This window comes from Cottoperca gobio, chromosome 12 (assembly GCF_900634415.1).
Source record: "Cottoperca gobio chromosome 12, fCotGob3.1, whole genome shotgun sequence".
NCBI lineage: Eukaryota > Metazoa > Chordata > Actinopteri > Perciformes > Bovichtidae > Cottoperca > Cottoperca gobio.
The window spans coordinates 14,759,774-14,881,669 of record NC_041366.1 but is presented as its reverse complement, the minus strand read 5'-3'; the positions used below and the strand labels follow the sequence as shown (position 1 = coordinate 14,881,669).

The 121,896-nt window shown below is 41.2% G+C and overlaps 6 protein-coding genes across 10 annotated transcripts; 3 read left to right on the top strand and 3 right to left on the bottom strand.

The window, feature by feature from the left end:
• Nucleotides 1-200: 200 nt before the first annotated feature.
• oaz1b (ornithine decarboxylase antizyme 1b) lies at nt 201-5,017 on the bottom strand. The gene is given in 6 exon segments (XM_029445122.1): nt 201-1,316; nt 1,442-1,527; nt 1,914-2,086; nt 2,495-2,581; nt 2,583-2,634; nt 4,818-5,017. Coding segments are annotated over 6 exon segments (654 nt in total). The 5' UTR covers nt 4,943-5,017; the 3' UTR covers nt 201-1,185.
• Nucleotides 5,018-8,077: 3,060 nt separating this feature from the next.
• Nucleotides 8,078-28,743, top strand: ermp1 (endoplasmic reticulum metallopeptidase 1). The gene is given in 16 exon segments (XM_029445433.1): nt 8,078-8,433; nt 10,977-11,281; nt 13,108-13,235; nt 13,421-13,526; nt 13,963-14,109; nt 14,233-14,325; nt 16,977-17,189; nt 17,554-17,774; nt 20,652-20,669; nt 20,671-20,827; nt 21,294-21,484; nt 21,841-21,993; nt 22,410-22,612; nt 22,752-22,867; nt 23,557-23,720; nt 24,320-28,743. Coding segments are annotated over 16 exon segments (2,667 nt in total). The 5' UTR covers nt 8,078-8,158; the 3' UTR covers nt 24,497-28,743.
• A 68-nt stretch (nt 28,744-28,811) lies between these two features.
• Nucleotides 28,812-61,521, bottom strand: ric1 (RIC1 homolog, RAB6A GEF complex partner 1). Its single transcript, XM_029445432.1, is given in 28 exon segments — nt 28,812-31,529; nt 31,772-31,960; nt 32,070-32,247; nt 32,353-32,565; nt 32,790-33,070; nt 33,183-33,322; nt 33,625-33,783; nt 33,968-34,279; nt 34,425-34,832; nt 35,343-35,459; nt 35,587-35,725; nt 36,355-36,515; nt 36,622-36,711; nt 36,806-36,916; nt 37,317-37,355; nt 37,832-38,044; nt 38,203-38,343; nt 38,345-38,380; nt 38,749-38,797; nt 38,938-39,082; nt 39,904-39,992; nt 40,763-40,854; nt 41,774-41,910; nt 42,126-42,271; nt 44,076-44,183; nt 44,995-45,074; nt 54,949-55,056; nt 60,807-61,521. Coding segments are annotated over 28 exon segments (4,338 nt in total). The 5' UTR covers nt 60,948-61,521; the 3' UTR covers nt 28,812-31,213.
• Nucleotides 61,522-62,117: 596 nt separating this feature from the next.
• exosc2 (exosome component 2) lies at nt 62,118-68,335 on the top strand. The gene is made up of 9 exons (XM_029444650.1): nt 62,118-62,526; nt 64,965-65,066; nt 65,157-65,202; nt 65,353-65,442; nt 65,577-65,642; nt 65,735-65,803; nt 66,699-66,875; nt 67,103-67,231; nt 67,942-68,335. Exons 1-9 carry the CDS (start codon nt 62,405-62,407, stop codon nt 68,020-68,022), a joined length of 882 nt encoding a protein of 293 aa, XP_029300510.1. The 5' UTR covers nt 62,118-62,404; the 3' UTR covers nt 68,023-68,335.
• Nucleotides 68,336-70,384: 2,049 nt separating this feature from the next.
• Nucleotides 70,385-98,870, top strand: abl1 (c-abl oncogene 1, non-receptor tyrosine kinase). 5 transcript variants are annotated; one of them, XM_029444315.1, is made up of 12 exons: nt 83,643-84,255; nt 84,350-84,506; nt 89,549-89,713; nt 90,592-90,887; nt 92,996-93,286; nt 93,499-93,583; nt 93,712-93,889; nt 94,378-94,562; nt 94,764-94,916; nt 95,022-95,111; nt 95,254-95,382; nt 95,482-98,870. In XM_029444315.1, exons 2-12 carry the CDS (start codon nt 84,422-84,424, stop codon nt 97,167-97,169), a joined length of 3,345 nt encoding a protein of 1,114 aa, XP_029300175.1. In that variant the 5' UTR covers nt 83,643-84,255; nt 84,350-84,421; the 3' UTR covers nt 97,170-98,870. The 5 variants fall into 5 exon arrangements, with proteins under 5 accessions (XP_029300173.1, XP_029300172.1, XP_029300175.1 ...); XM_029444313.1 differs by lacking the exons at nt 83,643-84,255; nt 84,350-84,506 and adding an exon at nt 70,385-70,760 and having other exon boundaries at nt 93,014-93,286; XM_029444312.1 differs by lacking the exons at nt 83,643-84,255; nt 84,350-84,506 and adding an exon at nt 70,385-70,760.
• A 123-nt stretch (nt 98,871-98,993) lies between these two features.
• rab14l (RAB14, member RAS oncogene family, like) lies at nt 98,994-111,628 on the bottom strand. Its single transcript, XM_029444904.1, has 8 exons — nt 111,475-111,628; nt 106,863-106,921; nt 105,779-105,832; nt 104,878-105,055; nt 103,374-103,440; nt 102,010-102,097; nt 101,573-101,603; nt 98,994-101,452 (listed from the first exon to the last, which is right to left on the bottom strand). Exons 2-8 carry the CDS (start codon nt 106,912-106,914, stop codon nt 101,275-101,277), a joined length of 648 nt encoding a protein of 215 aa, XP_029300764.1. The 5' UTR covers nt 106,915-106,921; nt 111,475-111,628; the 3' UTR covers nt 98,994-101,274.
• Nucleotides 111,629-121,896: the final 10,268 nt, after the last annotated feature.

Here is a 121,896-nt window from a genome sequence, read left to right as displayed (position 1 = left end):
GTTGTGTCATCCAGAGAGAGGAAGTGAAAGGTCCAAATCAATAAAAGAAAACTGGACAAACCCTCTTCAGGAAGGGACCGAGCATACTATTGTGAAATGTAGTTATAAACAGCGTATGAATTCTTGAGTTATGGTAAAAACATGTTTCGTGAGGTCAGTGACCTTTGACCACAACACCCATGCAGAAAGTAGACAATGGATTGTTTGTTTTGTTGGTTTTATTATCACAGAAGCACAACAGGTACCACTATGCAGGTGAACAACAAACTCAATACTATCATGAGAAATAAGTTTTAAAAGGAATGCTAATAAAAAGACAAATAAAATCCAATCATATCACAGCATTTTTTTTTCAGCCTCCAAAACAAAATACTACATTGTCAGATATACATGGCCGAAAGCAAAAGCACTTTGGATTGTTCCTTTCACGTTGTACCAATACTCATCGTGGGAGCTTTACCTTAAAACTGAAGCGCCTACATCAGACACATGCAACAGCATTCATCTTTTCACTCTGCCTCTAGTCTAAAAGCATTCACTATTCAGCTATGAAGTACCAAATATTGGGGCTGTCACTCAAAAGTAACGTTTCAAAAAATCCAAATACTTTTAAGAGAATGTTAGTGCTACATAATAAAACTGGTCCCACTGAAATGTGTTTGTTATTCAATTCAGAGAGAAAGAAATGTGAGACAAATTTTAAAGTCATTGTTTTGCCAATCAAAAGAAAGCTGGAGTACCCGAGTGTAAACCTGATGACCTTTTTATTGTACATTCAAGAAATGAAGAACCCTCCACCTTAATCTATCATAAAAAAGGAAATATCAATAAAAACAAAGACTTGACAAGAAATCGAAATTATACCAGAACTTAACTTAGCTATGACAACGGCAACGTGATCGTAAGTCCAAAAAACAAAAGGTTCCCTCCTTTTTAGGTGACGACACCGATTTAATCTTCAATGAAAACGGTATAATAAAACACACAAAGATAGATGGTGGAAACAGGAGACGCACATCTTACATATTCCCTTGAACAGAAAAAGCATAGGGGAAATGAATACTTGCATACAGAGAGGTACAGCTGAGGGTTTAACACAGACGGTGGTTTATATGAGTAAGCTGGGGTGGGATGGACAAACATACAATGGGAAGTAAGCAGGGTGTGGAGGGGCTGTCCAGAGGGCTACTCCTCATCCGAGGAGTCCCTGTCAAAATTGTAGGCCATGAAGAATACATCGGGTCGAGGTGGGACGAGGGCATGGCCCGGTTTCACAATCTCAAAGCCCAGGAAACTGAATGTACGCACCAGTTTAGCTGTAAGAACGAGGCAGGGACAACAAATGTTAAGATGCAGTACGAGTCACAACACAGAAGCCAAAATAATTATGCTATCCAAGTTTTATGAAAAACAGCAAACAAAGAAATCTGTTAGCACGTACCACGATCATCTCTGTTCTTGTAAAAGCAGACAAACACGCTAACAACTTTCAGATGTTCTTCTGCATACTCCAGTAGAGCAGCAAAACTAGAAGGAGAACAGGGGGCAGCTTCAGTTAGAAAATGGAAAACAAGCTCTTAACATAGAAACACAATTGACTGATGTTTCCTGCATACCATATTCATTAAGACATTTGCTTTTATGATCAATTAAAAAGGGTTCTGCTTTAGCTTCCCCTCAAATGAAAGTGAGCCAACCTGAATCTGTAAAACCAGGCTAAATATTAAGATTTACAGGTAAAGGTTTGAAGACCTGTGGGCTGCCATTGGATCTAATCCCTTTCAAATTATCTTTTAAAAATATTTTCTATGCCAACTTTTACATATTTTTAACATGGCTCAACTGGGTCATTGTAAAGACCTAAAGCTGTATTCCACTTGAAGTCTCTCCTGTTGCTAACAATCGAGCCTCACCTCTCCTTGCTGCCTTCAGTAAGGGGGTCAAGAGGTATCTCCACGTAGAGTGCGCTGCTGTTTAGGACAGCATCCCACTGTACTGTCTTTGTAACAGTGGGACGACTTTGGAAGTGGAGTATCCTAGGGCGACCATTCCCTGCTGGCTCCTCTGTTACAGTCAGCTTTCGATCCTGGAAACGGAAACACAAACACTAGTAACGCATCTGAAAACAGCAGAGGGTGACACTAACTGTGTCAGTGCTGTGTCCATAGTTTGTTTCTCTTCATCCAATTATAATTGAACTAGTATGGAAATGGCCCTGTTATGCTGCCTGTAACACTGGTCAAGTAGAACAATTGAACATATGAATAAACTGAGCGCTGAAGGGAAATGAAATTGATGTGTCACTGCTGAGCGTAGACGATTGAATCAGGTAAAACCCCGGTGTGCCTTCCTCTGACACTGGATCAGGAAATGGGTTCAGCTCCTTTCTCTGGACACATTTATTCCTCTACAGCTTTTCTTTGTTACTGCATCTGTGTTTGAGCTCCTCTTTACAACAATTCAGTAATGAAACTGTGTTTGTGTGTAGACTTACTGAGTGGAGTGGCCGAGCTGAAGGAGTGTGATCCCGTGTGCCATTCCCTCGCCCACCTGGGATCTTCAGGGGTGGGAGAGGGGCATCAGGAGCACCACTGAGGCCCCGGGCCGCGGGTACTACTACAGTGCAGGGACAAACTGGAGGGGAGGACAGAGAAGGACATAATCACACCACTGTAACAGACTAATGACAAAGATTTTCTGTAATTCACCATGTGTGTTACTGTTAACATGTGCGAATGTCAAAAAGAAAAAGATCTGGATTTTTATGTTGGCTAACTGCATCCTCAAAGACATGTCATGGGAGTGCCAAAAAGAATTGTAGCAATTTAATTTCACAAATATAGTGCATACAGTAGTATCTTCTGAGATGATGCTCATCACTTAAATTGCAGTTGCACAAATGTGTTCATGTACCACTGAAAACCAACTACAGGCTTTATTAGCAATACAAATTTGAAATGATCCAATAAGGTCACCAAAACGAGCTTGTCCAAGTTGTAAACGTTACCCAATAGCACAGCTACTAACATCTAAGTGCTCAATCCACAACATGTGTTACATAAGCAAGCCTAGGTGATCTTTCAAACCGCTTACAGTTTAGGTTCCCCAAAACAATGGCACGGTGTTTACAGAACTTTTAAAAGTGGTGCACCAACGGAGGCAAAGCAAAAATACGTGCTGCGAAAAGCACAAACTGTTGGGTATACATGCTGTATATTGTGGCCTAGTACACATACATTTTTACTGACAACGCCATGGCAGATTTTCATACAAACATAGGCTTCTTTATATTTGGGCTGCAACAATTATTTGCACTATCAATAAATTTGGCAGTCATGACAAATACCTACTAAATAAAGGACAGGTGATGTCATTACATTGCTTATTTTTTCCAAACCCTGAAGATGCCAAAAACACATGAAGAAAACCATCTCCTCCTCACAACAGAAAAGCTTAGGATAGAAATGTTTTTGCTCACACAATGACTTGAGAATGAACTGACTGGCATCAAAGCATCACGTTAAAAAGAAACCAATGATTTGGCATTTTTTAGGGAAAATGACCAATAAATAAATTATATTATGCCTTGTCAATTGAATATACTAATTTATTTTCCTCTTGCGCAATACAGTACACTAGTTTAACAGCTGTCAGTCACATACGAGTCAGGTTATCTTTCATGCATTTAAAGTGAAAGTGTGTCTTCATTATAATAGCAGAGTTACAACCCAATATTTATATTAGTATAAACAACATAGCCCTACATGGTTAACCCATCGAACAATTACTTTTAAAGGCCTTCTCTAAATGTCCCCGTCTTTTCACTTTGTTGTGCGAATGATATTTATGAATGGGACACAAGAGTATACCATTAAAAATCGTTTCATTTAACAATAATATACTCTCGGTGTATGTTGATATGCAACTGCGTGGTCGTTTACAAGCACTTCGTCATGCTGCTGCGGTAAACTGTCAGTTGCGTAATAATAAACCTGACTCTTTGTCAGCTCACGAGATCAACGTGGCCTGAAACATGTACTCAACCTGGAGACTTTACGGAAAGTGGTTTCATTTATTTCTCTCTCTCTCTCGCCTTTGCTTTCCTGTATCCGCCAAGGGTTATAGGTAATAACGTACGTTATGGTTAAGTTGTCTCCGTTTGTGGCGAATCCGTACACCATTTTAACTTAGTATATGTAAAAATAGCTTAAAACAAGCTATGGTTTTCATAAGCACTTTTTGACAACAAAGACACAACATCAAATTATTGACGTTACGTTCATCTCCGAGTTGTTGAGAGTAAACTGTCAGTCTTTTTCTTGTGCATGGGTACGTAAATCGGCTAATGTAAGAGGAACTGAAACAATCATATTTAAATCCCTGGTCAACGTGTGGTCTTTCTCTAAAAAGCACATTAAACGTAGTGTTTATTTACATTCCTCTTAATAAAATAATTAACTGCACTGAAATGTTGATGCTAACTGGTTTAGCTAGCTGATGAAGCTAACTACCGTAATGTAAGTTCGACGAGGTTCATAGCTTACGTTAGCTAATGCTGCTAATGTCGTCTCCAGGGCCAGCAAATTAATCTCCGAAGCTTATTTAAGCATGACAATTTTTTAAATAACATTATAACAATGGCAGCAATAACACGTAAGGCCTGGACATGAGTAATACGGCGTAAAAACTGCCCATTTAAAGTTAAACGCGTTTTACTTCCGCTTTTCTGTGGATGCTAGCTAGGTTAGCTTAGCCACCCCTCCCCCACGACACGGTTAGCAGTTAGCGAGGTGAGGTGTTTTTAATCGTTTACTTACTTCCCAATCATGTCACAGATACCATTACTCAAATCCGCCATGGTAGTTAAAGACTGCTGTTTTCCTTCTTTCTCGCGAGCAAAGCAATGACTGTTTAGGATCCGCTGGAGGTTGGATTTTACCATCCGGCCTCGGGTAGAGACACGACGGGCTGACTGCTCTCTGCAATGCTCGGCAAGCTAATGACCAGACGGAGAGTCGGGAGCTGGTAGAATAAGCATCAGTCAAGTCACCCGTAGTGGTGCCAGTTACACACTTCCGTTAAGTTGTTTTCTTCCACTTCAAAATATTAGTCTGATGACTCAAAAATGTTTGTTTATTATGTCATGCACTGTTGAAAGATTAGAATAACAGATATAACATCATAACATAACATTATAAACATTTGAAAGGCAGGTATACTAAACGATGTTGGATTACAAATTGCATCATGAGTGCCTAGAGCCGAATTAATACCAAAGAATGCTTAAAATAATTCAACCATCCTATCTATTGTAAAACAAAATGTCTGTTTGGATGAGACATAATAAGACTTTTAGGTGTTTTATAAATAATATTCAATTTATATAACAATTTCTCTGGACTGTAGTAAGAATTTTCAGAAAAAGCGTCATAAATCCAAGATCCATGTCAGCAAGATTTTTTAAAATAAATAATAGTATTTTTATTATTTGCATGTTAATATTTAATTTGTTCTATTATAATGATAGACATACATTTCTGTTGAATTATTTCAGTTATTGTATTTCCCAACATGAAGATCTAAATGCTGTTTTTAACACAGCCAGGAAATACTAAATCCTTTGTTGTTGTCCAATTTAAACATACTTAGTTTTAATAGTACTGGAATCATACTGTGAAATATCCATCACATTTTAATTGTAGAATGTTAACTCCCCCAGGGTTGATAACCCCAACATTTTTGCAATGCTCATAGTTCCTATGGAGCAAAAATATTGTTTGTGTGATTGTCTGTGGTAATAAATCAATTCACAGTGAGGTGGTGCATGTGGTATCACAACTCAGTTACCAATTTGGAAACAGCAAACAGTGTTTTGAAAAGAATAATATTAAATGCTAGCTTTTTCCAAGCTTGAGCAAAGTTTTGCTGATGACGACCTTGAGTTGAGGTTGAAAGGCACACAAAAAGATAGTAAGTGGAGGTTGAGTTAAAATATATTTTTCAATCTACAATTTCCAAGCTCAAACATTAACCTAAAGCATACCATGCATATTATTACTTGTCCTCATTTCTATTGACAGCACAAATCATATTGATTAGATTTATGCAGAAATACACATTTTTGCACAATATACATTAGAGATAGATCATAGGCATTTGATGTGGCCAAATATAATGCAACACAGAAGTCTCTCCTGGCTTAACACAGTTTAGGTTAAAGAAGACCTTCTGTTTAATTTCGCTTTAAACATTATGAAAATACAGTGCAAATTCCTAAATCTTCCGCTTTAAAATAATAAACAGGACTTTATTTTGAAAGCGGAAGCCATGGCTACAGCTAGGCCTCAAATGAGATAGCTTCACACTCCTGCTAACAAGCTAATGCTAACCAGAAACGCTGAAGATGCTAATAAGATGACTGTAACTTCACATAAGAAAATGTACCTGTTAGCACAGTTAAAATAACAATTAACACACCGGAAAATATATAGAGTACCATCACTAAACAACATTTATTATGAATTCAGTACAGTCATATGTCAAAACTAACTACGTGTCCTTTCAGATTGTTCTTTTAGCAAGTCAATGCCGAGCGTAGAAAACAAATAGCGTAGCTGTTAGTGGTGTTAGCTGACGTTAGGCTAGCCGCTATGTACAGTATTTACATGAGGGCGTCTAATGGAAAAGTACTGAGGACAGAAAAACAAAGACACTTAAAGGCGTATAATTTCTATATGATTATTGACCTCCCGTGTCATTCTGAAAAAGCAATCTGTAAATTAGTGTAGCCTATGTATTTGGGTGTTTAGCAATACTATATTAAAGTGAAATTTTACGGTATTTTTATTTGTATTTGATTATTTATATTTTAGGCCACTCTATTAAAAAAAATGTTTTGTACTTATTACTCCACTTATTACTACATTTGTTTGACAGTTGCCTATAGATTATCATAATAGATTAATTTTGAAGGTTTTACATGCAAAACATCTAATTAGTTTATAAAAAAATATGCATTATTAAACTACCCATCAGTATATATTTATATTACTTACGTGGTATTGCATGCATAAGAATAATATAATAATTTAACACGTGCAGGTACCATTTCATTTAAATATTCTATGCATTATGTTGCTGATACTTCGGTACTTGAATTTAGTAACATCCTGAATGTTTCTACTTGTAATGCAGTATTATTTATGGTGTGGTACTGCTGCTTTTACTTAATTGTCAGATTATAAACTTTATTTGTTATTTTATTTCGTAAACTGTACTTAAATAATTGGAAGATAATGAGATGTGCTTGGAAGTTTAAAATTAAAAAGGATTGTGAAAGGAGAAAGGAAAAACATCTCGTCTGCCCATCTCGTCCACACAGTGGAGACAAAGTAGCATCAGAACGATATGCCCCCAGCCTCAAATCAAATAACATCAAATCACATCATATCAGTTTAGCGAGCAACACTATTACTCGATGCCAATTCAATAAAATAATGTTGGTGTCTATTTTTAGACAATTAAATAATTAAATAACCTGACCAGCTACAACATTACAATGCTGCTATAATAATAATATAATATATAATACACTCTGAAACGGACCATTCTGTCTGCATAAAAGTTTCTTGTTGTTGAAAGGTATTATACAAATAATTATGCCTGGCTTTCTTTTCTTTTTGATATTTTTTGGTACATTAAATGAAGACTATTTTGCACATTTCTTCTCAAAACTGTTCAGGTCTCATTTTTTAAAACAGCGGTTGGGGGGCATTGAGTTCATGTTAAAGAAACAGTTCAACATTTTTGGGAAAAACATTTTTTATTTTTTTCCGATAAGACGATCATAACCACCGTATGCGAAGAGAGTGATTGTTCTGCTTAACTAACCCTAGTCAAGGAGGTAAATATTTCCCTACATGATAAACTATTCCTTTAAAGTGTCAGCAAAATAATTGCTAACTAATTATCTAGGGAATTGTGTCTTATGCGCATGTACGTAAAATATCCTCTCCTCTGCTATTCATTTTTCAAGCGCTTTGAGCCGCCCGCCCTCTCATTGAAGTTTGTCCCTCAGCACGATCCGTCGGCCGTCCAGAAAAATAAAAAAGCGACGCCTGAGAGCGACGCTTGCAGCTGATGTACCGCTGGCTCAAAAATGGAGAGCGACACCACTTTCAGGAGAATAAAACCCTTTGGGACACAGAATTATGTAGCGCAAAATGACGACGGTTCCCGGGACCGGGGCGAGAATAACGGCTACAACGGTAACCCGAAGAGGAAGCCCGAAGTGAGCCTATATTTGCTACGGGAAGGGCTGGCAGCTTCCCTGGTCTCTGTGTTTATTTTGGTGCTGTGGGGACTCGTTCATTTGTCGTTACAACAGCTCATCATTGGAAAGCCAAGCGGCGATTTCAACGCATTGAGAGCCAGGTGAGTTTTGTACCTTGCTTATTGTAATACTCTCCTCTTTTGTCTTTATATGTTGGCTAACGGTCGTGAAGCAGCAGAGCCCCAGCTAATCTTTCCTCTAGACCCGCCTAGAAACGGTGTCCCCTCCACCTCCACCTATTAGCTCCAAGGTAACCTGCCGCGCAGACAGGTGTTTGTTTAAAAGGTGTGTAAGGGCTAGAAGAGTTTGGCGCAGGAGATAAGAGGTACAGCAGCCTCCAACATTACATGCCAAAATGTCCTGCACAAAGCGTGTTAAATGACCCTGAGATCCAATAATAATAGGTTTTTATTCATCTTGAAATCCAAACATGAAAAAAGCTAAACAAGTAGACGTTTTGGCAGGTAAGGTAACATATGGCAAGTATAACACATTTCATTTCAAAGGCAGTTCAAAGTGCCTTTTTATGTTTCAATAGGACAAAATAATCAATATACATGTACAATTTTCCATTCAAACAAAAGATTCCAATAAATAATGCAACATTTCTCGCACCCTTTTAAGACAATATAGAGGAATTGCATTATAAAAATAAATTAAAAGGACACAAAGTTAGTTATTTGTCACATCAAAATATAACTGTAAAGGCAAATAAAGACTCAATGTTAAAAATGCTGTTATTGTTAAGTTAATATCAAGCAAACATTACAAATATTTGTGTGCAATTTCTGTTTTACATCATCGTATTCTAAATATCCTCCGGTTGTGGGCCTTGTAGTGAGAGAGAAAACAAGCAATTAGAAGATGTCAACTTATGCTCTGGGAACATTTCATGACTATTTAAAGACAACATTATTAATCAATTATTTAAATAACCAAACTCACCAGATTGATCAATAAAGAAAATGATCACTAATTACTGACCTACTCTGATTATTGACTGCCGTCAAGGATTAATCGTTAATACCTCCAGTTTATTCCAAGAAGCTGCAACATTTTCAGATTTAAAAGGCTCCTTAGATTCACAGTGCAACAGCTTTTATCAGATTTTCAGTCCCTGTGAGAGGGAGAGACGGGGATTATGCACTGAATATGAGGTCCGCAGGGCTGCGGTTGAGCTCTTTAAAGTGCTTGCCGACAGGATTTGCCATCATTTGGCTGGTTGCTCTCTAAACGAGTCGGGCGTGCTGCATTGAACCGATTAGGGCTCTGAGCTTCTTTGGTTACAATCATGACTTTTATGAGTCCATGCCCTGCCAATCCACATTTGAATTATGAGCCTGAGCAGATGCCGGTGCCTTAGATGCTGCTGTAAAAATGGAATGAAAGCAGAAGTGCCTGTAAGGGAGCACTTTGTGCAAAGCAAAAAACAATCACATTATTTGATCTATGTTTGGCATTTAATACATACATTGGCCTTTCTTGTACAGCTGTAGCAAACACCAGCAGCAGCTGCTTCTTTAAAGAACAGATGAAAAGCATCTTTTTTGTTTTGTTTTGCCATATGGGTTGCTTGGCTTCATTTCCTGTTTCCATCTCCTGAGGGAGTCTGTGTAGTGATGAGGAAGATCAGGTCAAAGTAATACAGAAACATGGCATACTGCAACCTGACTGGGGCAGGGCAGTGATCCAAACTCAAGACTCAGCTTGCATAACAAAGACGGGTTGCACCCTGTTTGTTTACCAAACATTAACTTCAGTTGTAATGATGTCTTTTGTTGGGTCACTTTGGAAAGATCTTCCCCACCCAGTTCACTCTGTGAAAAACGTTTTGATGTTATTTGTACAAGTGCAAAACACCTATTTTCATTATTTATTAATTAATCATGCTGATTCTTTTCTTAATGAATTGAGTAATCATCTATAAAATATCAGAAAACGGCCATTACAATTTTCTATACCAGGAAAAGACATAATACAGTGAAGTATATTCCTCCATATGCAGTGCGTGGGATGCTGTCATACCAAACTGCATGCTGTGGCATTGCTAACCTGTTTAAAACCTATTTTAAATTAACCACATTTAAATGAAAGGATTCACCCACATAGGCATCACAGCGACTACTCCTTCAATTGTCTGACATGAATGAAAATGAAGGGTGCATTATTGTCTAAAATCTGTTTATGGACCAGAAAAGAGACATTGTTTAAAGGGGCTCACGTTCAAAACGACACCAGAGTTTATAAAGATATCTGAACTTAAACCTGGTTTCACTTCAGCTATTCATGTAGGTGTCAACGAGCAGTGACGTTTGTAGCCGTTGCGTATCCACATTTGATTGTGGTGCATCTGTAACATTTAGAACATGCGTTTCTCTCAGGAACACAAACGTACTGTTCTATAAATGCCACAAGGTGTGTGTGTGTGTGTGTGTGTGTGTGTGTGTGTGTGTGTGTGTGTGTGTGTGTGTGTGTGTGTGTGTGTGTGTGTGTGTGTGTGTGTGTGTGTGTGTATTTAACCTAGTTTACATTTTGAGATCTCAAGGTGGTTTTTAAAAAGGAAAGTTTTCTTCCCCTTCACAGTTAAACAGCGTCACAATATTCTCTTTCTCTCTGTTCGATCTCCCCATAACTCATCATCCAGACGGCACTTAGAGAAGATCACCAGTGTCGGCACTCGGCCAGTGGGAAGCCATGAGAATGAAGTCCTGACAGTGGGCTACTTGTTGGAACAGATCGAGAAAATCCGGGTTGAGACCGCAGCAGGCTCCCATAAGCTCACTGTAGATGTGCAGCGTCCCACCGGCACTTTCTCCATTGACTTTCTTGGAGGCTTCACCAGCTTCTATGACCGTGTCACCAACATTGCCGTCAGGCTGGAGCCAAAGGGTGGGTCGCAGCATTTCATGCTAGCCAACTGCCACTTTGACACAGTGGCCAACAGTCCAGGTACGACAACTTTACTCCTGTTCTTGTAGAATTCTGCCCACTGTATGTGAGCCATTACTGAAGGCATTTGGACTGATTGAGCTTCAGGTGAACAGATTAAGCGCTCGGTTTGCATGTAGGGACATGCAGAAACCATTCCCACACCTGTGTGCCAAACTCGAATTACCAGAAAGGAAAGAACTTTCAAATACCCATCTTTGAATAAATTAAAGAGAATATACATTTGAACAATAACTCCTGTATATATTCGATCCTCTCACCTTTTTTAAATCTAGTGCCATCATCAGGTCAAATGATTAATTTGTCAAATACTTTGGTTTATGACAAAATACCTGCAAACCCAGTGACATTCCCAGAAGCCTCAGCTGCACTTCAAGTTTAGTGATAATTAGCAAATGTTCTCATGCTAGCAAGCTAACATGCTGAACTAAGATGGTGGATATGTTTAACATTATACTTGCTAAATATCAACATGTTAGCATTGCCATTGTTAGCATAGCATGCTGATGTGATATTCTAACTTTAAGCATCTCTGTGCCACAATACAGCCTCACAGAGCAGCTAGCAGGGCTGTGGACTCCGTGTCCAATCACTGTCTGCACAAGCTGACTTTTGTACCTGACGCTCATTTGTGTCCCATGTTGTCCAATGTAGTCATGTGGGGCCATACAATGTGAAATTTTGATTTCAGGGTAACCACATTTTCTGGATCTTATCGAGACCGCACAGTAATAACAGTGTTTTGTTGAGGATAGATAGCACATTATGTCATGCGGTCATAATATATTTGTTCTTGTGCTAATTCAGGAATTTTCGCAGTTTCACGCCACACCCGTTAGCCTGTTGGATTGACCTATTTTCCCACTAAACACACACACACACACACACACACACACACACACACGTGGATGTGCACACACAGCTTCTCCAGCAAAAGGAAATAGATCCAAGAGGTGTGAACCAGGAAGATGCACATACACTTTTGTGTCTACCGCTGCCTGCCAAGCCTTTGAAAAACGGGGGTGGGAGGGAATAAAGAATAAAGAGGTAGTGCATTGTCTTGCAGATATTTTTGTCCACATGTGTTTAATGTATGTACAGGCATAATGACTTTCCTTCAGTTTTAAAGCTGTAATGTGCGCAGGTGAACTATTCAGGCTTTGATTTGTACTCGGCATCTTCTGAACTCTCACAGAGCTTTTTGGGGACAAGGATTAATACGTAGCTGACACAAGTGGCAGCGACAGGAGCATGAATGGTACACAGGCAGACGGTAGTGAACAGGCTCTGGGTTGAACCTCGTGAAACACATTCAATCCAGAAAGCTGGAGCACATGATGTCTCAGTTTTTGCTCTCTGATCTTTGGGCATCCCCCCCCCCCCCCCCCTCCACATTTATTCTCAGTAAATTGTGTTCCTCGCCACCACTAACCTGTCTATTCTGTCCGCATCACATGTCCTGTTCACATGCTCTTTTCTTTTCTTCTCACCGTTACCCCTTCTCCGTTGTGCTCTCACCATTCTCCAAGCAGTGGGAGCTGGACTTTTACCAGCTAGCCACATTCTTCACATGTTTGCACTCAAGAGCCTACTCTCTTCATTCTCATGTGTTTTCTGAGTTAGTTTTATTCTGATGTACATCAGCTCTATCACCTCCATGTGTTCTTAACTCAAACTGAGCCACTGGGTCGGGACAGTGGGGGTGAACAGTTGCATGTGTGTGTAAATGTCAGGCCAAGCTTCTGTTGCCTGATGCAAATGTGAAAGGCAAGTAGGAGCAGGTTTTTTTTGTGTGTTTTTGACACACACTGGTTTCCTTGTCTTAGGTGCCAGTGATGATGCAGTGAGCTGTGCAGTGATGCTGGAAGTGCTCCATTCTCTGGCCAACCAGTCTTCTCCTCTTCATCATGGAGTTGTCTTCCTCTTTAACGGGGCAGAGGAAAATATCCTGCAGGTGAAATGAAGTGACAAGGACACATGTAGTCACACCAGCCTGTCTTCATCGCTTTGGATTGTCATTTAATATAAAACGTATCCTCTTTTTCTTTTTATTATTACCTCTGTTACATTCTTACTTTCTCTCTCAATAACTCTTTGTCTCCTTTTTTTTTTCTTTCTTCTTTCACTCCTCTCCATCAGGCCAGTCACGGTTTCATTACTCAGCATCCGTGGGCCAAGCAGGTGCGAGCCTTCATTAACTTGGAGGCTGCAGGTGTTGGTGGCAAGGAGGTTGTTTTCCAGACAGGTACTGTACCAAACAGTTCCTGTTTACTTATGGGCACATTTCCCCTCTGATTTCCTCCGTGTATTTCTTTCTCATGTAATTGGAAAAGCGATGTTTTTGCTGTTATAGAAGTGGACTGTCTGAAATTTGAGACTGAGCATCACTGTCTACATTTGCATCATATAGCTCCAGCACCATTTACCTTCTGCAGGCTGCCACTATTCCGTATCTTTATGGATTACTGGAAGACTGATTATGGTTCCTGAGTGGCTTGTAACATTGTGTTGTACAAACCTGACAAAACTGTTGTATATATTAAACACGCTTTAATGCTTACGCCACCAAAACCACAAACGTCTAGAAGTAAAGACAACCAAGAAACGGGGTTATAGAAAGTGAAATAAATGTCCAATATATAAAATATCCTATTTAACTTTTTCTTTCTGTTCCCCAATAGGTCCAGAGAACCCGTGGCTGGTCCAGGCCTACGTTCAAGCAGCCAAACACCCCTTTGCCTCCGTGGTCGGCCAGGAGGTCTTCCAGAGCGGCATCATCCCTTCTGACACTGACTTTCGCATCTACAGGGACTTTGGTAACATCCCAGGTAATGCAAAACAAATCTTCAGAGTACGGTATAGAAATGAGTACTGGAAGTATGGAGCATCCCTGTGTTAAAGCCAAAAATAATAATAGATTTATTGAGTGTCTTATTTTCTTTTCTTTACAGGCATTGATCTGGCTTTCATTGAAAACGGTTTCATCTATCACACCAAGTACGACACTGCTGACAGGATCCTGACAGACTCGATACAGAGAGCAGGTACGCAGCACACACACACACACACACACACACACACACACACACACACACACACACACACACATCTATGTAGGGATGGTAAAGTATTTTTTATTAAAAACACTCACAATAAGTTGATTATTATGACGGTCTAGCTCTCTATCACGGTAGAGGAGTGAACAATAGAGCCTGATACAGGAAGTACATGAATTATCGTGTGAGAAAGAACAGACTCGCACAATGTTCCTCATTATTTATTTATCCTTTATTTATGCAGGTCGACCTTCTGGTTTATGATTACGTTATACAAGTGTTTCTTAACAACATATAGGGTTAAAGGGATTTCAGTATGTTTTTAGTGTCATTATAAGAGTTTTAAGCATTTTATTTTAGCCAGGATAAGCTTGACATAACATTTTCAAGTCGTCCCACATGTGCAGTATACCTGCATGAAATAAACTTAAATAGGTGTCATCTTATGCTTTCATTTAACACTCTTTGCACATGGTAGCCGGTGGGTGTGCCTTACTGTCAAGGAGAGTGCGGTCACTGCAGCAGTAGACTGGTGTGGTAAAAACGGCTGCCACCGCTGTTTTTCTGTCACAGACCCGTGCTGTACTTTCGCCTGGTTTCAAACCGGTCAGCACTCTGCTGATCTCATTATGTCCCTGAGAACTAAGAAATGCATACATATGGAAATACTGTACATTGCAGCCACAGACATTTACTGTTGCCCTCATTTACCTTGTGCATCTGTGTTGCTGAATAGTTTTTTGCTTTACTTAGCAAAGAATCCAGTCAGTCAGCACTAAAAATAAACCTGAGACAGTTGGCATGTTTCCTCTCTCCATCAGCAGCTACTGGACACCCCCCTCCTCTTCTTCTGTGCACAGTAACTCCCAGTGAAGGGCATGAATCTTTAGAGTCAGGAAGTGAGATTTCAGAGGTAGAAGGTATTTGTAGTCCTATTAGAGAAGGAGGCAGTTTAGTGAGGTGGAGAGTAGATACAGCAGGATGCAGTGGAGGAGGGAGATACACCAGTACTGTAACTGTTAAATGGTACTGTGGAGTAAAAGTATTATATATGATCTTCTTAAATTATTAATCCTATCATCATTTTTGTTTTGTCATAGTAAAATCCAGAAAGGAAAGTTGTGGGTTAAGTCAAAAAGCAGGATCGTGTAGCTAAGCAGTGAACCCAACAAGTACAAGTAGATGTTGTACACTCTGTTGTTTACACTTTTAGGCCACAGTGAGCCTACCAGGCGGAAGAACAATGGAGCTTTGTTTCGTGTGTGTGTGTGCAGCAGTACAGATTAAAGAAACTTGGACTCGGGCGGCAGTAACCCACACAGCGACCTCTTACTGATCCTTCACGTAGCCAGATTGTTCATCTACATTGTACATCACTATTTTAGCCAATTTCATTGAAAGTCCGCTACGTGTCCCATATACTATACAACTGTTGTATAACTATGAGAGGTGCTCTTTCACACACTTCTGCTTGGGGCATATTAGCTCACACACATCTTATACTCTCTCACAAACAACATGAAACACTATGTAGTGTGGTATCTAAGACAGACAGTGTTTGTGAGTGAGGTTGTTACATATCCTGTCACGGGAAATAATAAGAGTATTATAGTGAGAGGATTGTTACATTTGTGTGTATTATTGTACATGCAAGAGGGTGTGTGTGTGTGTGTGTGTGTGTGTGTGTGTGTGTGTGTGTGTGTGTGTGTGTGTGTGTGTGTGTGTGTGTGTGTGTGTGTGTGTGTGTGTGTGTGTGTGTGTGTGTGTGTGTGTGTGTGTGTGTGTGTGTGTGTGCAACAATTAGTTGATCGACATGAAAAATAATCAGCATCTATTTTAAAATTCGATTAATCGTTTATGTAAGTTTTTAGCCTTTAAACATGAAGATTTCCTGCTTTTTTTTTGTTTATATATTAAAAGGAGTATCTTTTGGTTTTGGACTGACAAAGCAAGACATTGACAGACAACCTTTTGATTATGAAAAACTAGGATGAACATTTTTTAATATCTTTGGACATTTTATAGACGAAACAATTAATTGAGAAAATAATCGTCAGATTAATCGATAATGAATATAATCGTTATTTGCAGCCCTGACTGTGGGAGAGTATAGTGCTGTGGAGTGCAGGACTGTGATCATTTACAGCCTGAATTGTCTTCCACAAATCTTTCAATGTTTATATACTGTAATTACCAACACAATTAAATGTAACACAATTGAATTAAAAAAAGAACTGATAATGTAACAGATGATTTAAAGCAGAGATTGCAGGTCATTTGTATGCACAGTAACGCATCTTCTTTAGTATAGGCGTGGTGATTTTGCGCACATGGTCCTTATTGCGGCAGAAAATACTGTGTGTGTGGCCGTACACGAATGACAAAGGCCATTACGTCCAGTGTAGCATGTGTCAAGTTATACTGAGTCATCATTAAACTACTGCATGTGATGTGTCAGCTGTATGAAGGATGAGGCTTTTTGTTCATAATGGTGAAGCTTTCATATTCAGTCATTAACCATTTCCTTTGTCTCACCGTAGTGTGTAGAAATACAACGGAAAATTCAATGCAGCGCAGCTCTATTGTTTTACATTTCAGCTTTGTACCGCTTCACCTTGACACTCGCTTCCTGCTTACAGGCGACAACATCCTGGCGGTCCTGAGGTACCTGCTAACTTCAGACAAGTTAGCTGATTCCTCAGAGTATCGTCATGGCAACATGGTGTTTTACGACCTGCTGGGGGTATTCATGGTGGCTTACCCGGCCCGTGTGGGCACCATCCTCAACTACATGGTAGCCACAGCCACCTTCCTCTATCTGGCCAAGAAAGCATCGCTGCCAGGCAATGGGGGTAGGTCTCCATTTCCTGTGTTGCATGTTTTCCGCAACTGTCAAGAATGTTGAAATGCAAAAAATGTCAGAAAATGCTGTTTTCAGCCACTCAAATATGAACATTTCCGGATTTTCTCTCGTTTCTAAGATTTTAAAACTGAATATCTTTGGCTTTTGGACTGACAAAAAACATTTTTCACTATTCTCTGACATTTTATAATCAAAGAATTAATCTATGAATCTAGAAAATAATCAGCAGATTGATCGATAATGAAAATAATCTTTTGGTTTCAGCCCTACTTGTGGGGCCAAATCCAAATAGTTTTATTTTTCTGTATGAGCTGTGTTAGGTCTTCAGTAACATTCATCTGCATCTCTTTCAGGTGGACGATATGTTCGGGATCTGGCCTGTGCCACAGGTGTAGCAGTCCTGAGTTGGTTCGTCACTCTGCTGTCGGTGCTGATTGTTGCTCTGCTCGTCACTCTGCTGGGCCGCTCCATGTTTTGGTACAACCACTTCTATGCCTCCATCTGCCTGTATGGTGCTGCTGCCACGGGCAAGATGATCCTTATTCACACTCTGGCCAAGAACTTGTACTACGGTGTAAGTGGAGTTTTAATTTCTTTAAAATTATATCAGAAAATAGATTTATATGCCGTCTTGCGTTTCAACAAGCCTGTTTCCCCCTCCTGATAAAATCCACTTACAGGCACCTCTTAAGGAGCTGTTGCTTCCAGTTTATGCTAAGCTAAGCTAACTGTCTCCTGGTTCCAGCTTCATATTTTATCATCGAACTCTTGGCAATACTTTTTTTTTTAACTATGCTACAGTAAATGGTGGAGAAGTGTCTCGTAATCTTAAACTATGCATCACTTTAGAGCAGAGGTGTCAAACTCATTTTAGTTCAGGGGCCACATTCAGCACAATTTGACCTCAAGTGGGCCGGACCAGTAACATCAGAGCATAATAAACTAAATAACGACAACTCACAACTTTTCCCTTCGTTTTTGTGCAAGAAAGTACAAGTACACTCTGAAAATGTTCAAATATAATGAACTATCTTTTTACAGAACATTATGAACCTGAAATTTCTTAAGAAAAAAAGGAGCAATTTCAACAATAGTATTAGTTTATAATTTACACATGTGCGTTACAACTTACAGATCACAGTGTATCTACAAAGGCACACAACATTTCATCACAGGTATCTGGAACTGTATTTTACTTTATGATCAAAACAACACATTTTTACACTTTGCAAAGTCATCCCGCGGGCCGGATTGGACCCTCTAGCGGGCCAGTTTTGGCCCCCGGGCCGCATGTTTGACACCCCTGCTTTAGAGGATAAAGTCACTTAGCCATAAATCGAGATCAAAGGTGAGTGTTAAAATATTATCTCTGTTGAAGATTGTGTCTCTATGGAAACTTACTGATCCATGAAACGCGTTGTTATCTCGACGTATAAAATCTAATGTTGACTCGTTGAGCTCCCATTTAATGGAGACTGAAGTGCAAATAGGAGAACGTGTGTCTGTGTGTGTCTGTGTGTGTCTGTGTGTGTCTGTGTGTGTCTGTGTGTGTCTGTGTGTGTCTGTGTGTGTGTGTCTAATTATTCATAGACTGTTCAGGAGGCAGTATCTGGTAGTTTTCCAGCTATCAAAAGTTAGCACCTCTGCCTGCTAATAGCCTATTCTTGCATTTCCAGAGACATTTTGAGAACCTGTAACCTCTGTACATTTTAGGAGCAGCTACTTGCAGTTCAGCCTGATGTATTGCATGTCTGACATTTTGTATTTGAGATTGAAACCTTTACAAAAGGTTTGTTTTCATCTGGAGCCTAACCACATTATGAATTCCAGCTTTTCATGGACATTTTCCAGAAAAGGACACAGACTAACCTTTGTGCCAGACCACATCGGGCTTCATCTCCAATGAAACTAAATCTCTATTGAAAGAGCACAATATGTCTCTGGCCTTAAATTAGATTTTTGTTGAACAAAAGAGAGAGTGTCTTTGAGCAGACAGAAATCATTAGTCCTTGAAGAAGATTCATTTAAATGCATGAGAAATCTACAAAATGATATAGATTTTTAAATAAACTATAAATTATGTAAATGTGTATATAAATGTGGATGTTAAAATGTTAAAATAAAATGTATTCCATAGAAATGTCAGTAGCCTAAGCTATATGTTCCAACCACGTATCAGTTTATCTAACTGTTTCAACTTTCCTGCTCATTGCTAACACAAAAATCCTTATATGGGAAAAGAAAGTGACTGGAACACACTGATTTGATTTGCAGCCTTTGATTGTGACAACAGACTAACGTTTCAACACAACTGTGTCTACATCACAGTCAAAATAGACAAAGGCACATATAGTCGACCTAAAAGAGGTGAGCAATTTCATTGGATAATTGGATTTCAAATCTATTGGCGGAGACCAAAGTTGGAGTTGTCAATGTCCAAGTGCCACGCCCCATGCACCACAATTACATCAGGAACAAAAGGATGCACATTTTTAGCATGAGGACAACACGTGTGCTGCTGCAGTTCATGAAGGATTTAATGGTGTATTATTTTTAGCAGTACGTGGATGTATAAAGTACTTGGGCGTCTGAAGAGATAGATCATTGTGCTCTAGGTTGATTAAACGGGCAGGAGACGGTGGTAATTGGTTTTCTAGTGTCAGAATGATCCAAAAGTCATCACCTCTTTGCCTACAGAAGTACATGCAGAGAGTCTAATTAGAAACAATGTGAGGTTGTAGTCCAACGTCGACCTGGACAATAATCCGCTGTGCAAAGCTCTCACTTGGGAATTATTTGTGTGGCAGTGTTGCAAGAACATACACGACTGTACAGATTTGTGTAGAGAGATAGAATATATATATATATATATATATATATATATATATATATACTCTAACAGCTGGTTAACAAATCATTCGAAGAGTTGGGCGCGTGATCAAGATGTTCATTTAAATAAAACAGTACTGCCTTGTGTACATGTAGGGCGTTCTGCTTTGTAACCAAATATTGGAGCGAGCCTGGTAATGCTTGGTAAATTAGCTCAGTGAATACTTCCTGCTGTAGTAGAGGTGTTACCTTTTCTATTTTATAGTTTGAGTGTCAACATACAACTCTGACCGTTGTGTAAAGTTCCTGTTGTTGTAGGAACTGGAAAGTACCAAGTCAAATCATTGACACTTTGAAACAAGGCTGCTTGTATGATGAGTGAGGAGTACAAAAACCTTTCGCATTCCTCTATGTCAACAGAATTTAATCTCTAAAGTCATTTTTTTTACTTTGGCAAAGCAACAGGTAGATTTTTTTCCTCAACTGCACATCAGCTCATTCCCCTCATATCAAAGCAACATACAGCCAACATACAATCCAACCAACGTGTCTACTCTGCTCATGCGTATCCCTTGTATGTTGAGCTGTTGTGTGTGTGTGTGTGTGTGTGTTTTCCATGCAGGGTGTTCGTTTGGTGGAAGCTGGGTGATCTCTTCTTTGACGTGAGCTTGTTGCTGTGGTGCTGCAGCCTTGTGTTGCTGACCCAGCAGGGCCTGTGTTCAGCCTACGTGCCCATGCTAATGGTGGCCTTCCCCCTGGCCACCAAACTGTTTCTGGCGAAAGAATTTAAAAACAGAGGTAAACACTCAACTCTACTTTATTTACAATGAATAATAGAGTAGAAGAATTCATGGTCAACATGGAAACGCTCAAAATTGGGACACATTTTTATTGCAAAGTAGAATTGAGCTGAAAACGAGGACAAATGCACAACAAGCACATAGAGGCACATAGTTGGCAATGAAAATCCTAAATCTCAGGCTCCAACCAACAATGCTAATTAAATATGTATAACAAAGAAAAGAAGTTTGCACATATTCTATTTTTAAATTTTAAACTACTTCGATAACTGTTCCTGTCAGTAACCAAGTTCAACACCATGAATGCCTCAGAGGAGCAACGCGGACGCCTCTATCCCCATTTGTACGATATTTTGAAGAGGGTTTCTCACAGCTGTGCGGCAGCCACAACATACTCTTGAATGTCTGATCTTTGGCTGGTTCAGTTTGGTCTGACTAACAGTAACCTCTCTGTCTTTCTGCAGGAGCGTCAGTGAAGTACAGTGTGCTCTATCTGTTGGGCCTGACACTGCCTTACGTCCACTTCATGTTCCTCATCTGGGTGGTGTTTGAGATTTTCACGCCCATCATGGGTCGCAGTGGCACCGAGATACCGCCTGAGGTAGTGATGGCCACCCTGGTCACCCTGGCAACCCTCTTCCTCTCCTCCTTTTTTGTGAGTAATGCCACATTATGTACAACAATGAATAAAATAGAATCAGCTTGAAGTCACATACGGGAGTGTAAGCAGGACAGGTCAAGCTTCTGGTAGCAAAGTTTTGTTTGAACAGTTTATCAACCTTCATTATTTGACTACAGATTAGTCAACCAACGGCTGTGCATGGTTGACTAACTGAGAGGCAGTAAAACCTTATCTAAATCTGGCAGGTGGTGGGTTTAAAATGTTCTTTTTCTTTTTTATTACCAATCTACCATTGTACCAAAACATTTTCTATTATTTGTTGTAAGTTCAAAAAGACTGCAATGTAGATTGTTCCTCCACTCCAGCAACTTATTATATTTGTGTCTCAGCTGCATTTCATCTACTTGGCACGAAGCACTAAGTGGATCCTGGCTGGTCTGGCCTCAGTCTTCGTCTTCACGTTCCTGATGATGTCCTGTGGCTTCCTCTTTCCTTATTCAGCCAATCCTGACAGCCCGCGGCCAAAACGAGTCTTCCTGCAGGTTCAAACGTCACAACAACACACACACACACACACACACACACACACACACACACACACACACACACACACACAGAAACATTAATTCTAATTCTTGCTAAGGAAAGGACATATAAATCCCTCACACGTTCTGATTTATTTGGATGGGAGTCATTCATTTAAAAAGTAAAAAATATTTAAATTATATTTGTGTTCTCCATTTTGGATTAGTGAAAGAAATTAAAAGAAATATATTGAAAGTCAGAAGAATCCAAGCCTCTGCTTGCATGATTAAAATCTTCAGAGCATATTTAAACAAATAATATAAAAAAATAATGATCTGGTAAGTAATCAACTGGGGAAGTTTCATGGTGGTATCTATTTGTTAAAATGTTTACCCTATTCACCTGTGAAATCGTTTCATCTCCCTTCCTGCAGCACACGACGCGGACCTTCCACAATCTCCAGGGCCAGGTGGAGAGCCAAGACTCGGGTCTGTGGATCAACAGTTTTGACTACACAGGCATACAGCACATCACACCCCACATCCCCGAGGTCAACGACAGCATTCGCACCAGCTGCCGTGAGGACCGGCCCTTCTGCGGTTACCCCTGGTTCCTGCCTGTGAAGTTCCTCAGCAAGTCAGTCACACATCCCTGTAGCTGACAGCTTTGTTTCCGTGCCCCTTTGTTTTCATTCGTTTGACGTAAATAGACTTCCTGTATAGACGTTTCATACTTTATTATCTTCCTCGCCTCAAGTGTTTTGATGTACTTGCAGGAAGAACTGGTACCTTCCGGCTCCTGAAGTGTCTCCCAGCTCTCCTGTGGAGTTCAGCCTGCTGTCCAGAGAGGAGACCAGCTGGGGCACGACCAAGATGACCTTCAGTGTGAAAGGTCAGGAGCGCTTTATGCAGCCAAATCTTCACAAATACTAAACTCAAGACACAAATTCCTTCTAGGACTTGCAGGCAGAGATAGGAGACATTAAAAACAAACAACACCAATGTCATGTGACTTCAGATGGACTTGAGCCATATATCCAGCGCAGGAGAATCTTGGCTGACGACGGCAGCATAGTCACAGACAGGAATACTGAAAATATCCGGTTACACATCAGATGGGAGGGAGAGTTAACAGCAGCACTGAGATTATGTCTGTACAGACATTTTGAAACATTAAATTATTGATTGAAAGACCATTCTTGAACATTATGACAAAATAACTTAACAACAAGGTCCATTTTGTAGCTGCTCGGAGGCTTTCAATCCTACCAGACCTTCCTCTGCAGGAGGAGTTTCCCCAATTCCTCAAATTTGCACTGTAAGGACAGCTCAACTCAAGATCATATGATATGCGCAAAAGCTCCAGAACGGCATACATTAGCATACATCAAGCCATTTTCTATTATTATAGTGCATTAGGATTTTTGTTACAATGTCAACACTTTCAGTTGTGGGTTTCTGGTGCCAAGAAGTTCTGTAACCATTAAAGTACAGCCACCGTCACGGATACAAACTGTCAATAATGTGATGCATTCATTTTACAACTGGCTGATCTGGATGTGTCTGTGTGCATGCGGGCAGGCCCCAGTCACATGTCGCTGTATCTGATGCCTCACCGAGGAGCCGGGCTCTCCACATGGTCCTTCGGGGACGGGACGCCTCAGTTCGATCTGAGCGGAGAATATTTTGTCTTCTATTCCCGCGGCCTCGACGCCCCCACGTGGACCTTCTGGTTTGAAATACAGGTACTGTCTGAAGCTTGATGGATTTCAAAAATTGTGAGGGAGGCTAGCTTTTTACCTCTGTTCCTAGTCTTTATGCTAAGCTAAGCTAAGCGTCTCCTAGCTCCAACTTCATATTTAGCATCGATCTTTTCATCTAACTCAAATAAGCGTTTTCCCCAAACACATCAAACTATTCCTTTTTTAAAATTGTTTTCCTACAATATTATATAAATCATCAGGCACTGCTGCACTTTTAGACATTAGTATCCAGACAGCTGCTGAGTTTTGTTTTCATGTCATTCTTTTCATTCTTCACATATCTGGATTCCTGCTTCATGCCTGCAGGAGATTAGCTCCTGGCGGGACTCTGTTGGACTGTGTTGCTGTCATGTGAAAACCTTTTTAAACTCCCAAATTTGGCAACTTAATTTTAATTGCATTTGTTAAGACAAACTCTTTGACCTTTTTTTTTAAAGACTCAAACACATGCAGTATAATCAAGCTAAAGACGAGGTGATCTGTCTTCAGGCCTGCAGAAACTGCTGCTCTGGTTCTGGTCCTTCACATGTTCGCCGTGTGTGCTGCTGACATTCATGGTGTTCTTTCTTCTCCTCTCTCAGCCTCCCAGGGACCCGGACCCATCAGGCCCAGAGGGGATGATCTCCGTTGCCATCTCCACCCACTATTTCTTCGGGCTAGACAGTAGGACTGCTCAACTGGAGGAAATCCTCCGCAGGTTTCCCACGTGGGCTTTTACTTCGTCTTGGGTCAGTACCTACGACATGTACCGATACTGAGGACGCCACACATCACAGAGGCTGACGCTGAGGGTCGCGGGGCCCCCTCCTCGAGACAGACGGAACAGATTTCAAGGAACAATACTGAGGACCAGCCCTGACGCCTTTTCTCTCTGACACAAACACACACTCTAACACATGCTCCTGCTCCCTCCCAGCCTGCCTGAGAGACCCCCCAACACTGTGTCAGTAGGCTTAGTAGCTAACCGAGCAGGAAGACTCGCTGAGACACGCCAGAGGTAAGCTGATCAGACGGCTTACAAACGGACTAACTCAACGGCAGAGGCACTGGCCACCACAAGCCTCGTGCTCTCTCCTGGGTTAGTGAAACAAAGGGGTTACGTTTTTTTTTTTGTTTTTTTTTAACTCAATCTGTCGTGCCTTTGCTTTACTCGATCCATCTCACTCCCCTCCTCACTTTCCCCTCCTGCTCCCTTTCTCCCCTCCTTCCTCTGTCATGCTTCCTGAATGAATAACGTTGCATGGCTACTTCCCCTGCTCTCACTTTATCAGCGAAACACTCAGACTGGATGTTTCTTCCTCTTCAGAAACACCACCCACCATCTTCTCTGTCGGTGTAATAACACACTGATGGATCTGTTTGGGAGGGGAAACCGGTTTTTGTTTGATTTATTCTGACAGTAACTGGACACTTTGACACTTTGAAAGTTGCTTTTTCATCAACACGCATTTGTTTCTATTCTGAGCAACTAGTTTTTGTATTAACTGTGAAGTCGCTCATTATTATTCCTCAATAACACCACTGATTCGCAGCAAGTCGTACCCCTGTGTGTTTAAATGAGGAATGCCAACAACCTGCTTTAGTTGTCAGAGAATCTGGCAGATGCAGAAGTGCCTGTTAAATGAAAACAGCTGATTAAAATCAAAATGTGAATGTGTCCTTTTTAAAATGAGTGGCTTTCCTGAAGATTTTGAGCGGAGGGGAAATATTGAAGTCTTTAAGTTTTCAGCCTGAAATAATATTTTCTGCTTTTAAACTTGACTTCCGCTTCGTGCTACAAGCTGCCGCCAGCAGCACCAATACATTTCTATTAATAACTTAATGATTAATAGAGAAAATAATCGTAAGATGAATTGATACTGAAAATAATCGCTAAAGGAAAGTTACCCAGTCATAGAACTGAGATAAGTAAATCAGACCTTAATGCATTATTAATTGTGCCGCTAACATCCAAACACAATGCTGTACTTTGGAAACCAATAATAAAACGCGTACATGCTGTTTTTCAGAAAACTGCTCAATTTAACAATATAGATATTATATTTATCAGAATAAAAACAAACAGCTGCAGCTTTATTTTATGGGTTTGTACATTTTCTAAATGACTTTCAAGACGTTTCCTGGAAATAACTGCAGTTTAGTACGAATCTCATGAAACATGGAGACCGTGTTCAGTTCATTCTAATTAATCACCAGCTGATTGGGCAAAAATATTAAATCCGTCCACAGGCGAGCATACAGTTCAACACATACGTTTTCCAATAATACACAAAATAATTTTTACTGAGTTTTGCTTTAATTAAAGTAAAAATTCATATTTTCCCTATAATTGTTACCAAATTGCAAAGTTATTTCCAGGAAGTTATTAAGAAAGCTTTAAAATAAAGCTCATGTTCGCTTTGTATCTAATTATCAACCTCGTGAGGAGTTGCACTATGCTAAACTGTTAATTTACTCGAGTTGAAATGTGTCTAATAATAATTAATTGTTGCTGCTCCAGTAACTCATTTTGTGTATGTTGCTAATATTCCTCATATTTCACTCATTTCGTCGAGAGCCCAAGTACCACAACCCACGTTCCTACTTCCCATAGTCGACCCCATAGAACACCACGGTACAGTCGGGGAGGAGGGGGGGGGGGGGGGGGGGGGGGGGGGTGTTATGCTTGAAAAGAAGTAGTTTGTGCGACATGTTGGTCTCACTGGACGGTGGGAGTGAAAAGCGGGCTGTTTTATAGCGATTACATCTGGGGATAAAGGTCAGTCTCTCCTGGAAGACTTTCATAGTGTTGCACTTCGTTGCTCACATCAATAGTTGTGCCAAGAATGAAAAAAAAGAGAGCTTTTAGAAAAGTTCAATTTCTCCCCTTTCTCCCCTCCACACAGCTGTGAAGTGGGTGTGAATGTCTGTTACGGGAAGTTCTAGACGTGACGCAGGGGGGGGGGGGGGGGGGATTCTGAAGCTATTTTACCATCTGACAGAGAATACCGGCCCCTTCAGTGTCACCACTACCTCTGCATTGATCAACACTTTGTGTCCGACACCAAGAGAACAGCTGTCCATGTTCTCGTTAAGACTGCTATGAATGTTACTGTTGGAAAGATTGAAATGACAGATTGTTTTTGATGGATAACGAAGCATCGTCATGTTTTTCTGTGGGCTGCCTCTGTTTTCTGTGGTTCCATAGTGAATTTGCATCTTGAATTTGAGTGACCATCCCCTCCCTCCCTCCCTCCCTGCCTTCAGTCCCACACTCTGATGAAATCTGTTAACGCTAACAAACGTCACACAGTTGCGTGTCTGCATCAGGTTGTAAAGACTTGGGAGATTGTTCGCACTTGAGATCAACTGAGCAAAATGTGTCTTTTGTCCACTTTGCGTTTCATGAGGCGACGTGATCCATGTTGTCCGTTTTGGCTTCAGTCGCTCCAAATAAAACATGCTGACGTGAAGGAGGCCTTAACACACGCTAAAATGTTTACTGTCGTGAACACAAACGTCTCAGTGGATTTTAAAGCCATCAGGTGCTGCGGCGTATAAAGTTTTATGTACGTGAATCGTTGTCTGTTGGAGAGTTTAAACTTAAAATCCACCGCAGCCTTCGATCCTCCTTCTTTTATGCACCGTGAATAACGAGAAGTCCTTAAAGTACTCCAACTGTGTCCCTTTTTAAATATCTAAATATTAAATAGATCAGTCATCTGCTGATATAAATTTGACTTAAACGGTATATAAATGAAATGTAATTGGCTGGTCAACAGAGATTTTATACTTTAAGTGTTTTTTGTTCATCTAAAAAGGACAATACCAGTTTTTTTGTTTTTGTTCTGCACGTTTTATCCATTTACCACAGATACTTATAACCTTACAACAGTGAAAGCAGGCATACTGTTCACTTCGGTGGACTTTTTGTCAGATGTCTTCAGAACAGAGACCAACTGCTGCCTGCTGGAAAAATACATAGAGAATAGTTTGCTGTAATGTAAATGTGGGAACCATTTCTTCCTGGAACAGATGCTGCTCTACAGCTGTCAGTCATGGAGTCAACACATAAGCTCAGCAGAAAACACACACACACACTGTACATCAGTGTGTAGATGTCTTATTTAAAACCACTTCAGTTGATATGCAGAGTGTCTATGGGAGAAAAAAGCTTTATCAACACTAAATGTCTAAGTCTGTTGTAAAGTGGCATAATGTTTGACACTGAAGGAAAACAAGATAAGTTTTAAAAGTTGTTTTTTCTTGTTCATATTTCCAGTAACATAACAGTTTGTTAAAACACTCAAGAACGGACCATTTCAAGTTGTAACAGAAATCGTTTTGTTTATAGTTATAATATTACATGGGGATGACAGGTGTGTTTTTGTTTTTTCTATAAAAGCTTGAACACAGGAGGAAGTCCTGTGAATGTGGGAGGCAGTAGGGAGAAGTCTCGACTTAAAACGCTGTGAAACGGCTCATCCGACGCCGTTGGTGCTCCCACTGTTAGACTAAAGCGTAGCATAGAGCTTAACGAGAATCTAATTTATAAATGCAACTCTGTTAGGACAAAGAGCTGCGCCGTGTTCTTGTTGTTCCGTGTAAACTCGCATTATCTTCATCACATGTAAATCAGACGTTCATATACTGACATCTATTCTGGGAAACATTGAACTGTCTTAATGCCTGTTGTTGAAGGATGTCCTTATTTTTTTTAAATGTTTAAATTGTTAGTTACCTGGTTTTCTTTTGTCCAACATGTTGACGTCTCAGCCATGCCTATTTCTCTTAACTGTTCAATTGTTCTAAAAAGTTAAATTAAGATTTTTTTTTTTTAAGACTGATCATTTTGTTGGTTTTTGTGATTTGACACTTGTTTTTAAATTGCATATGTGTCTTGGGATTGATCTGGTTACAGGGTATCCATCTATTGATTGGACGGGATGATTTTACATTATGCAAAAAAAAAAAAAAAGCTTGCATTAAATTAGCACTTGTACAGCAATTAAAACGCTTTTTACAATATCGTTGTATTGTCCTATTTACGACACGTGACATACAAACATCATTATTAAACACAGGCAGACTAAGCATTTTTAAAAATAATTTATTGGTCTTTAATGTACAAGGGGGGGAAAAAAAAAAATGTAGAAAACCAAACATGAGTAGAAAAGGCAAATGTACAAGAAAGTATCTTTACACTGCATTGAGGAGGTTTGCTGCTGCCGCCCCAGAAATCAAAACTATTCAGGAATCAGGCAAAACTTTTGAACTGTGGTTACGTTTCTGATGAGAGATGGGGTGAGGGGGGGTTTGTTTCGTCTTCCCCCTCTGCATAATGATCGAAGCAACCGGTTAAAACAGAAGGCCTCTGGACGTTAAGTCTTTGGTTCGTCATGTTACCGTTTTCAAGTAAAGCTTACAGCGGAGCAGCGTAGTGTGACTGTAGGCTTGTTCAGAGTGGAACGAGGGTGCAAACAGCAGTACATCATTCTGCCCTTTCGTGATAGTGAGTGTTCCAAGGATACACGAAATTCATAAAACGGAAACCGTTAAAAAGAATCGAAACAGATTCCACGCCCGGCTCATCTTGTACACGCCGACGAGAGAGAGAGAGAGAGAGAGAAAGAAATGCATCTATAAAATATGATTTGGTCTATCATGATCAGTAAAAGCAAACAGCTGGGGGAAAAAGAAGTATTGAACATAAAAAATAAAGCTGAGTAACATTTCAATACATTGCACAATATAATACTGACTGTGATGAACCTTTTCGTGCTTGCGGTGGAGAGCCAATACACGACTAAAAGGGGGAGAAGTTTGTCATCAGTAATAAAAACCCAACCGAGCATCAATTCAGTAATTACCAATCAGCTATAATGCCAATTAATAACACTAATAATAGGGTCTAATATGATAAAATCAATTTGCATGTGATGAAAGTCACCAAGCATGCCAACACGTCCACAGTACGCATGTGGTGCACGCAAATCAGAAATCCACACAAATCAGTTATTAATGTCAAGAGGTTCAGGGATGTGATATGCATAATGTACTGGACGAAATATAAGTCCTTATCAGATGACGAGGGTCAAAATACACAAGTCTTTCATTATGCCAATGCAATGACCAAATCAATCTCATCCTCGCTTGATACCGACGTGTTAACACTGCTGAAAAATGATGCAAACGAGGGATAAGTACGAAATCTACAGAGTAGGATGGCTTTAATAACACAATATTAACAATCTGCCTCGCTGCTGATGATGATGATGATGATAGGAAACACATTTTGAATCTCCCGGATAGGAGACTGAAACCCGATTGTGTGTTTTAAAAAGCTGGATAAAGCGTCACATGATTTGGTTTTTATAGCGCCTTAGCTGCACCGCGGCCTTAAATCTGCTCAAGTTGTGAAACACTGATCTGCTTGTTGTCTAAAATCTGGAACACATGAAGAAGATCAGACACTTTCGGGCCTGAACTTCAGCAAAGGAAAAAAACTAAACATTAAACAGATTTACTGATCAGTGGTAAGAAACTATTCTGCACTCGCAAACGGTGGATTCTTCTCAGAAATCTTAAGGTTGTAACTTCTCAAGAATTACATAGAATTCATAGCAGTTTTGTTTTTTTTACAGGAGGAATCAAAAAGGGACACGGGGGTAATTTATAGAAAAATAATGTCATCTTGTACACGGTTACATTATTGAAAAAGGTATCACAAAATATTTGTTTTGAAATCATATGAGGTATGAAAGTATGAAACACCTCTTGTGCACACTGTACTGCCGGCTCAGACACACTTCAGTGCATCTTCTAAATGTTTCATGACTAGAGCTTTGTTCTACATTTTGCTGATGCAAATACACTCGGGGGGGGGGGGGTTATTTTGTTTGTCTTTGAACTGATTATTGCACTTTCTGCATTAAACCAAAAAGAAACAATGAAGCTTTTTGTCTGGACAGCGAGCATAAAGAAAGAAAACAGTTCAAAGTCTGCAGTTGCACTTGAATGAGTTCCACACACAAAAAAAAAAGTGAACGCACAAAAAAAACAAACATCTGCCTTGGAATAACAATTAGAAAAGAAAAGAAAAAAGCCTGGTGCTTTTCTTGTGCTGGTCTACAGCTTCCAAACACCACCACCTGATGCATGAACACACTGACACAGGTGACCTTTTGGTAAAAATGAGGCCTGTTAGAGGAGAACCATCAAACTGAACCCTGCCGTCTGGGATTGTGTGTGTGTCCGTCACTCTGTTGGTACCACAGGGGTTCGACACAAAGGGCAAATCTGAAGAGTGGATAATACTGACTAAAGTAAGAACCTGCAGGAGAGGTACTTCCTGTGCACTCACTCACTCACACACACACGCGCTCGCTCGCTCACAGACACGCACACAAAAATAAAGTATATTTCCAGTCAGCCACTGCTGCTCCCTCCTCTTTCTCTCAAGTTCACAGGTTTGAGTCCAGAGGAGGCTCCTGGCTTCAGGACAAGGTGCAGTCGTAGGCTCCCTCCTCGTCTCCCTGCTCCTCTGTCTGTTCAGGGGGACAGTCCTCAGAGGGAGGGCGGGGAAAACCTCCCGCAGGTTCGAGAGAGGGCAGGGTCAGTCCCAGCGGAGCCGCTACTCCTCTGCTGTCCTCCGCCCGTGGCACCGCAGCACCTCCCGGCCCGTCTGAGCCGCTGAGCTTGGAGCTCTGGCAGGTGGGCTGGAAGGCCTCTGGCTGCACCTGCTCGGCTGCTGAATCCATCAGCTCCTGGAGCTGCGGCTGGATCAGGTTAAGAAATGGTTTGTATCCCAGGCTGGAAAAAGATGAGATGGAGGAGAGGAAGATATTTATCTTTATCTTCTATAAATAAAATAAACTTGAACTAAAACACCAAAAACATTCAGTGTTAAAACGCTATCGTCATGCTCGTGATCACAGCTGGAAAGTTCATCACATAAAACAATGGGAATCAAGTATATTCTGATTCCAAGAATGAAATTGTTTTTAATTATATATATATAAAAAACAAAAAACACATTTTTGAGCTATACCCACCAGTCAGTGGACACCCATGTGTCGACAGCCAACAAGCCGTTTTGGACACTCTGCACAGTTTCTTGGGGAACCTCTGGGCTGTCCAGGAAGCCGATCACCTGCTTTATGACGTTGGCGTCCCGCAGGATCAAACCAATCACTACACACCACTCCAGACAGCCCGCCTCCATGAACACATGAAGGAGATACCTGAAGGGAAACAGAGAGGCGCCGCTGTCAAGCACAGGCTTTGGTTTCACACTCAAAACCAAACAAAAGACGGCAGTGGCATCACGGAGGTTTAGTGATGGTATCTCACCTGAGCTGCACCTGTGACTTGTGCGGGCCTTTGTTGGCCAGCTCCATGGAAATGTGCTCCAACTCGGCCTGGCTCAGGCTCAGAGTGGAGGAGTTCTCATCCACCATCGTCCAATCACCGTCCACCACCGAGCTGGTCTCTGTCAAGTCTGTGGCCGAGCCGACGCTGTACTCTTCCACTGGAGGGGTGAGGAAAACGCAAGGAATAAGACATAACCCTCCTGTGAGTCCGCTCTTTACGTGTTAGTAGTTCGACAGGTTTAAACCGTTCCGAGTTTCATTACCTTTGTTGGTGAGCAGGGACAGGAAGGCGTCGTGCGTCTGTGGCGAGTGTTGGTCGGAGTGCGCAGACGAGGCCGTGTCCATGTCTTTGGCTCTCTCCTCGAGCCTGTCCAGCCAGCTGTGGTTGGCGGACGCTGCCTGAGGGGGCGCTGTGTCCATGTCGCTGTTCAACAGACTGTCAGCCGACTGCGAGTTCAACAGCCGCGTGCTCAGCACTTAGAAGAACAAAAAAACAAAACAGAAATATTGTGAACTGCAGCAGAAACCCCAGAAATCCCTTCCTGTGTGCTTTTTGCCTCACTATAAAAATCAATGTGTTCATCAGCCACTTATCAGCTTTCAACAAGGTCCAGGCTTTAAGTGCTGAGCTTTCAGTGATCCACTTCTCCTCATGTTTCTTAGACAGCTGTCCGAGTTGCCTGAATCCCGTCTCACTCACCTGCGCGACACCGTCCGTTCTTCAGAGGCGAGCTGATGCTTCCCACAGGGGTAACAGGGAAGGGCCAGAGGAAATCCTTATGGAGTCGCTTCAGCGCCGAAACAAAATCCTCAACGCGGGCCACGCGGTTCCGTTCGCGACACAACCAGCCGATGAGTTCGAAGCCCAGCTGTGCAGAGAAGCAACCCAGGTCACGAAGGCGTACCTGCTCCAGGAGGTGGCGGGCGTGGCGCCAGAGCATCAAGTCAATATACATGTTCTCCGCACACTCCGCATCCCGACTGACGGGGGACAAGGAGAGATGGAGAAAGAAAACGTGGGAATATTTAGATGAGCACATTTTGAACAAAACACTAGTCCTCACACTGTTACTGTGCGCGTGTGTGTCCATACCCTTTAGCAGAGGGTCCAGCGGGCATACTGAAGGTCTTCTGAAGGTTGAACTTGCCCGTAGCGATGGCGTCAGCTGACTGCGACAAACTGATGCTTCGGTTTCTGAAGAACTCAAAACCGCCAGTAGAGCTGCTGGGTTCCTAAAGACAGAGACACACAGTTCACTCTTTCATGTTTACAGGGTAATGTTTGTGGGTTTAAAGCACGATGGGCTTTCAGATCTGGGACTACTCGCAAAAACTAAATAAGCGATTGTGCTCCGTGTCTGTGAGTCGTCTCTTTAGGATGTTATCTGAACGTCCTTTACAGTCTTGACGTGATGGAAACATCATTAATGAATATATTGGTACTGGTCCAGGTCCTTTCATGTGAAACGGATTGGAGTTTTGTATCATGGTGTGTATGGTGATAATATTTGTAAAGATCATTTGAAGTTCTTTACCTGAGTGGTGGGTGTTGGGGGCGGAGTATCCATCTCCCCGGAGCCGATGGCTTTGAGGAATCGGATCATGTGCCGGCAGAGGTCCCACTTGCCCTGCTCGAGCGCCGTGTTGAAGAGTAGAGTGGCGTGTTGTCTGCTCACTGCGGGAACCTCCATGTTCTTTGCAGAGAGGGACGGCGCAGAAGTAAAGACGGGTGGAAGAGATGGAGAGAGATGGGAGACTGTGTGAGGAATTTATGATATCATGACACCCTAAACAGATTTAGTCAGGTGTCCTGCAGAACGCTTTATGCCATGAAAAGCTAACTGACACGACACACGCACATATTCAGTGTGTCACTACCTGCAGTATGATCAGATAGGAGGCTGCTGTGTCCAGGTCTTGAGCCATGAGACATTCCTCAAAAAGATCTTTGGGGTTTCCCACGGCGGCAAACAGGTAGTTCCACAGGGCGTACTCCGTCTTCCTGGCACAGTGGACGATGGTCTGGAGGAAGAGGGGGAACTCGGTGATGAACTTGGCCACGGTGGGCAGCAGAGGGTCGGGGATGGGCTCCCTCGACGTTGCCTCTTCTTCCAGCACGACGTGCACCATCAGCTCCATGACATGGGGGAAGTAGGGGAGGGAGGCACATGACTGAGCCAGCATCAGAGCCTGTGAGAGAGGAAATGATGGACTCAGTTTATGTGCAAACATTTGCCTACACGGCCCACAGAATGAAAATACTAAAGCTTGTGTGAGTGAAGTGCATTTGTGTTGATTTCCCCCCCCCTAGTGTGAGACCGGAGTCTCCACGCACCTGTTCACCCAGGTTGCGAACCAGCAGCTGCCTCAGGATGTGATGGAGGTAGATCTGGGAGGTCCTCTCCACAGTGCAGTAGGGGAACAGCGCCTCCAGTGGCTCAGATGGTCCCTGCAGACCATCATAGAGCACAGTCTCATTGGAAGCCCCCAGCACCAGGGCATCCTCGAACAGCACAGCCAGAGGGTAGATGTTGATGTGGAAGGGCAGCATGATGCGTCTGGAGAGGAAGGAGTGGGGCTTGCGATGGTCTCGGGGAAACAGCGGCAGCCAGACTTTCATGCCCGCCTCGCCGCAGGACAACCACAGGGCCTCCAGCAGGTGCCGCTTCTTCCTGTTGGAGCGGCAGGTTGTCCACACGTTCTCCACACACTGGGCCAGCACCACTGGAGGACAAAATGGTAGCTAAGGGAGGAAGAAAAAGTGTTTATGAGAAAAAAAGAAAGAAAGAAACACACCATAAACTTAATCTGCTGCTTTAGTTGCTTACGGTTTGTAGACGACTGGCTTTAAAGATTATAATTAACTCCAACAGTCACATTATCTTTCAGAAAGTGATGATCTCTGCTTAACCATCACTGGCTATTTAGTCAAACAGTCAGATGCTTTACCAATGTTTGAGATTAACCAGCATCTGATAAAACTAGCAGCTCAACTAAAGATCACCTGCCATCAACTACTGAACTTTGAATGCAACAGTGATATAGCACAGGAAACACCAGGGATTTGTAAGTGACTTTTACGCTGAGCTGGGCAGCTTGTACACAGAGGAGAACAACAAGTAAGACTGCGTTAGCCTTAGTTCCTCCTTTCATTCCTGCATGTCGTTGTAGCAAGAGCACAGGGAAAAACAACAACTTGAAATGCAACTTGAGACCACGTCACACCACTGCAGTGCTTATAGTTTGGACTCACCAGCTTCTTGTTGTTGGCAGACGTGTCCTTGTCTCGCACCTGCGGTCCTGACCGATCCCTCTGCAGCATGATCAGCTGGCCAGCCAGATTCAACATGATGCTCTCTGCCATGCAGGCCTGAGATAGACACACACACGGACATAAAACATGAAGGCACATGCACTTACAGAGACAGGAGAGGCCAGTGTGTGTGTGTGTGTGTGTGTGTGTGTGTGTGTGTGTGTGTGTGTGTGTGTGTGTGTACCTGCTGCGGGGCTTTCAATGTGATGCCCGTCTCTGTGCGCACAGAGGTGAGTGTGACGGAGACCACGAGGGCAGGGTGAGGGATGTAGCGAGACATTGACACCTCCTGCAACAACTCCACACTGGCTGTCGGGTGTGGACTGAAACATCAAATAGAGGTGAACATATTAGAAGTCATAACTTGAACGGGTAAAAAAGAAAACATAAAACAAACCCAGGGAGGACTTTAAAAAGATTTCAGTACGAGAGGAAACTGCATTTGACTGCTAAGCAGAATCTAATACTCGACGCAGCTTAATTAAATATTATATTCAGATTCCCCGGTTCAATTTATTTAATGTAGCGGACTTAAAATATTGAAGTAAGCTAAATTTGTTACAACTCTGGCAAAGTTGAAGGTCTCTGAGGCTGGACAAACACATAATGCAGAGGCCCTGTTCTGTCATGTGATGTGTTTTAGGTCAATCGTTTTTTGTTTTACCAAAATCCTCTTTTCCGAAGGGAAAATGTGGTCGATTAACACCATTAGCTCACATTATTATGTCCCTGGTGCTGGAGTGTGTGAGAGGAAGAAAGTGTGAGAGAACAGTATCCAGTTTATCCAGAGAATTTGGCCAATCTTCGCTTTAAAAAAAAACTCCGTGCCAAAACAGTGGGTCAGTTTAGGATGTTTAATCCATGGCACATAATCACGACGAGGCACGAGAAACAAATATGTTCTTGGAAAGGGGCCCGGACAGAAAAGGAATGAGAATGAGAATGTGTCTACCTGCCGTTCCTCCGCTCTATGCTATAGAGGCAGATGGAGCAGTCAGCTCTGAACAGGATGATCATATCTCTGAAGACGTTGAGCAACAGAGTGTCTGAGTGCAGCTTCGTGACGGACGCAAAGGCGTTGTCCAGGTTGGAGGAGCGTTGATAGAGCCTCAACTAAAGAGGGAGGACAGAGGGAAACGTGACTAACAGAACTAGAATCATGATAAACAGAAAGTGGAGGAACAATACGAGGAACAATAAGCGGTGCGTCAAGTGTCACCTGCTCTTGCTGGTCTGTAAAATTATAACAGGCCACCACCACAAAGTCCTTCCACCAAGCCAGACCTCCGGTCACCGTCATGTTCTGCTCCTACAGAGAAACACAAACGCACATTATCGTACTGAAGCGGTTTAGAGACGGTTTACATGTCGTTATTCATCTTCCAGTCTACAATGTCACATACCTGACTGATGTTTCCAAACAGCTTCCATTTCCTTGTGAATAAGGAGTAGTGTGCAAAGCCCCGCCTCCCTGCTACAGCCATGCACTGGCCTGCGGTGTCTATGGCTGCAAACTGCACACACAAACAAAAATGTTCATAAAGCAAACAATATGATGTCGTGTTTTGACACACAAAGCAAACACACACACAAAACTAAACAGTTTTATAGACATTTGTATTGACTACCGGCCTACTGTCATATATGCTCATAACAGCTGCTATTTACATATAGATTTGCTTTAACACACACACACACACACACACACACACACACACACACACACACACACACACACACACACACACACACACACACACACACACACACACAGTAATTACTGTTTGTGGCACAGGGTGCCTATGTACCAGATCATTTTAAAGACTTTATGTTTCTATGAATAAACACTTCCCTGACACTTGACCTAGAGGAGAAGGAGGCAAAATACAAAAACACACACATTCTGATTCTTACCCGTATAGGCCAGTTGCTCTCTAGGTATGTGCTGTGAATCTAGAGGAATACAAAAATGCTATGAGAAATACAAGATAAACTATAACTCCTATCAATTACACTGTACACACACACACACACACACACACACACACACACACACACACACAGGCCAGATCAAGGCAGTATTTGTATGAACTAGAAACAACTACAAAACACACATGGAGTTGCTCTCAGTGGTAAGTGGTTCACATTAGCTAAAATGCCAAATATTTAATGGTTCCTGCTCCTACATTATTATTATTGAATACTTTATTTGATGTTGACTGTTGTTCAGACATCTGATGACATCACTACAGGCTGTAGGGAATTGTGATGGGTCATTTTGTATAAGATGAAATTATAAATCGATGAGTGAAAACATTTTAATCCATTAATAATGAATATAATTGCAGCCATAAAAGTCTCTGTTGCTGATTCTACAGGATGGCCTGAAGTGAAATATAATATGCTCCCAAAACCCCGTGCATCCTTACCTGGACCACGTGCCAGTGCTTGTGTCCCAATAAAGTGCTGAGTCCCTGAGAGAGAGAGGAGTCGGGATTGGGGGGATGGGGCAGCGGGCTGCCGTCGTGTGGGTTCAAGTGTGTGTGCGGGTGTGTGTCAGAGGGGCTGTTGACCTGCGAGGGGTCACCACAGGTCAGGTAGAGGCGGTCTTCACCATGGAGCAACACCTGCTCCTGGTTACTCTGTGCAGCCGAGAGAGAAACAAATAGAGCATGAATGTGTGTGTGTGTGTGTGTGTGTGTGTGTGTGTGTGTGTGTGTGTGTGTGTGTGTGTGTGTGTGTGTGTGTGTGTGTGTGTGTGTGTGTTAAAAGAAAACCCTGACAATATGTTTCCTCTCACCGTGCAGGGGTTGACTGTGAGGGCACTCTTGATAAAGTGGAATTGCAGTATGCCGGCCTGCGGGGAGGGGTGAGGAGGTGTGACCATCTCCTCCTCCTCCTCTTTCCTGCTCCTCCTGCCTTCTCCTCTCCTGTTTGATAGGGACCACCCATAGGTGGTAGCCCTCCGCTCCCCAGCTCTGGAACAGGCAGAGTGCAAGTCAGTATGCACAATGATAACAAAAACACATGTAACAGGTAACAGTGTGTAGAGACATGATTTAAATACACACAATAAAGCATTTAATGACGAAAACGTTGTTCACACATGGCCTGTCAGTTACATCTGATCCCCTTCAACGAATAGCAATTTGCTTTTAAATAACAGGAGAAGTGGGTACTAAATCTCAACATAACCACAACATCTGTGCGATTAACTTTGCCAACTGATTACCCGCCATTATTTCTAATCATTTAAATTATTTTATTGATTTATGTAACCTCAAATCAAAAGTATTTTTTATGTTAAAATGTAGACGGTGGGACAGTATTAAATAAATCCACTTGCCATAGAGCTGATTTTAATGGGGTCTTTCTTGGTACCATCAGAACGATACCTGAGGGGAGGACACACAAACACACAAAGATATAAAAAAAAATGTTGATATGATTTTGCATTAAAAAATAAGTGTGAAGTGTGTGTGTGTGTGTATGTATGTATGTATGTATGTATGTATGTGTGTGTGTGTCCACTTACGCAAAGTCCTCTCCCAGAGTGCATATGAGTTGAGCTCCAAAGACACTCCACAGCGATAGGCCGCCACACTCCCATGTAACCATGGCAACGCTGTAGTCAGGTGACCAGCAGATCAGCTTGACTGGGCCCGTCTTGTTATAGATGTCTGAACAGGCAAAGAATGCAAAGGAGTCATTAGGGTTCAGTGGAAGCTCTGGAAATATTTCCTCCTATTTGACACTGAATCACATGATATTGCCTTCTTTATACAATTATTAATTATTAATTAGTATTATATATATAACCTGTGAAACACTCCTGGTTTTATCAGGAATATCTTTGTCTTGTACCAGGAGCAAAAGCTCGGACTGACGGAGCTTGATATTACAGCGAGTTATTATTATTATCATTATTAGAGGAAACCTCTGGCAGCAGCTGAGCAAAGTGTTTAGAAATACAGTCGTGTATCTTTCGCCCTCCTGCGTGCGAGCTCCACATTTATAGAAAATGACTTTCTGACAGCCCATAATCAGACACAATAAAATTGTATAACTGCCTATTACTGCTTACAAGCAGGCAAGAGAACATATGTAAGACTTTTAAAATTAGAGTTAAGCCTTTTAAAATACCTTCTGAAGCCGATTTATCGAGGAAACTACATTTTAAAGACTTTTCAAGGCTAGAAACAGAAAACCTGGAAACCGACAGATCCGTTATTAGAATGGTGATCGGGCCTTCATGCAGTTCCCCCACCAGGGGGAGCCATTGCTTTAGATCCCATTACAGGACTGACACAGATGTGACCTGAGAGGAAACACAGGCATGCACACCCAAGAGAGAGAACACTAAAGGAATGCAAGTTATCTCACTGAGGAATTTGTGCAGGGGTGACACACAAAGAGACCGACAAAGAGACCGACAAAGAGACCGACAAAGAGACCGACAAAGAGACCGACAAAGAGATGAGGGCAGTATATGTTTTGATACCTGGGTAGTGTTTCGGGGTGAGCTCCAGTTTGTGGGAGAGCTGCATGGATCCTGTCGGGGTGTCTATCATGTACACCAGTACCGAGCCGCTGTAATGAAAACAAACACACTTTAACAGCCATGACTTGTTGCCTCGTGGAGTAAAGCTGTGTATGTGTGACACGCATCATCAAAACAACGGCTATGAAAAGGGTCAGAATGCTGCTTCAGTGCAGGTGAACTTTGGCTGTAGCTTGGAGTAGAGCCTCCAAGCTACACTTCTTGTTGACTGCACACACATGTGAACACACACATGCACATACTGCTGGACCGACAACACAGCCAAGGTCATTATTTGTGTTGTGTGTGCGCGATTGCAAACGATTAAATCAGAGAGGCTTCAATTTAATTTCTTCTATTGCTTCCTACCGACATGTTAGCTCCTGCTCATTTAGAGCAACAAGCACTTTTATCTAGGAGGGTGTTTTTAAAAAGGTGTAGTCAAAAGCAAACAATGCTCAAAAGACTGAAAATGTTTTCTCCTCGTACTGATTTTAGGCTCTACTTTCTCTTATTATTTGCAAAGCACTGTTTGGGAAACTGGAACACTGCTTGTGCGCCCGTGGTGTGGCTTCAGTTAGGTACAAAACACAGACAAACTTGAAGAAGAAGAAGGAAGAAGGAAGAAATTTCTGCCAACCTGGCAGATTGCACTGGGAGTTTTCTGACAAGCACACACTACATAGGACTCAGCAAACACAAACTGACAGATTCTCACACTGGACACACCACGTGGACAACAATCTCTCTCTCTCTGTAACACATGGATGCAACACTGCATCGTAACGATATGGACTGAGAGACAGGAGCAGACACGTACCTGGCACAGCCAAAGGCCATCAGTCTGTACTTGTTGTTGACAGCCACACAGGTACCATCATTCACATCTGCTGCCCAGACGCCCTGCAGCTGCTGGACACAGACACAGACGACACACACACACACACACACACACACACACACACACACACACTTTATGAGTTACAAATACCTGAACATGTGCATGATGCCAGTTGCAGGTCAGCAGAGCACTTACTTAATCATTTACATTTAACTTTTGAATGTGCTGATGAGTCTAAACGAAACTCCACCGCAGAGAATAAACACACATTACCAGCAGACTGCTTGGTCACGATTTGAAAGTTAACATTTATATCTTGATGGGAGTCAACATCACCCACGTTCCAATTTCAAGGACACCATTTCTAGCCAAAATGTTAAAAACATGTTATTACGCCCTTTTTTGGATGCGAAAAGATATCAAACAGATAAAGTCATTACTGTGTAAATCCTGCCAAGATAAAGTAATAGCCGCGAGGCCTGCACTGAATAATATTATCAGGATATTAATAAAATATATTGTGCTCCCCGCCCTATTTATAAAATGTGAAACTGGATGACCTGAACATGTTGCATCATAAGTTTAGAGAAGTGTTTAAACCAGAAAGGACGTCAACAGCTCTCTCACTTCTCTTATAGAGCCTTTATCTAAATACTATTTATAATATTATCCTTTATACATGTTCCAATAATGATACCCACACACATATGACAGAATATGGCTGGTTAAAGAGACAGTAACCCATGCAACCCATTCATAACAGTGAATTTATTTGCGGTATCAAAAGGCCTGGTTATCATTAGAAAACAGTCTGGTGATGGTTCCTGGGGTCAGATAATGTCACATGCAGATATACAGATATACCGCCGGCTGTTTGCAAGTCTTGTAAAGAAGAATGAGAGACTTTCCTCAGCGTTTTAATTACATAACTATTGTAAATGTTTTCATAATCTGTTTTAAAGTGGGCGCCGTGCGTCTGAGTGTTCTTACATCTGCGGTGATGGTGGTGGTGAGCGGTGTGATGAAGCCCAGGCGTCCGTCACTCAGTACCACAGCGAAGCCGTCCAGAGTCACACAATACTGCATACAACGGATATACACTCCCTCCAGGTCCAGAGAGGGACCACCTATACACACACACACACACACACACACACACACACACACACACACACAGGTTGAAGTATATGTAACAAAAAGGACTGACTCTGGAGCTAAGTTAACCAAAAACATTGGACAAGATAGAGAGACCGCTGTAACCAAAACATGTGTATTTTGAAATAGTTTGAGTTCATAATTTAAGTGATTTGTGTTCAGCTGTGTGCACGGCTCTTTCTCTAACCTCGAGCAGACTGCAGGTCTAGCGAGAAGGGGATTGTGGTGAGGCAGATGGCCTTGCGTCCGTTGCTGCCTAGCCCGTCCCAGTGCAGCACGTGGAGGTAGCCGTCTGCAGTGCACACCAGTAAGTCCTCCTGGAGGGACTGGAGACTGGTGGGAGGAAGAAGAAGAAGAAGAAGAAGAAGAAGAAGAAGAAGAAGGACAGACATTAGCATGGAGGTCCAGAAGACAAGAAAGAAAGTGTGGAGGATGTAGTAAAAGAAAACAGGCAGGGATGGTAGGTAGGATGAGTGGGAATGAGATAACAAACAACAGTGTTAGAAAACAGTGGACTAGTCATCATTCAGCTGAATGGAGCCTCAAACTTTTACTGGCCAGCTGTGATGAGGCCACATAGCTGCCCGTGCCAACCCTCAATGTCTCCTAAACACACAAGGGAACAAACGACAGTGTGTTTGTGTGTAAAGCGCTTCTTTGTTCCCCAAAAATTATGACAGGTTTTAGATTGAAGATGGCACAATGGGACAACAGAGAGCATAAAAATAAAGAGTCGGAGAGACGGAAATGAAAGAAAGTTGAGGATGTCGAGCACAGTAACTGTGGAGGAAGCAACAACTTGTACTGCAGTTTCACAGCAGGAGATACCCACTCATCAAGCTGTGCCTTTGAAATGCCAACACAACACGAGTACTCTCATTCAGACGACTACGCTGTAATCTCTGTCGAGTGCACACAGTGGAGACGTGACGGATGAAAGATGCAAACAATATAAACGTAAGCTAAACAACAAATATGGACAAAAAAAGGAAGTTGAGCAGAGGAGTTCTTGTCACTCAGCAAACAAAAGGCGTCAAGTTGGAGGATGTTAGGATGATAATAGGGAAGGAGAAACTAAAAAAAGAACAGAAATTAGAAGAAGAAAAAGACTGAACCACCACAGAAGAAGAAGTAGAAAGTGGCTCTTATCTAACAGAACCAAGTGTTGTTCTTTGGTTATTTCTTATTCTCATTAATGTCATTAGAATTTAGGGACTAGGTTTGAAACCACCATAAGAGTCAATGGTAACAATGAAGGGACCACTGCATATTAGGTTTATAATAGAAACATTTAATGATTTACTTAGATAAACTTACAATACTTTGAGTGAATGCTGTGAGATTTCAGACTCGAGTGTGTTACAAGTCTTGAAGATGGATCCGTCTTCAGACGGGTGATGCCGATTTAAAAATGTAAAAGCTTGAGTAAAATGTTTCCAACCACTTTCAGAGACAGTGAAAGGACAAATCACGGCAATTATCATGTTATGTAGCCAACTCTGTCACGAGGTAACATGACGAGCAATCGATCTCACTAAACCAAAACGCCTTGTTCATCAGCTGAATCAATACCGTCCAGAAAAACGTATGAGGCCGATTTAAATCACTTACGCTCCAGGCAACACTTAATTCCATCCAGCTAACACTGAAATCAAAAATTGCTCCTTCTGTCATCCTTTCGTCAATCAATCACTCAAACCCCTCCACCCACTTCCTTTCATCTGTCCATCACTCTTCTCTCTCTGCAGCCCTTTGTGTTTACAACTGACAGAGAGGAGGTGCCTCGCTTCTCGCTGCGCCTCAGCCATCTCTCACTGCCAATGTTGACTTTCCATGAGAGAGGGGGGAAAAAAGAGGAGAATTTTTTACTTTGAGCCAAACGCCCTTCACAGATGCACAAAGAGCCGGTCGCGTTTAACAACTATGGTGGACATTCTTTAAAAATGCCCATCGGAGAGCTGCGTGATGCAACTGCAGTTTAAAATCATAAGGTCCGTGTAGCTTTAACATAAAGACAATGTATACATCCATGTTAATGTTAATAGGTGTGTGTGAATGTGAGATGGGGGTCTGTATGAGGGAGGGGCAGACACAACAGAGAGAAGCACAAAGAGATCAAAGGATAATAAGTTCCTACCTGGTGATGGGAGCCTCCAGATCCACGGGCTTCTTCATCTCTAAAGACAAAGCAGGGGCACATTGCTCCTCCTTGTAGCCCGGGGTAACCTTCACACGAGGACTTCCTCTGTTGCAAACACACAAAATAACACGCGGATTAATGTTACCGATGTACAGTATGAAGGGAAAACTGTTAAAATCCCAGAATGCAGATCAGAGCTGAAAAAGATCACAAACCAGCCCCGACTTGCCTGACCTCTGCTGGTATGCCGTCAAGGAATGTGAAAGCCACACATCTACACACACACTGTAGACAGACAGACACACACACACACACACACACACAACGATATGGAAACTTGATACAAAGCACAGAAACGGAGGGATTAGTAAAGGAAGAGAGAAAAGCCTGCATACACCCCCTCTGCACATACTTTTATCTACTTTTAGTTATGGGCTGTTGGAAAAGCCTTGCAAGAGGAGTGGAGGCTGCAATAGCTGCATATGAATGCCTCGTGGTTTTGTTCACTAATCACATATGGGGGTTGTGTTTGGCTGTCCATATTCTTTAATTGTAGTGTATTTGTCACAATAAAAGAAATCTGTGATGTAGCTAAAAATCCCACTAACTGCTTTTATCAACCATATAACCAGAGAAAATTATTCATTACATATTTTGTCACGAGCAAACACGACATGGCGACATTACGTAAGAGGATTTAGTAGTAAAGCCCTCGTTTATTCCTGCTGGCATTGTTAACCAGCTTCACTGACAGACAGCTGCCAGCTGAGGAAGCATCCCGAAAGGAAAGAAAGCCGTTGACGACGCCAAGTGTTCATAAAAATACTTGCTGTGGTAATGTAGAACAAGTAATGTTATTATAATTTGTCATACAATATACGAAATGTGTGAGAGTTCGCCTGTGTGCTGCACTCACTTTGGATAGACAGGCTCATAGAGGTACTTGTCGTCCCGTCCACCCAGCACATCAAACAAGAGGATGTAGCCTTTGGCCGTCTGAAAACAGAGAGAAAAGTCATTAACAAACAAAAAACATCAATGTAGCTGCTCAGATATTCAGTTATCATCCGACAAAGAGATACGTGTGTCACTCTCTCTCTCTCTCTCTCTCACACACACACACACACCACACACACACACACACACACACACACCACACACACACACACACACAGAAAGAAAGTGAGGAGAAACTGTGAACATGGGCAGGAGATGCAAATGAGATTTAAACACACACACACACACACACACAAAGAAAGTGAGGAGAAACTGTGAACATGGGCAGGAGATGCAAATGGGGATTTAAATATAAAATGAGAGAGAGAGAAATGTTGAGGAGACAGGGGAGAGAAAAAGAGTAAACAAAAACATCATCCGTCACAAAGGAGATGGCAGCAGGATCCATGACACTGTGCGTCCTTGTTCAAATAGGACCTCTTAATCACGCTGGTTATCTAAAAGAATAAAGTCCACAACTATACTTTTTGATGCAGATGTTTCTTGGCAGTATTTTTGGGTATTTCATGTTTTGGCTGAATCTCCTAGCGATGAGCTTTTAATGATAATATTGGCAACACAACAACAAATATTTGTACGTCCAGAGAATGATGGCTGACATTTTCTTGCATTGCACAATCGTGGACAGGTCGAGCTGTTACTGATAAGGACGCTCAAAAACAGATTTGTCGAGAGTGGAAACACCGGCTCCAGAGGTTTGCGCTATGAAGCGGCTTGTATCTATTAAGTTGAAATAATGAGTAAAGTACAGGAGTTGTTTGGGAGTACGAGACCGCAACGGTGGTTTTTCCACTACGCACGAACGCAGTGCTATCAGGTAAACTGCTGAAACGGAGCCTGTAGACGGGAACATGACACGAAACCTGATCTTAGTTCCACTGTCAGCACAGTCGTGTGCAACGGTTTTACAATGACTCGCATAAAAACACCTCAGTCATGCTTCAGAGCCACCTTAGACCAGCTATGCTTCACTGTATGGCGACGTTTTTGCTCATAGTTGGCGGCAGCGCACTGAAGTAACCCTCGACTTTTTCTAGCGTGGCGACAGTGTAGTTAGTAGCAGGCCAACACGTCACCATAGCAATAAGAAAACCCGAACCAGAGAGAGTCAAGGCAGGAGCAGCATGAAGCTCGACTAGAAAAAGAGCAGCCGCAGCCAGAGAGAAGAGGGCCGAGCCAAACTCCAGCCTGCTAAACCCATCCACATCCTCGGAGCTCCACAAAGCAGCGGATGAGCTAAACTCCAGCCTGCAGAACATCGAGGCGACTTCAGAACGACGATGTCAATTGTCGATAATTCATAAAGTCTGCTAATATGAAAAGTAGAGTGCAAACTTTCAACATAAAGCAGTTACATGGCTCGTTGATCCTTCATATACTGCATATCTCAAAGTGAAAATAAAGGAAATGAAAAAGTTGAGGCACAATATACAAAACTTCTTCTCAGACACAAACGTTGTACATTACAGTGCAAACATTACCGTTCAAATATTTGCCGAGACAGAGAGCGATGACAGGGTACATATACAGAACAGTCACCCATCAACCACACACTATATGAAGTTACCGCATGTTACATTGAGATTTCCACGTTATTGTTAAACACGATGAAAGTGACACTGTGGTGAATATTATTGGTCTGAGATGATAAAACAAGCGAGCTGTTGCTTATTATAAACGGCCTGTATCGTGAGTTTAATGTACCGTACTGTGAATCAAAGACTCGGACTTTAGTGTGTCGAGAAATGTAATTTTCCAGAGATAAAATAGCCACTTTATATTCATGTTCTCACTATAAATAGTTTCATATGATCACAGCAGGACAGTCTCTTTACAATGACCTAGTTAAGCTAATAGAGCTCCAACATGCTCATAGAGTAGAATTTTTTGCACGCCAAATGGTTGGGAACCACTGGTTTAATCTTAATCTGTATCTATACATTTTATATAAATGTAGTACAAAGTTAAATATTTCCCTCTGAAATGTGGTGGAGTAGAAGTACAAAGTATAAAATGGGTATCCTCGAGTTAAGTACCTCAACATTTGACTTAAGTACAGTTCTAGAGTAAATCTATATATAGTTACTCTCCACTAGTGTTTAATTGTCAACCATCGTCAGTATTGGGGGGGGGGGGGGGAGGAATGCCCCCCCGTTTATTACAACCAAAAAATAGGCAGTAAAAGCAAACGGTGCATAGGCCAGCAGACATAGTGCATCTAGCTTAAGTTCACATCCTAACTCTGAAGTCCTGTCAATGTGAAGTCTTCAATCCCAGGAGCCCCCGACTAAAAATCAGACAAAGCTTCTGTCCCAGAGGGGGAGCTCAGAAAAGAAATGCGAGTGTGACCAGCGAGCTACTGTACTTCAAAAGCATGCCAATTAGAGAAGGAAGGGAATCTCAGTGAAGTATCAAGAGTGGGAGGGGGAGGGGCGGGAAAACTCTCTCTTTCATCTGTGGTTTGATCACACTAAATACACAAACAGCATTCACACAGCCATTCATGTTTTCACGGGACTGTGATCAGATTTACTTCCACTCATCTCGTCAGATACGCGAAAAACTGTGTATGAAAGGAGTTGGGAGACAAAGAGAGAAAGTCACAATTAAGATAGCACCCATGTACGTTCGTTCGCACATGCAGAGATAATGATACAGGAAGAGGCAGGACGCTGGTCTTTGTTAACTAAAAAGGCCCAATAAACACGCAGGCACCAAGATTCAAAAAGGCAAAATGCTCCCAGTCTCCCAGTTTAAAGTTCTCTCTTTGTGTCCTCTGACAAATGGGAGGCGGCTTCTGAACCAGCCGGTGGTACTATCAAGTCTTTCGTGAGCTTTCCACTGCAGATACAGGACCACAAGTTTCCCTTCTGCAAAACATATTCCAGACATTGATTTACTGATTTCAGTCTACTCTTTCTCTCTTCCTCAAAGTGGATCCTTCGTAAATCTAAGTGATGGATTAAGTGAAACCTTGTTAACACAGATAGGTGATTTCTTGACCAGGTTTACGCTCGACTAGATTTCTAAAACAAGGTTTTTACAAGAGCACATGTGCAAAGCATAAGCCGAGACCCCGGACAGAAAGGCCGTCGCTGTGGCAGCAGAAATGTGTTTTTCTGAAGTCATGCTTTAACCTCGTTTCTCGTAATAACTTGGTGTCTTGTGAGCACATAAAGTATGGGTAATCAATAATTGCTATATGAGGCACGTAATAGATGATGCAGTAATTATAGGACTCGAGACAGGGCTTTAGCTCTTTGTCATGTAGCCCTTCCTCCTCTTCCGTTGTCACTTCTACACTTCTCAAACCAACTATTAGGACTTGACGCCGCCTTTGAAAGTGGAGGACATCAAAGGATTGAGTTAATGTTGCTGTAAAGAAAAAAATAGAAGCGAAGATGGAAACAGCTGACTGGTGGTACTCTAGTTCAGGCTTGCAAGTAGAAGACGGTGGTTCTTTTTTTTTTTGCAGAAAAAGTGGCAAGTCAGCAGAAAACCGTACACCAGTGTACCGGGGCCTCTTTTCTGCATGTTTAAACAAGCTCCACACCCACCACCCACCCACCACCCACACACACCCACACACACACACAGGCCTCTCCTGTCTCTGTAAGTGCATGTGCCTTCATGTTTTATATCATGTTGAATCTGGCTGGCCAGCTGATCATGCTGCAGAGGGATCGGTCAGGACCGCAGGTGCGAGACAAGGACACGTCTGCCAACAACAAGAAGCTGGTGAGTCCAAACTATAAGCACTGCAGTGGTGTGACGTGGTCTCAAGTTGCATTTCAAGTTGTTGTTTTTCCCTGTGCTCTTGCTACAACGACATGCGGGAATGAAAGGAGGAACTAAGGCTAACGCAGTCTTACTTGTTGTTCTCCTCTGTGTACAAGCTGCCCAGCTCAGCGTAAAAGTCACTTACAAATCCCTGGTGTTTCCTGTGCTATATCACTGTTGCATTCAAAGTTCAGTAGTTGATGGCAGGTGATCTTTAGTTGAGCTGCTAGTTTTATCAGATGCTGGTTAATCTCAAACATTGGTAAAGCATCTGACTGTTTGACTAAATAGCCAGTGATGGTTAAGCAGAGATCATCACTTTCTGAAAGATAATGTGACTGTTGGAGTTCATTATAATCTTTAAAGCCAGTCGTCCACAAACGTCTCACACACACACACACACACACACACACAGAGAAATGAAGTGCATATACAGTAACTGCATCCCAAATTCCTAAGTGAAAATAAGTGTGTGTGCTCTGCTGTGAAACAGAAGCACACGTATACAATGACAGACGCTAATGTGTGCACCTGTAGCTGCAGTGTGTGAAAGCACCGCGCTGCCAGGCAGTCCGGACTGAAGCATCTGTCTGCACGTTTATTCTTCATTAGAGTTAAATACAGAAGTGTTATTCATTTCCAATTAAATTAAAATGTGTGTGATTAAGGAAGGGACACAATAACTAAAAAGCAACATCTAATCCAGTGCAGCCACAACACAAAGTGAAGCCTCTAAATATCCAGATGCAGTCTCAGCTAAATTATGTTTATTGCAGAGGTAATGTATGCTTATCACGTCCACATCCTGAACGTGTGTGTACAGCATGTAATAGAGAAGAACCCGAAGGTTGCAATTGTTTACAAAAAACGTGAAATGCTTCAGGAAATCTTGAGGAATTTGCTTTTCATGTATTTACATTCCTTCACCCCGTTGACTCCCGCTGAAGCACATCCAATCATAAGCAAAAGTACCAGGACAACATTTGTATACCTAAGGGTATCATTCTTTTTTACCGTAAACCTTTTTTATAATGCTAATATTTACATAAGCTCATACTTTGTACTACGTATGCACGTGGAACTACGTCTGTGTCATAGAACATTGGTTGAAAACAAAGTACCGTCGAGTGAGAGTCTAAAAACAGAGAGGGAACATTTTGGCCTCGGACGGATCCCAAAACACACAAAAGACGAGCTAAATGCTATAAAGTATTTCCCCTGTTTGAAGATCCTTTCTAGACAAAAAAAAAAAAGTATGTCCCTCCTGCTTTAGCGGTTTCTCTCACTCTTTTACACACAAGCACACACACACACACACACACACCTAAAGATAGTCCTAGCCATGGTTTATGAGGGTGATTACGTTAGCCCCGAGGTCTGCAGGGTGTGTGAGCAGCCAAACATCTGGGAAACGGCTGGTATTTGAAGCGAGGACTATTGCCTGGGAAACGGTGGCCTTTATTGTTCTGCAGTCCCCGACCACTCCGAGTCTGCTCGCCCTATAATTTATTTACAATGCTAAGAGAAGAGATTAAAAAATAAAATAAAAAATAGGCCGCTAGTTAAGACATTACAAGTTGGCACAACAATTCATGGAGTAAGTGTCATGTGTGCAAAGGCATACGTCACTACAAACCCTACATTCTGTTTAGATCTTATCATCGAGTACAGTGTCTCCACTCCAGGTGTCTTTCTGAACACCCTCTTGGTCTACAGCAAAACATTTCAAACTTCAGATTACTTTTTCCTTTTAGCCCTTTTAGTTTGAAAATGCAACCCAAGCCTTTAATATACGTTGAGTAGTCACTGGGGTGAGAAGAGCAGTTTGTAGTCGGCACGTCTCACTTTATGACTTGATTTCCACTGAGTGCAAGAGACTTAACTCGACGCAGATACTCGCACCTAAACAGTTGCTTTAAAAAGATGAACCCTTGGCCTAAACGTTTCCTGTGTGAAAGGAAGTGCAAAAAAGAAAGGAACGCAAAGTACAAACACCAAACAATACAAAAACATCCTCCCAAAGGGCATGTCAGATTTGATTGAATTAAATGATTACAGTTGAGTTAGTCGCCAGGGACTAAAGGATAATGAGAGTAGTATGAAAGCTTCATTATGATTAGAGCTGCAGCTCAGATTGTGCTGCAACATTGTGCACACACACACACACACACACACACACACACACACACACACACACACACACACACTTTTTAAACTCCTCCACCTGCTCCCTGTTGTGTTTGGCTGGTTGAGGCTGAGCCTGACTTACTGCTTTCCCAGACACATTCACAGCATTCATTCATGTGTACTTCGGCTTCAGTAGACGAGGTAGAGATGAAAGGAAGCACTGAGAAACGGGGGGGGGGGGGGGGACTGAGATGGCCACTTTGAGGCCAAGAGGTCATTGCGCTAATATTCTCCAATATGTAATGTTTTGTCTTCACTATTTTAAGGTATTTCATGAAACATAAAATATTGGAGAAGAAAAAAAAAAAGGCTGAACTTCTTGGATACAAGGCTGCACCAATAAAATAGCATCCCGTCTCTTTTTAATCAATTAAAATCAATTTGTTGTTTTGTTTGTGCCGCATAATGAGAAACTCTGATCCAGCACATTATAAAGTATGGGAATAATACAAACTAAATTATATGGCTCGTCATTGGTGAAACAATCATTTGTACAGGAAATATCCTGGTCCTGCAATAAGTGGAGGACTGCAACACTATAGCTGACATTACTTTAGACGGACATGATTACTGTTGTATTATATATATTATTACAGCATTAGTTATGTTATTAATCCCGGCCGGAGTTACATTGCCTCAATTATATTTCATGATTGTGCTGATTTTACACAAATGTACATGCAAACACTGTTATACCCCGAGGCAGCTCACTGAGTCCACACACGTGTAGGTATGGAGACAACATGCGCACAAAAGCAGCACATCTATCCAGAGGCAACTAATTATTTTAATCTGTGTGCGGTTTGTTTTGATGCCGCCTGCCTCTGTTCCGGATCTTGGCGGTTGTCCCGTGTGTTGCAGATCACATGACCTTTGGGAGCTGATTGAGTCATCTGCTGACTCGGGCGCTTGCCTTGTGCGAGATCATTCAACACGACGCTTTCTTCACACGGTTGTGCGATCTTGAGTGACGGTAGCGAGGACAGAAAATGTCAGCGGTTGATGCATCTTGAAGTTCAGCGTTTCTATTCTTGCAGCAGATGAGAGTGTGGTGCTTTTTTTATCTTCATCAAGGCGGTAACGCCGGAATGTAACGCGAACGCTGTGCTGCCTGTGCTTTTGGGTCAACGCTGAAACGAGATGATGTATGTCATGTATGAGAAACTTTATTCACTGTCAAACAAAAAAAAAAGGCACGAGACCAAAAGAAACACTGGCCAGCTGAATTAGTGCTTATATCTCACATTTATCCTTACAAAGCTTTCTGTTTATATACACGAACAGACTAAAATAAACAATCCGATTCCGCTACCAGAGCTCGCAGCAGCCTCCTCGCAGCATATCTCGAGACATTAGTTCAACACAGACGGGGCTCGTTATCGAGGATTACGCTTGAGAAAAATAACGATTTGTATTCAACCCTGAAAATAAATAGTCAATAAATCCAGCCATGATGTACTCGTGTGTGCTGCTTTCAGGCACACTGAACAAAAGCCACCGACTGCGGCATATTATGTGCAAATTACACTTGGTTCTGCTCTCGACCTCAGTGGAACCTGCGTTGTAAATCGTGGGAAACAACGAGGCCAGTGAAGCTGTCAAAATATAAGATGGACGGCGGTGCTTCGTTCTTCAAAGCCATGTAGGCATGTTGATGTGCTTTGGAAAACTGAGCGCGGAGCCAGTGTGATGATAATGCTGGACGGGCGTACGTAAACCTTATCAGGAACAATACTGTGTCAATTTCATGTTCATATTTTTCATGGGTGATGGATGGATTGATGATCCGAATGGAAGCGTGACAGTGGAGGGAAGATCCGGCCGAACTAACATCAGTAAGCTTGTGTGGGCTGGACTTACATACTGAAACATGTTGGCGAGAACATTTTTATCTAAATGGAAATGAGCAGGAGTTATTTTTTATTATTTTTTAATGACATCTTTTAAGCTTTGTGGGCTGATCATTTGCATATCTTTATATGTAGGTCCCTACCAAGAGTTTACACAAAGCAGGACTATAATGACAGGAAGGAAGATATTTCATATTTACTTAAACAGAAAAAGAAAGCGGCTGACACCGGCTGTGGATCCTCCCCTCATCAGGTTCAGCATTTTGGTACATTTGTATTGATTCGCAAAACACACAAACAACGAGGGCCCCCTCCATTTCCCAAAAAAAGCTGAGGGAGCTGTATCCTTTCAGACGGCTGTAATCTGTCCACAATATAGAGCTCGCCCTCAAACCTAACCTGTTGAGAATGAGGTCAGGGTTCAAGGGCAAAGTTCCCCATCGTCCACCTTATGACCGATTTAATACACCAAAAGTCTCTGGCTCCTTTGATGGTAAAGCTGAAACATTTCTTTCTGTTCTGTTTCTGTGTCATAGACAACTACTGTTTCACTTTGAGTTGATTGACAGTCAGATAGAAAGTACAGTGATCAGCACAGGACAAAGTAGGACAAGGTGGCCGATCGGGAGCAAAGTGTAACTGGCCTTTAATATTTTGAGATAACATTTGAATGATTCAGTTTGTTCAGTGACCTTTATTGATTCACCTTCTACAGACAGCACTGCCATTAGGAAATGTAAGGATGTTACTGAACCCTTTACTTTTACTTTAATCCTCTTTGTCCCGTGAGGCCTTATGTCCTCACGGGACAAAGAGGATCCCCCCCCCCCCCCCCTTATTCCTTATCCTAGGCAGCCTGTGGAGCCTCCCCCAAAGTAAGTTAATGTTGACTAGCTCTTCTGTCACACTTCTGTGTGTGGCAGTGGCAGGTTGCTTTTGTTCGTCTCCCGGCTTCTCTCATGCCTGTCCATTGTGAAACCTTGACTGGTAACTTCAACACACCATATGAAGAGCGTAAACTGTTTTGTAAGTGGGCACACTACTGCGGCAGCATTAACACTGGAGCTACCGCTTCTGCAACATGCACACATGAAGGGATGACTGTGCAAGTCCAAGCATGTCTGTTTATGTCAGAGTCATACATGAACATGCACACATTCCCTTTCTTGCAGTACATCAAAAGTTGCCGACTACTTGTAAATGTTGAAATCCTAAACTATGACGACTGAGGGACAAATCTGGAATAAAAATGTAAAAAAATCAGTTTAGCTTGGTCTCTCATTGACCACGTGTTGAATAATCAAAACACAAAGCAAGAAACCCTTCAAGATGCTGCTTAACCAGACGTCCAGTGTAGCTACTGTTGACTGACTAGTCAGATCACGTGGCCGACATTTACTCCGTTGCCTTTACAGTTATTTTGTAGCACCTAGAAAATGTAACTTCACACTAATGTCACCCCGTTGCTCACTGATGGAAGACAGCGTGATTGATAGTAAAGTTGTAACATGATGTAGAGAGCTGCGGGAGCGCGTTTCAGTTCTGCTACCATTGCCACGCGAATCACTTCCTTGTATCTGGGCAAACTTTAGTGTTTAAAGAAGCCTTCATTTGTTTCTCTTTCTAGCATCCGCCACGCTCATTCTACTGTGATGCCCTGCAGTTAAAAGGACGCTGATAAAATCCTGTCGTCAGTGATTGATTACTCAAGCATCTTCTGCTCACCGACGGAAACTCTACATGCAATAAACACAAGCGGGGAAATAAGTGAGGAAATCACTGTAGAAAGAAACTAAGAAGGAGATTAAAAGGGGAATACAGGTGACCGTACATAACCAGCCAACCCTTGGATTAGTGTCAGGGTAACATTAGAGTTACAAATACATGATACATAATCAAAGTGTTGTTGACTTCTAATGATTTCATCATGATATGTTGAATTTCCTTTTGAGTCACTAATTCGTCCCAATAGGACATAACACAAGACATGGGGGCAAAGGGTGTCATGAGATGAGATCGTGGATCACTGTACTTACCGCCACAGCTATCATGGAGTCGTCTGGTTTCCATTCTGCCTTCTGGTAGGAGCCAAACTGGGCAGCCGCCTTCGCAGACTCGATATAGCTGACGATCAAAACACTGGGCTGTGGGTGGGGAACAGGGATACGGGAAAGAAAATGAGCACTTTAAAAACATACTGCAGGTCACAGACATCTGACTGCCACATATGACAAAACTAAAACATCCACAGAATAAGTAACGTTACGGGCCAAAAAAGGTCTAAAGGTTGATTTGAAACACGTCTTCTAGTTTATCTAATGTGATAAATTGCTACTTTTCCTTGTTTTAACATTTCAGCAAACTGAATATCTTTAGGTTTTGAACTGTTGTTCAGACAAAACAAGATGCATTTACATTAGCTTGGGTTCTGGGAATTGTATTACTTTACAGTTCATTTAGCTGACGCTACAATAAGTGCAAACAATCATGAGGATTTTAAGATTTTAGGCTCAACTATATTATAACTATATTTTAATCCATTGTTACTGGACTGACATCAGTAAATGCAATGTCCTTTTAATTGTTCTAATAATGACACTGCTTGAGAAAGTAACTGAAAACTCAGACATGACACACAAACACACCACCGTTGATGAAAATAAATGATATATTTAGCTGAAAATTTACATTTTAACATTTAGAAAGCACGATAACATTTCCGTGCCGGTTGGCAGGAATATCTGCGTTTGTCAACTAGAGTGCTGGAAGTGGATTGTTGCCACTCTACTTCATTATCTATTTACTTTATCCTTTTAATGGTGTTATTTTATACTTTAATGCTGCTACTCTATGCCACTTTAAACTCATTTAAATGATTTCATTCTGTACGGTTCATTGTTACTAGAACTGGTTTAACATTTCAGAGTGTGTATTTTTGAGAAACCTGAGATCGAATAGACTCTGTTACCACGGGGGGGGAAAAGAGGACGTTTCTCTGATAAATGTGTAATATTATTGGAGAGAAACTGGCTTTAACCGCTGTGTTTTAAACACAGGTCAATAAAGTAAACCAGTTGAGAGGCCACAGTGGCCCATTGTTGATCTCATGCTTTCAAAATATGGCTCTGATAGTTTAAAACATTTACAAGAATGGTGTGATGAATGTGGTTTCAGGAGTGTCGTTAAGTACGGCACAGATACGGAAACTAGGCATGATCTCCAATGTTATTTTATACCATTTTAATTCTGCTATTTCCCACTCATTTACATCTACACTGTGATTATTGTACTGTAAATGCTCTTATTCTGTCTAATTGTTATGTTTTTGCAGTGAAGCAATTTGGGCTGCAATACTTGTATGAAAGGTGCTATACAAATAAAGCTTATTATTATTATTATTATTATTATTATTATTATTATTATTATTATTACTACTACTACTACTACCTGACATGTTGGTTCTTTGGAAAAGAAGCAACACAGATCAAAATAACTATCCTGAAAGAGCAGGAGAACTTTGACTGTTGCTGGACTGCTAACCTTGTGAGGCTAATTTATTCTGGAAAAATAGGCTACATCATCGTCATCATCATGCAAAATCATGCAACACAGACAGACTTTGCCTGAGGCAGTTGCCCTTAATTCGCTTCTACCCCTGAATCACTACGGCAGATACGTGTCTGGATCACAATACAACCATCACCACCACTTCATCCCAATCCCCAGATACACCAGCACAAACAATGAGTACGATGGCGTTTATCTGCAGTCAGATGAGAATCATTGAGGGACTTATTATTTGTAAATATGTTACTTCAACCATATGTCAACGGATGTGAAAACAGTTGTTGAAGAGGAGCAGTTGTAACTAAGTCAGTTTCTGAAACAACCTCAACACCTGGCAAATCCTCACTCGAGTCATTTTCATGATTCAAACCCCCTGCAGTTCATTCGTGTTATAAACTTATATCATTTCCTTAATGCAAATGTAATAGCACAGCTTATATTACTGAAGATGAATTAATCCTGAGTCATACTCTCAATGTAATGATGAGACGTATGATAAGAGTGTTTGGACATGTAACAAGACGTTAAAGGAAAACCAGAACCCTGCGCAGTGAAAGGCTCTGGTCAGGTGACCGGGAAAGCTCTCCTGTAATTCCAGCTGTGCAACATTAGACCTTACCCAGTCACCGTAATGAGAGAACAGGTTTTGAGTATTTCAACCAGAGAAGTGTCGCTTTTGTAACATGAAATCTTTATAATGCCAATGATACCTGCACTGGTGAAGCTTGCTCCGTGGGAAACAGAAAGAGAAACCCGTCTCCTCGATACCAAAATGCAATAACATTAGATCACAATTATAACCCCTTTAGGTGTTCTGTACTTTAAAAAAAAAAAAGGAAAGATCGCTCTTCAGGTAGCTCGATTACATTTGGGAACCAACAAGCACAATAAACAGGTCAACATTGTATTTTCCCTCTGTACTCTATCGCACTGGATTTGAAATAATCAATGTTAAGGTTCAGATTAAGATGCATTTCTTTACCATTATTTGAGGTTCATCTGATTAACTCTGTAGAAGAGTTGTGCTTAACTTACATACACAAATATTCTGCTGAAATCATGCATTTCCTTGAACGCTTGGCAAGATTAAGGTCCTGGAAAAAGGTAAATATGTACACAAATATGTCTTCCGATAAATGAATTCAGATAATGTGTGTGTTTATGGAAAACATATTACACAACCATTCAAATCTTTATCTGCTGCCCTAATAGTTAACTGCACCAAACGTTGTCTTAGCTTCTTTGACCTCTACCTGAAAAACATTCCCAACCCCTCCATTGTGTCAGTTTCTTCCTGTTATTTGTCATAATTCCTACAAAGAATCATTCAACATCCAAACCAATACTTGTTGACAGTTATTAAGTATGTTTGGATCAGTCACTGCAACACACACACACACACATCAAACTTGATCTGCGTTAAATATAAAAGGGCAAAGGAAATGATCGGGAAAATACTCTTGCCTATTAATGGTAATGTATCATCCATCAACAACTTTGGTTATTGCACTTCTACAAGATATTGATCATAGGAAAAGTAAATTACTGCATCAGCCAAACTCTGCAGACAGGCAGGTGTTCAGCCCACTAACACACAGGCAGGCCTGCCAACAGCCCTGAGGGACCTGACTTTGCATGACAACATCCTAAATAAACAACCAGTACATATAATTTACACGGAGCTAAAATGGTTTATAGGGCAGTAGAGGCTCGAGCTTGTGTATTTCTCCTGCATTGCCATTTCCCATGCTCCACCACAATTAAACGCAGTCAGGTTTGTGTGACTGAAGAAATCCCAGGGGAGCGTGAATAATTATATACACACACACACACACACACACACACACACGCACACACGCACACAAGTGCAACCATACTATGCGCATACACACACACACACACAATGTTGTTAATTTACGCAGGCACCTAGAGCCAGCTATGGCGCTACTGTTGCATAACAGCGCCGTTGCACCAACAAACTCCATCTCTCTATTCCTAGACATCCTGAGCTCCCACAAGGCAGTGGCAGGGCGACCGGACAGAAAGACTACAAGGATAAGCTACAGCGCTACACGGATTAAGTGTTAGCGCCTCGACAGAACTAGTCTGGCTCAGGCTACACCGGCCGAGGTCGAGGATAGATTGGATTAAAATGAGAATACACCTGATGGCTGATGGGAAACGGCAGATTTACAATCACCTTGATTACCGCTTAAGTGCTTGTCGGAAACACGCAGCAGAACATAGTAGTTACATTTATTGAGGAAAGATATCACTTGAGAAAATTGTGCAAACAAAACCCTCCACTACACCCCCGTGTGTAGACGTGGGCTAGAGAGTGCAATGAAATGACATAATGGATAGAACAGATGTGAAAGCCGCATGTCGAGAGGGAGAAGTTGCTCCAATCGACATTCCTGACACAGTCCTTTCCCTGGACGCCTCATTGATACTCCCAGGCAGGCAACGTTCTTAAGAAAGAGGGGAAGTAAAACATGGTCACATCCTGTGTGGGCCTCAGGAAGTAAACAACGACCCTGATCCATTGTTGCTGCACCTGAACAATATACAAGCTGTGTGGAGCACAGACCGCTATAAACAATGTGCTCAACTGCATGTTAGCAAATTAATTAGCCCCTCTCGATATCAACATGGTCACATCTGATGTAGCCAAACAAATGAGGAAGAGAGTGCACAGTTCACACAGGCTTCTTGGAATTTCATAGAGTTTTCTACTACATCAGATGCTGGCGCTGGAAACAGTGCTTAAGGGGGAATCAGCACACATTTCATGAACCATTCTGCAACATTAAAAGATGATTACTTGTCTCGGAACAGGCGTCCCTTGGTAACAAATGGCTTGACAGCTACACTGACAGACAATGTTCTTTAACCGTTAAAATATATTAGACAATGGTGAAAATAAGATCTTGCCTCAATGCCCGTGTCAGTTGACAGTCCAAATCCTAGTACAGGCTACAAAACGTCAAACTCATTTTCTGTACTGGATTGTTTTTGCACTGCAAACAAGTGTTTGGTTTATAGTCACTATATGCTACTGCTAAAGTGCTGATCAGTTCTATTGTTCTGGAACACATTGATCCCTCCTGCATCTCCTCTCAGACACCCGGCCTTTCTTAGAAATATTCGTTATTTGCATTTCTCTGTTGAAAATGAAAAAGATAGCCTGTAAAGCATCTCTTTCACAGACCACCGACTTACAGTATTGCTATTTGTTTCTGTAGTTTTCCCTTACAAGACAGACTTTAAATATCACCTCACTGATCACACAACGATTTTGGTTAGTTATGGATGACGGATTTATGACATTACTCCGCACCTTACAGCACAGGTCTCCTGGCTCTAGACCAGCAACTTTGGGGGCCATATTGGAATCAATTTAGCCAGCAGTTTCAGACATGATGGTGCTTAAAAGGGTTCAAGGTTTTGTAAGACCCTTTTTGTGAAGTCATGAATTACTGATAAAGGGCCTTGGCTCAAGATTATCTGTAAAACACTACCATCTTGTTGAAATGACCGTCATAATAAATAGAAAAAGAGAGTCCACACTGGCCTTCAGTCAGCCAGAGGCCATTTAGAGAAAGTATAACCCATCAATACACAATATGTGGTTGAAAAGCAGCTTTGTTTCAAATCAGTATGGAATTTTTCTTATGTAATATGCCATTGTCTAGTAACACTGGGAAATAAAGGGATCAAACGATGTGCTGAAACAATTGTTTACATGATCATATAACTCTGGCATCCCGCAAGATCTTGAATGAGTGTTGAAACTGCTGCCTGAACATACCACAACCAGTTTACACTTTCCCGCTGTCTGACATAATGCATTCATCAGGTGTACTTCAGTTCTGACAGAGGATGAAAAGCCACCAAACCTGTCATGAATGAGCGATTAAATGGGAGGAACTACGCACGTGAAATGCCATTCAAATACAACTGTCTTTTTGAAAAGGCACACGTATACGGATATAGGCAAAGTGTTATGATGAGTAACACTGTCACCTGTCATTCATGTAATAGATGTGCATGTGGCACCGTGTGCCAACGTGTTCAGGTGTACCTCCAGCTCCTCACTAATGACACTATTATGTTTATTAAGTACACTTTTAATAATCATGAAGGGCACACAGCCAGATTGCCACGCACTAGTGCAAATCGTGTGAAAATAAAATAGGGTCAATCTCGTAAGTTATAGTGTGCAACATGCTCATATTAGCTCAAATGAAAGTAGCGCTGCCCCCATTGTTTTTGTTGGTACAGCTGAGTTCATGACCATGACTGAAGCGAAGCTGATTTGACTTACCCGACTAAACCAGACGCTGAGCTGCGTCTCTGACAGCACGGCGAAGTAAAACCTCTGGGAGCTGGGCTGGATGTGGAAAGGCTCCTCTTCACTCCTCAGCGGACAAAGCAGCCTCCGGGGCCAGCCGGTTAGGAAATACATGACTGCAAACTCACTCCGCCTCGACACTCCAAACAGTGTCGCAATGCCAGATAGTCGGTGGCCCTTATTCCTCTTAAAGTGTTTTCAATCCAAGCGAGCCATATGCGCTGTTAACGTAGATATAAAAAAAAACTTTAAATAGGTACATGCAGTCCAGCGTTCACATTGGCCAGCCTATATCCATGAATGCCGTACAGAGAGCTCCCCAGCAGCCGATGGAGCTACACAGCTAGCCCTGGGTTAGCATTCGCTTTCCAACTTGAAGCTAATGAGCTATACAAGGTAACGGCAGTCTAACCGAAAACAAAAGCAACCAGGCCCGCAGCGACAGCGCGCAGCACCAATCCGTTTGCTGCTGCTGACAAATGGGTCGATTAACTTTGGCTCCCGCTGGCGTGTCAATTCTTACGGTGTCTGGACCAGCGATGTTTAATAACGGTAAAGCGTCCAATTTTCACTCCTCTGTGCACCACAGTCGCCATCTTTACAAGAGTATGTGTGACTCAACGCTGATTGGCCACGACGGAGACGTTTGCGTGGTGTTGACATCTGACGTCAGCACTCTGTTATGTGAAACCACGGTAGCGTGAGGGCAACGTGGCTCGACACTGACACCTGGTGGTGTAAAAACAACATGTCTTCAATGTAATATCTGAAGAAACCATGCAAGGAAAGTACATATCCACTGTCACATTACAGTATACTTTTGTCTCCCATCTCTACAAACCCTTAATAGGCTTTGAATATAAATAAATAAATAAATAAATGTAGGCATATTACATTTTCATGTTCACGTTTGTGATGTGCCGTTTAGAACAGTAAGGTCGGTTCAAAGGCTTGACGAGGTGTTTCGGCAAAATGCATGTCCGTTTGCACCATAATGTGATGAGGTAATTAGTCTGATAATGATTAATCTAACTGGCTTTTGTGAACAAAAACAGGAGATGGTGTTCAACCATGTTCTCACTTTATGAAATAAAGGGAGTCACATACCTAATAAAACATTCCGCACGTTAGTATGTATTATTTTTGTCGCACATTGTTTTGTTTTTTAATTTACAAGAAAAATATGAATTAATAATAGGATACTATAATCTGCAGTACACATTTCGGAGCAACAGGTGGCGGTAATGCATCTTTAACGCCACTAAAAGACAAGAAGCAGAAGAAGAAGAAGAAGTAAAACGAAGAAGAAGAAGAAGTTTGTTTCCTTCAGCAATCTTATCAAGCATGTTCACTAATGCTACAGATAGACACTTTCCATTTCTTATATGTTACTGGACTTATTAAGCTGTTTTAAAACGACTTATAACGTAAGGTAGAAAATACATTCAGACTCATACTTCGTTAGGTGGCGGTATAATACGTGTAGTTGTTTGATAACTGCCAGAGAGGGAAGAAGAAGAAGAAGAAGAAGAAGAAGCAGAAGCAGAAGCAGAAGCAGCAACAGAAGAAGCATGGCTGCTGACATGAGATTACCAACAATTCAAAAACCACTGTCGCTATCAGTTTCTGATTTCGACCGAAAAGATTTGGTCGTCCCCGGTGATGTTATTACTTCAGACACCGGCTTCATGAGGTAGGCATGTGGGTGGTGCACCGGTGGTGTGATCGGCTGCTGTGTATCGTGGCCTCACCATGTTGTCATGGATGAAAATCCACTCAGAGTTTGGGATCACTTGGAAAATGTACCATAAAGTAGATTTGATGTGATCATCATCAGCAGGTAGATAGTGGATTGACTAGCAGCAGCATCATAATGCAGGCTGCACTAGCTTTTAGTTACCTCCCTAAATAGGTTAGGCTAATTTCAAAAGGGAGGAGTTATTAATGCTGGTTATACTTTGTCCATAATAATATTGGATTAGCTGTTTACCAATGTATGAAATATGTAGTACCAGCCTGTCTGATCTGCTATCAGTAGTGGTCATCAGTGTAAATTCTCCCAGCTGTTCAGGCTGACATGCAATATGTAATGTAACTTAAATTGTGACGGTGGACTCAAAACTAATCCTTTAAAAGTGTGGCTGTGTTGTCTATCAGCACTCTGGCGGTCATATCTATAGTTAACCCAGTTTTACCAGACTTTAGCATATTCCTGTTTGGCTGTATTATTATTATTATTATTATTATTATTATTGTTATTGTTATTGTTATTGTTATTGTTATTATTTCTATGTTTTTACTTATATTATTATTGGATGTACAGTATATCTCAAAAGTGAGTACACCCTTTAGATTTTTGCAAATATTCTGTTATATCCTTTCAGGGGATAACATTATCCTACTGAAACTTTGATATAACTTAAAGTAGTCAGTGTGCTGCTTGAATAACAGTATAGATTTATTGTCCTTTGAAAATTACTCAGTACACAGCTGTTAATGTCTAAACAGCTGGCAACAAAAGTGAGTACACCCCATAGTGAACATGTCCTAATTGTGCCCAATGATGTTGTTTTCCCGCCCTGGTGTCATGTGACTCGTTAGTGTTACAAGGATTCAGGTGTAAATGATAAGCAGGGCTGTTAAATTTGGTGTTTTGGGCACAATTCTCTCTGAATGCTGGACAACATGGCACCTCATGGCAAGGAACTCTCTGAGCGGCTGAAAAAAAGGATTATTGCGCTTCACAAAGATGGCCTTGGCTATAAGAAGATTGCCAACACCATGAAAATGAGTTGCAGCACAGTGGCTAAGATCATACAGCGGTTTTCCAGGACAGGTTCCACTCGGAACAGGCCTCGCCAGGGTCAACCAAAGAAGTTGAGTCCACGTGCTCAGCGTCATATCCAGAGGTTGGTTTCCAAAAATAGACGTGCGAGTGCTTCCAGCATTGCTGCAGAGGTTGCAGAAGTGGGATGTCAGCCTGTCAGTGCCCAGACCATACGCCGCACACTGCATCAAATCGGTTTGTATGGCCGTCGCCCCAGACAGAAGCCCCTTCTGAAACCGATGCATAAGAAAGCCCGCAAACAGTTTGCTGAAGACAATGAATCCAAGAACATGAGTTATTGGAACCATGTCCTGTGGTCTGATGAGACCAAAATAAACCTGTTTGGGTCAGATGGTGTCCGGCGTGTGTGGCGGCACCCTGGTGAGGAGTACCAAGACAAATGTGTTTTGCCTACAGTCAAGCATGGTGGTGGCAGCATCATGGTCTGGGGCTGCATGAGTGCTGCCGGCACTGGGGAGCTGCATTTCATTGAGGGACACATGAATTCCAATATATACTGTGACATCCTGCAGCAGAGCATGATCCCCTCTCTTCGGAAACTGGGCCGTAGGGCAGTTTTCCAACATGATAATGACCCTAAACACACCTCCAAGATGACAACGGCCTTGCTGAAGAAGCTGAAGGTTAAGGTGATGGACTGGCCAAGTATGTCTCCAGACCTAAACCCAATTGAGCACATGTGGGGCATCCTCAAGAGGAAGGTGGAGGAGTGCAAGGTGTCCAACATCCGTGCGCTCCGTGATGTCGTCGTGGAGGAGTGGAAGAAGATTCCAGAAGCAACCTGTGCAGCTCTGGTGAATTCCATGCCCAGGAGGGTTAAAGCAGTGCTAGATAACAATGGTGGTCACACAAAATATTGACACTTTGGGCACAATTTAGACATGTTCACTATGGGGTGTACTCACTTTTGTTGCCAGCTGTTTAGACATTAACAGCTGTGTACTGAGTAATTTTCAAAGGACAATAAATCTATACTGTTATTCAAGCAGCACACTGACTACTTTAAGTTATATCAAAGTTTCAGTAGGATAATGTTATCCCCTGAAAGGATATAACAGAATATTTGCAAAAATCTAAAGGGTGTACTCACTTTTGAGATATACTGTATGTCGTTAATTTCAATCTGTTACATTGTACACATTTAAAATAGTATTTATTGTATATTTATGTTTCTTGTCTATGCACCAATACACCATAGCAAGTTCCTTGTAAGTGAATACCTACTTGGCAATAAACCTTATTTAGATTTCTCATCAACATTGCTATACATCATTTATCTCCAGGGGTCATGGTACCTACGTTGATGAAGACAAGCTGACGGCTTCAGTTGCTGGAGAGGTGCAGAGAGTGGACAAGCTGATCTGTGTCAGACCTCTTAAGACCAGGTAAGGTATTAGATACTCTCAAACATTAAATGTTTTGAGTCAAGCAGAAGTTGTGTAATTATAATTTTGTTGTATGTAATTTAACTTCAGGTTCAATGGTGAGGTTGGAGATGTGGTGGTTGGCAGAATCACAGAGGTAAGGCACTGCCGCCACGTCTCTTATTATATGATGTCTGACATTTTAAATGTATCCTAAAAATATGTTTTTATAGTCATTATGGTTCGTAAGATTACATTTTCATGATCAATATGTGTGTTTTTTTGTGGTGTGTGTGTGTGTGTATAGGTACAACAGAAACGGTGGAAGGTGGAGACCAACTCCCGGCTGGACTCTGTCCTCTTGCTGTCTTCTGTCAATCTGCCTGGAGGAGAGCTGGTGAGATGTTAGAACATGTGGGAGAAGTGTTCTGTGTATTACACTGTTTTCGGAGCTAGCATTATCTTAAAGGATCGGGGCAGTTCAACTTTTATTTAATGTTTTAAATCTTTATTTGAGTTTTTTCTTTTCAGAGGAGACGATCAGCCGAAGATGAGCTCACCATGAGAGAATACCTTCAGGAGGGCGATCTCATCAGTGTAACTGTTTTTAAAAAATAATCTTTCATTTGCTGCTCCATCTTATTATTCTCACGTATAATGTCCTTGTTGCTCTTTTCCTGTTCTTTTAGGCAGAGGTGCAGTCTGTCTTCACAGATGGAGCCCTATCACTTCACACCCGTAGTTTAAAGTATGGAAAAGTAAGTTATGCCAGTGCACTCAATGACAAGTGCAGAGTACAGCTGTGATGATACCCCTGACATAATGTTGAGTTTGCTCTATGAGTCACTGTTTGTGGTTCAATCAAACAAATCAGAATGTAAACAAAGTGTGACCTACTTGTGGGATGACAGTGCTGTCACTGTTTGCACACTTTGGAATCACTCACATTTTGGGAATGTAACCACCTGTGTGTGCACGCCTCTGTTTCAACTGCGTCACTATACCAGCAGCTGATACATAATTGAGTACAAATTAATTAAAACCTTTTTGTTTTTAAATGATATTCTATAAACAGGAAATGATTTACTCAGCAGTTAGTTACACACCTTATTTGGAGATGATAATGGGTGTTTAAATATGTGACATCGGGGCCAGATGGGTGACTACTTAGTGATCTGTCACCTTTCATTGCTGGCTCCTTTGTACTCTGGTAAGATGAAACAATAACAGTAAAGAGGCTGAAATATTACAATAATACGAATGGTACGACCTGTACACTTTGCTCATATGAGATCAAGACCTGAGTCTTATTTTTTGGTATACTCATGCTGTGAGCTTAAATATTATGCTGTGAAACTGTGTTTAATGTGGTGCTGCTGTCTCGGCCAGGACACGCTGGTAAAGGATTTAATTATATAAATGTAAAGAAAATAAATATGTTTTTTCTTTAAGTGAGGCTTAAAGCAGTGTTATTAATCATTCCTACACATAGACAGAATACCACAGTGATTTTGCTCCTTTTTATATGTACCATTATATTTTTGCATTACAAAATATAGCTTTACCTTTCTCGCTAAAAACAAGCGAGTAATACATTTTTCTTCTTTCCTAATTTGACCTAATACCCTGTTGTCTACTTTCTCTGGCCATCAGTTGGGTCAAGGAGTGCTTGTCCAGCTTTCTCCTTCTCTGATCAAGAGGCAGAAAACGCATTTCCACAACCTGCCATGTGGTGCATCCATCATCCTTGGGAATAACGGCTTTGTGTGGTTGTATCCCACACCGGAACAACAGGACGAGGAGGCTGGGGGCTTCTATACCAGCCTGGAGGTGGGAACACAAACAGTATATCATAGCTTCACTCGTCAACATATTGATGAATAAACACTTGGGAGTTAAAGGAAGTTACCAGTTAACCTGCTCTTGTTTCGATATTATTCAATATGGGAGTAATCTGCAGAGAGGAGTCAGTTTGTTTAATCTACTGCATCCAAATTGTATTTCCATTTATATATTGCACTTGTTTATTTTTGCGTCTCTTGTCTCTGCCCTTTCAGCCTGTTGGTCTGTCAGATCGAGAGGTGATTTCACGGTTGAGAAACTGCCTCCTGGCTTTGGCTGCACACAAGGTCCTTCTGTTTGACACCAGTGTTCTCTATTGCTATGAATCTTCAGTTCATCACCAGGTAGGATGCGATCAGATTAGATTTGATGCACTGTAATCACTGTGTTACTTATTTCAGTTTTCAACTGTATGTGATTTGTTTTTTTTATTAAGCAATGGCAATGACAATAAATCTCATACATTTTTTATTTTTTTACTTGTTCCGTGGTATTGTGCCATCTGGTGGCCATATTTGGAAACCTACAGAAACAATTGACTAGTCAACTTTTGACTACTGTTCTCCAACACGGTGGAACAGGCATGGTTGATTTCATTGCTCTTTTATGCAAAGAACTGATGACTTAACTACGTGGCACATATAACATGGAAAGTACTTCGTAATTGTTAATGTCGACGTTTGTTTGCAGTGTTTTCTCTCTTGCTAATAACCCAAGCTAACAAAGTCCAACCCAGTTATCTTATGGGTTTGAGCAGTCTTCTCTTAAGCTACAACTCTTAGTACACTGAAGTCGACATTGCGGCTGACGACTGTGTTTATGGTTTGTCTCAGTAACAAAACACTATAATATGTTTACTGTTAATGGTAAGATCATTGAAGGAATTACTGCATTCAAAAATGTGAGAATAGATGTGCATCATGCATCATTCTGCTGGTTTGTTCTTGTGAGGATTCTTGTTACATTTTCTAACTAAAACCATTGCCATGTAAATATTGTTTACCAGGACCCATGATGATGATTTATAATTCTTTGCTTTGTGCTGTCTTTGTAGGTTAAGGACATCTTGAAACCAGAAGTGATGGAGGAGATTGTAATGTTGACGCAACAGAAGCTGTTGGATCAGGAAGGTTAAAGAGCACAGCTCCTGATCAAGCAGCCATGTCAGAGACTGACCACCTATCCGAGGACTGAACTGGCCTTTTTTTTCCAAGAACCTTTCTTATTGTGACAATTCTGTTGTGAAGAACAGCTCAAAGTGTATTTTATGTAACACAACTTATGATTATTGTTTGATTGCTTGTTGGAATGATAGGTAGATCTGCAGCATTCAGAAATCACTTGAGCACCTGTTCTTTTGTTTTACAGAGGTATAGTGGAACCCTTTTGATAATGTGTGGTGTTATACAAAAGAAATGTTGTATGCAATACATTTTCTATAAATGACAGCACGTTTTGGTGTTTTTATTGATACATTTTTACAACATTCTGCATGTAAGTTGGAGAAGCAAAGATCAAAATGTATCTTTTGTTCCTTCTAAACACTTTATCATCTTGTAACTTGAATACTCTTGAAGCCAGTACATCGAGTAAAAAAGGGTTTGAAAAAGCAGGTTCAACATATTCTCTGAGTAGGCCCTCAGGAATGGCAGAAGAAACTTTAACTCAAGTACTGTACTCCAAATTCGAGGTACTTGTACTTTTGTTTGATTATTCACATGTTATGCAACTTTATACTTTATACACTCCACTATATTTGTCTGACTGCTTTAGTTACATTTCAGGTTACAATTTTCCATACCTTTCCTGTCCAATGAAAACTATCCTCAGATGGATAAACTGGAGGATTAAGTGTTTTTTAGTTAAATTAAAAAAGTCTACAGAAATAAATGTGACATACACATTAATGCAGCAGTAATATAAAATAGTAAAACACTGACGGGGACCATTTTACTGCACATTGACAACTTTTACGTGTCATACTTCAAGTACATTTAACTGGTAATACTTACAGACTTAAATTTGGTTTGCATGCAGGAGTTTTATTTTGAGTGGAGTATTTCCACTGTGTGGTATTAGTAAAGTAGAATACTTCTTCCACCACTGCCCTCAGTGTAGTTGGAGGTTGTCTGTCCTCCTACACTCACAGCATAATAACATAATGCTCTGGTCCCCTGTACTAGCCCACGCACGCACGCAACGTCACACGTCGCCCCACCCACATATTTCTGTAAACCACCTTGCGTATGGAAGTATGGCGGCACCAGCGACACAACTACTCCTCGGCCAAAGTTTATTGCTCAGAATTTCACGTGAGAACGATGAATAAGTACGCGAACCGAGGGGACGGTAACGAAGAGCTCGGCGACTGTAAACGGAGGGAAGGACTTGCAGAAAGAGTCGTCGGTCTCTGGCCGGCTGAGTTTCCTCGACTTCTCTTCACCTCCTTGATTGAAGTGCCTTTAGTCCGGGTACCACAGGGGAAGCAGCTCCGCGAGACGGGAAGAGTGGACACGGAAGTTTGAAACAAACTGAATACTTTTGCTTTGGAAAGACTAATTACAAAGCATTCAATTGTGGTGACCAGAGATGTTTTTTTGAGACATTTGAGGGCACTTGTCCGACATTTATAAGCAGCGTGTTAACGCGAACCAACTGTTGAGTGCTCGATATGCATTTAAGGGTCTGGCGCTGCATACCACCAGCTAACGTTAGTTAGCCTCCATGGCTGCCTTCAACTTTAGCTTGAGGTCGCCAGCTAACCGACAATATAGATGTTTATATGTAAGTTTGCATTCACTTGTCTTTACTCCATAAGTCGTCACTACGGTGCAAGTTTGAGATGTGTGGTAGGAGTCTGTCATTATCACTTTAGTGCTTATTGTTGATGATTTAATGTTTTTGACATTGCTGTTGTAAAAAAAAAAAACAAGTTGCACAGGGACAATGGAGTTAAGGATAACAATAGTTAATGCTCTGCTGCAGTTCAAGGATGCTTTTGATTATTCTTTTTGTATCGAGCACTACTTAGTTGTTGACGCCTATCAACACTACAGTTCCCTTTATAGTCATGTGTGTAGCCTGCAGTAGCTTGTCATTTAAAGAGCTAGATTAGTGTTAGAAAGAGGGCGTACAAACTAGATTAACTATCTTGTCAGTACACCTACCTTACCTGTGCATCCTTATATATACAGCCTCATTTCCCTCTGTTATATGTAGGACGGTTAAAAATCCAACAAGACCACACTTTTTGCAGGTTTAGTATATAGTAAGTTATTTGGCACTGACATTTATTAGGACATGGATTGGTTGTTTATTTCAACCCTAGGATGCACACTATTACATATGTGAGGCAGTTATGTGCAGTATACATTTAAGCCAGGGTGATTTGTACAATTTGCAAGGTGTTTTAATGCAGTTTTTCTGTTTGAAACAATAATATTGCTCTTAATAAAATCATCAATTCTTGATTGTTTCCCTCCCCCCTTTAGATTACGTTGAAATGCCTTTATTTGACCTCTGAAGCACTCAGGATCCATTAATGCACGATAAACAGAGACATACTGGAGTAATACGGATCTGCATAGGTGACCTGCATCACCCACACTCCGGGAGAGGACAGACTGAGCCAGGGAAAGGGGTTCCTGTCTCCTCCCGATCCCCTCCCTGCCTGGTGGCCATCTGTTGACAGTGAGCAACTGAGTCCAGCTTGGAGAGTCCCGGCTGCGGCCTGGCACCCTGCCCTTATGGGGCAGCAGCCGGGGAAGTTTGTAGGGGACCAGAGGAGACCTAGTCTGCCGGCCTTCATCAAGGGTGGAAGGAGAGAGTCATCGCGCCATGGGACCCAACCCTGTAACGTTTTTGCTGTGCACGGTAAGAACACCCTTATAAGGTTACTTGTTATTGACAGCATGTATTTGTTTTTCAAACTGTCACCAGTTTGCTTAGTCCTATACATGTGTATAAAGAGAATGTTAAGGATTAACATTGCATCCTTTCGAGCATCATGTGCCCCCCACAGGCCAAGGATCAAATACTACGACACCTTTCTGTCTTCTGCTTCCCCGTGTGTCCGCCACATTACTTTTCAACAAATTTAATCACATAATGAAAACGAGCAGGCTAGCGTGACCGTTGTACGTATTGTTCACTGTCGTGAAAAAGCAATAATCCAAGATGCAGGGGATGTAACGATGCATCATTAGAAATCACAAGCGTGTACTGATGCCATCAACACCACTAAGGCTGCATCATCGAGAATGCAGCATCCCGGCTGAATGAAAGACTGCAATAATACGTTTTAACTGCTTATAATCAAACTTACAACACATTGATAATATAAGCAGCTCATAAAGCCACTCTGACCCTAGGGATGGTAAAATGACTCTGTACTTTTGATTGCTCACTTTTTTGGTCTGTGACGTTAACTGTTATCTGTCACTCGACTAATACAGAGTGCGATTAGTTTTGTAATGCTACACAACAACTTACTGCTGCTAGCAAGGCAGCCTTTAATCAAGGATATAATGCGCGGTAAACTGCAACATCTATGGTATTATCACTTTGTATCTCTCACATAGTGAACTGATGAACACATGAGTTGCTCTCAATATGATAGTGCAGTGGGGGTCATACTGACTCTTTAGCATTGTTCTCTACTGGTACATCCACTGTCACGCTGTTTGAAATGTTATTTATTTAAAAGAAAGAAGCATTCTGTTCAAAGTACCATCTGATTGATATTTGCTTTTGTGTTGTATTTTGTTGTTGTTGACTTTAGATTACAATTGACCTATTTTCATCTGGAAATGAGTTTACAGCTGTGCTGACAACACCTGATATAATGTAACTATCTTAACATTCATTAAATGTAGTGCACGTGTACATATAATACTCTAGTTTGTAGAAGGGAGAACTTGAGAAGCCATTAAATATAAAAAGAAAATAAGCTAATAAAGCAAAGTTTCAAAAAGTTTTTAACTTCTAACATCTTATCTATTGAGAGTACAATTTTACTTTTCTCACTTTTAGGCTCTCAGAATAATTTAATAAATTCCACTGACATAAAAAGCTGCTCACACATTTGTAAGATTGCAAACTTATGTTCTAGACAATTAATGGCTAACCTCCCGTCGGCTAACTTCCCTTCACAGTGGCACAATGAGTCGCAGCAGTCTCGTGGGGGCAAGTGCACTAAGACTGATGTTACAGGACAGCTTTGAGTGTAGGGCACACAGTTCAAGATGAGTCTGTCCCCGTCCTTACCCCTGATCTTACTAAGCTTGCCTTGACTGAGGAGCAGATGAAGTCAGAAACGATCAAGAATTCATCCACATCGATGATGTAAAGCAGGTTTTATAATGTGGCAGAGTTTGTACAGGATAGCGTCGTGTGTACTACATAGTGCGATAAAATATTCCGGATGGGGCAATGAACATTCAGGCTGCAACTAACAATTATTTGCATTATCATTTATTCTGCAGATTGTTTTCTCAATAAATCAATTTATCGTCTTGTCAATAAAATGTCAGTGAGTAGTAACATTGCCCATAACCAGTTCCCTGAGACATCTTCACATCAAAATGAAGAGGGATCCTGTTTACTATCACAGAGCGGACTACCATCATGCATTGCACAAACAGGAAAATTGGCACATTTAGATGGCCGCCAAATTAAAAAGGATAATTGTTAGTGGCTAAGTAAATCATTTTGGACGGACATATTAACCACAGATACACATGAAACATGGACCTGCATGAATGAGCCACTTACGCCCATGCTGCACTCCTCAGCCTCTGCTGGCACAGAGCCACACTGTGCTCTGCCAAGAAATGACCCTGTATACACTACATCCCACTTCAGATAGATGTCTTACCTGGGGGTGTTTCTTGTGTATCAATTAATCCATGATCTTAGAAAGCAGTGTTTTCTGGATAAGTTTCCTGATTTAAAGCCTTTCTTTATTTCTAATTCCCAATCAGAGCTTTTAAAGCGAGCATGGCAATGCACAGAAAGCAAACTTTTGTATTTTAATGTTTTCGGTGACATCATCCGTTATACTCGATGGTTTTTATTACTAGTTTTGGCTTATGAAAGTGCCTTCAGGGTGGTTTTAATCTTAATGTATTGCCCAGAATAGCACAACAGAAAATAACCAAGGTACGCGGAGGTTTGTTCTCTACCATAAATTAAGAAATATAAAACTTAATTGAATTGTCACTGGGGGGGTTAGGACAATTAAAACTACGAAATTTAGAGGTGGATCATAAAAATGTTCTCAAAATTTGGGAAGTTCCAATTCAGAAACATGAACATATCAGTTGAGAGACGGAGCTAAGCTGTAAGGTTTTTAAAACGATCACTTTCCATTGAACCGGATGCATTTCCATGCATCCAGCTAACTGATAAGTTTACCAAATGTGTCTGTAGGGCTCTGAATGCCTTGGCTGGAATACATTCCGCTGACTCCAAGTCTTGCATAACACAGAGGGGGACAGGACGGGGAAGGTCAGAAAAACAGAATGAAAGCTTTTGCCGGTAAATGGATCGAATTTGGCAAAAGGGTCAGTGACATGGGGCGTTCTTGTTTTCTCTTTCTGCCCCTTTCCTCCTGTGATGAGCAAGTTGGACTATTAGAGGGGATGTGAGTCATAGTGCAAGAGGAGGGCAATATAAACACATGATTTTACATTTTGTTTTTTTTTTTTCTTCCTGGTGAGCCCCAGCTAGTTAACACTGGGGCTAGCCAGCGCCGCGCTGCTTCTCAGCAGGCAGGTTCAGACCTCTGCATGCAGCTGCCTGTGAGAGAGGCAGAGGCAGCGAAGGGCAAGCAAAGACCTGTTTTTGCTCTTGGCACCTCTTGTGTACTGTACAGTGGAGAGGTATACTCTTATCGGATAGCTTGCACAGATCATAAGAATTGAGCAGAGTAGTACATTTCTGGAACACACGGCATTTCCAACATTTATTTTCTATGTGTGGCTCAGAAAACTGAGTTTCTCCTAAAGTTGACCCGGGAACTCAATGAATCACGGACTAGATTACAAGCTGCAGTAGGTTACCAGGCCTGTTTAAGAAAACAGGTCTGAGCACAACAGAAGAGTGCACTTGATCACTTCTTTCTACATAATGTTTACTTGTAGATACAAAAATACATTCTGGATCGACAATATGTTTGTTCAGCTGTGGTCATTGCTGATGTTCATCCACTTATAGCTACTAAAAATTGACCTCACTTTTACATTTTAGTAGCCATTCATCATAACTATATTTGTACACTTTTCTTTCTGCAGCTTGGCCCTGCCACACCAGCGCCGTATTGGGTATGAAACTCCAAAAGCAATTTAACCGAAATAGATTAATTGTAACAACAATGGTGTAACCACGATTTCTGTCAGAGATTGTCCCGGTTATTACACTCAGTAAAATTATTTGTTTTTTTTACTTCAAATATGCGCCTCCCTGCTTCCTCCCTTATTTTGAGCATGCAGGACATGGAGTCGCCGTGTAAAAGTATTCAACAAAGGAATTATGCCTTTTCATTTGTTTTCCTGCCATCCCCTGAAAAAAGGGCTGACGGATGAAAGAGGAAAGCAGAGCAGGATTTGGAGGTTGGAGGGTTAAAAAAAATAGCTCTCCGAAATAAGTTTAGCCCCGAGATGCAGTTCCGCAACAAGTGAACAAATACTTAGACGGGTACAAATGCTAGCATTATGTTTGTAGATGAATCTCGATGATCCGACACATATTCCACATCAACAATCCGCCTACTTGACTTCTTCCATTTATATCTTCTTTTATGTAACAGCAGTTTTTTGATCAGCTCGCCATATTACTAATGCAACTACTTGTACTGTTGCTGCTTCATATTAAGAAAACTATCTAAGGATTGTATATATACTGACACAATACAAACTCTCAGTACATTACATCATTACAGGTTTGCAAGAGGAGTTTCTAGACCTCCTGTCGATACAGGCATTTTGTTTGTAAAATGTGCCTTTTGTATGAAGCTTAACTTATTGGCGGTTAATCCTCCTTAACTTCCGAAAAACAGCTAGAAACAGTGTAAGGGTTTAAGAAACTGTGGTTTTTCCATTTGATTGGTCTCAAAAGTTTTACTACAGCCAACTTTAATTTGTAGACAACACAAAGAGACCAGTGCCAACCTGTGGTCATCAGCCAGACACGTTGGGTTACAGAAAATGCCGGGACCTCTGGCTTGTTGCTTGCTGCTTGTTGCTTGGATATGTTTCACTATGGGCACAACAGGACTTTTCTTCTTACTCATAAGCTTCACCCCACAATTTTTTCCTGTTTGACGCCTCGAGGCTAGACTGGCAAGCCGTCAAGTATGTACAAGGCACATTATAATGTGGGGATAAAGGAAGATGACACCCCGCTTGTTCATTGTCTTTATTTGCTCATTTCTATTCAGGGCCAGCGGGTGCTGGAGCAGTATGTACAAGGCAGAAAACAGGAAAAACACAGCACACCGGATAACATTGTGTCCATAAAGAAACAAACAATTTGGCTTGCATGTCTGCGGAGCACACAAAAGGGGAAACTGGAAAATATGTGTGCATCCTCAAAGTCTAGGTGTTAAGGCTCGGCTGTCCATGCCTGGTTCAAATCTGGCTAGGGATCCTTGGTGCATGTTATCCCCGGTGTCTTTCTCCTCTAATTTTTTATTCATCTCTATTTTGGTCTATCTGATAAAATCACTAACTACCTACTAAGACTATGTGTGGTAGTGTGTGCCAGCAGCATAGACATATCTATATTTGAAGCGAGCATTGTAATCATAACCGAGATATCTACGTTCTTAATCCACGACAAAGGTTTTGTTCTTCTTACATGCATATAAAGAGGCTTTAATATTTAAGTAATGGTGGTGAATGTACTTTTTAAAAGTTGTATTTTGGGCCAAGGTTAGACAGTCTAACCCCTCCTCTCGCTCGCTCGTGTGTGTGTGTGTGTGTTTTCTCTGCAGCAGCTGCATTGAGCGTTCATGCAGTAAGTCAATCCATTTCTCTTTTAGTCTGTCTCTTTCCTGGCTGGAACTCGAGGAATCTATACCGTCTATACACCAAATCTTCTCCCATGATCCCTCTGGGTTCTGAAGACGGGAGGAGGGAGGTTGTACGTCCCAAGTACATGCCCACGCAGCAGGCGCCTCATAGTAATGCTCATTCAGGCCAGCTGTTAGGCCCCTGGTGACTTGTCCTTTGCCAGTGGCTAGCCATGTCGCCAGACAAATGGACACGGACACAGACACAGACACACACACACACACACACACGAAAGGACTTCTCCCTTATCTAATCTGTATACTACTACATCTTGATAGTAGTTTGTTGGTCTTTTGTGATGGCATTTTGACAAGGTTGCCTGCAGAATTTAGTGTTTAGGTATGTCTAAATGTGGGTGTGTGTGAGTGTGTGACACATTTGTCCCTTGCCGGATGACACCTTGCTGATTAGTATGTGTTTTCCCCTCTCATCAAGTTTTGACCACCTGGAAAGGAGTCCACTTTAGTACCACCCTCGCTGATGACTGGTCAAAACAGCTGTGTTATAAATCAAGGTAGTCTACTATGCGTTACAAGTCCCCTTCTTTTTAACTCGTGTGATCAAAGTTCACAAGAACCTGAATTCAGGAAACTAATGGCAGTCGTGTGCTGGTGCAAAACGTCAGCATTTGGGAATGATAAAGTCAAGGTAGTTCTCTACAAAAACACATATGACCATGCATTTCCTACAGAGAAGCAGAATATTCTATATTGTCTATCTAATTATAGTCCTTTCTACATAGGACTGGTTTACAGTGAGTACTCAATTATTAAGGTTTTAGACCTCCAGGTATTTTTCAGATACCGAGACCAGTTAAGAGGTTAAACATTACCACGTATTTCACAAGTTGGGTTTGAAAAGGTTGTAGGATAAGACCAGGATGGACAGATGCTTAGCATACAAGATATCTATGTAGTTTTTTATGTCAGTAATTTCCAATGATAAAACATAATGTTGCTTTTGCTGTTAATAAGCTTTCTTCATAGCAGACATTTCAAATCTTCATAGTAGAAAAAGCGCTACAGTGTTACTGACAACGTTGGCTCAGAAGTAAGCTGTGAGCGTCAACCAGCATGCACGTTACCAGGACCCTTAAAAAGCTTAATGCAATTCAACAATTGCTTATGTTATTATTTAGACCTCTGCTCTTTCTACTGTGACATATCAAAATGCTGCTCATGAAAAAGGCCAATTGTCTTAAATTGAATCATTTGACCAGATCAATAGATTCCTTGTCTACAGCTTCTTCATCCTCTGCATCTTGAGACCGCCCGCTGTATGTGATCTGTTGCACCAGAGGTGTGTTGAGTAATATTACCCATTTTACACAGAGAAAAAGAGAGAGAGAGAGAGGGAGAGAGAGAGTTGAACATAAGGCAAGCCACAGCAGTGGAGTGAAGAATGTGACCTCTTGTGCATTCCTCCCTCAAATAACTGGTGCAATCCCCTTCCCTCCCTCCCTCCCTCCCTCCTTTCTCCTCATTTTCTCCCTTCCTCTTTTTGTCTTTCTTTCCTTTTTGTCTTTGTCTTTCTATTTCTTTGTCTTGCGCTCATTGTAAGGTTTTAGTTTATGTGGATTTTACATTTCCTAGAACAGTTTTATAGACATGGAGAACAATAGCAAAAACTTGCAACAGGCTATAATAATGAAAATCAGCAGACAATAATGGAGCACAGAATACAATAGTATTAGTAACAGAACATAAGCAGCAACATTACCAGCATTTAGAGTGTAGAAGTTGAGAGTATATTCAGTTTTATATATGAGATATGGTTACATAGGTATGCATTATGAATTATTTGAATGGTTAACTGCTATCTGCCACTATTTTTGTCATGTAAAACAAGGTCATGTCACTTTTTATGAATGTATGGATGGTTGATATTAAGCTACCTTGTGTTTATTTAGAATTAATTACCATGCTTAAAAAAATTTGTACCGCTAAAGTTGTCCATCTGCTTATGATAAATTCATTTAATTTGAAGAAGAAGAAAAAAAACCCCAAATGCAAATAAAGAGAGAAAAGCTCACACAAAGCGTAAACCAAAGGTCTTTCCATATACATAAGGTACACAGTGTTTTGCACAGAACAATTGAAAGTAATAAGCATGTCGGTTAAGGACAAACAGTCCTGTTGAGTCATCGACGTTCACCCTGGTTTTTATTATTTGGATTCATTTCAGCGTCTGGAACAGTGTTAATGTTATGCAATCCAGGCTTGTGATAGCCCAGTTTCTGACAAGAAAATAATTATCAACTAAAATATATTTTTGTTTGTTGAACACTCGTGTAGCAGTTGCACGTACTGACATATTGCTTAAAATTTGGTTTGATCCACCGTTGTCAATCTAAACTTCCAGTCAGAACAATAAGAGGCCACCACGACGATCACTTCCTTTTCTTCTCTTTGCCGGTTATCCTTAAATTGTACTAACATGCGCCGTGTATACGTACAGTACATGCAACAATAACACTCTCATGCATACAGAGAACCTCCAAGTCAGGAATGCAGAGCGGCAGCTCTTCAATACCCGGGTCAACGCACACACACACTCGCATACATGAAAAACACCCCCTGTTCCCCACTCCATGCCCGAGCAGGCAGCCACAGCTCCAGACACAGCTGTTGTTTTCTCTGCAGACAACCTGCTACCTAGGATGCCAACTCTGTCTTATTTTGCAAAACAATTCAGCCATTTATGGGCCCTCTTGGTCAGAGAGCCTCCCCATGCAGATTACAGGATGAAAGTCCAAGGGGGCATGACTTGACACAAGGGCCTTCTTCTTTATATAAGGTTGATTTTGGTGTCTTAACTATCTATGATTCTATAGTTGGTAGAATGTTTTAAATTTAATTTCCCTTTTAGAAATTAGAAAAATCGTATCCACTTCTGGCCAGTTGCATTATTGTCTGGTTTGTCCCCCCCCCCCCCCCCCCTCACCAGTCCAGTCCATGCTGTACTGGTATGCTGTCCTGTCCCTTTGTGTTGTGTTAAGCTCCTCTTCATAGTGCTATAAGAGGAGGCCTGCTATGCTTGCTGCATCTGGATCCACTTAGACACGAAGAAGAACCGAAGCGGCTCCACTGCTGCCAGCCTGAGAGCCTCAGAGAGTCACTCTTCTATTTGTCTGTTTATGTTTTTACCCCAATGGGCATACAGACAAATGGGGGGTCTTTCCTCAGGCATTTAGATAACATCTCCAAGACATTTTATGGTGGATAGTCTATAAAAAAGCAGACTCTCCATGTTTTACTGTGTCTGTCTGCTCTTATTAAGGTGTTTGTGTATGCTTTTGCATTTGATAAATCAGACCCAAAGTATTAGCTGAAGCTTTAGCACTAGCTGTCTCTTTCGATCGCTCAAGAGTTGCAAACCTCCCACTCATACGTACACACGCGCCCTTTTCTTTGCTGCTTTCTCTCTCCCTGCTGAAAGAGCTTGGCTCTCCTTGTCTGCACACTTATACAACAATGGAATATAAAAAGTTGTGCTTTCAATCCAGCACTCAAATTGAGTAGTTGAGTTAAATTGTGAAAAGGACTGGATTAACACCCTCTCCTCTCCTCACACACACAGGTTGCTATTTCTGAGTTGAGCTAATTTGTCTGGGATCTCTTTTGCCGTCTTAATTTTCGACATGATGATTAATGCAGCCTTTTATTCTTTTTTTTTTTTTAATTTTATTATTTAAGTGATGAATAGTTGTGTGCATTTGACCTGGCTTTGTCAAAGTATGGAATTGTAACTCTCGGCTAGCATGCATACATTTCTATTCTCTGCAGGTTTGAATATTTTTTTGGCAATTCATAGTTTTGCCTGGGCCTACAGCAGTCTATCGTGCGGAGAAACGAGCAAAGGTTCTGCCGAGTTACCTGGTTTGTGTCGCCCTGTTTTGTGTTAGTCCTCGTTATAAAATGGTTCCTCCCAGTCCCGTCCCAATAGGTCGTCTGGGTTTAGCTCTGCGTGCTAGCAGATCTTCCCGCCGCGTCTGTATAGAAGGTTGTTGTAAAGCTGAGCCGACAGTGGACAGTTAACGGGTCACCTCAAATGAGAGGGATTTGGCTAGAGAGAGAGTTTCTGTGTGAGCAGATACACAAGAGCATGCACATAAAGTGGATTTCATCATAAAATGTGTTTAATGACCTCTGGGTCAGTTACACTGTTTCCATGTAAAATACATTTGGAAAACCGCTCCTGAAAAAGCCCAGAGAGAATTGGTATAAAAAAACATTGTTTGCCTTTTGTTCTCTGTCTGCATATGGGAATTTCTGCACAGCCGTCGCTTTAGAAAATATTTTAAAACGCTTGCATGTTTGCGTTCTGTATGTTCGGTTTCATTGTTGTCCACATTAGTAACCTATTGCCACCTCAGGCTGATGCTGGAGCCCTTAAGCTCGAACCAGAGAAGCCACCGTTTTGTTCGTAAGTGTCCACTCTCCCTGCGGACAATACTAAGTGGAGAATTATGTGGAACTCAAAACCCCGTAACCTCATGTGCTGGTCTGCACCGCTCAGACACCCTGACTCCATTCTCCAGAGAGCCCTGAGTAAACAGCCACACACACACACACACACACACACACACACACACACACACACACACACACACACACACACAGAGAGATCCATACCCCACATGGCTGTTATAGATTGCTATGACTGCTGGGTTAGGCGATGCAGTGGAAGGATGTGCAATTCAGAATTAGGCTACTATTATGAACGCTGGCTTTGTCTCTCACCCCGTCTACCACCCTTATCCTCCTCTGTAATTTGAAAGCTTGATCTGCTGAGTGTAATAACTCTTGTTCCATGGACAGGAATTATTGCCAAATGTTGGCTGGCTTACATTTCTTACATTATTTGTGTGTGTGTGTGTGCGTGTGTGTGTGTGTGTGTGTGTGTGTGTGAGAGATCCCGTATGCATGGAGCGGGTAGGACAGAAATCAAGCAGTCGTCACATATCATTGTAACATTTAGCCTAAAGACAATATCTTCTTACCAAGTATTCATTTATCATACAAGTGAATGGCTTACTTTTTCCTTCGTTGCCTTGCCACATGTCAAAATGTTCATAGCAGATGTCAGTAGCAGTTAATCATGTAATGATATGAATTATTGAGGTGCATTCTTGCTCTTTGAATTCTGGTAAAAAATAAAAAAAGTAATGGGCTAAGTGTAAAAGTAATACCCGGTTCATAATTGATGGTTAGATATGATTATGTGACATGTCAAATACAAATATGGATTCATGTCAACATTTTCTAAATGCTATGACACTAGTGTAGATCGAATTGTTACGCAGTTGCCGCCTCAGAGTTTGGGAATACAACCTGTTCCCCGCTTGAAGATTTAAAGAACGGAATTAGGAGGGGGGGTACATGAGAGGAAAAGGGCCAAATCCATCCCGTGGGTGGATGTACGTCAGCTAACTGTTAACATACACGGCCCGGATTATAAAACGCGAGCGAGCGATTCTCCTATGAGCTCACTTCCAAACAATGTGCTTCATGTTTCTCCATCTGCAACCTTTTTTCCTCTTTCCTCCTCCTCCATTTTTTTATTTTTTTTTTATAGCCCCTCTCCTCTTCCCTTCATCCTCTCCTCTCCCCAACACTTTGGGACTGCGGTAAGTTAATGGGCCTTTCTCGGAGTTTGAGGAAGCCTGCATTTCTTCTTAATTGGCGTTTTGGGGTGGTGCATGAGTGGAACACAAATGTTTGCCATACCAGCACTGCAGCGATGATGTATAGCCTGGTGCCATGTGACTGGATGTTCAGGGTATTGAGGTCATTACTTGCAAAGCAAATTTGAGACTGAGCCAAGTTTTAGGAATACCCATAGATGCTAATGAGAGTGTCACTACCCACACCAAACGGACAAGCATACTTGAGCCATCAAGTGTATATAGTGGATGTGTAATGTTAGGCCAGCCCATGTCAAGTCTGTAATGTCACTTTTGATTTTGAGTTTTTTGGATTCCTCCCAGTGTAAAATGAAAATCTTAATCTTGACCGCTAACTATTGTTTGGGAAATACTTTGACAACGTCAGAGCACCTTTTCTGAACTTTATGCTTTTCCCACAATTGAAGGACTTTTCCGACTGTCAGAAGTCTCCTATAAAACCAGCGTAATAACACGCATTATATGGACCCTTGAGGATACATGCCCAGCCATTAGCAAACTTGCTCATAAACGTAATGACCTACATCTTGTGCGAGTAACACATTGCTCAGACAGACATGATCTTATATTTGCTTTCTTCAATTATTTTTTCCTCTTTATTCTCTCTTCTCCTTATAATATTCTCCTTGTCCTATATGTTGCACATGAACCAGTTATGTCTTCAGAAACATCTGTTTATTGTTCTCTTCTCCTCTCTTTGTTTTACTTGCTAAGTGGACCAGTAAACCTGGCTTCCAACAATATTTGCAAACTCTGGTTGACATAAAGATTCAGTCGGGCACCCTGTAAAGGTCATGTTACTGTTTTCACTTTATGTTTTTAAGATGGAAACAAAATCTGTTTAAGGCATTGTACCTTGTATATTTTTCTGTATGGGGCATATTTGTAGTAATTGCATTTGCTTAGTCATTCGAAATTCCAGTGACCAGCCAGTTATCTGGTTTTGCACTCATGCTATGGTGTCATCAAGCCGGCCTCCCACCAGCATGTCATCACCCACTGGACTGGGCTTCTTATCTCTGAAGTGATGTTTGTCATTAAATGGAAAAATATTTCCCCGACATAGTCAGTAGATTATAGCTGCTCTTGTGGTTTCAATCTTCAACTTAATGACGGCCGACAATCCTATGAGCCCATATAACATGAGTGGGTCAAAATAACGGACACGCATAACAATATCCTGCAATAAAATAGAGAGTGCACCTCCAGACATTATGAAAGATAACAACATGAGTTTCACAATTGCAGTGTTTGTTGCATGGCTATTGTTTTGAATTGTATTAGGTTGTACGGGTGTTAACGATGATCTTCACCCTCTGTAGATGGCTTACTGTAATTTAGGCAGAGAAATACATAATGCTCACCTGATATCCTGTAATAAAGAAAAGGAGAAGACTCATTGGATTAGATTTTACAACATCATTTGTGCAGAGATGTTCACTGTGGTTAGCTTGAGCAAAAGAGAAAAGTAGCTCAATGTAAGTGCAAGTATTGGAGAAAGGTGGATTTAGATGAGACGTTCGCATTGTTGAGTGAGATGGAACAACAAGCAACAATTGGTAGAAGAGTGCCGAAGCCACAGAGCTCAAAACATTACTTTTTTTGACGGATGCATTTCTAAGCACAGCTGTAGTGACATTTCCTGTCTTTTCAGTGGATTGTGTTCAGAAGTATGGCTGAACCTCTGAGTGAGTTGTGAATCGCTACACTTTGAGACAGCTGAGAAAAGACAGAACGGAGATTTTTAAAAAGTTGTGTCGTAAGACAACTTGGCTTCTTCCAAGGGTTATTTGTTCTCCCTGTTAGCAGCTCTTAACAACCCCAGTTCTGGTTCCAGAACTGATTCTTCAACCTGTAAACATTTCACAATGATGAGAGAGAGAAAAAGCATGGTAGAGAGAGAGAGAGAGAGAGAGAGAGAGAGTGAGAGCAGTAGAAAGACAGTGAGAGGGGGAGGGGGGCTACAAAGTTGGAGGAGGAGCTTCTTGTAATCATCTCATGACTTCAACAGGAGGGAAGAAGAATTGTTTTTGGTCTGTAGTGAACCTAAACTCCGAACACAGTTTAAACGAGACTTCTGCTGCTATTGTCCCATATTGCTATGAATTTTGGGTGATGGTGTGCTGTTTATATTCTCCTTGGAGAGTGCTTGTGTGTGGTAGCGGTCTCTCTCTCTCATTGTGTGTGTTTGCTGCTGGAGGTGGGAGGGCTCAGCTGATGTCATTGAGTGCAGCAGGCTGAGCCTGAAAGAGGCCCTTTGTTGGCAGCTGAAGCCGGAGTAGTCCCTGTGCCTCAGATACACACTCACACAGGGGACAGGAGAGAGGAATGGCACCGTTCAGACTGCCCTACTGCCCACTCAACTGACACATCTACAGGTCGAGCAAGCTTTTGGACCAAACCTGCGCTTCTGGATAGTTGTTTTATCTTACTAAAGTGGAGCTAACCCAAGAGCCCAAAAGCAAAAGAGGGGGAAAAAAACATGGAGACGCTCAGAAGAGAAAGTTGATAGACTTTGCCGGACAGCGGACTCTGCTTTTTCTGTTTCGGCAAGGAGTGTGGCGAAAAAGAGGAAAGACACCAGCTGAAAGGACTGAGGGAAAGAAAACAAGTATATTTCAACACCTATTTTGGCTTAGTGCCGTTTCCTCTTTTGTCAGCGTTTGCCTTGTGTTTGAACTTTTTCTTCTGTTGGACACATGTAGAGGAGAAACGTTCGAGGGACGTCTGATTTAAAGAAGCAACAACATTTTCAAGCGGGAAGGGAAAGAAAGCAAATGAAAATGTTGGAGATATGCCTGAAATTGGTGGGGTGTAAATCTAAGAAAGGCCTCTCGTCCTCCTCCAGCTGTTACTTGGAAGGTAAGAATACTTTGTGATGGCTGTAGTGTCGATCTTTTGAGCTCGGGCCGTGATTTTTAAGTTGAATCTTTGGAGAAGTATAAACAACAATTTAAAGAAGAGATGTCACACAAAGATAATGGCGTGGCTTAGGAGACACGGGGAGAAGGATAAACGATGAAGTATGACCGTGTAAAGGCTAAACAATGATTTCTGCACTGTGGAAACAGAGGAATGGGGAGGGGAAAGCAGAGACTAAGCACAGGGGAGGGTGAGGGAGGCCAGACACACTGGCTAGCTGAAGAGGAAAGAAGTGGAAAAAGAGACGGAGAAGAGAATACAAGGAAATCTGACTCCTGGTCGTGTCCCACTTAACTCTTGTTTATGAGGAGAGGGGATCTAATCTCAGTCTGCGCTTTTCTTTTCGGTTCTCTGCTATGCTCTAGTACATGAATCTCATTCACCGTTTTCTATAGTGAATTTAGAAGATAAGGTAGATCTATATATTCCACACACTCTTTGTAGTATGCAGACTAGCCATTACTTATTTTCCATTACTTCTAATTACACAGTTCTGGTCACAGTTAAAGTGGGTAATTGATTTGCCCATGATGTATGAAGGGGACGCAAGGGGAGTTCGAAGAAATCCAGGCACATCTAGTCTGTACATGATCAACATAGTAATTGATTGGCAATGGAAGACTCAGTGAAGTCTTATGTGTGCCAAAGATTGCGCAACTAAATGATTTAATAGAGTTAATAGTCCTGGTACGCTCCCCACTGAAGTGGATGACAGTGATAGAGAGTCTCTAATTTCCAGACCATATGGTACAAGGCACTGCAATTCTCCTGCCGAGATGTTCCACCCCAAATTAAACCTTTCTGACCTTGACTACTTCATTATAGCTGAAGGACTCATTTGTATTTTAATCCAAGTAGTAAGCCATTTGACATAATTCGAATGATGATAGTCTATAAATACTTAATGACACCTTTTAGTTCTACTAAATAATGAGTTCAGTTGCCTTATTATATCCTCTACTCTCCTCCGTTGGGCTCTGGTCTGAACATCTGTTAACATTTCTCCCACAGTGGATAGAACCATATCAAATGTATGATCTGAATCTGTTCCCCTTGTTCTCCACCACCTCCCACTCAGGTGATGACAGCTGATGCAAGAGTAATATGTAAACTCGAGAGTCTTCCTCTCTCATCCCTCAGAAGTATGTGGGGTAGGACTAGGTTTCAACTTCATGGAAGAGGAACACACTGCTATATAGATTCACAGTGTTGGACCCAGAGTGCTGGTTTTAGTTGCATTTGCCTTTTTAATCCGAGGTGTAAATCAGCTCTTTTAAGATGACTAGAATCAAAACTATCTCTCGTGGTCACCAGGACAACGGTGAACCAAACATGACGGGGTTTCTTTTTTGGGAGAAATGTCTGTCTTGCATCAGTATGTGAGTGTGGGTGCATTCCTATTGCGCATATAAATGCAGTCATAGCTATGAACCTTTGCAAGTTCTAAACATATCTAATCATTTTGAGTGTCATCTCAATAATGCAGCTAGGACATGCTCCCTTTTTCATATGTCTTCTATTTTCTTCTCCCTTTGTTGTCATGGTCCATGTGTCAGTGTGCTGTCGCCCTCTCACAAAGAGCTGTGGTATTTGTGGCCCGTAAAGTGGACATGTGTGGTATGGGCTGCTCAAAAAGCGCTGCCCACACACTTTATGAGCAGGCCAAACTCTGGCTCTCTGCTCTGCATCTTGCCTTGTGGAGCTCTTTTTCTTTATTGCTTGATCTCTGGCCTCAGCTTAAGCCCAAATTTGACAAAACATGGCCAAAGTGTTTCACTCCAGTCATAGTGTTACCTGTATTTGTTTGCCTTGGGATCACGCATTTAAAGCGACAGTTTGAATTTTAGGATCTTGTGTCAAAGAAATCTGAACTGTAAGACGCAAAACCTCGTCAAACATTTTTCAGATGATTGTGGCGAGTCATTGACATCACTCATCATTCCATGGAAATGAAAAAGAACCATTTTTTCCAATGCTAATCAGACATCGTTTCATTACCGGAATAATGATGATGTTCTATGACTACATTCTCGGGCTTAAATCTACGACTCTATGAAAAGTGCCATATTGTAGGCTGGTGAAAGTCTTTCATCGGCCCAACACACTGGTGCCTGCAACTTGTCAACAAAGTCATGTGACTGGCTGTGTGCCACGCATGTTCTGTTTACTTCCCTAGGGTTAGACTAGTTTTAAGTCTTGAATGCTACAAATGATTTGTTTACTAGGCCTACTTCTTCTCTACTGTGACTCTAAAGCTCCTTCAGCTGCGTTGGATACTGTACAAAACTAAATGTATTAAATTTGATATTAATTCATTGTTGCTCACGGTCCGTCTTCAGCACTTTCACAAACATTTGCTTTACCTTTTTTTATTAAACATCAGGTATTTGGACAATCATTATTAATTAATGATATAATAATCAAGCACAATCTTGATTTCTTTTGCACCTCATATGTGGAATAAACTCTCCCAAAACTTGAGATCTGCTCCAAATCTCAGCTCCTTGAAATCAGGCTTTAAACCTTTTCCATTTGCCACTGCATTTTATTCAATTAAACTTGCGACTATTCAGTCTCACCTTGCATCATTTTGGCTGCAATGTAATTTTAAACTTTGAAATGCCTTGAATGTTGAATAATATATATAAATAAACTTGCGCTGCCTTGTCCTGAGTATTCCTGCAGTTGCTTGCAGATCTGTATTTGACAACAGTTTGAAGCATCCAGAGAGGCTTCATGCGACTCTCGACCTCACAAACTGTGAGCTATGTTTCCACCAAATCCAGCTGTGCTTTGATCACTTCATGCACTTTGTTCTTTTCTCCAAGTCAAGGTAATAACCTAATCCTTAAATTGGGACTACATCACAGTGATACAGCACACAAGTTCTGGGAGATTTTGGCAGATTGTTCACGTTGGTCTCCTTCTGATCGGACAGACCTTCGCAGGCATAATGTCTGTAAAAGATACATTAGGTGATCTCACGCCTTAATTTTTTTTGCAGAAACACACTGTAGACCTGTGGAATCTTTCCTCAACTAACATCCAGTTATGCAATAAATGTGGTGAGCAAGTGAGTAATATGCTACATTATGCAACTTAGGGACTTGGTTTTGCTCCAATGCTTTCCATCATATGATAAAAAGATGCTATTTCATATTTGACAATGACCTCATCAGGTGAATCCAATAGCTTTTTAAAGGGTTTTATGAGCCTTTAAAGTAGAAGGAAACAAATATCAAAAGATATATGGTTTTCAATTGACATAATAATTGATAATACAATGGCTGACTGTTCCATCTTGTTTGTGCGTATGTAAGTGCAATATGCTTAAGGTTGGCCACAGTTTTCCTGCCTGCGGTACTCGTGATGTGATATGATGTCCTAATTTAAAACCGTTGTTGACAGCTGGTTTTATCAGACTGACCAGCATTTCAGACATGTTGGCAAAGGTCTGCCTCTGTATGTTACTGAGCAAAAGCCTTTTCAACTTTAAATCTTTGTTAATCCACTCGGGATAGACATTTTAGCTCCAAATGTCTATTCATAACATGGACTGAAGTTTATGACGGCAGAACAGAGATGCGCAGTGAAGCAAATTCTCAGTTGGTGATGTGAGTAAAATAATCTCTCATTGGAGGCTTCAACTTTAAAGACATTTTTATTACGTACGGCTAAAAACAACACCTACAATGTTCACAGCCAGTCAATGGTGTTTTTGTTTTTAACCGCCAATAGGCGCGATAATTAAATACGTTGTCAGTTCCCTCCTTGTGCATCAATTATTTATTTAGCTTCCTAGGTCCAATTGATGTATTTTATTTTTGTATTTAAAACAGGATGTGGGAAAAACTGCAAATATGTTTTAATTTAATTTGTCATCTGTGCATCGTTCTTAAGTATTGCGGGTAGTTTCACAGTAGAAGGGCATCATTTCTAAATGACTAAAGAAACATAATTACAAGTCAGTGGCCAGTAATACTTAGGTTTGTCACATGTTAGTAGCGAGCAACTATTTCCAGTCATACTGTGTGTTTGTGTAAAATTTGGAAGCTAACTCTCAGTTTCAGTGTGTTACTTCACTTTTTGTGAGTCAGTTTCATAAAGGTGCTGTGTTTGTGCTATTTTCTTACAAATTGATTTAAAATATGTCTTCACATCTTCCTCAGTGTGAAATTCTCACTGGAAGGTGAAAACATACAGCTGTAGCCCAAAGTCTCTGTTGGAAGGAAGTGGGTGTTTGTGAGCTGGGGGGGGGGGATGAAATGTAAGATGCCTCTAAAACATGTGTGACAACAGCTGAGCAAGCTACACAATAAAGCTCACGTTTAGGCCGAACTGCGGGTAAAGTTCTCTCCTCGCTTCGCTCTTCCGTTTTCTCTCTTCCTCTTAAAACCCCCGTTTTCTTCTTCTTTTCTCCTCATTCTTTCCACTTTCTACATTTTGTCATTTAGCCATCAGATTTACTGCTCTAAAATGGCTATAATTCAAGCTGCGTCTGTAGTTAACATAACTATAAATTAAAGCTCTTTGAACCTGGGCTTATTACCTGTGAGTGCAAGCACATCCATTTCCCTGTTGCAGTGAAGATTCATGCTGAGACACATTCTCACGGTCTGGTGTGTGTGCTCGTTGTCTAGGTATTCGAGAAAATGAAAACTAAGCGGGGGATAATCCAGGAAATGAAAAGTTATAAAGACAGCGGGGACACAGTGGGTCACATGATCAGGTTTATTACTCTAATCCCACTTTGGGATCACAGCTGATGACCTGCTTGTGGGAGCAAGGCCCAGTTGAAGGGGATGTAGAAGAATTTAAATGACACACGGAGAGGCAACAGTTGACATTGTTGCTGAATCGTCCTATATGTGTGAAGCTGGATGGGAAAACTGCCTCACAAAGTTGCTGCATACCAAACACACGCCTCAGTATTGCATTGTTTGATGTTTTCCCCTCACATTTGTGTTGTTTTTGTCTTTTAGAAGCTCTCCAGAGACCAGACTTTGAGAGTCAGGGTCTGACAGAAGCGGCCCGCTGGAACTCCAAAGAGAACCTGTTGGCGGGACCCAGCGAGAATGACCCCAACCTGTTTGTCGCACTCTATGATTTTGTGGCCAGTGGCGACAACACACTCAGCATTACTAAAGGTAAGAAAAAGAGAAGAATAAGACCATTCTCATAAGTTACTATAGAGTAGTTTGTTTTCAACTAGGGGTGGTTCAGAGCATTTTGACGTAGGGGTATGGTTGAATCAATAAGATAGTAATGCCAATATATTATTGCCTTTTTGACAACAGTCACTATTAGTGGGTGTTGGAAGTGGCATAGTTAAGTTTCAATAAGTTCATGAATCCTACTGTTGATCTGCTTATTTACTTCCTGTCTCCTTCCCTCTCCGTCTTCATCCCCGTCTGACTCTCACTTCCTGACGATGGTCTCACACATGTTTTTTTCTTCTTCTTCTGAACCGACTGTAAAACAATACCACAGATGGATCACACAGACAAACACAGGAAGGAAGGAGAGAACATATGCACCGGAATAAACAAGAAAATGTTCCATACAACATTACTTTCCATAATATGAGCCAATGCACAAAACAAGCTTTCATTTGACTTGGAGTCTATATTGCACGTTAAATAACCAATTTGAAGTTTGATCAACAGAATTTGGCCACTTGTAGTATTTTTGTTTTGTTTTATCCAATCTAAGCTAAAGTGAAGACGTGCATTTCTTTAGTTTCGGTCACCAAATGACTTGTGGGAAAGAAAGTTTCAATCTGAGGAAGCATAACATTAGATACAGTTCATTTCCGCATGTCTAACTTGAAACATGTTGAGTTCAGTTATTGTGCAGTGTCCATGCCGCTGTTCTTAATGCAAACAATATGGAAGATTCACAACAATCCTAAAGGTCTCAGGAATAAGCTCTAACCATTAAAGATGATATTAAAGTATGGGTATGCAGCCAACGAGGTACTTCTTCCTGGTTAATTCCATTTTTGAAAATCCTGCATGTTGACTAGGAGAGAAGCTGCGTGTGCTGGGTTACAACCACAACGGCGAGTGGTGCGAGGCACAGACCAAGAATGGCCAGGGTTGGGTGCCGTCCAACTACATCACCCCTGTCAACAGCCTGGAGAAGCACAGCTGGTACCATGGACCCGTGTCTCGTAACGCTGCAGAGTACCTGCTCAGCTCGGGCATCAACGGAAGCTTTCTTGTCCGCGAGAGTGAAAGCAGCCCCGGCCAGAGGTCCATTTCTCTGCGGTACGAAGGGAGAGTCTACCATTACAGGATTAACACTGCGTCTGACGGCAAGGTAGGCATCAGAAAACAGAAACGCATACTGTATATACACACACGCCAAGAATAACTTCTGTCTACTTAATAATAAAGGCGTGATTATGTCGACTTTTAAATTCTAAAGCATCCCAACACATGCTCACAAATGCCTTTTTAAGGTTCATCCTGCTTTCTCATATGTTGGGGTTTAAGTTATTGTAATGGCTAAGCTCCATTATTTACATGTGGTTTATCTCGCTTACTTACAGCGCATGACAGGGCCGACCACATAGTTCCATATCAGCTGTAACACACACACACACACACACACACACACACACACACACACACACACACACCACACACACACACACGTGTGCATTGTTCTGTTCTCTCTCTCAAAGCTGGGCAGGGCACATGTTTCCATCACTCAGAGAAATGCAAAGACGGAACTTGAGATGATGCTTTTATTTTTATTTTAGCGTCCCAAATAAAACAATAAAGAGAGATTTTGCGTAATATACTTCTTAAAATTACTGCTGCACGATATATCTTTTATTTTTTAATATTCATTGAGAAAGACTCATTTATTATTGATTTATTTGAGTTAGTTATCAGTGGAAATCTGCACTTTAAAATATAACAATCATTCTTTTTATTATTATATTATTATATATATTAATATTATTATTATTTTTTTTTTATATTGGTGCCTTTTGTGTCCAGTTAAATGTTCAGTTTGTTCAATAAAAGAATGTTGGTAATAATTTCCTTTCATTTTATCTATTTTTATTTTTTTAACAACCAATTAGTTGGTTACTGAAAGCAGCGGAGCTCATACACTTTAATATCTGTTTATTTCTGTCCCTACTTGTAATGATAAACGTGAAGAACTTAAGACTCAGGGTGGCCAAAGAAGGCAGGGTATCTGGAGCTCAGTGGGATTCCCCCAAATAGCTAAATGTCAATCGAGAAGCCGCTGCCATTTTGGCCGTGTCACCCTCCTGTCTGTGATGCAGTGAGGTGAGCTAGCTTGAGGAACGCTAGCTATGACAAGAATGCCTCTAACCACCACTCTGCTGCTCATAATGGCCAGCAGACGTGAGGCCAGCCAGACACTGACGCCCATGCTAAGACATGCATTAGCACAGACAGATGCAGCCAAGTATACACACACACACACACACACACACACACACACACACACACACACACACAGAGTTCCACATCTCATATTGTTTTCCATCCTCCCACTGAGCTACAACTCAAGAGTCTGGTATGATAAACTTCTCCAATAATTTGAGATGACCTCAGCACTCCCCCGAGCTGCAGCTTTGTTTCACATTGACTGTGATTAATACTGCTCTGAATAACTAAAAGTTTTTATGTTGGTCAAACTGATTTTTTTCCCTCCCCCTTTTTTAATTTACTACACGAGGGTTTAAGCCAGGAGAGTGGCCAACTGACCATTAAATCCTCTTTTAGATTTCAACGGTCTGTTCACTGCACTTTCTTTCCGTTTTTCCTCCACATGCCTTCGCTCAAAGATCCTGTTCACAAGTAAAGAAATGCACAGTGCAGACGGTAGAGCAAATGATTTTTAGGGTTATGTAAGACTTGGACAATGGAAAAGACTGTGTCCACTGAGCCCTGACCAATATCCTTTCTTCCACCAGCTTCCTGGCTAATGCCTTGTGAGTTTTAAACAGGCTAAGACCGTTCTTTATGAAGAAAATGTTTTAGTCTTGTTTTGTCAAGACTTAGTAGATTACTTCTTGCTGTATTACTGGCAATTCTCCAGTTATTTCTGGTCTTACACATTTCCCTAATATCACTTATTGTTTGCAGGCATGGTGTGCAGGCATTACCATTTGAATGCATGCAAGTACTTGTGTAATGAAAACAGTTGGTAACATCTGTTTATTATATTTTAGCAGCTGTGTTGCACTGAGTTGTTTGTCCTGTCTATTTAAAATGCCTTTCAATTGAAAGGAATTGATCTTGTATTAATCCCAAATGGAAAGCTATGGCAGATATTTGATTTAGGAATTAGTGTCATCAAAGTTATTTGCTAAAAAAAAAAAAGAAATCCTGTCGACCAACCTAAGCTGAACTGACCTCTCGTGTACATCTACTCAAATGTAGAATCTCTTTCTCCTCCAGCTGTACGTCTCGTCGGAAAGCCGTTTCAACACACTGGCGGAACTGGTGCACCACCATTCCACGGTGGCCGACGGCCTCATCACCACGCTGCACTACCCGGCGCCGAAGCGAAACAAGCCCACCATCTATGGGGTTTCTCCCAACTACGATAAGTGGGAGATGGAGCGCACGGACATTACCATGAAGCACAAACTGGGAGGTGGCCAGTACGGGGAAGTGTACGAGGGTGTTTGGAAGAAGTACAACCTCACTGTGGCTGTCAAGACACTAAAGGTAAAAAGATTGATAACAAAGAGTTGTCTGTGAGATAAGATCATAGATTTCTAAGGATTATGTATCTAGTTGAGTGGAAACAGTCTCATATTAAAACTCAGTCAGCTATTACTCTGTAATTTGGCTGAATTATGCTACCATCTGGTGTTGTAAGGATGCAACTGCAACCACTCTACGGTTGTGCTCACTTTCTTGCCAATAACTCTGTGCAGGAGGATACAATGGAGGTGGAGGAGTTTCTAAAGGAGGCCGCTGTCATGAAAGAGATCAAACACCCCAACCTGGTACAACTGTTAGGTATGTTACCTTCTTCAAAAGAGGCCTTGTGTGCATGTATATCGTACAACCCACATCCGAATAGAGGATAATACCAACTCAAATCCTTTTTTAAGCATTTTGTTTTGCATACTTGTTTTCCTTGGTAGGTGTGTGCACACGGGAGCCGCCGTTCTACATCATCACAGAGTTCATGACCCATGGTAACCTACTGGACTACCTGAGGGAGTGCAACAGAGAGGAGGTCAATGCGGTGGTGCTGCTCCACATGGCCACACAGATCTCCTCCGCCATGGAGTACCTGGAGAAAAAGAACTTTATACACAGGTGGGTGTAAAGATCGTACGCGTCCTTCTCAAGTCTAAAAGAGATCGGACAGTATTGACTCTGTGTGAATTATTGTTAAAGTTTTGTCAGATTTGCCTGATTTATTTTAGCTGCAAGAACACTAAAGAAAACGTCTTCCTTAAATCTCTGAGCTGCTCTGCTCTCACACTCCCATCTGTTCTCGCAGGACTTGTATCACAGACAAGTCGGTGTTGTTACATAGCTCTTTTGTTCTGGCACGTTTAACAAGGTCCTATTGGAAGCAGTTAAATGATTTATGACTTTCGTATTTGCTAAACTGCATTTTAATTTTTAAACCTGACGAGACTCGGCTTGTGAGTTTTCTCCACACAAAACATCTGTAGAAATCCAACACTACAGTTATTGTTGTAACAAGACATACTATTCATATTGTTTTTACTCCCTTTATAAAAGACAGGATTCCAGCATGGCCTCCTGTTCATACCTCTCTTTATTGTCTCCTGCAGGGACTTAGCTGCCCGTAACTGTCTGGTCGGGGAGAACCACCTGGTAAAGGTTGCAGACTTCGGCCTGAGCAGGTTAATGACCGGGGACACCTACACGGCTCATGCTGGGGCCAAGTTCCCCATCAAGTGGACCGCTCCAGAGAGTCTGGCCTACAACAAGTTCTCTATTAAGTCTGATGTCTGGGGTAAGTTTGATCTCATCGCCGTATTACTGATGTTCCAGCTTGAAGAGCTCATTTCTTTCAGGTTCCTATTCAACAAGGAGGAAACCATTTTCACGTACTCCCTCCATGACTTTACGTCCCAGTCATTTAGCTCTTGACATGTTTCCGTTGTTGATTGTTGTATGAATAGCACAACTAGCTGTCTTGTGCCTACATCTCCAGCATTTGGTGTGCTGCTGTGGGAGATCGCCACCTACGGCATGTCTCCCTACCCCGGCATTGACCTGTCCCAAGTGTACGAGCTGCTGGAGAAAGACTACCGCATGGACCGACCAGAGGGCTGCCCCGAGAAGGTCTACGAGCTCATGAGGGACTGTGAGTAGCAAAATCATCTATCCCCAATATGATTAGAGCCTATTCTATTGGAAGGACTTTTTTATTGTTAATGTTTAATAAAAAAAATGTGTCTTCCTGTTCCAGGTTGGAGGTGGAACCCCTCAGAACGTCCATCTTTTGCTGAAACACACCAAGCCTTTGAGACCATGTTCCAGGAGTCCAGCATCTCTGATGGTCAGTATCGCTGTCTTTGATCACTTTTACTCGTGGGTGTTATTTTCTAATATTCACAGATACCCTCTTGTAATAGTTATTTTGTCATGGTTGTTAATATTGTGATAAAATTGCTGAATCTTGACTGTGTCTTTACTGTTAGAGGTGGAAAAGGAGCTGGGCAAGAAAGGGAAGAAGGCAACATTAGGCCCCATCCAGCAGGCGCCACAGCTGCCCACCAAAACCAGAACTCTCCGCAAAAACATGGACAACCGGGATGGAGATAGTCCAGGTGATACACACTCACGTGTTGATGATTTTCCCAGTCTGTCGAGGTATTTTGTAATTTGTGAAAGTATTTTATTTGTCCTTATCACTGATTCTTCCTCAGACCCATTGGAGCCGGATGTAGCTGTGTCGTCACCCATGCTCCCCAGGAAAGAGCGCCCCCTCCTGGACAGTAACCTGAATGAGGATGACCGCCTGATCCCCAAAGACAAGGACAAGACACGTGGCAGTGGCTTTCTTAGTCTCATAAAGAAGAAGAAAAAGAATGCACCAGCTCCGCCCAAACGCAGCTCCTCTTTCAGAGAGATGGACATCCACCCTGACAGGCGGGGCGTGACTCCAGATCCTCGAGACAGTGACAACTTCAACAACGGTGCATCGTTGACCATTAATGACATCACACATGGCCTCGACTCCGCAAAGTTCCTGAGTGCGAACAATAATGGGCCAGGGGGCATCACCAACGGTGCTCCTACCTACCCAGGACCTTTGTTTCCCAGGAAGAAAGGAGCTCCTGCAGTGCCTGGCCCCGGAGGAAAAGCAGCCACAACACCACCCGGTGAGGAGGAATCCATGTCTAACTCGAAGCGTTTTCTCTGGTCCTCTAGCATGCCCAGCAGCTCAGATGGCACTGAATGGAAGTCTGTCACACTGCCGCGAGACCTCGGCCAGCGGCACTTTGACTCAGGCACCTTCGGGGGAAAACCAGCTCTGCCGCGCAAGAGAACCAGTGAGCATAAAGGGGAAAATGCCCCTCGAAAGGGCACCCTGACTCCTCCGCCACGTCTGAACATCTTATCAGATGTTTCCTCTGCCTTCTTAGGCAAAGACACTGACCCCAGTCCTGGTTCCAGTCCCCAGGCATTAACACCGAAGGCGGTGAGGAGACATGGGTTGCCGGGATTGGAAAACTCCAGGACCAGCGCTCTCCACGCTGAGCTTCTCAAGCCCAATGTGTTCCCTGCTTTAGGGGCAGCTGGAGACGAGTGCAGGGCCCGCAGAAACAAGCACTCTGTGGACTCTTCATCTGTCAGGGAAAGAGGAAAGATACAGAAACCCAAGCCAGCCCCACCTCCACCACCCACCAATGCCAAAACAGGCAAGATTTCCCGCAGCCCCACTCAAGAACTGCCCTCCCCCTCATCCTCCACCTCAGACATCAAAGCTAAGGGCCTTCCCTCTCTCTCAGAGCCCCACCATACAACCACTGCCAGTGACCAAGCCCGCTCACCCCTCAGTGAGGGCTCCAAGAAGCTGCCCCTGGGCTCCACCTCCAAACCTCAACCGTTAAAGACCTCCACCTCCTCCTCTTCAGTGACCACCTCCCTCTCCAGCCAGAGCCTCGGAGGCTTCTCTTCCTCCCTCACCTCCCCCGGCGATCTGAGCTCGCCCACTGCCTTCATCCCCCTAGTGAACACCCGACGCTCTCTCCGCAAGACCGCACCCCGCCAGGCTGCAGAGCGCACCCCCAACTCTGCTGTGACGCGCGAAATGTTGCTGGAAGGCACCGAGCTGCTGCGCACAGCCATTTGCCGCAACTCTGAGCAGACCGGTAGCCACAGCGCCGTGCTGGAGGCCGGCAAGAACCTGTCGAAGTACTGCGTGAGCTACGTCGACTCCATACAGCAGATGAGGAACAAGTTCGCCTTCCGCGAGGCCATCAACAAGCTTGAGAACAGCCTGCGTGAGCTGCAAATCTGCCCCACCGCCACAGGGGGCGCCAACGCACAGCAGGACTTCAGTAAGCTGCTGTCTTCCGTCAAAGAGATCAGTGACATTGTTCAGAGGTAGCGCCATTAAAAGCCTTAAACTACAAAGATATAAAACTGATATGAACTGTATCTTACACTGCCCTTTTTTCTGAGCATGCGCATGAACTGCGGCCCATGCCGAGCTCGTCTCGGAGCTCTTAGGGTGAAGCCTGCGTGAGAGCAGCAGCAGAGTGTAGGTTTCACACTACAGTACACTCTGAAACACTTAAGCCTGTGGTTATTGTGGATGGAATCAAAGGAATCTCTCTGTAGACGTCGTCAGACAGAGTTTGCAATATTGAAAAGCCTTAACCATGAACAAACAGTGTCTTTTGGCCTTCATGAGAGGCGAGGGGCCAATTCTTTATCAACATGACTTTTCACCAATCATTTTTGAAATAATCATGTCTTATGTATTCTAGTTGTGTTCTCCCCTTTATCGATGACACTAGTAGAAGAGGCCTGTGATATATCACTGTTAGTTTGATTTCTCATCGCTGCCGATGACAATGAGCAACAACAAAACACTTAACCTCATCTTGTTCTCGGATGCCTTCTAACACTTAAACGACTGATCTCATATTTCCATTGTCACCTGTGAGAATGGGGGAGCTTCTGGAATCAAGTGTTTATAACCGGACGACTCTGTTCAACATTTTTGCATTGCTTTTGTACCATTTCATCAGTGATTGGTTGTGTGCGAAGTGATGAAAACGTGTCAGTGTTTGTTCTGTATGAATGCTTTTTGCAGTATTTGCAACCATGTGCCATAAAATAATAATGGGAGCAAGCAAATAAGGCAGAGTGAGCTTCACCTTTTTTTTTTTTACTTTACTGCACTTTGGTAACAAATAGTGCCTTAAACACCATTGGCAGAGTTGTTTAAGACTTGTCACTTTACAAGTGCAGAAATGTGGATAAGATTAGCTGTGTTGATTTATCGGATTTAAATGTGATGGCCATACCAAAAACCTTTGCCTCCAGTCTATACTGGAGAGGGACCAGGGTGCACGATCTGCTACATAGTGGATCTGCCTGTTGTATGTTGTCCTTAGAATGGACTTTTTTTTTATAAAACCGATTCAACTTTCTCTACATGCCAGTCACAAAAGCCATCAGTAGCAGCAGCAGCGTGCTGTTTGATCTGTAAAAAGGGTTAAGTGTTTCTTCTGACCACTGAGGGAACTCTTTGCCTGAGAGAATTAGTTTTGATGGAGGGTTTGTCACGTGGTTTAAATGCTGTTTCAGAGGCCTTTTCACCCCAGCAAAATATATATTTATATCCTGGGGGAAACACTGGACTGAAATGTTAATGGATTTGTCACTTGCTGTCTTACAAAATAAGGAATAAGTGAGAAGCTGACCAATATAGACTAAAAGAACCCATGAAATTCCACTGTAACATCATACGTTCCTTTGTCAGTAACTCTTGGACATTTTCAGTATTCGTGCTGTAGTTGTCTCACCCCATGTGCCCTGTCTGACTGTTTCCTGAGGACACAAGTCAACTGCAAGCTGCCTTGACTTTAACATGGTACTGTCAGTGTTGGCTTTTTATTTTTATTATGCTCCTTTACCAACCATACCACTACTCTACTTTAATGTCTAACCCTCCTCACCAATTTTGTAGACAAACTTTCCTTTGTAAATATGTTTTCTTTTTCCTATTTGTTTCTCTCTCTAGCCTTGGTGCAATTTTTGTTGCAATAAAATACAAAGCAGTTGTGCTACTTGAAATACATTACCGAGTCTGGTGCGTTTTTCTTTGATCTTTTTCCTCAGTATGTCAGTTACAGAAATTAATATTCAACCTGGGCAATCGTTTTATTTGTGGAAGCAATAACAAATCACAACTGACACAGCAACAGGTTATGTATAATTTATTTTTTCTGTCTAGAGTATTTTGTCATTAAAATCAAAATGTCAACATTTTAAAATCATATACACTCAACGCATTTAAATGTTAGCACAGCTCCTTAAAAATTTATACATATGTACTTTTTTTTTGTACTTGTGGACAGACAAAAGCAGGAAGTGGTCACTCAGACTGCAAAAGAGGTGGGACACAGGGAAAAAAGGAAGACCCCAGCCCACCAACTTCCCACAATAACAAACCAATCCCCACTCCCCAAAAGTTAAGACAGCGATGCAGACCCCTCCCACGTTGAGTAGCGATGATGGGGTAGAAAGAGAAAACAATATAAACAAAAGTGCCCCATTCTCCACTCCATATAGAAATGAGAGGAATCAGAGTTTGCAGACATAAATACTAGTTTTCACATCATATCGATCCACTTCCTCTCCCCTTAACCAATCGACAGGTTCAGTAGTGTGCAGACGGGGGGGGTGGTGGTGGTGGGGGGGGGGAGATCTGGGGGGTGTCTAGGTGTCTGTCCTTTACATACATTTATTAATAGAAACTATGTTACAGAATTTCCCAAGCATGAATTACAGGCAACCCACTAGCACATCAACTGTACAGATCTTGGCAGAGCCAGCAAATAAATGTCTAAATCCCAAGTAGCGAGGTCATCACCGATAGTTAAGAAGCAATATATACAGCTGTCCAATCAGGGAATCTATGGTACAGAAATTGTTTTTACTTGAAAAATTAACAAAAACATAATTGGATTTCTGACAATCTCATGGTATTTTGGGGGGGGGGGGGCATGCTGCTTGGTGTTGTATTATACAAGGCAGAGGAACAACTGCCCAAATGATCAGATCAGTGCAGCATTGAGATAAAGGAGTTTTGACAGTTTTATGACCATGCTGCTGATTCTTTGAGATTTTTTTTTTTTTTTTTTTTACAATGTGAGCCACCACTTGCAATGTTATTCTCCAGTAAAATGTTTAGTCTAAAAAAAGATTTGATTTATTGACTCGGGGTGAGTCCAACAGCAGTGTGAAGAGCAAGTGCAGCGATACAATAATAAAGATTAAAGAGTAATAACATTAATTATAATAAGGCAACAAACAATGACAAAGAAAATGCTGGTAAAGACAGAATCTGTTGATATGACCTGGGGGAGAGTTTTGGGGTCGGACGGGTGAGGAGAGGGAGATCTGGTGCAAAGAAACCAATGTGAATGAATATTTCTATCAAAAACCGAAAAGCCAAGTTTTTTTTTTTTTTGTCAAATGGAACTCCCATCCGACTTCCTAACAGACACTCACTAACACAGACGAGCTGGAAAACACCCACAATTCCTTCTGTGATATCTCAGAGGAGAGACTGAGGAATTACTTACAAGGAATTTGTGGGTAATTCCTGGTTTTCTAAATTATTTCCCCCCTCTCTCTCCTGAGAACATTAGTGTTGCCACATCTGCCAAAGGAACTCTCTTCATGCCGAGCAGCAAAAAAATCTTTAAAAAAAAGACATAAGCAGGTCTGAACCCTGCTGAAAGTGCTCTCTCGGCTACACATTCTTTGACACACACTTAGAAGCCTCTACCTGTGTGGCTGCATGATACACTCCTTCATTGCCTGATCCCTCAAAGATGAATGAGTGAGATATCACACACGCATGTCTCTGTAAAATGCTCGATTGGTAAACCATGCAGGAGAGTCATGTGTTTGAGAATATAATTTAGATCCGATCATACAGAACTGACCAGTGGTGGATTAAACTTAATGCAGTGTTTACATGTCATATATCGCTATAAAACCAAACGTAAAAAACAGTCTCGGTTTATCATTATCGTATGAACGTTACATCTATCTAAAGTGTCAGTAACTCGTGTAATGCGTGGAAGGCGTCTACCATACTATGACGGGGGGGGGGGGGGGGGGGGGGGGAATTAGACTGAATGGTGCAAGAGGAGAGTTATGAGACGACAACACACTGACAGATTTTTAGAGAAGAGGAGTGAGACGGCAACGGAGGGAGACAGAGAGGAGGCGAGGAGGAGGAGAGATGTAGTCCACACAGCCCAGCTCAAATCGATATCCATCCCTCGTTCCTTCACTCCGCAGCCCTGCTCTCATGCAGCTCGTGGTGCAGTGAGGGAGGAGGGTGGATGCACGTACGGAGGTGGAGGAATGAATGGAGGGGGGGATGATTGAGGGAGGGCAGGGAGGGCAGGCAGGACAGACGGAGAGAGAGAGAGAGGAAGGGAGGATGATGGGGTTTTGCTTGGTCATTAGCATCCGCAGCCTTCCCTCTGGGGCTGTGGTTCGCTGGTTAGCCGGCCACCCTGAGGGGCCGAGGGCTTGTGCTGGACCCCCGACTCGGCGGCATTTAGGTCCAGGCTTCCATCTTGGATGTTCTGGTAGATCTTCTTAGCAGCCTCCAGGAAGGCGTCCTCAACGTTTTCTCCTCTGAACACGGAGCATAAACACAAATGTGAGAAAGGAGGCAATTGGGAGTTTAAAGAATGTAAGCAACGGGATATTTCATGTTCTGCAGTCACTGAAATGGCTGAAGTTGTGCAGACTTACGTTTTTGCACTGGCTTCCAGAAACAACAGACCTAGGGAACATAAAACAGATGCAATGACAGAGTCAGTAAAACATTATTACAAGATCACATACCAAGTTCTCAATTGCCCCCTCTTGCAATTATTATCTCTACTTTCCTCAAGTCACCTTCTCCTAGTTTCGGTCTTTGACATTTAAATAGTAAAGGATAATGATCTTCACTTTTGTCTCTTGAAATCAGCCATAAGGGGCTTCTATTAGAAACATTCTGAAAAGAATACAAAGGCTAAATCTCATTTTATTTCTAAATATTTGGACATTGGCATTCCTGTGATTGTTGTTGTGTTGAAATTGAGGATGGAAGAGTCAGAATGAGTGTTTGTAGTTAACACCGTAAAGAGTTGAAGAGAGACAGTCTAACAGAATGCTGAAATCCTGTCTTCCTAACATGTGCTCACCGTTCTCCTCAGCAAACTGCTTTGCTTCCTCATACGTGACGTCCCTTTGGGCCTCCAGGTCCGCTTTGTTTCCTATGAGAATGATCACCTGAGAATACAGAGACAGGAGCGGGGCGAGTGAGACAAGTCTCTGGACAGTATGGTCTCTCAGGGAGAAATATGCTTTCCAAGAGCTCACAGCACAGTGACACCCTCACATGAGCACACTAGACGGTGCCCCTGGCAACTGTGATGTAATTAGACCTGTAATGTACTCATGTAATGCAATGAGCTTCCTTGTTGTAGCACTGACAGACTCTAAGACTCCAGCATGTTGAGGACAAACCATTCATGATTTTTCTGTTTTATATCAGAACTTCTCACAATGATCCTCACTGTTCTGTGGCAGTCGGTTTCAAACTTCTTTGGGATGAGAAGAGTGCTCTGTTTCCATTGCAGAAATGACAGTCACAAATCTAAGTACTGCTGACTTGAAAGTGATCAGACATAAAATGTATATCAAGTTAAATCTCCCTTATTGAATTTTTTTGGCTGTTATTGGGAAACGTGAGCGCTGATATTTAAAAGCTCTTGCTAAATTCTAAGAAGTCTTACACAACCTCTTGTTTTCATTCAGATGACAAACTACAGTGTCAGTCAAATGATCATGTAATGTGTTCATTATGTTTCCCCCCCATCTTGAACAACAGCAGCCACATAAACGCTTTCAAGCAGGAACACATGTTGACACTTGCAGCACAAGTCTCGACTAGACTACAACACTGCCACCGCATGGCCAAGACTAGAAACTTCAGTGAACAACAGCTTAGGCTAATTGAATTTCTTTACAATTTTGTTTGTACACACCACATTCCATTATTAAAACAATATTAATAAGTAATAACCTCGTGATCATATGTATCCATAAAGATGAACAAAAGAAAAACATAGTTGATCAAGAAACCCATACACAATGTGTTAGAACTTAGCTTGATATAAATAAACTGTTGTTTATACACCAGGAAAACATTTTTCACTGGATGTTAAAAACCTGGAGTGGAAGTAGCACATTTCAAAAAAAAGGAACACAGCAGTATGTTTTAGAGCTAATCCTATTTACCGAGAAATTCAATTTAAGAAATGGACAGGGCTCAGAGGAGAGGGAGAATGACACAGGGGAAACCAGAGGAAATGAAGCAGAGGAAATGACAACAGGGGTATACTTAAAGAGACATAAGAAGGATGACACAGGTGGAAAGAAAACAGCAAAGTATAAGAACATATAGAGAGCAGTGGGTGCAGGGACATACAGTTTGAGAGATGCAAAAGACACAAAAGAATAATTCCAGTAAGCAAAATGAAAGTATGTTAATCTGTGTACTTACAGTATTAGGGTTGGTGAGATTTCTGGCGTCAGTCAGCCAGCTGCTGAGGTGGTTGTACGTGCTTCTCCTGCATGACATCAACAAAAGGGACGGGTTACTATGACGACAGGCAAAGAAGACTTAATGTTGCCTGAGGAGGGATCAAGAAAGAGTCAGCAGCTGCTCCACCATCAGGATGGTGATGTTGCAACAACGAGAGCAACATCATTAAAGAGATTTGGGTGTTATCGTACAAACTCCTGTTCAATCCAGCAGCGTTCTGTCTGTAACTGATAATACTTTATCTATCTCAATCGCCAGGTCATTTCTGTCATTTGTTACAGGCTAATCTAAAATTTCCTATTATAAATGGACTATTTCCACAACATTACAGTTTGATCCTCATGACAACCATCATGCCGATGAACCAAAGTAACAGGGAACTGGTCTCCAAGTACACATGAGTTCTACCCAACAGGTTTGAGTCGAGTTGAGTGTTTCTCAGTAAGCTTTGGTAAACACACAAAGAAGTATGCACCGATTGTGAAATTCTGGGCTGAGAATGAAACTGATGTTTAAGATAACAAAGCGGCCAATAGCTGATGCTTTTGTTTATTCCTAACCCAAATTTAGGAAACAATCCTTAGAATAACCTTTTTAAATGAAAAAGATTTATTTAAAAGAAAATAGCTGCTTCAAAAAGACTTTAGCTTGCTAAGCAACTACCTACTCAACAAACACATTAAATGTGGTCAACTGTAAATGTAAAAGAGATATACTATCGCTATATTTTACCTCTTGCATTTTATTTTAAATACAGGATACAACGTTCTTGTCGCTGATCTATTGTCTTCCAAGACAGTGTAATACTCCTACACAGTCAACATTTTCTTTCACTTTTATTACTACATGTGCACAGAACACCGTTGACCTCTTACATCATGCCAGTAGTGACAAGCCAGTTTCTTATCTGTAATAGCAACTGCAGTAGCAGCATATGCTAGCTATAGTCCTAAAAGACAAGTATCGGCCGATGAATTAGTGAGTCCCTAACAAAAATATCTGGAGTTCTTTGCACTGACTGACACTGTATCCTGTAAACTTGAGTGGACCAAATTAGACTTTTATGGAACTTGAACTACAGGGAAGAATACATATATAAACTGTTTATTTAAGCCACACCCTTTAATAACAGGATAAGGATCAGCTGCGTGACACAACAAACACTCATTCTCGTCTTGCATTTTTGTCAATAAGTGATGTAAACAATGAATTGTATTTCTTCCAGTTAAGTACTGTGTCTGGGGTCATTACTGGAGTTGGGTGTGGGACATTCCACATGTTGAACTGTATTTTGCACACCCTGATACCATCTAACAGTTTGGGCAGGAGGGTCAGACACAGGACTGTGTACTTTACACTTATTTTGCTTCCATAAACCTTCCTCTTAAGCTTTAGTGTAAAGTTGAGACCATGTAGTAATCGTACCTCCAACATACATTAACAATTAACAAGCATCCTGTACCTGGTGATGTCGTAGACCATGAGCGCCCCTGCAGCTCCGCGGTAGTAGGAGCGGGTGACGGCCCTGAAGCGTTCTTGTCCCGCTGTGTCCCAAATCTGCAACTTGATCTTCTGGCCGCTCACTTCAATTATCCTTGTACCAAACTCCACGCCAATCGTATGGGGGCAATCCGCCATGACTGGGGAGAGGAAGTGAGGTTACTATACATTTTAATTTTACTCTTTGGGTCAATTAGTTTTACGGATACCTTTTTATACCATCAATGTTGATTTGTTTTGTTTTTTTGTAATTCTGTGATCACAATTTGTTATGTTTCAAAGTCAATTATTTTAGTGTCGTTACCATTTTTTGACAGAATTAGCAACAATTCAGCATTTCTAAGTTTTGAAGTGAGAAAAATGTACAGTTAGTGTGATGGGAAGTGTGTTCAAGATTTATTCCCAAACACACTCCATTGTCAGCCGGCAGCAGGTGCATCAATCATAATAAATTAATCACAGTCTTTAGAGTCATCATACTCGGTTGTGAATTCAAAGTATCAACACCAAGAAAGCAGCAAATTTCATTTAAACAGACACCGAAAACCATTTCTAAATCACCCCAGTGTGTGTGTATGCAGGAAGTGATGGTGGCGAGTCAATGAGGAACACAGCATCTGGCTCGTCAATAGTAGCACTAAACAAAACGGAGCTGAATGGTAATGGGAGGCTGCAGCTGACTCACACACACAGAAGAAGAGTCTCCTACTGTTGAGCTCACACTCGACTTCTATGCCACTCACTTCCGCTGGTGTATAAAGAAATCTTAAGAAATTTAGGCACTCCAGTTGAACCTGGCATCACTTCCATACACGTACATGCACAAGAACACGAAAAGGAGTCAAAATCAGGGCAGCACTTACATTTCTTTTCTGTGAACTGGTGAAGCAAACATGACTTCCCTACCCCCATGTCCCCTGTGGAGAGAGAAAAGAGAATCTCAGGTCAACCAAGGAAATAACAGCAATTCTCTATTCAAGCCTGCAGTGTCGTCCCAATGCATGTTGTGTCAGCCCCTCTGAGAGTCAGCGAAGATACTTAAACATTTTGTGTGGAGCAATAAGAGAGAAATCTTGAATATAATTTGTACTGTCCTCCAGAATTTGGAAAATCATGTTTAGATATTTTGTGCCTTGATCCTATTTGTGTACTCATGAGTTCTTCGTCTGCAGAAAGGCAGAAAAACAATGCTGCAAGCAAAATGTGTTAGGGGTCGATAATATTGACAAAAGCAATACTTTTGACTGAAGACCTTGATCTTCAAAGTGAGCCAATAATTTAGGAATGACTATTGATTCTTTCGGGGGATATTCTCACACAAGGAAATGCTATGATGTCAGTAATTTGGATAGAAATCCCAAGCAGCACCAAGGTCAAGCCAGTCGCTTTTTCTTTTTTTACTCTGCTAGAACAATCTAAAGAAGCTTAGAAAATGGTGTGCAACTGCAACACGCAGGATCACAAGACCTTAAAAGCTTCCCTTTTTTACAACCAAACTGTGAGCGTTTCCTTTACTTTTCTAGTGAAGGAAAGTAACAAACCACAGGCTGCTCTTGTTGACTTTAAGATCCAAGCTGAATGTTAGCTTTGAGACAAGGTGTTTTAAGTTTCACAGAAGAGGAGGGTAAATAGCTCAGAGCTGTGGGTGTTTGTTTATGCATACGTCTGTCTGTAAATGTATGTGCAAAAGTGGAACATAAGTGTAATAGAGGAAAGGCATTTAAAAATGTGTTACACAGTTTGATAAACTGGTTATTAATAAGCAGCACAGAGCAGTGTATTTACAGAGAGCATAACATGCTGGATCCAGTCAGCGAACAGGGTAGCATACAGTGTACAAAAGATGGCTCATCGTTCTTTGGATCTTCTTTTGGAAGTGAGACATATCAATGCACTGTCGAGCACAAACTCTTTAACATGGCTGGCTGAAGAACATTGCTCACTTACCGATAATGATGTATTTGAAAATGTAGGAGTAGTTGTATGGTGCAGTGGCCATTGTGGCTCTGAAAGAGAGAAGAGAATGGAAAGTTTAGGCATGTAAACTGTCAGTAAAGGCAATTTTCTGTTCTACCACCTAAAGATGTTCAGGTAATTTAGACAAAAGGCAATAATTCAATGTAAATTGCAATGCTTTTTTAAAATATTTAAATTTACACTAAACAGCGTTTATACACAAATGTATTATAATTTAAAATACAGGTAAAAAAACAATTGGAGCATGTCTGAGTGCAAATACAAACACAGCAAGTACTATGCACGTCTGAATTTAAATTAGTCATGTAAGGGCCAGTGTTATTCAACAACCATAATCCTGTCAGAGCAAGAAGATCGTAATAATGTGAGTCTAGGCCAGGTGCTTCATTAATGCACGCTAAAGTACAGCCATAAAAACTGTATACGTCCGTAGGAATGTGAATTAACAAAACATATACATAGTCCAGTTACACCATTTCAGTAATTACCTTATTATTTTATGCAGTTTTATATTACCCACTGATTATAATATGGTGCTAATTAATATCAGCAAGTATGACCTTAATTAAAACCATAAATAAAATATCTGATAATTTCTTACTCTAATTAATGCCCAAGATGGAACAACGGAGACTGTAGTAACCAAAACAATAATACTTTTTCATTTGGTTGGTCAACTAGGAGGTGCTATGACTGCACTTCCCACACACTAGTTACATAAATAGATGCAGAAGAGCCATAGCCATGTACTTTAAAGAAAAAAGTATTGTGACCAATGGCCAACATTTTCAGTCCACAAAAATAAATAAATTCAGTCCGGTAACACTGTGATATTATTATTATTGGGCCTAAATAATCTGTATGCGATGCATTTGCCAGGCTCTATTCGCACTTAGGAGGCTCACAAACAACCATTAGCAGTATTCATTGCTATCTAAGGTAGGTAATGTAGACAAAATGAGGTAACTGATTTTTTTCCACGTAGGGGTGAAGAAAGCTCCTCGGTGGTCAGTAAGCCACATTTCTAGGAACGCAACTCCCACTGTCTCCACTGCCTGTTTCTTCTCATAATAAGAGAGCCACACAGGGACACTGGCTAATAAACATGGAACTGCACAGTTTGTCTACAAGTAAACAGGGTTGCACTTACATGCACATAAGAACCCTGCCAGCAGCATTTTCAGAGCTAGGCTAAAAATAGCCCCGACACCTATCCGATACACAGTGATGCTTTATTGTTCACACTCCATTCACAACACGCAGGGGAAAGCCTTTAGATTTACCACACAATATCACCACTACTATATAACAAAAAAAAGCATTCACACAAATACACTGGTTGAACAGCCAAGGGGAGATGCTCTTTTAGGACATGATCCGGTCATGTATGACATCAATGAAGCTGCTTTAGAAATGTCACCATGAAGTTCCCTTTGCAATGCCATCACAAGACAACAAGGCCATGTTGGATTTGTTCTGAATAAAGGCTGCTTCATAATTCTGTATCAAGGTGCTGTACAGTGTAACTGCTGTAGAGAAGTAAATAATTCAGGCTTAACAATCCAGAGCATGATCATTCAGCAGCCTGATGGTTTGTATGTCCCTGGCAAAGATAGTCTGCCTTAAATGAGTGCTTTTCTCTGATCTGCAGCTCAGTGAAAACTGAGCTGCAGTTAGAGCAGTTCCTTGAAACTGAAATGACCGTGTCACAACAGAGCCTAGTGCTGGTGTTGTGCTCATACTTCTGCATCTGCAGTTTAGTGACAATGTTTGACTGGCCAGATTAATGCTGACAAAACCCAACAAAATGTGGATGGGTGCGATATGAGAATCTAACAGAGAAGCAACGAAAATAGAGTCGAGCAGAATGGACTTTATAGGGATGAAAAAAGAGACAGATAAAAAGGTATAGACTTCCAGTAGCATAAGAAAACTGAGTAAGTAGGTGAATATAGAGGATCATAGACAAGAAATGAAGAGGATTTGCAGGGCAATCTAGTTGAGGTTAACTCAGGTCGAGGTGTCAATGAAACCTTTGCTTTAATAAAAATGGTCTTGGGTCAGGTTGGTACCCTCATGATGGCACATACTGACAATCACACTGACTCCAGTTACAACATTTTGAGTAAAGCTCTGAAAAAAACGGTGTCATATTAAATAAGAAAACATTAATAGTGGAGTAAACTAATGTTCAGAGATACATTTTATGAAAATAAATTAGACAATAAAATGTGATAACTAAGTCAACTCAAAGTATGTTTCAGTATTTCTAATTTCCTGAAGAAAATATTACTTCTTAATAACAGCTGAAACTATGTAAACAACTTGCAGGGATACCAGAGCAGGCTGCAACTGTTTTTGATGGTGGCCCGAGAAAAGACTTGGCTCACACTCGCAAACTCTGATACTTGACCTGACATTTGGCAATTACTCAAGCGAAAAGCAATCTGTTTGACTATGAACTTCCTATGTGATCATCATACACCATCTGGGTTTCTATCCTATTACTACTTTGTTAAAAACATGGCTAACTGATACAACATTAGGGACCCCAGTACACTTACCATCACAGGCTTGTTACAATACTACCACAATACTACACTACAATGCGGAGTTAAATGGTATTATTAAAAACAATCTATATAAATTTCGAAATCAACCGATTGTGGTTAAGTTCAGCACTTAAAAACAACAACAACATGACAGTCTGATGGAAGTGAATGAAGTTGTGCCGAGTGGGTTTCAAAGTGAAGCAAAGACCATAAACAAATCAAACAATCATACCATTGCTACACCTAATATTTGAGGGCCTTTTTCCAGGCAGCCTCTTGTCACATGACCCTCATGTGGTGTCTCTGTACCCAGTCCGCTTGATTATTTTCAGTACTCTGAGGGTAGACTTTTAGAGAAGGTATCTCCAAAACAGTAAAAACTAAATGTGATTCAGTTGTGATAACCAATCTACCCTTTTTGTTCTCATTACAAAGAAATAAACCCCATGAGTATCCATTAAGGAGAAGGCGAGTCAAGCGCATGTGACCAGACTGCAGCCGCAGCACTTCTCTGTCACTCCCCAACACACTGAATCTTTCTCCAGAGAAACACTGTTACTGCCTTTCCTATGCTCAACAGTCCCTTCTCATAAAAGAGAACTCGCACGACACAAATCTGGGCTTTCAGGAAATCATGACACATACATAGTCACAGTGCCTCCATAATGTTCAGGCCCACTATTAAAATCATGTGACTCTCTTCAAGCCTTAAAAAACACAATATAATGAGATCATCACTACCATTTACAGGCGAGACAGAGCACACTTTCCCAATGGATACAAATCGAATTTATGATGTTTTACATAATTGATATAAAAAATAAATCAATATAAACAACAAGTAATGTTGTTATTCAAGTTTCAGCTTGCTTATACACAGAGTGCATTGGCACAATAAAAAAAATTGATTCAGCACTTAGATAAAAGCAGATCTATTCAATTTACAACACTTTAAGACGTAAAAAGGGTCTACTTGTAGCAAACTTCGGTTTTTAAGTTATACAAATCTGTTGTTTGGAAAGGTAAAGCCGAATAAGTTGCATCCAACACACTGTTGACTAAAGAATTATCGGACCTTATGTGAAACACTGCACGACAGCTGATCACTATTATACCAGCAAACAAGACTGAAAACGGATGGTCTGCGTAAACAAATACAAACAAACCCGACTGAAGTGTCCAACGTTAACCCATTTATTTGACACCGTTACGTTAACGTCATGCCTGGTCCCGACGATAGTGGCTAGTTAGCCTAACAACCGGCAAAGTGAAAGCATCGGTTTGGTTAATTCTCTGTTTGTAGTTAACAAACACACACACAAAGCTAGTAATGTTCCAGCCAAAGAGGAAATAAACCCTGACATTTACTTGGTTAGAAGTCAACTACATGATCGTGTCTGATAATAATCTCGGCCCTATATTAGCTGTTTTGACAGCTAAGTTTACGTTAGCTAGTTGCCTGCTTGCTGACATCAATGGATACATCTTGACAACAAATAGCATACCCTTAAACCACAAGACGTGCATTGCTTGCGTCTATTAAAGCACAGATAAACGAGTCAATGCCATCTAACTAGTATAACTAGGTTAGAAAATTACCTTGGCTTTTGCATAATTTCACTAAAGCCACCATACCCCAAAGTAGCGACAGCTGCGGTTAGCTATATCTTTAGCAAATGCTAGTTTCCAGCTAGCTGCGAGTGTTGTTGGATTATGGTAAATACGATGCTTAGTTAGCTTGTCAACTAATATCAAGTAATGGACGAGCAAGTAATTTCTCGCCTACAATAATATTATCTCACAGTTTAATATGCAAGTAATCCCATCCTTGGAAGCTAATGATAAAAAACAACCTAGTATTAGCCATCTGCTAGCTTCGCTAGCTTGCCAATTAGCTGACTCCTGGCAAACACAGGCTAGCTAAACTGTTCCAACCTTTTCATAATTTAAATACCAGAGTCTCTACGTTTATTAGACAGTGTGTACGTTTGTATAAGTATGTTCAAGTATTTCCCCTTCCCTGTCCTTACCAGAAATTAAGTCTTTTGAGCTTTGTGTTCTTGAGCTGTTCAGAAGAGGAATGCAGGTTATCCTGGCTCAAGTATGATCTGTCTATCCAAGATGGCTGCTCACGGCACAGGGTTTCCTTCGCTGTACACAATGGGCTTCTGGGACAAAGAGCATCATATGCGGCGATTTGCGGTGTGTGCACCAATAGTGTGCACTGAAAGCAAGCTCACCTGCACAGGTGTATACCGTAGGTGTACTGGTATACCGCTTAATACTGATTAAGTGCCGTTTCAGATTATGAAATCATCACATAGGTGAAATCATGTACTACATACTTGAGTGCTCAGGGATTTGATTTAACCTGATTCACCTGGCTCAAAGAGTGTATATTGACTGTATATATTATCATTATATACAGTCTATGTCAATTTGATGTCACACTGAGATCAAATTGCTTTATGAATATCTCACAAAAGACTTAATATCACAACAGAACTTGCTTTCCAGGATTTATGGTGTTGACTACGGATTTTTAGAACGAAATAAATGTCCCACAAAGATAATTTTGGACAGTGCTGGCAATGGCATTGGTTTGAATTCTATTCAGACATTGTGTCTTGTGAAAAACATCCCACTGTTTGGTGACATCATTCCTGCAGGAAACGAAAACTGGAATGTGTTACTGTTGTTACTTAAAATAATGAACATGGTGGTCACTTTTTCTCACTCTAGGTAAGACAATATATTTAAAGCATTTGATTGTTGACCACCACACACTATTTAAGCACTTGTATCCACATAGAAACTTGCTACCGAAGCATCATTTTATGACCCACTGTATATGTGGTCTATGAGGTGTGAAGCCAAAGACAAGAAGTTTAAAGATTATTTCAAAAACCTAACAAAATCACTTGCTAAAAAGCATCAGATGGCTATTGCTTATCACTGGGAAACCTTCACCCTCAAATAAAAAGAGTATGGTCCAATTAAGACTTATTCCCTCAGAGATATGAATGTGGTCAACAATGAAATGCTTGAAATGATTTTGTCAAAAGATGTTTTCTCAACTAGTTGGGTTAAAGTTGATGGTGTGTAGAATATACATCTGGACTTGTTTGTCTTTTGTCAAATATGTGATGTACTTTTGGTTGAAGGTAACACATTTAGTTTATTAACAAGCTATTCACAGAGAATTCTTTTGATGACCATAATAGTGCATTTCGAGTGTTACAAAGTGAGGAAAGGTTCATAATAAAAATGTCTGAGCTTAAATTCCATAACCCATTTGATATTCAAAGCTCATACAATGTTTCAGATGAAGGTTTGTACATTATACCATGAAAATGGCTTTATTTATTGGAATATATTATTTAATAACATATTAATTAGTGTTACTTTAACTTGTTTTGTAAGTTAAAGAAGGAACTCTATACATGTATGTATATATATATATATATATATGTATATACATGTATGTATATATTTATATGTGTATGTATATACATATTTATATGTGTATATATATATATATATTTATGTGTATATATATATATATTTATATGTGTATATATATATATATTTATATGTGTATATATATATATATATACACACACATATACATATATACACACACACATATCCATATATATACACACACATATACATATATATATATATATATATATATATATATATACACACACACACACACATATATATATATATATATATATATATATATATACACACACACACATATATATATATATATAAACATGTATATATCAGTGTTATAATTATTGAGGCATTATTGCATCATTATTTTTGCAGGTGGCAAAGGTGGAGCCACTTGTATTTACTTTATATACAGCTGGGTAGCCTCACCTATAATAATACATCATTATTAGTTGATTTATAATTTACATGAATCTAAATCTGTAAACAGTAATTAATGTCAAATAAATCTAATGAAGTAAAAAGTACAACATTAAAAAACCATCAGGTTTTATAAAAGATCAAATGTTCAGCTCATTTACTGATGCAGACCTAAACACATGCATATTATCATACAATTCTCTTCCCTTTGTCAAAAACACAAAAGTTCCCCTAATGATGGCACTAAATACAATATTACAATTGCACTCTTGCAGTGTGGTCATCATACCTGTCAACATTGGAATTTCAAAATAAGGGACATTTTCTGGCAGACTCCGCCCATACCTTAACACAGGGGTGGGCAATTCATTTTTACAAGGGGCCACATGAGAAACCCGAGCTGTGTTGGAGGGCCGAATCAACAATAAATTGAACTTAATTCTGCTCAATATTCATTTTCTCCCATTGTAAAAAGCAGTACATTATATATTTTGATTAGCTGCTACTGGTCATCAAAAGAATAAGGATATTCTCTTCCAATAAATATATGAAATTGTGGAGTGGGTCAAATAGGAAAATACTCCTAGAGAAGTAATAAACAGTAAAAACAATCATTACATCAGTATTCTTCACAAACCAATACTGAAAAGGTGTTTTACAGTATGTAAAGATAAGCAAGTAATCAACTTTATACAAAAAGCAATAAGTGCTTTTGATGTTTAGTTCACTTTACTTGTTCAGTGAAAAAGATCCAGTCTGTCTTGGGCTTGAACAAGTGCACTGAAATCTGGTTGAATGTCTGAGGTGGATATGCGCAGGACAGCTGACAGGTGATCAGTGATAGAGGATCTGTATCTGGATTTGTTGAACTTCATCACTGAGAATGTCTGTTCACATATGTAGGTAGATCCAAAGAGGACCAGAATCTTCTGAGCATGTCTCCTCATGTGTGGAAAGTTCTTTCAGGGAAGAGTAAAACTCAGGCAGTGAGACTGACCTAAAGTGCTCTGACAGAAGTGAGTCAGACTGCAGATGAGTTCAAGCTGAACATCACTGGGTGCATCATCCACATTGCATGTAAATGGGGAAACATCATGTGCATTTCATTCTCAACTGTTTTAAAGTCATGAAATCGCCTCCAAAACTCACCATGCAGTGCTTCTAACATGGATGAGTACACTGTGGAGGTGATCAGCTGCTGGTGTGGCTTCCTTCAGTGTTGGCAAGTGGGTGAGAATGTTGTCCTCCATTTGGCTTGAGAGAAGCTGCAACTTTCTCATGAAAGCCTTCATTGCGCTGTACATTTCATGCACAAAAAGGCCCATGAATTGCAGTTTGACATTTAGTTCATTCATTAGTGCAGTCACATCTACAGCAAAACCAAGGTCTGCCATCCAGTCTGCATCTGAAAGCTGTGGGACGTCTTTTCCTTTCTTCACACAGAAGTCTTGAATCTCTTCTCTCAGGTCCCACACTCTTTGTCCAGGCTGAGCCACCTGACAGCGGCGTGGTAGCCTATGTCACGATGTTCAGTCTAATTTTCCTCCAAAAGTGCAACAAACTGTCTGTCACAGTGCTTGACATCAAACAAGCTCTTGCCCTGATGAAGTTAACTATTTTAGTTACAACATCAACAACATGGTTAATGTTTAGAACTGACTTACACAACACTTCCTGATGTATAATACAATGCAAAAATACCAATTTCTGTTCAGGGTTCATTTCTGTCACTTTATACTGCATTCTCTTCAAAAGTCCGACATTGTTCCCCGTCAGATTTGGACAACCATCCGTTGTCACGCCTGCCAGCTTGTCCCATTTCAGTCCCAACTTGTCCACATATGCATTTACCTCCGTGAACACATCCCTCCCTGTTGTTGTCCCTTTCATTGACTTTCTCAAATGCCTCCTTTTTCTCCGGCCATATGAGTGCTGCAGAATCCACCAAACACTCCTTGATAAACTCTCCGTCATAAAACGGTTTACTTCTTCTAGCGATTTTGTGGGATAAGACATAACTTGTGTTGACAGCTGCATCTCTGGATGTGCAATGTTTTGTAAAAAGTCCTTGTTGGTTTTGCAGTTTAGCTAGCAACTCCTTTTCCCGCTCTTCATCAGACAAGTTCTTGAACGGCGACTCAAATTGTAATCCTTGAACACAGTGACCTGCGCACCACAAACTAAGCACAAGGCTTTACCTTTGACTTCTGTAAATACATACTTAGCAGTCCATGTCTTCTTGAAAATGCGGCATTCTGTATCAATCTTTCTTATTTTGGCGTGAGCTGACATTTTGAGGGCCTGCATTACTTGTAGCTGTTCACGCGCACCCTTTTCAAAATAATAGCAACACAGTTAGAAAGTTATTTACATATATACTACATATACTTTTTCATATATGTTATACTTTACGATTGTCCTCACGCGGGCTGGACAGGGCCGGCCAAAGGGTTCAGATAGTCTTAAAGCTTGGCTGCTGTTTTAGTCTTAGAAGAAGACCTAGAAACACATAATAGAGTGATTCAGACATGTGAGGTTAAATGTAGCATAGATCCATCTAACCCTTTGTATGCCTATAAATCCATTTATTGTTTATTTGGATCCCCATTAGGCCTAGTTGTTGCTAAAGTTTAGCAGAAAATAGTTTATTGGGACCATATACAAATAAAATACATTCCTATTAACAAATGGCTGAATGATTTAGACTACATACAGCAAATAATATAGTGAGACCATCACCATTACATACAACTTACAACTTGTATCAAGACCATACATAGGCTATACACAACATTAAAATAAAAATAATAAACTCAGTTCATTTGAACGTCAACACTGCAATAGGAATAAAAATATATATTTGCAGGCCTGTTTTCTTCAAGAATAACATATTTAGCAGTCTCTTAAAAAATGTGTTGATTCTTGAGATATAAAGCACGGCACACTGTTCCAGTTGGCTTTATATCTTACTGGGTTTTAAAAAAGTTTTTATTGCATTAGTGTTTGGTTTGTTTATTTCCCATGAGCTTGTGCATACAAACTGATCAAATCTGTTATTGTGTTAATTGGAGAAAAAATATTTTTGTTTTCAAAGAGTATTTTGCTTTTATCAGCAATAAGGAAAGTGAATCTGTTTATTAGACATTTGGAGCTTGACAGCATCCATTCGGCCAAAATGTCCCTGTGCAAGACAGAGTTTCTGCTACAGCAGTGATGCCACTTTTACTCAGAGTTTACAGGCTGGTATGAGCAGAATGTTTTGTATATGAGAGGTGTATGATGTATAACATCTATAAAGTTAGGTAGATAATACTTAACTAGTGAAACCCCACTATGAAATGTCTGTATGAAAATATAACACAGTTTTATTCATTCACCTGAAATCATGTGAATCCCAACATATTTTAATTAGCTCTGATTATGTGTAGCATGTGACATTCATGGTGTGACTAGGTATGACAAACAATCCAATTTCAATGCATTTTTCTTTTGAAAAATATGAAACATTTTAATACAGTAATTCACAACATTACATGCTTTCACTGTACAATATTTCTTACAATCCTACATAGAACCACATGCAGTGTGCTTCCCCAAGCGTAGCCTGTAGAACTGAACAGCAAACTAAAAAAATATCTTTAATTTAGCAAACTAAATAGCCTGTGACTTTAAAAGAACATACTGCACACAATGATTTGAGCTTGAAAAAGATGATAAACTCCTTAACAGAGAACATTTAATTATGCCTCACAGAGCCTACATGCCTACAAGTGGATGTAAGCCTTTATAAAAAGAAAAAGGTTAGTGTGTATCTCTATTGCTGATACAAGATGTCTGTTTGATGTATGATGTGACATTATAACTATCAAATATCTTTATTTCATGGCAACACATGTCCCATAATATCCCATATACTGTACTTCATCTACATTTGAGTGAATGGATGTGCACAATAAATTCACTGATGACAGCAAGCTGCTTCATCATATTTTGATCAAGCATATTCACAGGTTTATTTTTCCACCGCCTCTGGCTGTAAGTCCAAGCTAACAATGTGACAAAAGCTACTATTTCAAGGTGTTCGTCAGTAACACCACATCTTGTAAAACTCTCATTCAGCCTTTAACATGAGCAGCTAAGAGACGAGATGAGAGTTGTTGTTTCTCCCATAGTCCACACTGCTGTTGTATGGTTTGCTCCTCCCCGGACTGACTCCATATCACGACCACATCCTCAGCAGCAAGAGGCTGAACAGTGCACAGAGGTAGTGGAGTGTGTTTGGATGCCAGGAGGGGGCGCTGTTACATAGATCTGAGTCACAGCAGTGGATGCGCACCCCTGGCAGCTCATGTTGCTGGCAGTGTCTGGATGTGGCACAACCACTGGTCAGGACGATACCCAGGGCCGCTGGAGGGAAGAAGGGGGAGACAGTCTGTCAGAGAAGAGTGACAAGCTGGTGATTGGTTCAGCAAGAAAAAAAAAGCACAAGTAAGCACCAAATACTGCAAGTGTGTAATGAGGAAGACGTTTAAAGATCTTAAAGGTACACTCCACAGGATATGTCTTTAGAGCGTAGAAACCAAGCCTTTGATAAATAGTACATTTTGTACTCTTAAATGCAGTACCTTGGAGATGCATTGCTACATACATCTTAATTTAAATGAAAAAAGAAGAAGATATTTGGAACCAATGAAACTGAACTGCATCATTTAAATCTTTGAGCAGCAATACTCGTCATGAGCAAATTCTAAATAAATGTTTTTTCAATTAAAGTAGTTTCTATAAAGAGATTTTACTTATCCCCGTCTTACACTTGATTAGCACCTGCCAACACCTCTGTTATTTATAATACCCCCAGAGATGAACAATCAGGTCTTCTAGGTGAGGATAGTGAGGCCAGTCTAAAAATATCAGCCTGACTTCTTTATTTAAATTATGATAATCATTCTAAATCCAGCATATCTAGACTTTTTAAATTAATTTTTTATCAAGAATCATCACTTTAGGTATAGATTAAAGGTAGCTGAAAACTGAGAGGATATTGTTCAGGAGAGAAAGGCACTGCGCTGGTTATGGATTAAGGACAGATGTCTTATATCTGAAGACAAAGGGGACTATAAGTCTAAGACTCTTATGGAACTTCACCAGCATCTGTTAGATTTTGGTTTGGCTGGGTCACATGAAGATTAACAGGCTGACTGGCCACAGATTACTGCCAAGACACTGCTCCGAGATTTTGGCCGACAAGTGCTTGTCATACTGTTTCTGATGGGCTGTTGTCAGTCTTTTTCTGAGCTTGCTGTTTCTCTGAGCGAATGAAAAAAAAGGAGCCTCATCAGCCCTTTCAACATGAGTGGATCCTTTAGACATCAAGCAAAGTAACAGCTGGATTGTCCATGCTTCCATGGATATCAGCAGAACTACTCATCTGACCATCACTCTCCTGTCGTGGGTGTCCACATCCTCCATTTGACTTAACATCAAACAAGGAATGACTTATAGTTTACTCATCAAAGCACACCAAAGTAGGATTATGTAACTATCCTCAGTACAGGGAGCAATAGAATATTCACATCAGCGGACAAAGAACATTTACATGAAAGTATGATTAAAAATGATTATGCCAATGTCCAGTGGCACGCCAGAGTGAATTCATCACGGTTTGATAATCTTCCACTCCACCATGAATATTCCTCAAACAAATATCATACACAGCTGCATTAGCTCGCTGATTTAGAGGATTAAGAGGAGAGAAAATTGTGATATCAGTTTATTAGTCATTAAATATTGGTCAGTGAGGTTTACTCACTGCTCTCTGTCTTGATGCAGAAACGATGTTTGAAGCCTTTGTGTGAGTGGGTGCAGGTGATGACCTCTGGGTTGGAGCAGCCCACGTCCACATACCTCTGGCCCTGGATGATGTTGCAGCCATAGCACTGCAGCCCTTGGACTGCAGTGGACACACAGAACAGAACATGAACAATGATTAGGATACAGTTTATGATGATGTGCCAGTCTGGTCTTGTAAAGCCACTGGGGTACGTAAGCAACCGCACTTTTGCTGCTTACACAGATAATGCCTATGCACTGCAGGCATGAGATCCACACAGGACCTGTGGTGACCCCTGGGAGCTCCTCACACCACCATTATGATTATCAATATTACGATTTAAAGGAATATTTTACCCCCAAATTGACCATTCGTTTATATATATAGTATATTACTTAATTACTGAATTTAATACACGTCTGTAAAAACAGGCAGGCGCTGCTCGTTTGTGCAAGTACTTTTTATATGCATGTGTTTGGGAAGTAGTGAGACTTGGATTATATTGCACAAGTTGTGACACAGCAAACCGATGATTTTATATAGTTTTGCTGTGGTTAAACGCGGCCCCTATTTAATTAAATTCATCAAGCATGTTCTCCTTTTTGGATTCTTCAATCACGGTGGAGGCAATCCAGAAAAACAAAGTTTTATTTACAAATTCAACATAACACAGGGGGAGTAATTGATGTAAAAATGGTGATTTTGGGGGGTGAAGTAATCCCTTAAAAATGTATTTTTCACATAATCGAAAAGATAAGCCTATGACTTTTCTAGGCACAGATGTATTCTGACCTACATCCAGAAAAAATACTTCAACTGGGGACATGACATTTGCAAATATGGAGTGTAGATAAAACAACATAAAGACTACAAAAATCCTGCAACAAAGGTGGGTCATTTTAGGATGCATGACAATTAACAGCATACCTTGTGTATACTGCATGTCCATGAGCTATGTTTAAAACCTTAGCTCCTGCAACATAAGATTATACTGTATACCATAAATGTTTAAAGACTACTACTACATTTATTTTTCTTATTTTCATGTCTGGTACATCGAAATATTTGGAATCACATTAAATAAAACTGACTGTTGCTGCTGGAAGACATCCTAACCTAATCAGACACACCTATGCTAGTAGTGACCTATATTGTTGCTTCAGATCTAAAGTTCTCCAAGTTCGAAGTTGCACAGCGACTTGACTTGACTCCAAATATACATCAAAAGCATCCGAGTCACATATAGATGATTTTTAACAACCGAGAAGCTAAATTATAGCGTCTTAGTCCTTCCTCCTGAAGCTATGCAGCACATAAACACTGCAAATGAGCTAATTTTAAAACATCTTCAATTCCACTGAAAGCAATATCTTGCATGCTATTTCAAGATGACATTTCAAAGGCATCAAGATTCCCCCTAAACATTCAAACAAGGAACATTGCTTTGGAGTTGTGTCAGTATCTTCTCATGTTGACAGTACTCAACTACTTCTCTTCTCTTCTCTTCGCTTCGCTTCTCTTCTCTTCGCTTCTCTTCTCTTCTCTTCTCTTCTCTTCTCTTCTCTTCTCTTCTCTTCTCTTCGCTTCTCTTCTCCACCGTGTACTTAAGGGTGACTCACCCTAGTATACCCCATCCCAAGCTGTCTGCCTGCCAGCTCCAGCTTATGATCTCAAAGCCATGTCTCTACCACTCAGCACCCTATAAGTGGTGTGGTGGAAGCTACAGCACAGAGAGGGGCTCGAGAGGGGCTAAATCAACATGCAGCAAGATTATGCTGTTTACTTTTCTTTCTCAACTGGTGCCTAAAAATCATCGGTTAACATTTTATACCATTTGCCAAAATAGGTTTGGTCCATGTGCTGTTAAAAGAGGAGCTGGCACACATTGGATCATCATACAATAGAGGATTTTAAAGCACATCTCTTCAAAAATAACATTTTCCAAAGACCTCTTTCATCTTTAGTTTCCTCTTCTCCGGTGCCACAGTCTAACTTTCTCAAGAAAGTAAGGCTAAACAGATCAAATCCACCAGAGCTTAAAGGCATTGTCCGGGAATTCAGACCCCTGACACACCTGTGCTGAACTCTGAAATCCCACACAGAAGATGGTAGATCAGCTCTGGCTGAAACCAATCCTCCCTCTTTATCTGTGCATCCCTGTGGACTCAGTGCTAGGGACTGCACTGTTAAATAGCCGACCAAAATCCGCGATGGAGCTTTCAGGAGCAAACTAATCCCAGGCAAATGCTCTTACAAAAATCACTTTAGAAATCTGATGGAATCAATGTAAAGCCTCACAGGGACATAGAGCACAAGCTAACCTTTAGGGGATGTGTCATACTCCCCTGCTGGTGATACACCAAAGCTCTTATGAATATTGGAGTATGTCATTAAAGCTGGGTAGTGACTGTGGAAATACAAAGCAGTGGAACGGTCATTAACACGTGGCAAACAAGCTGATTTGTCGTAATGAGGACATATCGGAAAGACATTCATCTTTAATGGCACAATGTAATTTATTATAACCACATCCTCTACTAATTTGCATTGTAAATGTTGATTGACTCTGTATGTATCTAAATCTATTGTGACCTAAATCTAATCTTATTAATTATTAGCATCGAGTACATTTAACATGCACATTTTCAATCTTCAATCCTCTGCATTTCAACACTGAGTCAATTACATCCATTAACACTATTATAAGCATTATGCATTTTTTATGAGAACATTTTAA

Coding starts and splice junctions, on each gene's coding strand:
- rab14l (XM_029444904.1), bottom strand. CDS start 106,914: ATGGCCACTGCACCATACAACTACTCCTACATTTTCAAATACATCATT. Junction 105,056..105,778: donor CCAGTTCACAGAAAAGAAAT/GTAAGTGCTGCC, acceptor TCCTCTCCCCAG/TCATGGCGGATTGCCCCCAT. Junction 101,453..101,572: donor CTGGAAGCCAGTGCAAAAAC/GTAAGTCTGCAC, acceptor CTCCGTGTTCAG/AGGAGAAAACGTTGAGGACG.
- abl1 (XM_029444312.1), top strand. CDS start 70,634: ATGGGGCAGCAGCCGGGGAAGTTTGTAGGGGACCAGAGGAGACCTAGT. Junction 93,584..93,711: donor CAACCTGGTACAACTGTTAG/GTATGTTACCTT, acceptor TTTCCTTGGTAG/GTGTGTGCACACGGGAGCCG. Junction 94,563..94,763: donor TATTAAGTCTGATGTCTGGG/GTAAGTTTGATC, acceptor CTACATCTCCAG/CATTTGGTGTGCTGCTGTGG.
- exosc2 (XM_029444650.1), top strand. CDS start 62,405: ATGGCTGCTGACATGAGATTACCAACAATTCAAAAACCACTGTCGCTA. Junction 62,527..64,964: donor TCAGACACCGGCTTCATGAG/GTAGGCATGTGG, acceptor ATTTATCTCCAG/GGGTCATGGTACCTACGTTG. Junction 65,643..65,734: donor AGGAGGGCGATCTCATCAGT/GTAACTGTTTTT, acceptor CTGTTCTTTTAG/GCAGAGGTGCAGTCTGTCTT.